A 121,502-nucleotide genomic window follows, 5' to 3' on the forward strand; every position below is an offset into this window, starting at 1 on the left:
TAAGGCTTGCTAAACTTATAACTTCACTGAATTAAAAACACATGCTACGAACAAATAACCTGGTTGACTTAACTAATTATAAATTAAAGAAATATATTTAACGTCCTGAGTAATTTCAAACACGAATATGCTTATTCTTATTTTTATATTCATTTTCAAGACAAAATTACTGAATTCTAATACTAAATTTTGTTGCCGAATATTAATTATTTTTTTTTTTACTATTCTACTTTTTTTTTTTGAAATTCTACTTATTTAAAAAGGCAGTAGACCAGCTTATGGCCAGAGTTGAAGTAGAAACTAGTATATATATATATATGTAAACGGCGCTGTTAAGGATGTTCAACTTAACGTTTCATTTTATATTGCTGTGCAAACACTATAAGATTTTGAAACTTGAAATTATGAAGGTGCGTAGAAAAATGTACATGGAGACCAAAGGAATAAAAATAAAATAAATATTCGAGAATTGTTAACTGTTAAACTTGTAGGAAAAAACACCGTGAGGACCACCACAGAAATGCTACTACAGAGTTGACATTTGACTTGTTGAAAGGGCCATGTTTGCTTACGTAACTTAACACTATCTATTTTTTCCCTCCCAAATTGTTTGAAAGTTATTGCAACTCTATAACACTTAGAAACTTGAAATTGCTATGGTATGTAAAAAATGTTAGAAGGAATTGGATGGATTAAAAAAAAAAATTTACAATTTAATTATTAGTTCTAGAATAATAAACTTTTAAACTTCAAGTGAAAAAAAAGCTTATTATATTGAACGTCTCCACAGAATGCTGAAATACAACCACAGTTGAAATTTGATGCTCTAAGACGACAATTTTAATATTAGCCCGATTTTTTTTCTTCCTCGTTATTCCTATTTGTTCGAAAGTTATGGCAATTTTTAAGCAATATTTTCCTGAATTTGTTTTCCCATTAAATAAATTTTTTTTTATCCATTTCTGCCTAAAAATTTGTCTTTCTCAGATCATCATTTTATAAACTTGTGTTGACTTGATGTCAAAAGCAAAAATAATAAATGAAAGAAATCAGATGTTGCCAGATACAAATCGAAATTTTTTGAAAATATGAATGTCTCAAAAGAGATAAAAACCATTTTCAGTTTGAACTGTTATACAATATAAGGGTGGTTACATAAGGGTTATACGTTATACAGGGTGGTTATGGGCTTTAGGTAGCGTAGAGCAGAACTCTCTACCTATGGCACCACTTTACATGCTTTCACCATTCGCGTGGAGAGTCATAAATGAAGGAAGTACGTTAGTTTATGTCGTGATTTTCATATAGATTAACATCTTTTAAGTTGGGAAACTATATGGAACTGAAAAATTCATTAAACATAGTTCTAAAAGTATTACGTAGTCCTAAACATCATGGAAATTTTAAAAAATATTTTTATTAATTAAAAACCAAAGACATTAAAAAAAGGAGAAATATCATAGTTCATTCCTAACAACTGAAAAGAGGATAGGGAAGGGAGAGTTGCCAAAGGCATTGGACCGGTCTTCTCCCCAGATGGCGTATTCGAGCGTTGCGATCGCCTTCAAATAAAGTTTTACTTTATAATCGTTGTTGAACTGCCAACCAAATTTTTTTCGGTTTACGACTACTTAATTATGTTCAATTCTGTAGCCATGTAATTTTGAACCCAATCCAGAAGACAAGGGAAATCCTGGATCAAGTATTGGGAGAAATTCGCCTTTGAGAAGGATATTTTGATGAAACTAAACCGCATTTGTGTCATATGGAAAGAGAAAATCTCCTATAGTTAGCCCGACTGCATGAGTATTCTAACCGATGGTCTGTTTACCACTTAGGGTAATTGGCGTAAGCACTGTGGTCGGTGCGAGCCGGATACGGAATTCGAATCAACCAGCCATTGCTGGAATTCAAACCCGGTTCACATCATAGAAAGGTTAACTCTCGATCCCCTGAACCACCACGGTTCAAAAGTTTTACGTAAACTTTGAAATTTAAATCGTATTACTGTAACAGTAGCTCTTAGCATATCAGGAGAAATGTTACGAAGATCGCATCTTTCAATTCCGCCAAACTGTTTACAACATTATTACCATCAATAATGCTTTTGAGATAACCCCATAGCCAATAGTCACAGGGATTGGGGACAGGGATGGGAAGGTTTTGGCATATAATCCATTCATTCGTGAAATGTTGCTTAAGTAACTGTAAGATACATGTACTTATGTGCAGTAGGACACCGTCTTGCATAAAAATAGTAGTGTGTAAAATGCTATGTTACTGGAGTTCAGGTATCACGGAACGTAAGACATGAGTGCTAAACGAGCTGCAGTCATAGTGCATGTAATGTAACAGATCCAGCCGTCGACTGCACTTCAAAGAAAAATGGCCCAATTATGAAACTAGCTGTCATTCTCCTAAGTCACCACTTGGTGACTTAGGAGAATGCAATGGAACTAGGTGGATAACATAATCGATTTGTTTAGCCCACATCCTGCAGTAATGAGTGTTAACAGTACCATTTAGTTAAAAATGTGACCATAAAATGTTCCATGGCTGTGTCTACTTCGATCCGGGCAAGAAATTTCAATGCGAAAGATTATCTTGCTGCAGGATCGTTACTTTGAAGTTCTTGAATATGTTTGATTTTGTATGGGTAGAACTGCAGCACTTAACGGATAACTTTAGACATCATACTCCATGGCAGGGCCGTCTTAATAGCAAGCAGGGCCCCCGGGCACAGAAATGTTTTGGGCCCCATTACATTTCATATTGTTTAAAATAGAACTAAAAACTTCACATGCATAAAATAAAGCATTTTTAAGATATGTAATAATTTTAGCAAAGTTAAACACATTTTTATAGCCCCAAAAACTCAATGCACATAAAATAAAGCATTTTTAAACTAGGCATAATTTTTCTTAAGAAAATGAGATGCTAACAAATTACAATCCTCAAATAGTAAGTAATTTTAAAAACGAAGAAGCTCTAATTAAAATAAGTAAATTAAAAAACATAGGGTATAAAAAATGTTTTCTATTTTATTTTGTAACCGTCGCTGAACAGCCGATCCAATTTTTGGGTTTACGACTACCAATGTTCAATTCCGCAACCTTGTAATTTTGAACCAATCCAGAAGACAAGGAAACTCCTGAATCAGTACCCCCAGAGGTATGACCTGTTATGGGAACATGGAGGACTGTGTGACACGACAGACTTAACGTGCATCAGTCACCATTTACTACACGGGGAGTTTTCGGCCGGCGGAGATCGAACCCACGAACTCTTATGCATGGGCCCAGTGCCCTGCCGACCAGGCTATCCCGGCCAAGGGTTAAAATTTTTTTTTCATTTTTTATTATAAACATCATTGAACAGCCGACCCAATTTTTGGGTTTACGACTTCTAATGTTCAACTCTGTAGCCTTTTACTTTTGAACTCAATATAGAAAACAAAGGAGCTCTTGCATTAAGTATAGGGAGAAATTTTGCATTTGTGATGTACTTTTTCAGTGGAACTAACCCGCATTTACATTACATGGAGATGAAGACCACGAGAGCCTCCCACGGTTAGTCTGACGGCAAAGGAACTCTAACCCATGATCCGTCTGCCACTGAGGATATTTCACGTCAGTACTGTGGTCTGTGCAAGCCGGATTCAGATTCGTATCGACCACCCATCATTGAATTCGAACCCGGTTCACCTCATTGGAAGGCGAACGCTCTATCGTCTGAGCCATCGCGGCTAGAGTATAGCAATTTTATTTTATTTTATAACCGTCGTTGAACAGCCGACCCAACTTCATGGGTTTACGACTACTTACGTTCAACTCCGTAGCCTTGTAATTTCGAACCAATCCAGAAGACAAGGAAACTCCTGGATCAGTACCCCCAGAGGTATTGATTTGTTGTGGGAACATGGAGGACTTTGAAACTCGACAGATTTAACGTGCATCAGTCACCATTTACTACACGGGGAGTCTTCGGCCGGCGAGGATCGAACCCACGACCTCTTGGATATGGGCCCAGCGCCCTACCGACCAGGCTATCCCGGCCTAGTATAGCAATTAAAAAAAAAATTTTCAAAAGGTATGAATTGTTTCGTCAAACTATTAAAAAGTCAGTTATTATAATATTAATATTTAAACATCTTTCAATGCACATCAGACGTAACCAGTTTAAAAGTTGCTGTCGTATGATTCGAAACGCTTTCAATTATTACTTTAATTAACTATAAATACTAAACAAAGTTGGTTGTCAAGCATATTTAGTTGTTGTTGTAGTTCGTTTACGTCACACTGGAGCTGCACAACTGGCTATTGGCGACGGTCTGGGAAACATCCCTAAGGATGATCCGAAGACATGCCATCCCAATTTTGATCCTCCGATGAGGGGATGGCACCCCCGGTTCGGTAGCCCAATGACCTCTGCACGCGAAGTCGAGCACTTTACGGTAGAACAGTTTAACGAGTTCCCATACAGCACATCTTCGGTCCCTACGCAGACTGATCCAAGTGGTTACCCAGATAGCAATATAAGGTTTTTTTCACCCAACAAAAACCTTTTCATGTAAACCTAAAAAGGGTTTTTATACGGTTTACATGTAAACCCTCCAACCTTAAAACGAGGTCTGTGACAATCTGCTCTATTCTACGCACATTACCCTAATCCAAAACCTTGGAAAAAAACCTTCTACATAACAACCATAAAACGAGGTTGTCTTAAGGTTTTCAAGCGGGAAAAAACCTTGAATAAAGCTAGTTCTAAGATGAAAATCATCTTAAATCTACGTAATTATAAGGTTTTCGTTTGCAGCGTTTCGTATGCTCAGCTAAAATCTACCTTGTCATGAGATTTTCTTTGACAATGCAATTTAATACTATTGCTAGTGTACGTCAGCTAAAACGTCATTCTGAACGTGATGTCATCTCTCCCACGATTGTATGACAGCGCGTTTTATTATTTGTTTTATATTTTTCTTCTTATAGCTTCTCAGTCCGAGGTAAATTCTCCTTTCCATCAATTTTGCTTGATTATTTTGGGGGAAATAGTCATTTTTAATCAGTCTAACTTACTTTGCTGTAAGAACTTAGCGAAAAAATTCCAAATATTTCTTCTTTGAGCTAAAAAAGAATGTTTGCATATTTCCCTACGTATAAGAAATTTCCTTGTTCATGAAGTTTATAAATATTGTTTTTATATTTAAATTTTAAACTCACTTCTTTAATACTGATTTTTATTTTAAAGTTCCTGTTAAAATTGATAATCACCAGGAAGTCATTAAAAATGATAAAAATTAAGATTTAAATGCTAAAATAGTTCAAATTTTTGTTCAACAAAATAAGAATGTTAAAAATATTTGAATTTTTTTTTTTTGCAACGCTTATATTTTAAATCAATAAATTGGACACACAGAAAAATTACCTTAATTTTTAAGTATATAACAGGATAAAACAAAATTTAAACATTTAATTCATAGTGCTAACAACTGGCATTAATATTATTTTCTTTGATATTATGGAAAAGCATTTTTTTTTGTCTAGATAAATGGGACACTTCTTAAAATATTATCTATAGAAAATAAAAGCCAGTTTTTATATTTTGTAGCTCAAATAGGTTAAAAATTTCTCAAAAACAATTGGATTTCAAATGTAGAAAATACAATAGCAATAAATAGATTTTTAAACAAATATTTATTCCATAAATAATTGCTGTATCAAATAAAAAATTACACATCAATATAAAAATAAAAAATATGTCGAAGCAAAAATAAAAAATGAAGTTGTCAAACATTCAGAACATTCAGCGACTGAGGTTATTCCAGCTCTCGTTTCCCTGAAAAATAAAATGGGAAAATTTACATCAGTGGAATTGAAACTACACTGTAAAAACAAACAGAAACCCTGTATTAATCATATTATAGAAGATCACTGATTAGTAGAAAATTTCTTCGTGCTACTGGAAAAAAAAATAGTAAATGAATTTTTTTGAAACAAAAACTGTTAAAAAAATATTTGTAAATAAGATTTTTTCTTCCTGCATATCAGATCATACACAGTTCGGTAAAAGTCTGTACAGTTGATATCTAAAATTTTTATTTTGATTGTGGATCAAGAGATGGTGTTTACCATAGAAATTAGAATTGTGGTTGTCTTGTCATCTCATGAGAAGCGAGGGAACTTCATGTCCATTATGTGTGTTGATCATTGTAAAGGGTTGTGGAAAACAGGTTTCGTTGTTCTCTGGCTTGAGCTGAACTTGTTGAATATAATGTTTGTTGTTATTTCGATATCAAAGTTTTTAGTCGTCGAAGAGTAAAGACTTTGAACAAACCAAATAAATATGCATAATAATTCAGATCAAAACATTTTACAGTAAATTTTCTTTTTTGTAATTTGAAAAAAAAAGTTAATTTTTTTATAGAAATATCTATAGGAAAACTACAAAAATCTTTTTTAACAGATTTTTTTAGTGAAATACGAGGAAAAAAAACAATTGCACCAGAATCTGTCTATGAAGTTATACTGTGACTAAGTTAATAATTTAAACATGAAACTAATCAATAAAAATAAATAAAAGTATTCGCGCATCCTGTCCATATACAATAAAATAATAAGTCTACTCCTGAGTTTGTTTGCATGCCTACTTGTAAGCATTTCAGAGCTACAGAATTTAGTTTGATTTTAAATTTCCACATGAATTCGCTAAATTCACAGAGTAATTTTTAAAATTTTGATCGGATTTCATTTTACAGTAAATTTAAGATATTCAAATATTTTTATAAGATTATCATTTAACTGTTATTGGAATTTTTATATTAATTTAAATGTAATATCACACATAATTAATAAATAATAGCAGGTATTTTTATTACCATTAATGAATTATTAACAATGAAAAAAAATTTCTTAAAAGTATATTTTTTTAAACGTCACTACAAAAAGATTTTACACAAATAAAACTCTTCATTTTTTTTTCATAATTTATAATTGCCAATAATTTAAAATATCAACTACAAGTTTCTTTTTATATATAAAGAAAAATATATATTAATGAACTAAAATTATATATTAATTATATATTAATATACTATTAAATTTATCTGCTCAATAATATTTTAAAAACAAAATAAAACATACCTTCTCCTTTTTCTAAATTTGGCTTGTGAAAGCCAGTCACTTAAGGCTTCTTTAAAATAGTTTTCTTTAAATGTATCAAAAGACTGGATGCAAACATCTAAAAAAAGTGAATAAATGAATAAATGCGAATGAAATTTTATAATTCTTCTGTGTATATATATATATATATATATATATATATATATATTATTAGTTACCTCTAATCATCTTGTAAATGTCAGTCTTTTCAAAAGAGTTTTTCAATTGTCCACTTTTACTTTTTCCAGTTAAACTGTAGCAGATGGCCACCTCATCTGTTATTAACCTTCTAAGAAGATTTGCCACAAAGGCCATACAGTCTTTACCATGGCAGCTAAACATGAAATCTTTCTAAAAAATATAAAACATTTTTAATTCTTTCATTTTCTGATGGAAATCCAATTTTTTTTTCTTGTTCAATGAAAAAGTTGTGTATTGAGTAGAAATTTCCGTACGAAATTACAAAAATGTGAAACGCTCAGTCGGATTAAGAAAATTTTTAAAGTACCTAATTGATATAGAAAAACAAGCAATTTTTCAAACAAAATTACTTAAGTGAATAGCGTTGGATAGAGGACTCAAGAATTGCCCTTCAATTTACAAAAAAGAAAATCTTTGACACTTTTTTAATTTTAGAAAAAAATTCAACATTGTACCAGAAAATTAGCGTAGAAATATACCGTTAAATCTCGTTTTATTTTAAAATTTTGTTTTTTCTTCAAAAATACAGGAAACAATTGACAATTTTTCAGAATCAGATGGTCAAATAAAATTTTAATGTATTTAAATGAATATGAAAACAGGGCATTAAATTGCAGATTACAGACAAATTCAATACTATCTAATACTTAGAAACAGTTGGGGTTATCCGTGGTATTTTACTAATGATCGCAGAAACTGCTCCTGACTGAGTATTTTATTACACGGTAATGATTAGTGGTTTATAATAACAGAGTATTATTATGAACCACTTAAAACAGGATTAAAAAGGGTAGTTCCCTAAAATAATAAATCTGTTGTTCTAAACCAGGGGTTTCCAACTTAGATGAGGCCGGGGGCCACAATTAAAAACACAAATCAAATGGCGGGCCGCAACTTTATCAAAATTTTATACAGGACTCTTTTATGTTTGAAGGAACATTAAATATTACTGTCAGATTTTTACCAAGCTGTACAAAACAAAACTATTGAATTACAAATTAAAATAAGAAGTAGATTTTTAAAAATATCAAACTGCATATTAAATGATTCGGGCTACAATAACTTTAATGTGCAGCTATGTATTAAACAATTGATGTGCAACAGATATCAAGTTGTTAAGACATAAAACTTATACAGTAGCACACAAAATGTTCAATGAGAAAATTGAGGTTTGTCTACTGCAATCACCTGATAATAGATATTTGCATTTTAAATTTAAAATTTATAAATATGTGCGTAAATATTTTCGCCGAAATTGAGTGGTTTCAAAAAGTTAAAACGGAGAATTTCTTCGAGAAAATTTCTGATACATACATGCTAAATTATATTCACAAAATACAAAAAAAAAAAAAAAAAGAAGAAAAAAAAGAGCAACATTCACGATTATTTTTGTATTTGAATAAATATTTTCTTGAATGCAAAACCTGAGAAATAAATATTTTTGCACCGCTGGTATATAAAATTTCATTGAAACGAAGAAATTAGGTTTTTGTTAACGAGAAAAGTATTCTAAACCCATACAGATTTTGTACAAAAATTTCCCACAAAAAAAATAACAACTAATATATTTTAGTTCGCGGGCCACGAAAAAAGGCTTCGCTGGCCGGATGCGGCCCCCGGGCTGCCAGTTGGAAACTGCTGTTCTAAACCGTGACCCAAACTTGGTTCAAGGGCCTTATCTTAAATATGCTAATTTATTATTGTAGACTACATTTTAAATTATAAAATCAGACAACAATAAAAAAGTGTTTCGTTGAAAAAACATGCCTCCTTTTAGTAGGATTTCAATTCCTGCCTTTAAATTGGTTGTCGTCACAATATTAAAAATATGGTTCCAATAGTTTAGGTAGGAGAGGGATCGAAAGTTTGGGTCAACCTTTAATGTCAATTTAATTCTTTGCGTATTTCACGTTCAAATAAATCTAAACTTTTTTCGCAAAATTATAAAATTCATTTAACCAAAACTAATTCTGGCAAAAAAAAATTATAATTATTTTTTTATTTTAATTAATATCGGTCGAAAAGTTTCTGAGTTGTTAGTTACACAATCTAAATACCCATTTAATAAACGTAATTAATTTAAGCGACGGTGTGCATGCATCCCGATAAGACGTTTAGTCTGAATTCGCGCACTAGCTAGTCGGGAAGGGGTTAACATTTCGAATTATGATGACTTCCTATCAGCCAATAATGTGGCAATAAATTGTGCTAATAGTGGACAGAAAGCGATTAAAATATGTTTCGACATATAGCACAGAGTTCCAATTCTAAATTGAACATTCCTGCTACTAGGAAAAAAAGTCACATTTTCGATAGAAGATTATTCCTATAAGCAATAAATTCTACTTATAGTGGTTAGAAAACGAATAAAACACATATTATTCTGTCTAGAAATTAATGAGCTTAAGCTAATTGGAAAGTTACCGAAATTTAAATTGCTATCTTCTAGCCTTAAATAAACTCGAAAGTGCGCGAAGAAAGCATTATAAATGCTACGTTTGGCAAAACTCAGATTCAAACACACACAGTAATACACAGTTTGGATTTTAAAATCCTGATAAGTAGTCTGAAGCGTCATAAAAATTTTAATATGAATAAATCTCCAATTTGGGAAATATAATTGTTGTTATTCCCTGGGAAGGATAGCTACGAAGTCTTTTTCTTTTTATACCGCCAGATGGCGTTCTTTTTAAATTTGTATGTGTTTGTTTGCTTTTTGTTAATAAACTTTTACTTTCTGTCTGAATCTCGATCCACGGACTACAGTTGGCAGCACGGCTGTGGTTTTGAAAATTATGACGCAGTAAAAAGTTTCACTTAGTTTCGCCGTGATTTACATCGTTTGGATTCCAAAATCGAAATGAACAGGGATCTGCCGAGTATCCCACTGCTGAACAGTGAGAACTTTTATCAGTGGAGTATTAAAGTCAAGGCTTTGCTGACACTTAAGAAAATTGCTAATGTGCTAACTGAAGAAGCCCCCGTTGATCCAAAGTTGCGGGAACAATGGACATTAAACAATGATGACGCAGTTGCATACATACAACTATCGCTTTCTGATGACCAAAGTCTTCAGTTCGCAAACGAAACTAACGCAAAAATTCTATGGGAAAAAATTCAAAGCACATTTACTGGTAAAACAGAAGATCGAAAAATCGATGCAAGTAACGAAATAAAAAATCTTGAAATGAAAGAAAATGAAAATGTGTCAGACTATATTGCAAGATCACGTGGACTTAAAACGAAATGTTCGTCACTGGGTCTGGAAATTTCTGAAAGAGAACTTGTATTTTATACTGTTAGAGGGTTACGAGGAAAGTTTTCCAAAATAAGAGAAATCCTGAAAACCCAACGTGAAAAGCCAATGGATGAGATTTTAGAAATACTGCGGGAGGAAGAGAACATCTTATCAAAATTAAGAAATGAAATTCCTAGACGAATAGAAGCATTCGGAGTAAAATATAAAAATGAAAATAGAAGCAGGAAGAAATGTTTCATCTGCCATAAAACAAATCACCTAGCTAAAGACTGCTATTTCCGAAACAAGAACGAGGGAAATCAAAACCAAACATCTCAAGAAAAAAGAACATTTTCGAACTATAAATCGGGCATGAACAAAATCAAAAACAATAACGCTCATTGTGCATTTGAAAATCAAGATAAACATTCTAGTGAAAATTTTGCCCTTACCGCAGAACAAGAACAACATCGCGTAAATTCTAGTGCTACCGGTAAAAACAAAACTGTTTTTATTTTGGATTCTGGTGCTACTTCACACATGGTAAAAGATTTTAACTTTTTTGAAAACTTAAATCATGTTAATGGAATAATACAATTAGCAGGTAAGAAGTCAAATTTAATTTCAAAAGGAATCGGTATTGTAAAAGCTACAACAGCAGTTGATAATTGCAGTAAAAATCTAACAATATACGATGTAATATATGTACCAGATTTAAGAAACAATTTAATTTCAGTATCTAAATTAATTGATAAAGGTTATAAAATTAAATCCAATGGTAATGATATTTTGATTTTAACTAATGATAATCGCAGTGTTTTAAAAGCTGTAAAAGTAGACAATCGTTTTGAAATTTTAATGGAACCGTGTAGTAACGTTTCACCTAAATTTTTTGATTATAAAGATGTAGATGATTCTGAGTTAGAATGTAATGAAGTAAGTAATTTGGATACTTATAATATTTGGCATAAAAGACTATGTCATTTAAATCCACAATACATGGTTAAAATGCAAAATGTTCTAGGCATAAATTTTAAAGATTTTGAAAATTATCATTGTGAATCATGTGATATAAGTAAAGTAACTCATAAGAGTCATCCATCAGTTAATATTGCACAAAGTAATTCTGTATTAGAGTTAATTCATGCGGACCTTGCAGGCCCTATAAATTGTGATTCATTAGGAAATTCAAAATATTTTTTAGTACTAGTGGATGATTTTTCTGGGATGTACTTTTCTTATTTTTTGAAACATAAAAATGAAGTATTTGAAATGTTTTGTATGTTTAAAGAAAGGTATGAAAATTTAATGAATAAGAAAATCCAAAGATTCAGAACAGATAACGGTCTAGAATTTGTTAATAACGAGATTGATAGTTTTCTAGAAAAATACGGGATCATACATGAAAAAACAGTACCGTATAATCCTTCGTCAAATGGGCGTGCTGAGAGAGCCATAAGAGTATTAGTAGAAAGGGCTAGGACATTATTATATGAAAGTGAATTACCATTAAAATTCTGGGCTGAAGCGATAAATTTTAGCACTCACATTTCTAATCTTACACCGCGTAAAAATAAACAAAATCTTCCGATTGAAATATGGTCAGGAAAAGAACCTAAACTTAACTACTTAAAAGTATTTGGATGCGTCGTTTATTTTCATATACCTAAACAATTCCGAAATAAATTTGATGTTCCGGGAAAACGTGGGATTTTCGTCGGTTATTCTAGAGAAAGGCGCGCGTATAGAATATATGATGTCGATAAAAATATTGTAATTGAAGAGCGATCTGTTAAATTTAACGAATCATTAAGAGGAAGTAAATTTCTAACAAACAAAAATGAATGTAGCATATGGAACATTGAGGATTTGACCCAGTTTAATATATCTCTACCACAGATCGAAACTGAAACCCAAAACTCCCCTCCAACTGAATCAAGCAGTGAACATTCTTTTTCTCCTAAATCTTCTCAAGAAAGTGCTGATTCACAAAATGAAAATAATCAAAATACTCATGCATTAAGACGTTCTGGAAGAATTAAAAACAAAATATCCGCAAACGCGAACTTAGCCTTGAAAGGATCATCTATTCCTCAAAATTATGACCAAGCGATAAATAGTAATAAATATTCCGAGTGGAAAACCGCAATGGAAAACGAACTTCTTTCGATGGAGAAACATAAGGTTTTTGAATTAATTGAGAGGCCTAAAAAGGAAAAAATAATAAAAAGTAAATGGGTGTATACAATTAAAAATAACGATAAAAACAAAATTTACAAAGCGCGACTGGTTGCAGCTGGATTTAATCAAATTAAAAATGTTGATTATTCTGAATCATATTCACTTGTGGTAAATATTGAATCATTCAGGTTATTAATTGCTTTAGCAGCAAAATTGGATTTATTTGTTAAATTTTTTGATATTAAAACTGCTTATTCATATGGTGATATTGATGAGACTATATATATGGAAATACCTCCAGGTTTTGAAGATAAATATGGTAAAAATAAAGTGTGTAAATTAAATAAAAGTATTTATGGTCTACCCCAATCTGGTAGAAATTGGCATATAAAGTTAAAAAATGAACTTAAAAAGATTGGTCTCACTCAACTTGCATCTGACAATTGCGTATTTACTAAAATTAATGATAATGATTTTTTCGCAATTTGTGTATACGTAGATGATTTGGCAATATTTTCTAATAATTCGAAATTATACAAGGAAATTATTTCAAAACTTAATCAAACATTTGAATTAAAAGAAACAACTAATGATTCAAAATTTTTAGGCATTGAAATTTCACAAAAAGAAAACGGAATTGGTCTATCTCAAACTCATTACATTGAAACTTTAATGAAAAAATATGGTTTGGAAAATTGCAAGAAAACAAATATTCCCATAATTAAAGGTGAAGATAGATGTTTTAATCCTACTGATGATTTAGTAGATCAAACTGATTATCAGGAAATCGTCGGTGAACTTTTATATTTAGCAAATAGAACCCGACCAGATATTGCTTTTGTAACTAGTTATTTATCACAATTTAATAAACGTCCTGAAAAAAGGCATTATGTTTTGGCCAAGAGAGTTTTGAAATATTTGAACTGTTCAAAAGATAGAGTCTTGTTTTATAGTAAAGAATTTGGTTTTTTAAGCTGTAGTGCGGATGCAAGTTGGGGCAATGCAGAAGGAGGAAAATCTTTTTCAGGTTGTGTAATTATGATGGGTAATTCTCTCATAACATGGAAAAGTAGAAAACAAAGATGTGTAGGACTTTCAACATGTGAAGCTGAATTATTTGCTGCAGCTGACACAGCTCGAGAACTTACTTGGATAATAAATATGTTAAATGAACTGAACTGTAAAAAATTTATAGATGCTCCTGTTACTATGTTCTCTGATAGCCAAGCAGCTATTGACTGGTTGAATAATGGTAAATCTTCTAACAAAACCAGGCATGTAAACCTTAAATTTCATTTTGTGCGAGATATGATTGAAGATAAAATATTAAAAACTGTTTATAAGAATACTAATGATAATATTTCTGATTTTTTAACTAAAGCTGTAACTTTTGAGAAGTTAATTTTTTCTTTGGAAAAAATAAGTTTAATTTGAAATTTATGTTAAGAGAATTAATATTTTTTGTGTGTATATTGTTATATGTGTTAAAAAGTAAAATCCTTCTCGCAGGGGGAGATTGTTGTTATTCCCTGGGAAGGATAGCTACGAAGTCTTTTTCTTTTTATACCGCCAGATGGCGTTCTTTTTAAATTTGTATGTGTTTGTTTGCTTTTTGTTAATAAACTTTTACTTTCTGTCTGAATCTCGATCCACGGACTACAATAATTTTTATTAGTTGAGCTATATTTTCATATTAATGCAAGTTTAATTAACGCTAGTATTAATTTCATTTTTTAATAGTTATTTAAATTGTACTTTTTGCTTTTTTTTGCAATGTCTCTGGAACTATTTACATGAATCTTCAGGCAACGCGTACATCCAAAAAAAAATTAATGTCAAATAATAATAAGAGTAATAAATTAAAATATTGATAGTTAAATTTAAATTATAGTTTCAGTGTTTACTTAAAATGTATTGAAATTAAGAAGAGAGCATAATAATCAATGTCCCTTAGGTTGTGTCCTCCCAAGCATAAATTTAAGTTTTAGATTTCTAAGTTAAATGGTAATATTAATTGATAATCTTAAAAAAAATAACAATACGTAAATTAAATACTTAATAATGAAAATGAAATACAATCAAACGGTGTACCTACTTTTTTTGTTGAAAAGAAAATCGAATAGCTTTAACTTGAAACAATATAACAGAATGTCAATAAAACTTAAACTCCAATTTCAATTTTAATTGCGAAAGCAAACTCCAAGAGTGATAATGATCACCAGCAGTAATATTAGTGCTTTGTTGCGCATGACGTAAGTTTTTAAGACAGTATTATTGGATGGAGGGGAATCAGGTTTACAATAATTTTCTTAAGTTAAATTTAGTGAGATTGTTTCTTTTTTCTTTTTATTATTATTTTTAATCGAATGAGAATTTTGAAGTTTGAACATAAAGTATTGCCTTAAAGTTTCAGTACAGCAGGGCTAATAGAAGTTTTTCTAGTTTTTTAAAGAACTTTTTTTCAAAGTTTATTTATTGCTTTTCCATTTTCATTTTATGTATTTTAGATATATAGTTGTTAGCTAATACAAATAAGACGTTAAAAGAAAAAGTAGAGATTTAAAAGATCAGATTTTTTAAACGACTTGAGTAAAATTTAATTAAGCTGACTTTTAGCCTCCCCTCCTCCTTTAGAAAAACGTGTTTTTTCTTATATCACTTCCTTTTACATTTTAATACTAATTTTTTATTTTCAACAGTGTTTTGTTGAAAATGCATATAAAAAAAATTTTCACTCTGAAAAACTGATGCAAATTATCAGCAATGGTTAAATATTTACGTCCCTGTTAACTCATAAACTTTTTAGAGAAAGCATTTTACTGTAGTTGCAAATTGTTTGATTGTCAGTTTGACAAATTTATTTCAAAATTATATGTAAAATCTCTACGTACAAATAACAAATCTACAAGACTTGATTGTAATTGAATAATACCAAAACTAAACATTCAAACAATTATTTATTTACATCTCATATAAATGATATTAAATACAGTTCTTCATGCCTGAAACCTTTTAATTTTGAACCCAATCTAGGAGACAATGGAATACATTTGTCAAGTATTAAGACCATCTTGTGCTTTTATGAAAATTTGTTTCGATAAAATTTCACCACATTTGCGTTCAGGAAATCTCTTACTGTTAACCCGACGTCAAAGGGATCTCTCACACCAGGATGAGTTGGCCGCTTGCGTCATTTTTTGTCGCTGCTGGTAGACTGGGGCTGACCATCAGTTAGTTATATACAATTCAACTAGTCGCTGTCCAGAATTAGGTGTCGATTACAATTGTAATTTATTCTAAATAATGATTGAACAAAAATAAATTACTAGAAATCAAAAACGATTACAAGCATTAATTACATTAGAAAAATGCTAATACAATTTAATTAGCTATTTTGTTTTCGATAAAGAAAAGAAATTCTTGAATATAATTTTATAAATAAATAAATTTTATTCTTCAAAAATAAAATAATCAGCATTTATAATTTTTTAATTTCACGGTTAAATTGTAAATAAAGTACTAAAAATAAAAACACTATATGAATAAAAAATAAGATTTATAAATATACAGATACATCCACTAATGCACTTAATATATTTTTAACTCTACCAAGTGAAATAGAGTTGAAAAATTCAACCTTATAACATTGATCGCAAAAACTGCAATTGATATTATTGAAATTTTATACAGCGTGCAAAAATTTAACGGACCATCCTGAATAACTTTTTATCTAATGATCAGATCTTCACGTTCTAGGACTATAACCTCAAAAATGCTTATTACTTAGTGCAGACGATATTTTAAGTTACGAAATCAGACAAAAATCGTACTTTCTCTAAATATTTTTTTTTTCTCTCCAACTGATTTAGATTTCTGACCCCCAAAATCTAGAGGTTAGCCGCAATCAAAGAAATATGGTCTAAATAGTTTGGCCAGGAGCGCGGTCCAACAGTTGATTCCCATAATGTTAATTTTACTTTTTGCGTATTTCACCATATTTCAAGAGCTTTTTAAGCGAATTGAAAAATATTTGCACACAATTATGAAATTCGTTTATCCATTATGTTATGGAAGAAGTATATTTTAGTAAATATTTTTATTATTATTTTATAAAGTAATAGTCGGAAAAATTTTAAATTATGAGGTATGTATTTTTTTACATCCTTTAGAAATAGGTAATTTTACATGGCAAAATATAAAATTTGAGCAAAATCGGTTAAATTGTTTCTGAGAAATCGAATTTTAAATATACGCAGGAACAATTCAACCGATTTAACTCAACTTTGTGTTTTGCCATGCAAAATTACCTACATTAAAATTTAATAAGAAGTTGCATGCCTTACAATTCAAAAATTTTCCAGCTATTATTTAATAACATAATAAAAAATAATAAATGCCCACGAAAAATAATTTTTTGCGTGTAATTATCTTTAGAATAACGAATTTTTAAATTCTGTTCAAAATTTTTCAACTTGTTTAAAAAGATCTGGATATATCGCGAAAGACGCAAAAAGTAAAATTACAATTAAGGGATCCAAACTTTGGATCGCTCTCCTGATCAAACAATGTGGACCATATTCCCCAGACTGCGGTAACCCACTATATTTTGGGGGTTCAAAATCTAAATGCGTCTGAAAAAAGGTATGTTTATTCAGAGAAAGTAAAATTTTGCGCCTGATTTCGTAAGTTAAAATATCGTCTGCATTAATTAGCCTATGCCATCCCTTCGAACCATTAAAATTGAGTCATAAAACGTGAAGATCCGGTCATTAGATCAAAATTTATTCAGGGAGGTTTGTTTCTTATTTTGCACACTATACAGTGAGTTTTGTGCGCAAAAAGTTTTTAAATTCACTCCTAAGATATGATGAAATAAAGCTATGGGTCTAGGCTTTGAATCTACCCAGCTTTAGAGCAGGTACCAGCTTGTCGTGGAAATAAAAACGGAAGGTGCGCGATGCTGATTTTATAGTCACCATCACGCCGTTAGTCACAAATCGTGGACCATCTAGTTCACAAGGGACTGTTGGGCGAATTTTTTGTATATTTTTTGTATCGAATATTTTAAATAAAATTCTCTTGGTGCGGATATTTTAGTGCTATACCATAATTAGGTCTGCAATGAGGTAAAATAAACGAGAATAGGCCACACCATGGGCGGATCGTGAATTTGTGGGGCCCTGGTCTGAAACTACTTTAGGGCCCTAATAGCCGTTTTGTCAAAAAACTGTTTTCTATAGGAATGTAGATAAGTATATAGAAAGAAATAGGACAGTAAATTAATCTTATTTATTTTTTTATTTATTTATTTATTTTTTTGTCTATACAAACAGCAACTGTACAACATTATTGCAAAAGAAATTGACAGGTTATGTGTAGTTATGTTATATAAATTATAAAGCAACCTTTCTGCATTTTGGAGCTGCAAATTCCTTTATTTGCTCATCACATTGTAAGTCCTTCGTTAAATCACAATTTATGGAAAGAACTGATTAATGATTTAGTCGATGGTTCGACATTGTTGTCCTATATTTGTTTTCTATATATGACATCCTGGAGACAGAGCGCTCAGCTTCACAGCTAGTAATTGGCAAAAATTAAAAAAATCTTTAAGACAGTGTAGCAATTTGGGAAAACATCAACAAATTTATTTTCATAAATTAGCATAAAAATTTCACTGCAAGAGGTGTAAGACTCTGGCTTAGACTGAAGTAAATAAGATTTTAACTGAATGCACTCATTCACTAAATGCTCGTCTACGTCATCTGGATAATAATCAACATTATTACGTACACTTTCCAGATCTATGTTTTCCATATTTTTGTCTTGCAAATCCATTAAAAATTTGAATTTCTTGCTATACATCTCATAGACTTAGCTCCTTTTATTTAAATCCATAATCAGCTTATCCAACGCAACGTTTAGCGTGTCTCTTTTAAATTTTTCTGCGCCGTATACTGAGAATTTATCTGCAGACTTATCTGAAAATTTTGGAGTAATGCGTCTCTTGTTTATGTCATTGTAGTCTATTCCCACACTAGTACTTAATTTTTTAGCTTTCTCTCCGTATTCCTTTAGCTTCTGATCTGATTGGTGCCTTATGTTGTTCACGAAGTCTTTTAATGATACAATTAATTTGTTGCCTTCACAAATAACTTGTTGCCTTCATGTGTCAACCACACTAACATTGATTTCTTATATTCATTAGAATTTTCATGATTTTTTAAACAAGCTCCTATGTGTTTCCAATCAGAAAATCCGGTTGTGTATTGAGAAGAAATTTTAGAAAAAAGTTTGCAAGTCAAACAAAAAACAGTACCAACCCTGGTTGAATAACATAACCAAGATCTTTCCAATGATTGACCATTTTTCATTTTCTTAATGAAATACCTATTTGAAAATGTTCTGTTTTGTTCTTTGTATTTCTTTATTGAAGCTGAATATATATTTTTCGGATCTTTATTTTGAAAGTCAGTCATTTCATGTGAGAGTATGTCATTAATAAAATCATTATTTAGCAATTCTGACCACAAGCCCACGTCAACATATTTCTCAAAATTAATATTCTCCAAATTTCTTTCCGCCTCGGTATGACCGTCTTCTTGCTGAACACCAATATAGTTTTCAGTGGGATCAGAGGGTTTCTGGTAGTCAAGACAGTTATTAGTAAACTAAACAAGTTTGTCACTTTGACGACGAGAACAGAAGTGCGGGAAAAAAACAAAATTGCGTCGGGCGTTAAGCGGCGCTGCGGGAAGTCCCCCATAATAGACGCGAAAAAATACACTGACCAAAAACAAGCGACGGGTAATTCCCTGTTCCGTTCGATAGACGCGCACATGCATGGGTTGATTGATCTCAGGGTTGCCAACCTTATAATATTTTTTTTTAATATTAGATATTTTTTTTAATTCAAAATATCACATATTGTTTCCAGTGGGGACTGGGGCCCTTTGTATCCACGGGGCCCTGGGCTGCAGCCCAAAAAGCCCTTAAGTAGATCCGCCCCTGGGCCACACATTTTAAAGGAACCGCAACGCATAGGACCCCTAAAGACAATTTTTAAAAAAAATTTAAATTTCTGAAGAAAAAAAATATTGAAGATCAAAATGAAATTTTTTTAAATTTTATTCATTTTTAATGTGATTATTCGATTGAAAAGTTTCGAAAAATTAACGTTAACTTTTATTTGTTGTGTTCACATTTTCTTAAAAAAGCAAAACTCGAAAACAGCTAAAGTATTTCTCGTTGTAACAGGAAGACGGTAAAGCCCTTGACTTGATATGATTCAGACTCAACAGAAATGTTTTCCCAACTTTTTAAATCTAAACCGTGATTACAAGAAAACTTTAAAAAAAGGTTTTCGCTGCATACTTTCGCAGACCTTAGAAAACAATCCAAAAACATGGTCTTATACTCGTTTATTTGCTTTCCCTAAAATGAGGTTTTTTGCAAAATATTTTCTAATTATTTATTAATATTTTCGCTGGAAAGGTTAATATTTGCCTTATTTTCTTTCCTTGGAAAAAGGTTTCAGCTTTATATTTCTGCTGACCTTATCATGACAACGAACAAAAATGAAAATATTAAGGTTTGCCATTTGCTTATTTTTTAGCCTAAGTAACAATGTTTTTTAAAAAAGCTTTAAAAATCATTTAGTTTTCCTTTCAGGAAAAAAGGTTGGAAATGGCAATATTTTTGGTTTATTGAAAAAAGGTTTTTACTGCAAACCTTTTCGTGACAATGAAAATAAAGTTAAAACACAACGTTGTCGTAAGGTTACATGCTTTCTGGGTACCCACCCTCACACTGACCGTAGCCAGTGATGCTTGACTTCGGTGATCTCAAGCATATTCAGAGACATTATCACTTAGGGAGTTGAGCACCTAAAAACTTTATTTTAACGAAGAAAAATAGATTTCGGCTGACTTTTTATTTTACCTGGTGATAAACTATTCAAACTATTTGTGTTTGCATGGTAATCAATCACTATTCTTAGAAAAAAAATTCGCACTTTTTACACTAGTATATATCCCAGAAAGCATACAACCTTAACTGCTACCATCTGTCAGAATTTTCCTCTTATTGTCGAACGAAAGTGTTTGTACTAAAAACCTTTTTTCAATAAGGCAAAAATATTGCAGTTTTTAAACCTTTCATCCTAAAAGGATTACAAATTATTTTTTAAGACTTTTTTTTAAATAAGTACTTAAGTAAAATGGTCACTTAGGTCTATAATGACGGTTTAGCTGACGTCAAACTAACGATAGGATCAAACTGCATTGCTCATAAAAATTTCATGATAAGGTGGATTTTAGCTGAGCATGCAAAACCTTGTGAAAAGAAACCTTATAATTACCTATGTTTAAGAGTATTTTCACCTTGAGACTAGCTTTATTAAAGGATTTTTTTCACGCTTGAAAACCCTGAGTCAACCACGATTTAAGGTTTTTATATAGAAGGTTGTTTTCCAAGGTTTTGGACTAGGGTAATGTGCTTAGAATAGAGCAGATTGTCACAGGTCTCGTTTTAAGGTTAGAAGATTTACACGTAAGCCGCATAACCAACCTTTCTAGGCTTACATTAAAAGGTTTTTGCTGAGTGAAAATAAACCATATTTTGCTATTTGGGATTTATTTTAAAAATTATATAATGCAAAATTGTTTATTCTTAGCTGTTTTTTTTAAATACAATTTATAAAAAGTAAGATTCTCAAGGGCCCCCTGGGCACTGCCCGGGTGTGCCCATGCGTAAAGACGGTATTGCTCCATGGTACTTTCATTCGACGTATGATAAAACATACCCTGTACTCGCCGTTGTTGCTTCCTCCACTGCTAATGCAACAATCTCTTCTATTTCCATACGTCCCGCAGTGGACTGATCGTTAAGACACAGTTCCCAGCAGATCACCGAAGTCAAGCATCACTGGCTACGGTCTGCGTGTGGGTGCGTGACCACTTGGATCAGTCTGCGTAGGGACCGAGGGTGCGCGGTATGGGTCCTCGTTAAACTGTTCTACCGTAAAGTGCTCGACTTCACGTGCAGGTCGTCGAACTACCGAAGCGAGGGTGCCATCCCTTCTTGCAGAGGATCAAAATTGTGATGGCATGTCTTCGGATCATCCTCAGGGGTGTTTCACAGACCGTCGCCAATAGCCTATCGTGCAGCTCTAGTGCGACGTAAATTAACTACAACAACAACTATTTCCATACAGGTTTCCTTCCTCTCCCAAATGCAACACTGTTAACAAACCCTTGGCCTCAAACTTCGCTACCATTTTCCTCAATTCCAGCTGTGTCATTGGCCCGCAGCGTATTCCACTTACTGAACGGTACCTTTACTGAAAACGATACCTTGCTCATTACTATCGCATTTATAATAACATTTAACAAGAAAAGCACGGTCTTTCATGATTAGAGATATGGTCGATTCGTAACAATGGGAAATCTGCCAAACAGGCTCACGTTCTTGTGAAAAATAAAATGACTTGTAAAGTATTTGCATACATCAATTGCTTCTTCCTCAAGCCAAATAAAAAGACTAAGGGTTCGAGTACTGATGATAAGAGATTGAGTTCGAGTATTGAGGAGAAAAAAAAAAGATCATCGGTTCGAGAATTAATCAAAAAGGATTGACTACCTATAAGTAGTACTATTCGAGTACCTATAAAAAAAGATAGTGGGTTCGAGTTCTGATCAAATAGTAGTGGGTTCCGATTCTGATCAAATGATAGAGTTCGAGTAATAATCAAACGGGAGTTAGCGGGTTTAAACACCGGTAAAAATATAGAAGGTTCAAGTATTCATCAAATGAAAGCGGTTTACAATACTGATCAAATGTTAGCGGATTCTAGTTCTTCATTGTTGCTTCCTCCAATGTAACAACCTCCTCGGTTTCCTTTCCCTCCCTTTACCGAAGTCAAGCCTCACTGGCTGCGGTGAGTGTGCTGGTGGGTGTCTTGTCTGCGAAAGGATCGAGGGAGTGTGGTTTTTCTGTCCTCGTTAAAATGTTACACTGTAAAGTGTTCAACGTAGCGTGCAGGTCGTGGAAATACCATCCTCTCAGCAGAGGTTCAAAATTGTGATGGCATGCCTTCGGAACATTCTCAGGGATGTTTCCCAGACCGTCGCCAATAACCCATTGTGTAGCTCTATAGTGCGATGTAAATAAATTACAACAACATGGCCTACTAAAGGTTTTCTTAACTCACTTTTCTATATTTACTGCCCTGGCGAATCTCAATATATCGCTCATGGGCTCAGCTAAAAGAAACATGAGTTTTGGACTAAGAACAGGAGTAAATAAGAAAATACACATTCTTTCAGCAACAATACTTGCACAACTCATAATTCAACTTGAAGGTAATCTTCGTTTAAGCAAACGAAAGCATTTCTTATGCATTTTGCTTAGCAATGAAAACTTCAAACCCACTTATCTCAAAACTTGATTTTTTGAGTTGGTGCCGCTATTGAAGCCCATGAGCGATATGTCCTCAAATTTCTGTAAAAACTTCTCATCTTTTTTTTATATATGCAGTAAAATACTAAAAAAATTGAATAAATAAAAATGCTTATGTATTTTTTTTTTTTTTGTACAAGATATTTTTGTTGTACAGAAAACACAAGCGAAAAAAAAAACACGCACCTAAAACTATCTGATGAAAACTCCATACTTACTTACTTACTTATCCTCTACGTGCCTTGGGCACTTAAGGCCTCCAGCATATCCCTCCAACGCCTCCTGTCTTTAGCAATAGATCTTGCTTCCTCCCAGCCAGATATTCCACATTCTTTTAATTCGCCCAAAAACATGCGCTGGATGGTAAGTCTGGGTCTTCCTCTTGTTCTCTTACCATCAGGGGCCCATGTAAGCGCAACAGATGAAATTTTTTCTTTGGGCATTCTAAGGATATGTCCGAGCCAGCTCCATCTTCGTTTCTTAATTTCATCTTCGATTGTTTTTATTTTAGCTTTCTTTAATAGATTTTGGGTAGCTTCGACGCATGGGTAGCTTCGGCTATTCTGTGCGCCAGTCCCAAGCCTGGATAAAGGAGGAGGGTTGGGCGTAGGGCTAGTCCCTCTACCCCGTAAAACATCCCTGACTACAGAAACCAAAAGCATATCGGGCCAAATTCTCTTGGCGGAAGCAATGACTTGTGATGAAAACTCCATACTCGTCGAAAAATAATTTCAGCAAAAAATAAACATATTTTAATAATCGTGTGCTCTTTACCTGTGTTAAGGATCAGTTTCACAGGATGGGGTTCGTTCAATTCTGATTGCCACGAAAAAAAAAAATTAACTTGACTAGAGTTTTTAACGGAAAAATATTTCGACGGTGAGTAATAAATCAAGTTTGATGAAAATGGTTCTCCACCAGAATAAATAATTAAAAAAAAAAAAAAAAGAACCTAATCTTTGCTGCGCATATAAATTAATATTTTCCAGAAATATATGGGTGTCCTCGAATTTTCGCTACGCTGATTGTGCTTAAATTATAGTTTAGAAATATGGTCACCTTAGAACTGCTACACATTTTGTATTGCAGGGTGGTGGGATAGGGCTCGAGGTTTGAAACCAATTACATAAGTAGTGAGGAAACCAAATTACATAATTGGATTACAAATTACCAAATTGGAACCAATTACATAAAAATGAGGAAAGGATTACATTTTTATTTCTGTAAGGGTTACTATTATGTATTAGAAACATTTTTAAAAAATAATGTAAAATAATAATAAAGTACATAAAATCGAATATAAAAACGATACAATGCAAAGAAGAGAGAGCTCTTGGATCGAATGTTTCAAAATTCCTATGTTTAATTTAGGAATGTCAAGGACTCAACCTCATAGAGCAAAAAACCAATATTAGGTCAACTAATTGTTACAGCGCTAGCAGTAGCAAATTTCTAAAATTAAATTCAATGCTCAACTTTTACCACAAATTCTCTTTCATCTCGATAAGTAATTTAAAAAATTAAGTTTAGAAAAAGTGAGTTCAGAATAAGCTAGGAAGTTTCGAACACTCAATTTTCTTCCTTCAAAATATCGAAATGCAAACAAGTCATGAGAAAATTACTTTGAGATTGTTCTCCAATAATTTATTTGTATTTTGAAAATACAATTTCAAAATTTCACTAGGAATTCTCTTTTTACTTTTCTGAATTCACTTTTCTTTGAGCTTTAAATTGTAATACACCAATATAGAGATGAAGCAGAATTTTTGATGATAAGTTCCTCCCGCAGTATAGCGTCTTCTTAAAGTTCGACAAATACAAAATATTTATATGACAAAATTTCGTTGCACAATTATTTTTAAATAATTTTATTTAATATCGAAGTCGTATTTACATATTAAAGCATTATTTCTTCTAAGTAGAGATTCATTTGTTCACTGCTATGTTTGAAAATTTAAACTTAAAAAAAAGCTTAAGATACTATTTTAAAGAGGGACATGAATAGACAATTATTCCAAAAACAAAAAGTTCCACAAAGCAATTTTTTTTAAAATAAATATCTTATTTGTCTTTTTAACCTATATGTACACAGTGGCCCAATATGTACACATTGGGCCACTTTTTCACCAAAGTAAACATTTATTAAGTACAATTTTGAGAAAAATCTACTATTCAGAAGCAAAGTGTAAGGCACCATTTTAAAGGTGAAAACATGTAAAAATTACTAATATTTAAGATTATATATTATTTTATTTTAAGATTATTTTTTTATGTTCATTCAATCTTTATGTATTTGGTTTATTCCTCACTAAAGTAAATACCTATTTTTGACAGCCACTCGTAGATAAATTTACAACTCAAAAGCAAAATGTTAAGTACGATTAAAAATAAACTGGAGAAGAAACTGTTACTAATGTTTATTGGTTCTGATGTGTGTTTCTAACCATACATTTTCGTTTAGGGAGAAAAAATCAAAAAGGTATAGGTTAATTTTTTCCCAAGTAACAGTTTAAATTTTTTTTTTCTTATATAGTATTTACATAGAATTTTTTTTTCTTCACATTTAAGGTGCGCTTAAATTTTATATGATTATTTCATTTTCCTAACTTCCATACTCGTGCCAAACACCGAATTTTTAAACCTTAATAAATAAACATTCCTATCAAATTAATCAAAAAATTCATTTTTGAGTTTCATGCTTAACATTTTACACTAATAAGTAAAATTGAATGATGTAGTTGATCATAAAAAAAAAAAACTTCATTTGTCTTAAGAAATATGAAGATGGTAATGAAAATATACATGTTTCCAACATCCAAAAATAGGCACCCATTTTCAAGGCTGGTCAGGAATGAGAAAAACAAAAGTGATTTGAAACAGAAAACCTAAAAATGCCAAAGAAAAATAGAGATGAAAAACAAAGCTAGAAAAAACAATGGAAATGAAAAAGAGAATGATAATTTTAATTATTAAAACTGGCTTGAGTAACTTTATTAAAAATAAATATTTTTAAAAATATTTTATCAATTTTTTAGCCATTTAAAGATTTTCTCTCTCTATTTTCACAAAGAGAAAAAAAAAAACTCTCATTTTTTTATTATAATATCTCCAATTAAAATCAGATGTTTTATATTTGATTTTTAAAAATCACATCTGTTTCAAGCTGTGACCTGGTGCTCTATATTTATTCACTTAAACATCTATGTTGAAAGAAGTGATCTTTAGAAAATAACTACTATCAGAAATTCTGAAATGATTGAGAAATATTTAATGATAGAAAATATTGCCTCAAATGAATGAATGTTTGACAATGAATTTTATTTTTAAATTTCTCAGAATTAATTTCTTTTTTGAAAAACAGAAAAATAATAATACAAAGAAGACACACAAAATGAAACATGTAAAAAAAATCATATATATGCACTCATATTAACTTTATAATGAATAGATTTCAAAATGTCAACTCAAATTTATATAACTATGACTAATTAAAATAATGGTAAGAAAAATTACTAAAATATTGACATTTATTCAAAAAATTTCCAACATAATATTCCAACAGATAAATTAGTCATTTAAAACTATATATTTACACTCGAATTAAAATAGTGGTATCTAAAAGTTGTAAACATTAACTTAGTTATATAAACGACTCATTAATTTACTTAAATTTATATTTATTTTTTGCAGGTTGTGTTTTGAGTGTGTTTTGCAGATAAAAGGGGAAAATTAAAAGGCAAAGATATAAGTAGCTAGTTAAAATCATTATATATAGTCAGTTATTTATGGTTTGATGAATAAAGATATTAAAACACAATATAGTACATGAAAACTCTTTAAAAAATTACAAATAGTGAGTGAAAATTCTCTTTAATTTAATGATATATTGAACAGTTTATTTAGTATGGAAAATAACAGCTTTGAGTTATTAACATCAATGATGGAGTCAATGGGTATTTTTAGCAACTGCTAAATTATAGAGCTCAGAATTAAAACTGTCAAGTAAAAAAAAAAAGTATTCAACAGCAAATCAAGTTTTTAACAGCATGGAAAGAACTTTAACTTACTGTTGACATAGTTAAATGTTTTTTTAGACAAAGTTTTAAGTAAGTAATATTAATTGAATAAGTCACCAATTTGAAAATCATAAAATAACTGTTTGTTTAAAGAAACTTAAAAGTAAAAAGTAATAATAGGTATTTTTCACAGCTACAACAACCATTTTTTCTTTTAGTTTTGTTTATAGCCATTTAAATTTTTTTTATTTTCTTCATTTTTGTGATAATTAATGAAGATTGTGAGTTTTTAGTGAGTAATCAGCATAAAAGTTAATTACATTTCAAATAAGATTTTTAATTTATAAAATAAATAGTAAAAATATAGATGAAAACAAAAGAAATTTTACACATATTTAGATGCTTGTTCATAAACAGAATTTTATTTACAAAACTTGTCAGACTTCATTTTGGCTCTCCTATAAGAAAGTGAAAAGAAAAAAAAACAATTAAATATTTTTAAAAAGACTTCATATTTAAGATTAAAATTAAGATTAAATTATGAAACAAAAAATAATTAAAAATTTGCAATAAGAAATAATTTTAATTTATACAATGTATGGGATTGTTCAAATATTATGCAAGAATATTCTTGGCAATTTTGGACTTCCTCCTCGTCTTGAAAAATTAGCAATTCACAAACTTCCTTCCATGCTTGCATGAGAAAGTTGCTATAACTCCCATCCTGATTTTTGCTTCAATTTCGACTATAATTATCCAATTTGAAGATTAAATTTAAATAAAAAGATGCAACTATGTATTGAACGAAGTTTATGTTTTAATCTTTCTTAGAAAATCCTTAGTCGAATATTCTTTAGCAATCTTTTGTGTTTAAAATTCTTTGAAGAAATTTTTTTCAAATTTTTTCTTTCTCAGAATTTAACTTCTATACTAAATTCAAAATTTTTTAATGCATAATTTTTGTGCTTCCTTTTTTTAATTTTTATTTTTCAGAAAATTTTGAAAATAACGGGATTTTAATGTCTTATATAAGCATTGCTCACATCCCTCCTCTTTCTTGTCAGTAAAAATAATCAAATCTCAAAACTCCTCCCCTCATTAGATGCTTGCATAACATTTGAACGCCTCCTAGATATTTATATAAAACTATATATATAACTATATAACTTCTCCTTAATATAAATGAATATAGAAAAATTTACATTTATTAATGTAATAAAATAGACTTGGACATACTTAATTCAGTATAAAAATTATTTAATTTAAATGTGTTTAACACTTCTTTTTCCATAATAAGTTTAATATTGTTTGTATAATCAAATATCTAATTAATGAAATATATGTGTTTGCTAATGACGTGTTGCATATTTTTGTTGGATGTGCTAAATTTGAGTTAATTTATAAAATTTTATTTTCAAAAATTTATTACTGCTGCTCTTTTTTAATAAAAGGTTGAAGATAACTCATAGGAAGAGCTTTTTCAACAATATAAAAAATTAGTAAGCGTCCATTACAACAAATATAGCAGAAGAAGAAATAAGTGGAGCATCAAAATCAATAAATTTAATCAAAATTTAAAATATGTTCTCAAATAAAGCATATTACCTATCTAAAAGAACTTCATGAAGATTTCCTTCATGTTTAGCTTTTTTTACTGTTCCTCTATCTTCAGCATTAATTCTCAATTTTCTGTCTTGGAAGCTTTGGAATTTTTTTCTGTAAAAACAACAAACGAATTAAGTTAATGGGTAGAGAACAGTGAATTATATGAGTTCAGTATAATTTAAAATCTTACACATAATTCAGTTCACAAGATTTCACAGAACCTTTTTCTTCTTCAGGTATATCATCTTTATTACTTTTTTCTTTCTGAGCATTACTTCTTATCTGACAATAAGAAAAAAGGAAATTTAATAAATATAATACTTTATTTTAATAATTTTAAAATAAATGCTACAAAAATATTGTAATACAATAATATTTGAACACAAATTTAAAGCAAGGCAGTAAACAGTTGCTCTAGAAAAGATGTTCATTATTCAGTATTATCATTATTTTCAGTTATTGTTGCTAGCTAGTTAACCTAGCTTTTTGCTAGCTTTCTATTACTAAATGTCAATAAATTCAATAATTTTAATGAGTCATTACTTGCAATGTCCTCAAAACTTAATATAGTATCAAGTATCAGTCACTTTTAATAACATTTGAAAAAAATACGGTTTAAGTAATTTTTAGAGAACCACACATTTTTTTTATGAGTAGTGCACATGACTTTTTCTAATCATCAATTAACAAATTCTTAGAAACTTATTATAAAAATTTTAATAAAAATGTTTCATACTTGAAAAATACTATATTTTATTTGAAAGATGGTTTATAATTTTCGAAAAAATTATAATCCAAATAAATGTTAACAAAAAAATAAATTTTGTATCCACAAATAAATCAAATTACCTTTAACATTTCATTAGCTTCAGCTGTTTTTGATACTGCAACAATGTCACAACCTTCGTCATCAACAGACATAAAACGATTTGTAGCAGATAAAAGAGCTAGCTTGTCCTGTAATTTTAAAAATATAAATATAAAACAATATATTTATATGATTAAAAAAATATCCTTAAATGATTATAACAATTATGTATTGCTGATAGATTGAATTAAATAAAAATTAAGAAATACTTTAAAAAACTTCAATAATCTATCAAGCTTAATACTTTATTTTACTTCTATTTGAAATATATATATATATATATATATATATATATATATATGTAATAAGCGAGACAACAGCCTCTATGTTATCCCGCCAGATGTCGCTCTCAGGAACAGGAATGTATTGGAACTTTCTCGATGTAAATGAAGAGAGTTAGTCAGTTGATGTGTAGTTTCTAAGTGAAACTGGTTGTTTTTAGGTAAAACCTGAAACCTGTGTGGTTTGAACCTAAGTGGTTAGAGTCTATGTGACTCATGTTATTATTGAGGAATAAATACTATTGTTATTGTTATTGATTATATGGTTGATTGAATTAGTTAATGGTAACCAAGGCATTTACATTTGGTGTCAGAAGCTACCCCGCCATGTGAGTACAGAATTTTCTTTCTTTCTGTATCTTAAAGAATAAAATAATGACTTTTCTGTCGAGAGCTAGAAAGGAGGACTTGATGTGCCCCCTGCAGCAAAAATTATAGAAATAATTAAATGTATAACTTCATGTAAAGAATATAACGAGGAGGTAACGAAAAACCTCTTAGAAACAATTGTTTCCGAAAGACTAGAAAAAGAAAGATTTTCTAATGAAAAAGAAAGATTAGCGCAAGAAATTCAACTTGAGAAATTAAAATCGGATAATTTAAATAAACAAAATGGAACTCATGTAACTACCACAGACACATTTAAATCTAGTGATTTATCTAAATTAATCAAAAGTTTTGATGCTAATGAAACAGATATAAGCACATATTTGTTATTGTTTGAACGCCAAGCTACGAGAATAAACATAGATAAAAAAGAATTCGTTACTTATCTAATGGGACTTTTACCGCTTAGTATCGTCCAAATTATAGCTCAAGAGCCAGAAGAATCCACTTCGAACTATGATTACGTAAAAACTTTGTTATTGAAACGTTTTAAACTTTCCCCGGAACAATTTAGACAAAAATTTATTTACCACAAAAAAGAACAGAATGTTTCTTGGCGAGATTTCGCTTATGAACTACAACATTATTTCGAAGAATGGATAACCGGCATCAAAATTGCAGATTTTAAAAGTCTTAAAGAACTAATGATAGTGGATCAATTGAAACGAAAATTGCCGTCGGAAATTCGTGATCATTTTATAGATGATTTACATAAGATCATTGAACTGAAACCTTTCATAGAGCAATTAGAAACATATGAAACCGCAAGAATCCGAGTAAACAAAAGTGATAATAAATTTAAAAAAAACTACCTCCCACCAAAACAAAACAAAGATCTCTCTGCCTCCTCTCAAGCTCCAGCTTTCAATATCAATGCATCATGTTTTTACCCTACCAAAAATAAATTTTGGAATACGAAATGCTATACATGTAATAAGTACGGCCATATAAGTATAAATTGTGATAAAAATGTGGTTAAATGTAGACATTGTAATAAAACTGGCCATAAAAGCAATGAATGCTCAGAAAAGAAAGTACTTCATCACAGTGTTCAAAATACAAGAATTTTGAAACAAATATTCATTTTTAATTATGAAATTTCAGCAGTTTGTGACACTGGTTCAGAAATTAGTATGTGTAGCCCTTCACTCTTTCAAAAGTTAGGGTATATTCCTCTTAAACCCCCCGCTATTGTTGTAACAGGTATCAGTTCAGAACAAATTTCCCCCCTTGGATATTTTAATGCGGATGTAAGCATTGATAATTTTATTTTAAATGCTAATATTTATGTAGTAGAAAACATGCAATTTGATTTTATTTTGGGAATGGATATTTTAAGTTGCTTAGACATTCATTTTTCTAACGGTCAACTTACTGTTCAAAATTCAAGCATACCGAAAGTAGTAAATATAAATCGCATAATTCCTTGCGAAAGTAAAAACATTCATTTTATTCCCCACCAAAGCGGAAATCAAAACGCAAACATTTCTTTCACTGCTCCGTTCAAGGTTAGCAATAAAACACATTCACCCACTCCTATGTTAATTTATGATCAAAGAAATTCTCACTTTTCTGATTCTGTTTTGACTTCGGAAAATTCGAATAGTAATAAGGATTCACCCAATTATGAAACTGAAACTTTTGTAAACTCAGTCACAGCGTCTCCTTTCAAGGCTAGTGTAATGCCCAGATGCGATCCTTTAATTTATGATCAACAAATCGCTCCACTTTCAAATTGTTTTTATTCTTCGGATACTCTTCAGTCAAATAAATGTTCAAATAATTTAGAAGCTTTTTCTTTCTTAACTCAGATCTCAAATGTCATTGATCATAATGAATTCGATTTATCGCATATACTGAATAAGAAATTAAAGCAAAATTTAACTCTTTTGATTAATAATTATAAACCGTCTCAGATTAAATCCTCGGACATTAAAATGAATATTATTTTAAAGGATGAAATTCCCATTTCCCAACATGCTCGTCGTTTGTCATTTAAAGAGCGGGAAATAGTTGAAAAACAAATAGACACCTGGTTAAAAGATGGTGTTGTTCGTGAAAGTTGTTCAGATTTTTGTGCTCCTATAGTCCTTTGTAAAAAGAAAGATAATTCCACGCGAGTTTGCATCGATTATAGGAAATTAAATAAAAAAATTGTTCGAGATCGATTTCCCTTACCCCTTATGGAGGACATATTAGACCAATTAGGCGATGCGCAGGTAATTTCTTCTATTGATTTAAAAGCAGCTTTTCACCATTGTGAAATTGAAGAAAATAGCCGTAAATACACATCCTTTATTACGCATAATGGCCAATACGAATTTTTACGGGTACCATTTGGTTTGGCTAACAGTCCCAGTGTTTTTCAGAGATATATTTTACATGTTTTTAGGGAATTAATTAAAGATAAAACTTTAGTTATTTATTTAGATGACATTTTCATTCCAGCAAAAAATGATGAGGAAGGTTTTCAAAAATTAAAACGCGTTTTGAAAACAGCTGCTGAGAACGGATTGGAATTAAATTTCAAGAAATGTCAATTTTTAAAACGTTCCATAGATTGTCTCGGTTACATAATTGAAAATGGCACGATTCGCCCTTCACCCTCTAAAACTTTAGCAGTTAAAAATTTCCCGGAACCTAAAACGCATAAACAATTAATGAGTTTCCTTGGATTAACAGGATATTTCCGTAAATTTATCCCAAATTATAGTAAAATAGCTAAACGTCTCAGTGATTTGCTCAGAAATAATACTGATTTTAAATTCGATAATGAACAAAAAGAATCTTTTCAAAAGCTCAAGATAGCCTTAACAAATGACCCAGTTCTTCATTTATATAGACAAAATTCTGAATTAGAGCTCCACACAGATGCCAGTAGTTTTGGTTTTGGAGCAGTTCTTCTTCAAAAAGCAGACAATGGTAAATTTTATCCTATCCATTATTTTAGTAAAAAAACGTCCCAACAACAAGAGAAATATAGTAGCTATGAGCTAGAAACTCTTGCCATAGTTGAAGCGCTTAAAAAATTTCGAAACTATTTGTTAGGTGTAAAGTTTAAAATTATAACCGATTGCGCTGCTTTGCAAAGCACAATGAGTAAAAAAGAAATCATCCCTAAAATTGCGCGGTGGGCGTTGTATCTTGAGGAGTTTCACTTTGATATGATACATCGGCCTGCTACACAAATGAAGCATGTTGATGCCCTAAGCAGAAATGTTGCTCTTACAATTCAGCATGATGAGGTAACCATAAAAATAGCAGCTGCCCAAAAAGAGGATGAGCAAATAAACACAATTAAAACATTAATTGCCAATGGAAATGATAATATACACTTTATTAAAAATGACATTCTTTATCGATACGATAATGGTAGAGAGCTTTTAGTAATACCAGACGCGATGCAAAATGATATCATTAAAGAAGTTCATAGTAAGGGACATTACGCACTCACTAAAACTGAAGAAGTTATTAAACAAAATTATTATATTCCTGGGCTAAAAGCGAAAATACAATCTGTCCTAACAAACTGTGTTGACTGTATTCTATGCAACCGAAAGCGAGGAAAGAAAGAAGGTTTCTTAAACCCGATTCCTAAAGAAGATGTACCTTTAAGTACATACCACGTTGACTTTATAGGTCCATTGCCTTCAACAAAAAAGAAATATCAGCACATTTTTTCTGTGATTGATGGTTTTTCGAAATTTGTATGGCTTTACCCCGTCAAAAATGTAAGTGCTCAAGCAGCTTTAGAGAAATTGAGGTTACAACAGACAACTTTTGGTAATCCTTCCAGAATTATATCAGACCGTGGTGGTGCATATGTGTCTAAAGAATTTGAGGACTATTGTCAAGAAGAAGATATTCAACATATTCTTATTACTGCCGGAGTACCTCGTGGAAATGGCCAAGTAGAGAGATTGCACGAAACTCTTATCCCTATTCTCTCAAAGTTATCCATCGAAAATCCAATGGACTGGTATAAGCACGTAAACGATGTTCAGCGATTTATTAATAGTACAGTTTCCACCAGTACAAACAAAACACCTTTTCAACTTATGTTAGGAATACCCATGAAAAATAAAGAAGATTTACGGATTAAAGAAATTCTAACAGACGAATATGAAAACTACTTTATGAAACAACGAGAAGATCTTAGAAGTGATGCACAGCGACGAATTATGGAAATTCAACAGCAGAATAAATCAACCCACAACAGAAAATGTAAACAACCCCGCAAGTACAGAAAAGATGACTTAGTGGCGATTCAAAGAACACAATTTGGAACTGGTTTAAAATTGCGTCCCAAGTTTCATGGTCCTTACAAGATTGTTAAAGTGAAATCCAATGACCGATACGAAGTAGAAAAAGTTGGGCAACATGAAGGTCCTAACTTAACAACCACTGCTGTAGACTATATGAAGCCATGGACAAATTAGTGCATATTTACTGATGGGACGATGCAGCTTTGATTTTTTTTTCTTCAAAAAATTGCTATGTATTTGTTATGTTTGTTTTGTATACTGCTTTGTTTTTTTTTCTCTTTTCAGATTTTTTTTAGTCATTCTGTTTCGAGGACGAAACCCGTCAAAATGGCCAAGAATGTAATAAGCGAGACAACAGCCTCTATGTTATCCCGCCAGATGTCGCTCTCAGGAACAGGAATGTATTGGAACTTTCTCGATGTAAATGAAGAGAGTTAGTCAGTTGATGTGTAGTTTCTAAGTGAAACTGGTTGTTTTTAGGTAAAACCTGAAACCTGTGTGGTTTGAACCTAAGTGGTTAGAGTCTATGTGACTCATGTTATTATTGAGGAATAAATACTATTGTTATTGATTATATGGTTGATTGAATTAGTTAATGGTAACCAAGGCATTTACATATATATATATATATATATATATATATATATATATATATATATATATATATATATATAAAAGTTCAAAATGAAGAATAAAACAAAGAAAAATTATAGACATATGAAGAAAAAAAAAAGGGAGGGGAAATAATAATAATATATATATATATATATATATATATATATAATAATAATATATATATATAATAAGATATATCTAAGAATAATAATATATATATATAATAAATAAATATAATAATTATTTATAATACAATAATTATATATATATATATATTTTAAATAGAAGTAAAATAAAGTATTAAGCTTGAATAAAATAATTAGTAAAGTAAAGTAAGTAAAATAAACAAATAACAAATACAGGATTGGCCACAAAAATTAATAGGTATATAAAATAAATAGCCCAGATGAGAAAATATATAAGCTGTAACCAGTAGATAAAATAGTGCACATGGCAGTCATTGTATCATTGATCACCTGGTGTTAGATTGCTAGATTTTTGTTTATACGAATAATTGCAAGTAATGAAATGAGTTATCAATTAATATACCATGTTTCTAATTTTTGAGTAATCTACATTTGCTTTACTCAGCATTTCGTAATAATTTTTCAATTATATTTTGCATTTAAATTTATTGAATTGAGTTATAAAATCTACCTTTTGCTATCATTTAGAAATTGCCCATAAAAAATATCTTCATTAAGTCTTCAACAGACTATATTTCGTGTTACTTAAGTTTTAGATAATATATTAATAATATGAAACATTAACATATTATATTAATACTGTTTAGAGCTAATCCACATAAGAGAATATTTTTACTAGCAAAACTTATTAGAATTTGTGTCAATTAATAAAGTTAAGAATTTCTATCAAATGATTACCCTATTATTGTAGGATGACCATTAACTAAGACAACGGAAAAACCAATAAAGATGATACTTATCCTTTAATATTAAAAAAAAAAGAAGCTCATTTAGACATGAGTCACACAAACTCATTTTTAAACCACATAGGTTTGCCTTTACATTTCCAACTAACTCTCCTCTTTTATGCAAAAATAGTTCTAACAGCTTAATTACAGAGGGAGCGACAGCTATTGGCCTTTGTTGGTTTTCTCATGCAGAGGTTGTTTCGTTTATCACATTATTATGCATTAAAACTTATGTATACTATACAATAAAAATATGCAGAATATGGATTAAATTTGAAAGCTGTTACACAAAACTGTAAACTATCAAAACTGTAAGCTATTTAAAACAATCAAGAAAATAATTAAACTTGAAATAAAAAAATAATCAACTCAGGTAAAAAAAATGTAATGATTATGCTTTCAGTAACTTAATTAAAAGCAACAACTTTTTCGAATTCAGAACTTAAATATTTTAATATTCTTATCTTTGATATTCAAGTTATATAACCCATAACTAGATAAATCTTTCTTAAAACTAGTTTCATTGATTTTATAAAAATTGAAAAAAAAAAATTCTTCAAACTTGATTCAAGGTCAGTTTTAAACCTGATTCATTGCTTTTCTTAAACAAAATAACCTTCAAAGTTTTAACTTAAAAAGTGTAAAATTATATCTAAATTTTAAGATCATAAAATTTAAAAACACAATGCAGAAAATGATAAAAAATTTTTGTAAGTAATAATCCACTTACATCTTGAAAAATTGGTTCCCATTGTTCCATAGATCCAATAGCATCAGATCTTCCATATATTTGCCCATCCATACCTACCCTTAAATATTTGTTGTAACCAGACTTCAAAGCTATTTTGGTATCAGAAAGTGCTATAGCTGTGAGAACTTCTTCTGGATCTGGACCCGTACCTGTTAAAAAATAGCAGGATTTGATTATGCCTCTAAATAAAGAATATCAAAACTAAAGTACAACCATAACTGTCAGTTGTCAGTCAAGGTAGCCATGGAGATAAAGACTTCATAATTTCAAGACCAACTACATGATAACAGCATTAGCAATATTGTGCACCTTATGCCCCTATTTCCCATGGAAGCAGATACCCATCAATCAGAAGCTGAGTAGGCTTTAAGCTGCCCTAGGTTAGAACCTCAGTCCTTTACAGCTTAGTTAGGTCTGAAAATGACAACCTGCACATAGCAAGTTAACAAATAACAAAGGGGAACTTATATTTAAAAAAAAAAAAAAACAAAAAAAAAAACAGTCACTTTCTCCTATCGCTACATTTTTTTAAAAATCCTCTCATGATAAAAGTACATTGATGCAGGAAATCAGAATTTTCATTAAAATGCCCAATGTCTCCATTCAAAATTTTGATCCTTCAGAATCCATCAATATGTGATGGAAAGATTCATGTGGAATTCATGTGTTTTTTAACAATTTACATTTTACAAGGTTGTAATATATACATTAAATAAATTTAAAAAAAAAATTCAAAATAAAAAGTAATATTTTTAAAAACCACGTTTTAGTAGTGGAGAATAATAATTAAGAAAAAAATTTAAAAACGAAAAACGTGGGGCGCATGAGATACATAACAGTAATGTTATATTAGTGTGTGTAGGTGTGCTCTTGAGAATATGTGTATGTATATCAGTAATTGTAATTGTATCTGAATGTGGATGTGGAATATGCTTTTGTATATGCATATGTATGTGGATGTATATGTGGCTGTGTATGTGTATGAGTAAGAAAATGTGTATATGTATGTGTATATGTACTGTTATGTATTTCATGCGCCCCACGTTTTTCGTTTTTTAATTTTTTTCTTAATTATTATTCTCCACTACTAAAACGTGGTTTTTAAAAATATTACTTTTTATTTTGAATTTTTTTATTTTAAACTATGATTTTCTTAATTTTTAATTTTTATTTTATATTTTTAAAAAATTATTATTTTTTAATTATTATTCTTCACTACAAAAAACGTGGTTTTTAAAAATATATATTTTTATTTAGATTATTTTTCTTAGTCAAGAGTAGTCAAGACTACTACAAGACCACTACTAAAGTAATAGAGCTTTTATTTTAAATTAGGTAAAAACAATACCTTTACGACTTTCAATAGTTTTATGCTGATGACAACCAAAACAATCTGAAAAGGAATGAGGAAAAACTGGATCCTACCACATGATTTTTCAGCCAATAAAAATACTCCGACAACAAAAATCTTTTCACCTGACACGTAATAATTTGAAATAATGGAATCGACAACAAAAGAAAATCTCGAAAATATTTTTTTTTTAAATTTTAATTTTATTTTACTTTGCATGTCTTTTTTCTCTTCATTTTCATGCATTGTCATCCAATTCTGAACTGTGTGCTAAATTTGAAGTTTGTAGCTAGTCGGGAAGTTAGTTTAAAATCGATTACAAAATTCCACCCGGACAGACATACACGAAGGCAAGTTTATATAAACGTGGTAATTTATTTTAAACTATGATTTTCTTAATTTTTAATTTTTATTTTATATTTTTAAAAAATTATTATTTTTTAATTATTATTCTTCACTACGAAAAACGTGGTTTTTAAAAATATATATTTTTATTTAGATTATTTTTCTTAGTCAAGAGTAGTCAAGACTACTACAAGACCACTACTAAAGTAATAGAGCTTTTATTTTAAATTAGGTAAAAACAATACCTTTATGACTTTCAATAGTTTTATGCTGATGACAACCAAAACAATCTGAAAAGGAATGAGGAAAAACTGGATCCTACCACGTGATTTTTCAGCCAATAAAAATACTCCGACAACAAAAATCTTTTCACCTGACACGTAATAATTTGATATAATGGAATCGACAAAAAAAGAAAATCTCGCAAAATATTTTTTTTTTAAATTTTAATTTTATTTTACTTTGCATGTCTTTTTTCTCTTCATTTTCATGCATTGTCATCCAATTCTGAACTGTGTGCTAAATTTGAAGTTTGTAGCTAGTCGGGAAGTTAGTTTAAAATCGATTACAAAATTCCACCCGGACAGACATACACGAAGGCAAGTTTATATAAACGTGGTAAAATATAATTTAATGCAAAAAAAAAAAAATAGTTTCAAAAAGCGGCTATTAAATGAAAAAGACCTATTAATAATGATTACCGACTAGTTAAGTTTAAGAGAAAGGTTGTTACCAGATTGTTAGAGTATACTTCGATGCCATTGTGGCTCCATATTGAATATATGCAACAACAAATATCTCCTGTTTGAGGACAGTTTCTCATTTATGAAAGGGTAAATTTCTCGTTTCCAAAAAATTTTATATAAATAAAAATCTAACAAATAAACTTTAAGTTTAATTTAAAGAATGTAAAAACACATCTCTCTCAAGACCCACTAATATTCCTTTATGGAATTATGTGTATTAGGAAAGATATAAATCTTCACATAGCAATCAATTAAACTCACAAATTTGGGCAATTTCAAAAACATCAAAGAGTTAGAAAACCTAGTAAGTGTTTTTTTTTATTTATTTATTTTATATATTTATTTTTTGTTAAAGTAATGACTCAAAAGTATTATATACCTGCCACCATGAAAGAAAAAAATATCCTGATCTCAAAATAAAATTAAATGTAATATGCTTCTTAAATATCAATTTAACTATTTATCTTTCTACGTATTTATTCTAGTAATTACATTAAGGCACTTAAATTAGTTATGAATTTTAAGAAAATGAACTTACATTTATTAAACACAAAACTTTATAAAGAAACTAGTGAAATTCAATGAAATTTGAAAAACATTAGATTTTTAAGAAGTGTATCTAGAAAACAAATACTTTTCTTAAAAGTTTGTACAGAAAGTGTGTCTTAAATAATTTAATATTTTTATACAGGATCAATTTATATTTTAAAAATGAAGAATTAAAAAGGAAGAATAATGAGTGAAATATTTTTTAAAAAATAATATTTCAGGATGATTAACAGTACAAATTAATTGTATAGCAAATTAATAAAGCAATATCAGAATTTGATTTTTGAAAAACCTGACAAGTGTTAGGTTTTTAAAGAAATTATATGTATGTATACATATTTTGTTTTCATTTTTTTATTACGTATAATAGTATTTATAATACAAATAGTGCAAAAAGCATATAAATATTTTATTCCCTAACTTAATCCTAAAGAGTGTTAGAAATAATTCATCTTAAATATTGCCTTAAAATATACGAATGAAATGGTCTTCCACAGTTTATTACAAATGTTCATAGTAGCAGACATAATTATTTGTAGCTGTTGATAGATAGTTTTAAAATTGCTTTTTTTTTTAAAAGAAAAAGATTGCATCAAATTTACTAAAAAAATTAATAGGTAGATGTTTAATTACAAAAAATACATAGTATAGTCTTCAAATTACAAAAATAAATTTTACCAAAATTAAGAGATTATTTACAAATATAAACTGAACAAAAAAAAATGTCAGAAATTTGGTAGATTGAGGAAATTATTGGTAAATCAGTTACAGTCAGTAAAATTTATTTCAAGTTAAAAAAGAAAAAAATTATCAAAAACTTTCCAGAATTTTGTAGTAAAAACAAAAACTTATAAAAATTACAGAAAGCCAATAGTGGAAATGTATTATTTTAATTTAAAAGAATGAAATTCTCATAATGTAAGATTACACATTTCCATATTTTTCCATCTTTCGTCCATGTGAATGAAAAGTAATAAAAATAAAGCTCCATGTATGTCAAATAAATATGCAAATAACTCATCAGAAAAACATTGACCACACAAATTATCTAGGTGATTTTTGCCAAGCATAATTTATGTTTTAAATTCAAAATTTTTTATTGTTTGTAACAAATTGCTTACAAATGAAGTAAAAATAAATAACTTTTTAAAAATTTTTAATCTTGACATTATTGAAATTTTTACAATAGCAAATAATCATTCTTCTGCTAAAAATTGAAAAAGTATATTTAAAAAATTTGAAAGCCTATATGACAAAATTAAAACTTAAAAAAAAAAAAAAAAATTAAGGAGGTGTACAAACTCTTGAATATATATCTAAAGACAACAAAAACAATAAGTCAAAATATAAAATGTAATGTTTTACCAGGTGTATGAGGACCACCAAGTACGAATTGCCCATTATTTAAAGCTTTTACATAACAGTGAGGCTGAAATTCTATAGCAACAGGGCCAGATATTTCTTTGATGTTACTGATACACCACCATCCATCTATTCAATAAATAATCACAGTAGTTATGATCTAATTGTAAATAAATATTATCAATAAAATAACATAAAATTTAATGTAACAAAAATATGTTGTTCATTTTAAAAAAGATTAGTTTGATAAAGAAGCTGGCTTCAAATATATATAGCATGGAAAAAAACATCTTTTTTTAAAAAAATATTAATGATATTTTCATTTGTATTTCAAATACACAAGACAACATAGTTTTAATATGATAATATATCTCATACTACAATAGAAATTTATGCAATTATAATTCAACCAAAATAAAGATGTGCAATGCTCAAAGGACAAACACGTTTAAAAGACAGATCCCTGTTTCAGTTCTCTCATCAGAAACTATTATGAGTGCAAAGATGAAGAATGAAGAGAAATAAGTTATTTTACCACCAACAAAAATATAATAATAGTAAAAATATACAGTTTATTTGTTGAAAAATTAATATTAATTTTTTTACTAAGAAATAAATTAATTATAAAATTGATAACAATTAAATAACAACCATTAGTTTAGAGTGAAACAGCTTTTAAAGAAATTATGATTTGCTAAAGGTATATTGCACTAAAATCTTAATCCCTATGGCAGAATTTTTTTTGGGGTTTCTGTGACAAATCTCTCCAGCATTAATATCTTTCTGAAAGATACTTTTAATAATAACAAATATATATGTTACTAATTTAAAGTAACAAAAACATAAACTTCAAAAAAAAAATTTCGGAAGAAATAATATAATTTTTAAAATTTTATATATAATATTTTTTATTCCATTATTATGAGCTATATTCTTGCATTTTGTAGGGAGAAAACACATTAATTATTTTCTTTTTCTTTGTTTGTAAGTCATCATCAAACTTAAAAACAAATTAAAAATAGCGAAATCCATAGCAGTAACTAACGAAAAAAAAAAAAAAGAAGATTGATGGCAAAATCCCATAAAATCAAACTCTTTAAAAAAAAAAGGGGGGGTTACAAATGCTTGCTTTCATTTCAAAACTTAGTTGTTGTAATAAATAATATTAGATTAAAAATATCGGATTTTAGAAACTACGTGGAAATCAATAGCAATAACTGCCAAAAAAAAAAAAAAAAAATAGAACGAATATTTCTGCTGAAAAGAAAACCAAACTCTTTACTTCATTATTCTCAAATAAAAATATAAAAATTACAAGCCTTTTTTTCCCACTCCGATGCGCAAGAATGGCATATAATTTAGAATATAATTCTGAAAAGAAGATAGAAGCTTTCGAAAATTTCTGCAGAAAAGAAAACCAAAATTTTTTACTTCCCAAATGAAAAATCTTACTGCAAGAACTCAGTAACATTTTACGACAATGTCGCCGTGTCGCCACAGGGATCTCAATAAGAATAACAAATATGAATGTTACCAGAATTCACATAAAGCATTTTTGTCTTAAATATAAACATTTAAGAAAGATTGAAATCTATGTATAAGGAAAAAGGTTGAACATTTGGGCTTTGTGAACGAATGATAGATGCTGTGTATAATTTTATTTATAATCTTAAAGTTAGATGAATTATTATATTATCTGACAATAGATTTAGATAAAATAAAGTAGTTTTAAAAATATTGACACATGCATAGAATGTATTTTTTTAATTGAAAAAAAAAAGAATAAAGAGATTAAAGCAAACAGTTTGTAAATACTAGATAATACAATAACCACAATTGCATCTTGTTTTCTTCTTATTTTTACTGTAGAAAAAAAAAGAAAGAAAGAAAGGAAAGAAAAAAGAAAGAATTAAAAAGAGCCCTTTTTTAAATTTTAATTTTATCATGAAGAATGGATATGCTCATCAAAGGAATTCACAAGTACAAATGCCTCCTATATGATACATGAACTAATGGCATTCATTATAATATTATTATTTACTTTATATAAATAATATATGATGCATCACAATCCAGTTACTTACTTTAAGCTTCAAAACTATTTAGGATCATTAGTAAACTAATTATTAATAAATAAAATAGTATTAAAAAATTCATTATTTTTAATAAATCTAATGAAAAAATTCTCCAAATTACCATGCTGCACAAGGTCATCATCAACCTTTTCTGTTTCTGCTTCAAGCTTTCTCTTTTTTTCATGTTTTGTTTTGTGCTTTCTAAAAAACATGAAACAAAGAATAATTAAAATGTTTTTTAACAAATCTAAGTTAAATAAAAATCTATTTTAGAATCCTTGTAATAAATAAATTTTAGACAATTTTCTAGGAAAAGTATTGTTTACATACAAATATATATTAGCGAGGTTTGTATTGACATATGTTCACCAGTTTAAAAATTACAGCCATTATAAATTCAATTAGTTTTCTCGTAAGTACTTTGTAACAATGAAAGTAGATGGGTTTCTTACAGATCACATCAAGTATATTTTTGTATTAGTACTATACAACCCTCCAATTAAAATTTAAAAAAAATAAGCTAAGTTTAAAATATTTTAAATTATAACTTTTTAAATAACAAATCATACAGAGCATTAAAAGCATCAAGATTAAAAAATGAATAACAATTAAAAAATGTCCAAGACATCTGCAGGACGCCTCCTCAGCAATGCGAAGTTAATAAAGTATTTGTCGTGCGATAGTGTGTAAAAGCATAAAGATTAAAAAATGAATAACGATTAAAAAATGTCAAAGACATCTGTAATACGTCTCCTCAGAAATGCAAAGTTAATAAAGTATTTGTTGCGCAATAGTGTGTAAATTGATGGAAACAAACTCTTTTCATCACATTGTTAAAATTTTAAACATAACAATGTTTAATTATAAGATCATTTTTTGTGTCTTTCTCATAAATTCAAATCAAATAATTTATCAACTCAACATGTATAAAAAGATTTCAAGATAATTAAAAATAAATTTGAATTTAATATTTGAAAAATAATCATAAAATTTTATAATAAATTTAATAAACAATAAAATTTTCTTGATGAGTAATAAGTTCCGCAGTGGACTGATTCATGACAATGAATGGGTGAGTGACTATCTTGATAAGGGACTGAGGATAAATTTTATTAAAAACTGTTCTACCATAATGTGCTCTACTTCATTTGCAGATTGTCTAGATACCATCTTCTCGATATAGATCAAAATTATTGCGTTTGGCAGGTCTTCAGATTAACCTCAGGGTGATTCCCAGACTGTTGTCAATAGCCCATTAAAAAGTTCTAGTTCTACATAAATGAGGTACAAAGTACTACTACTAGGCCGGGATAGCCTGGTTGGTAGGGCACTGAGCCCATGTCCAAGAGTTCGATCCCGTAGACTCTCCATGTAGTAAATGGTGACTGATGCATGTTAAATCTGTAGAGTTGCAAAGTCCTCCATGTGCCCATAACAAATCGAAACCTCTGGGGGTACTGATGCAGAAGTTTTCTTGTCTTCTAGATTGGTTAAAAAATACAAGGCTACGGAGTTGAACATTAGTAATCGAAAACTCAAAATTGGGTAGGCTGTTCAACGACGGATATAAAATAAAGTACCTACTACTACTATTTCTGATGAGTAATACATAAATACAATCTTACATATGTATTATAATACATCAATTGGTCTAATTAAAAATGGAAATAATTTTAATTAAATTCAGCTGAATTATATTTCATATTTGTTTAATTTGTTAATAATTCCATATTTTTTTCATTATTCAGATAAAATATTTTATATTTGGTCAAACTGAATATTTCATTTAAAGTGCGAATCCTGAATATTTGTTGTATTCTTAAAGAATATTAATGTTTTTATAAATAATAGTAATACGCTTATTTGTTTTTAAACATTTTTCCAATTTAGTGTATTAGCAATGTATTTATCAACTAGAGCAAAATTTTTCCGAATTGTAATAAAGTGCAGGCTGCTTATTAAAATCAAATTCATTTTGAGAACATCTGATATTAATGAAGTAGCTGATTCTATAAATTTGTGTTTCTACATTTAAAAAAAAAGAAAAAGCTGACTTATAACAACATTTTTTTTCTCAAAATTCTGATCCCACACTCTTTGTTTGATAAAATAACTAATTGAATCTTTCCTTTCAAAAGATGTAAACATTGAAAAAAAAAATTAACAAACTACAATCAATAAATTACAGATGTTTGGTATTCAAACCTTTGACCATCACAAAGATTGCCAACATGTAAACACATTGATGAAAAAAGGAATTTGATCACATAAATATAAAATAACGACAGTAAGAAGTGAGAAATATCACTCAGATAGAAAAAACTTTGATTATTTTAAACAATGTTAAGTAGTAAAATTTACACTTATTTTAAATAATAAAAAACAAATATCGTATTATTACATTTTTTTATCAGTTTTCAAACGCAATTTTCCACCTTTAACTTTTGAATAATCACTCATAATGTATTTCAAAGGTTTCCAAACAAATTCGCGGTTCCAAGTGCGACGAGCGCTTAGCGTTAGTTCAATTGTTTATTTACGAAAATTAAAATCTTAAAATGAATCAAAATGTGTTGCCAAATCTTAACTTATCCTTCTATTAATTTCTGCAAATTTTGACTATTTTGGCACTAATGATCCTCATATAAATAAAAGCAAATATAAATCTGGCATTTTCACTCCATGCTATTATTCGATTACAAACGTGTAAATATACTCTAATTTGGTGTGTTTTTTTCTTGCCAAAGTTGCTAAATTTTGTAGATATCGCCAAAGATAGCAACTTTCTCACTTAACAACACTATCGAAAAGTGAGCATTTGGCGTTATTTAAGGACTTGGCGTTTGAATATTATTGGTATCTGTTCTCTCCCTAAAGAGAGAAATCTCCACCCGCGTCTAATGTTTTTATTTTTATAATTTTTTTGCATTACAATTGCAAATTTGTTTGTTTTGTGAGATGTGTAGTTATTTGTTAAATTAGAAACCGTAAAATAATATTGAAATTTATATTAAAATAGCATTATTTTTAAACTAGTGTATTAGTTAATTTATTCTTTCAAGTAATTATTTTGTGGTAATCATATTTGTAAATTTCTTTCATGTATGATTATTAATATTTCTTGTGATCGTACTCTTTATGTAAACACTTGTGGCTTTTTTTATTATTAGCCAAACTTTTTTGTTACATTTGATGAGGCTAAATGTTTTTTTATTGTCTCTTAAAGTTATTTTAACAATAACAGTTAGGAACAGCTCGTTTGCAATGAGATCCCAAAGACTGAAACAGTGTACCGGCTGACTAGAATTTGTGTTGTGTAAAAGTAATTTAGAAAATGCTTAAAAATATCGCATTTATGATATGTTTAGATTAATTATTATATATAATTATTAATTAATCTGCCATATTTCATTCAAATTAACATATTATTGATTTTACTTTTTAAGATGTGTTAAATTTGTGCCTGTATTCGAGCTAATGATGATTTTAATAATGCAACGAGTAATTACGTTAATGGATAAAGCAGTATTGCTTTGAACACAAAACCTTTTAATTTAAACTTTTCCCATATTTTTTTTTTCTTACACTTTTTGGAAAAATTTTAATTACATTTTTTATTATTAAAACCTTTCAAGTTTCGATTTTTCAATAGTGTCAAACAAAATTGTTTGGAAACTAAACCATATTTTCAATAAATGTTGATACTCTTTATTCCATTATCTTTTCATTATAAAGCATTATCTATACATTATTATCTATTCATTATTGTCAAATTTAATTTTTGGGGAAAAAAAGTTTGGAAATTGTTAAATAATAATGCATATTTTGACCAAAATCTAAAAAAATCTAATAGAAGTTGAATTTCAAAATTTCATTGTTATAACAATAACTTGGCCAATGATGTTCAAAGTAAATAAGAGTGACATTTATTATAAATTTTGTTTTAATAGGTAAATTTTTAGATTTATTGAAATAAGATTATTAATTTTTTTGATAAATCAGTCCTTGTCAATTTGTTGGACAAAATCTTTTGTTTTATTTACATATTAATTATTAAACTTCATAATTGTGAAAATTAAAAAACTTTATCAACCAGCAATTGGTTAAGTTGGAACTCAGAATAAATTAGTTCTACTTCATTACAGGGTTCGCCAAGTGGGCCCACTTTGAAAAAACCCGCCCGGGTTTTATTGGGCGGGCCCACCTTGAAAAAACCCACTTGGAACGATAAGTGGGTTTTTTCAACAAAAAATTTTTTTTTTTACTAAAACTTATTGTTTTGCATTTACTTTTATATAATTTATAGTGCAGCATAAATTTGTCAAGATTTATATGATTAAGTTTTTAATATTAGTAAAGTAAAAGAAACTGGAATCTTCATGTAATTTTATAGTAGGTATCTACTATTGAAAACTTCAAGTGGGTTTTTTCAAAAAGTAATATTTTAATGATATTAAATCAAATAAAAATTTAAATAATATACTCTGAAAAGATCAATTTTTCAAATATAGTTGCATGCTTTATATATTAATAAACAGGTTATTATTATTAATTCATATGTTTAAAAAAATTGAAAAGAAAATTTTTTTTCTTTTTTTACCAAGTGATACATTAACAAATTTAAACAGTTTTATTTTCTGGCTTTAAAAAAAAAAAGCTAAAACTTTTTATAAGAGAACTTTTTAAAATTATTTATCTAAAAATGAAATCATTTTCCTAGGGTTAATTATTTGAAAACAAATGGGACAAGTAACTGATACTCTTTATAATTATTCGTAGTTTTAATTTCACTTTCTATTAACCTTATTATAAGAACATGTAAGACCATTAAATATTTATTTCAGTTTTTTATTTAACTCAAGTCAGATGAAATTTTAGTTTTTACTGATTATAAATATTTACAGATTATAATTTTATAATAGGTAATATCCATATGTTTAATAAATATAGTAAATAAATGTGTGTGAAAACAAAAAGATTAATAAACTTGTTCCTTTTATATTACTGCATTTATATTTTATAATTCCTAATTTAAAAAATTATGAAACATAATGCACTTAACAATAAAGAAGATTCAAATAGGTAGTGATAATGCGTTATTTAAACTTAATATAAAATACATATAACCAGGGTTCCCCAAGTGGGCCCACTTTGAAAAAACCCTCTTGGTGTTTTTTTACAAATTGGTTTTTTTAAATTTGATTCAAAAAGAAGTAGCTCCTAATACTATCATTGGACACATCGTTGAAGCTAACAAATATTTTAGAAATGTGCATCAAGCACATGGATGGGCAAATGAAAAAAATTGCTTGATGACCCAATGACACTAGGTGGAATTCATATTATGAGCACGTAAAAACTTTTGCCAATAATTACCATAAATATGAAGAGATTGTTCTTGAACATCAAAATGAATCTAATAATAATATGTCAAAAATATTAAATAATGTTGGGCTTTACCAATAAACTATCAATTGGGAAAAACAGATATCAATTGTTTCTTAAGCTTTAAGAAAGCTTCAATCAGAAAACATTTCAATTTCAGAAGCTGTTGAAATATGAATTAACTTACTATCGTGTGATGAATTAGAACCCCATAAACATTTTGTAAAAAGATTCAATCAGGCTGTTCAGCCACATCATTTATTAGCATATGCGTCCTGGATCCCGAAACAAGGGGACAATTTTTAAATGATGAACAAGACCAATTAGCAGAAAACTGTCTTTCTAAGCATCATCCAGAATTTCTGCCACGTGTTATGGCATTCAAAATTTCCGATCCTGAATACTTTCCAAAATCAATGATGCTTGAGTGCAAAAAATAGTGGAAAATTATGGCAAAAAAAATAAGTAAATAAATAAATAAAATTCCTAGCTTCCACAAAATTTCTGTCAATTCTTTTTTATTTGAACTCAGCACCAGCATCCTCTGTCTCTATCGAAAGACACTTTTCAAGTTTCGGTTTGGTGCAGAGTAAACTTCGAAATAGATTAGGAATAGATAAAGCTACAAAACTCGTAAAAGTGTATCACCATCTAAGAGAGAAATGTAGACCCTTTGAATCTGTTGTATGATAATAATAATAAAGGAAAAAATTGGACCTTTTTTTTTAAGTTACTTCTTAACATCTGCTGACAATTTTTAACTATTTGGAGAAAGTTTATCACAATTAAAAAACAGTTAAAAATTAAAATATTACTTATTTTTAAATATTATTTTTAAGATTTCATTTGAATACAATTTATTTTGTTTCTTTTAATCATGTTTAAAATCATGAAAGCAAACAAAAAAAAATTTCTATTAAGTGATACATTAAACAACAATAAACAAATTTAAAGTTTTATTTTCTGATTTTAAAAAAATAAGCTATAACTTTTTATATATGCTTTTTTTATAATTTTAAGATTAATTTGTCTTTTGAAACTATAAAGTTAAAATGTATCTAAAAATGCATATATTTATCTAAATATTTGAAAAAAAGGGGCAAATAACTGATACTCTTTATAATTATACGTAATTTTAATTTCACTTTCTGTTAATCGTATTATAAAAACATGGAAGACCATTAAATATTTATTCCAGTTTAATTTTATTACAGGTAAAAGTCAGATGAAATTTTAGTGTTTACTTATACAACTCTATTTAATAAATAAAAATATTTTCACAGTAAAATTTATGAGCACTAAATGAAAAAACCCAATTTTCCCCGGGTTTTTTCAAATAAAACCCAATTTTCCCCGGGTTTTTTCAATAAAACCCAGGTGGGTTGGGTTTTTTCAAAAATCCCCGGGTTTTTTCAAACCCTGCTTCATTATATAGTTTAGTGATATTTTTTTCATATTTTAAATTTTATTGAATATTAACTCTAATGATTTTACTCTGTTGTTTACTATAAGATAAAAGTTTATTAATAACTGAAGAAAAAAGATTAATTACAATATGTCTTCCTTTTCCAGTTGGAGACTTAAACGTAAAACATGCCAAAACGAAAAAAGTCATCCATAATTTCAGAAGATAGCAAAGATGGCAGCGAGTGCTCAAAGAAAAGGAAAGGTTTACTAGAGCCTGTAAGTGAAAGCTGAATCTGTAATTTTGTTATTTTTTTTCTATTATTCTTTAGAAAATAATAATTATGTTTGTTTCAGGCTGAAATTTGTCAAGAACTTTATGATACTATCAGAAGTTATAAAATGGATGATGGTCGTATGCTTTGTGAATCTTTTGTCAGAGCTCCAAATCGAAGGTTCTTATCTTTTTATTTTAAAGTTTGCTGTTTATAATAGCTTTAATGCTTCATGTATTTTGTAATTTTTTGATATGCCTATTAAAAATGATTATGGTTTTAGAAAGCTTAGATTGTGAACTCTGCCAAAAATGTTGAGTGTGATATGTTATTGCTTACAACTTTGGTAGTAATTAACATTAGGGGTGCACAAGCTGCGGCCTGGGTCCTTGGTCTTGCATCAAAAAAATGATATTACCGATTTTCAATATACCTGGAGGAAAAAATGCTGAAATCATACGTTTAATAAACATACAAAGGTTATGTCCCAAAAAGTCTTTCACAAAATGATTTTTTTTAAAATTAAGTTTTTTTAAAACTAAATGGTTCAAAACTTGAAGAAATAATTTATATATGCAATAAAAATAACCCAACCTTAATTTTTTCTCTGCGAAAGCTAAAAACTTGCTAAAGTTCCTTTAAGGGAGACAAAGTGTGCAACAGTTCTGATGTTTTTTAATTTGAAAATGTTATGCGAATACTTTGTAAACATTATATGTGATATGCATTATTTTATTTTGAAGATCAATTGATATCACTTTTGCTTTTAAGAAAAGTAAGTTAATATCAGTTGTTAGAGTTGTATCCTTTGAAAGCTAAAGAATTTTTTTTATTCCTGCAGCACCCCTATGTTTTATCATTTGCATAGAAATTTTTATCATTTTGTAATTTTTATATAATTTTTTCTCCTTTAAAAAAATTAAAATATGTAGTAACAATTTTTAACTATCGATATTTGTTTTTGTAACTATATAAAGTTTGTATTTGTTTATAAGAAAATAGATGCTGTGTATCCTGGATTTCTATGATGATTCAGAAGATAGAATAAAAATATTAATTAAAACTATATTAAACTTATTTGATCTAAAATAAAAAATAATTATTATTAAGTTACTAATTTAGAGTTAAACAATTTCAGTTGCAGAATTCAATATTAATTACACAAATTCTAAATTTTATGCTAATTTTGTTTTTCTTACTTCTAATGAAAAATAACTGCACATAACTTAACAATATTAAGTGTTCGTATTTTAGCATGTTAAAGTATGTCTTTCTGGTAAACTTGTTAAACCAGTTGTAAGCAATAAATTAAGGCAAGAATCGAAAATTTTTGCACTACTGTATTCCTTTTCTACTGATACTTAATGTTTTTAATTTTTATACATTGTTTTTTAGAATTAGAAATCTGAAATTTTTATTAAAATAAATATAAAAACTATATTTTTTTAGCATAACGTATAAAAAACTCTTAAATCCAATTTTTAGTGATAGAAACACAGTTATTCTACTTTCTTTTTGTTTTATGATATGCTGGTCCGTAAAAAATTTGATACAGGCTCTTAGAAATTTCTAAAACCCTGGTTTAAGTCTTTTCTAATTCTTTAACTGCTTCGTACTTAATAATCCCAGAACCTAGTAATGGGATAAACTAAAGTTATTTAAAAGCTCTCCAGCAGCTGTACATTTGTTAAAATTAACATACTTTACTTCTAATGATTACTTCTTATTATAATTTTTCAGGAGTTTAGCAGATTATTATGACATAGTAACAACTCCCATAGATTTGATGAAAATTCAACAGAAGCTAAAAACTGATGAATATCTTGATGTTCAGCAATTTACAAATGACATTGAGTTGATGGTGAATAATGCTAAAAGTTATTATAAGGTTTGCTTTTTTATATTACTATATGTAAAATTCACTTAAATTAATTTTTTACCATTTTGAAAATCTCAAACAGTAGAAATATTTTTTAGAATTTAATTAAAAAATATCATTGTTACCTAATGTTTAAGTAAAAAAAAATTTGCATTCCCATTTTCCATAAATTTATTAGATATAAATTTTAATTTTTGTACAGCTTAGCAACAGAAAGAAATTCCAAAACTTTACCATTTATTTAAGTTGTCCTGAAAATATCGTGTTATTTACCTCTTTTCAGATAATGATCGAACATAATTATTACAAGCTCTAATTTAACTATTTAGTAAAGATAAATACAGTCGAACCTTATTAATGCCAAATTGGTGGAACTATTATAATAATTTTATGTTAAGCAAATTTCATTTCATCTGATAAATCATGAAAACGATTTATTATGTACTATTAATACATACTATGTACTATATTAATGTGCCGGCCGAGCGGTTAGCATGCCTGACTGCGGAGCCAGTGGCTGTGGGTTCGAATCCCGCTCTGGGCGTGGATGTTTCTTTCTGTCTCTTTGTGTTCTATGTCCTTTCACCTTTGTGTGTGTGAATGTGACCCGCCCTATAAATGGGTTTGTAGTTGTGTGACGTGGGCGATGCTGCTCCACCGCCGTGGCTTCGCCACTGGTGCCCACTGGGTAATGAGAAGAGGGTAGCAGTTCTGGCACTTTCTGAGGCCAATGGACAATAGTTCCAAGTGCCCGCCATTAAAAAACAAAAAAACAAACTATATTGATGTTTATGTAAACCATGCTATTATGTGTCAAACAAATTAAAATAACCTTAAAAGATTTAATTACTTTATTTCACTATTTTATTTTAACTATTTTATTTATTTACCCATCTGCCACTTCTTACAGAGGCAGAAAACAGAAATGCCTTTCTTCAAAATGAATTAATTGGCAATTTATTGATATTCTTCTTATCTCTGCTCTGTTTCCTCTCATATTAATCAATAATCAGCTTAAAAATTTGAGGTTAAATGATTTATTACATACTATTAATACATATTATGTACTATATTAATGTTTATGTAAACCATGCTATTATGTATCAAACAAATTAAACCAAGCTTAAAAAACTTAATTACTTTATTTTACTATTTTATTTTAACTATTTTATTTATTTACCCATCTGCCACTTCTTACAGATGCAGAAAACAGAAATGCCTTTCCTCAAAATGAATTAATTGGCAATTTATTGATATTCTTCTTATCTCTGCTCTGTTTCCTTTCATGTTAATCAATAATCAGCTTGAAAATTTGATGTTAAATCTGTAAAGTACGTTATTAATTGATTACTGACTCACGGGACCAAACATGTGTTTCATGTAAACCGATATTTCAGGTTAAGCAACTTCACATCAATGAGGTTCGACAGTTTCAATCGTAGTAATTTAACGAGATTTTGGTTCTAATGAAAGCATTTTATTAAATTATTGATTTAATGTTAAAAAGCTTTGAAAAGTCTTGTGATTACAAACATAACTTGAATTCGGTAGTGAAATTTTAAAAAATTTTTGGAGACAAATTTTATTAAAGCTGTCAGAAAAAAAAGTATTTTGACTGTTTATGAATATGTATTTCATTTCAACAGCATTTAAAAATAAATTTTGGTTTGAAAGTCGCAAAGTTGAATTGTAAATTATAAACAAAGCTCACTCATTTTCTTTTTCATTGTAAGACAGAAACAATACAGGATAATTTTAAAACCTTTTTTAGTTAATTTTTGTGTAATACAATTTTTATTTTTTGGTAATTTCAATTATTCGATTGCCTGTGTCCCTAATTTTCTTCTAAAAAACAAGTACTATGACTAATTATTTTAAATCAAAAGATATCATGGCATTTTTCTGGTTACAAATTGTTCTGTATTAATGGCATGGAATTGTGCAAAACTTGAGAGCTATCTTAAATATATTTTTTGTGGAAAATGCTAATAACACAAACTTTTCTTTTTATGTTAACATTGAGAGCTAGCAGCCTTCATTAAACATTTTATGAAATGCTACTTTTATTTAAAAATTTTATTTTTAATATTATTCTTGTATTTATATTTTATTGGCAGAAATTAATTTTTTTTAGAATTAATTAGTTTTCTTAATTAGTTTTCTTAATGCATTATTTACAGAAATTAGTTTTCTTAATGCATTAAATTTACTTAAATTCTAAACTGTATATTTTTAGTCCAAAATCCTTTCTCATTTTATAAACTGTTATTTACATATTCAAAAATCTGTCTTAAAACTAAATTATGCTAATTATTTGATAATTTTTCATTTAAAAATTTTTTTTTATCTGTTGATATGTGTTTAAACACATATATTGGAGCAATATAATAATTTGATATTTGTGATATATTTTTCTTTTCCATATTTTCTTGTTCTATAAATGATTTGAATAATTTTGATTATTTACTCACTTAAAGATAAATTTATAGATATATCTGTTTTTTCTAAGTTTTTACTTTAATTTGCTTATTATTTAATTTGATTTCAAGTTTTAAGATTTTTCTCTTAAAAGATGTAGGTATATTGTTTTAAAATATATAATTTCAATTTGCATTTATACCAATGAATGAAATAAATGTGCAGTTTATCTAATATTATCAGCATCATAATTCATTGTATAATTGTTAGTGCAAAAGTTTTTAACTCAAACTGTAATAATAAAGTTTTAAAAGAAATGCTAAAGTTTTTCTTATTTAAAAAATTTTTTTTTTAAACAATTATACTTAATATTCACAGTTGAGAAATTAATTCACGAATTTTGCTCTTTTTCAGAAAAGTTCTCAAGAATATAAGGATGCCTGTGAACTGTGGGAAGTATATTTAGATGCAAAAAGTGACATTTTAAATGCAGAATCTAAGAAGGAGGACGACAAGTCAAGTGAAATTGAAGATGTAAGTTAATGATAAATATTATGACTTATTCAGTGTTGTTATAAATTTCTTGTTTATTATCTGATTTTGATAGTTTTATTTGTAAATTTAATGCTGTTATAATAAGTTTCTATTAGTTGAAAAGTACTAACAGCACTTTTGAATTGGCATTGATTAAGGAATATGAGTATTGTTTTTTTTTTTTTTTTTCCGCAGTAGCATGATGGCAATGAAAATTTTACCTATTCATAGCTTTGAAACACAATCTTCAAAACAATTAATTTTAATATTGCAAATTATATTTTTTAAATCGTATATAATTTTAGAAAGAAGTTATCCTAATATTACTTAAAAAAAAGTTCTTTAAAGAGCTATTTACTATTAAAAAAGAGAGAGATTTACTATTAAAAAACTTAACAACAATAGGTCGGCTGGTCCCGACTGTATACCATCTGAGCTATTAAAAACTGATGAACCAGAACTTCTTAACGCCATCTATAATATTATGGTTAAAATTTGGGATATGGAGAAATTGCCCATTGAATGGGAAGAAGGCTCCATTTGTCCCATATTTAAGAAAGGAGACCAACTTGAATGTCGTAACTATAGGGGCATTACACTCCTCAATGCGGCAAATAAAATTTTCTCCAATTTGCTTTTTGCAAGACTTCGCCCCTTTACCGACAAAATAATTGGAGACTACCAATGTGGTTTTAGATCACAAAGATCTACTATAGATCAAATTCACACCCTAAAACAAATTTTAGAAAAAACTAATGAATATAATATCAAAACTTTTCATTTATTTATAGACTTTAAAGCTGCTTACGACAGCATAAAGAGAGATAAACTACTGGAAGCGATTGGCAAATTTGGGATCCCAACTAAACTCATTAACTTAACCAGAGCTACACTAAGTAATGTAAGATGCAGGGTTAAAATTCAAAATCAATTATCGAAACTATTTTCAACAGAGAGGGGCCTGCACCAGGGGGATACCCTCGCCTGTCTAATCTTTAATCTAGCTCTGGAGAAATGTATCAGAGATAGTGGATTAGACCAAAAAGGCGCCCTTTTGAATAGATCAGTTCAATTACTGGCATATGCCGATGACATCGATGTCATAGGAAGGTCTGAGAGAGCTGTGAGAGAGGCCTTTCTGGCTCTTGAAACTTCTGCCACAAATATGGTTCTTACCATCAATGAAGATAAAACTAAATTTATGGAATCTTCAGCCACAACTGTAAATCATGATCCTTTATTCATAAATGGTTACACCTTTGAAAAGGTTAATGAATTCAAATACCTTGGAACAATGATCAATGACCAAAACAGCATAAAAACAGATGTAGACAACAGAATTAAAATGGCAAACAAGTGTTTCTTTGGACTACGAAAGCAATTAAGATCAAGCCTAATCAGTCGAAAAATTAAAATTTATAAGACTCTTATTCTACCTGTATTGCTCTATGCAAGTGAATCATGAACACTAAACGCAGACACTCAGCGTACTCTTGGTGTTTTTGAAACGAAAATCCTTAGAAATATTTTTGGCCCAGTACAGGAAAGAGGCTGTTGGCGAATCAGATACAACTTTGAATTATATAGACTGTAGGGATCTCGAGCTAGAGGAAGACCTCCTACTAAATGGTTGGATGACACTGCTAAAGATCTAAAAGTATTAAAGATAAACAACTGGAAAAAAATCGTCATGGGCAGGAGGCGTTGGAGGCTATGTGTGGTTGAGGCAGCCAAGGCCTGTAAGGGGCTGTCGTGCTGAAAAAGAAGAATCTAAATTTTGCAATTTGTTGTATAATTTAAACCATTAAAAAAAATCATAAGTCTTATTATTTAATAGCATGAGACAAAATTTAATACATCCATAGCTTTTCATTACATTGAATTTGTCTGTTCAAAATTCTCTTCTTTTATTAACTAATAAGACTTTAAAAAAAAGAAATTTTTTAAATTGTATTTTAGGACAGAGGAAGTGAATGTAGTGAAGAAGACTCAGTTTATGAAGAGTTATTTACTACAGTTATGACTGCTGCGGATATGGAAGGACGCTCCTTAAGTACTATGTTCCAGTTGTTACCTTCAAGAACTGTAAGTTATGATTGGTGTTATTTTGAATATTTTACTGAACTCTATTTTATTTTCATCTGTGCGGTAACACCTTCAGCTGATTTTTTTATTTTAAATTTTGCTTTCATTTAAATAAACTTACTCACTTTGTTTAAAAAAATCATTACAGGTGTTCATAAAGACATTTATGAAAGTCCTGCAAATCAGAAAATTTATAATTCAAAACATTTCAGTATTCGCAACTCTTGTTTTACTTTTACCATACAAAAGTTTTTACAAAATGCATTTTATAATTGCTTATTTAATAATAACAAGTGTAACATATTATATTAAACCTTGAAAAAAAACTTGTCCAAAGAAGCTGAAAATATGTTTATATTATTTGTTACATTGAATAATTAATTTTTTAATTTTAATGGCAAGGAGTACCAAGCTGAGTTTGAAGTTTAATATTCTAATGTTAATTTGAGGGACAAGTTATATTTTTTTACCCACCTTTTAATTGAATTTACTGGAAAAAGAAATAACTATTTATTGCTAATAATCTTATCAATTCACACCTTTTCTTTCTATATGGACATTAACAGTAAGTATGCCATAAATTTTATGCTTTATCAGCATATCCATGTTGTTTTAAAATTGCAGTTTTCTTTAAGTAGCAGTTTTTCTTCAATTTTGAGATATTTATCTAAATAAATCTTACAAAATTTCTTAAAATTGCATTTTGTCTGTAGTTATATCCGGAATATTATAAAGTAATCCAAGATCCGGTTGATTTGAAGATGATAGCACAGAGGATCCAAAACAATGATTATAGAAGTCTATGTGAGATGGAAAAGGATTTGCTCCAGATGATAAAAAATGCCAAGAACTTCAATGAACCTGGCTCTCAAATTTACAAGGTGCTTTTTTTAAGGATTAATTCTACTTTACATATTTTAGTTTTTCTAATAGAATGTTTTGATTACTGCTGAGTAAAATTTTTACATTTTGTTAGTATGGGGCAATCTATGTAAATGAAATATTAAGCATATTATATGTAAGAAATAGTGGCAATTTCCATAAAGACGCACAATTTGCTATCCTTTACTTTTTATTTATTATCTTAAGGAAAATACTTTAGGAAAAGATTTTCCCTGTAAGGAGTTTGGACGGTTAGTCAGAAATTATTCAAACAATCGCAATCTGGAAAAAGCCACATGTTTCTGTGTGTCTCTACTTAAATACTGGGATTTAGAAAGGGGATTATTTGTAAGCTTTTTATTGATGTAAGTGAACATCATTCCAAAGGAAAAATTTAAGGATATTTATTTGTCCATATCATGGTGCCATATTAATTGCTGGAAACTTTTGGGAATGCTTATAATGATAATTACTTCCTAGAATGAGTGTCTACTAACTCTGAAAAATTGGAATAGTGAATATTTATTATTCTTTGTGAATGAATAATAAAATTATGTATCTATTTTAAGATATCTATTATCTATTTTAAACAATGATGTAATAGGCAAAGAGATATATGTGGCATTCCGTATTGCACAATATATATAAATGTGTGATATATATATGTGTTTCCCCATGGCAGAATCATGGCGACATTGTCGCAGAACGTTAACGAGTTGTTGCAGAAAGATTTTCTTTTGGGAAGTTACAAAGTTTAGTTATTTTTTTGCAGAAATTTTCGAAGGATTATCTTTTCTTCAGAATTATATTCAAAAGATGCCTTTCTCGTGCATCGGAGTGGAAAAAAATGCTTGAGATTTTTCTATTCTCCTTTGATAATAATGAAAAATAAAGAATAATAATGTCAACAATTTGGTTTTCTTTTCAGCAAAAATTTTCGTTCTAATATTTTTTATGCAGTCGTTACTATTTATTTTCATATAGTTTTTAAGATCCGATATTATTTATTACATCAACCGAATCACGAAATGGAAACACGCATTTAGTAACCCTTTTCATCATCCAGATTCGCTTGATTTCGTCATCGATCTTTTTTTTTTTTTGGTAGTTACTGCTACAGATTTCAGGATTTTTTAATGTTTTTTTTTTTTTTTTAATGTGATAATGATTTACTAAATACGAAAAAGGGAATAATCAGTGTGTTCCCTCCCTACAAAATGCGAGAATATCGCCCATAATAATAGAATTGAAAAAAAAATTACATATTTTTTTAAAAAATTATATTATTTAATCTTAATTTTATTCATTAAATTTTTTTTTTTGAAGTTGTCGTTTTTGTTGCTTTGAATAAGTAACATATATATTTGTTATTTTTAAAAGTATCTTGCAGAAACATATTAGTATTAGATAGGAATGTCGCAGAAAGCTCGAAAAAATTCTGCCATTGGTGTGTGTGTGTATTCTTTTGCTGTTATATTTAACTGACTATATTTATGTTTAATTAAACTGAACATTGCAGGAATTGTATGATATGACTGTAAAAAATTTACGAGATTTTGTGTATGCTATTTGTAATTTTTTTGAAAATTAAATTTATCAATTTTAGGATGCTGCTACCCTGAGAAAAATTATTCTAATAAAGAAATCTGAAATTGATCAGAGAAAAACCTATCCAGCAAAATCAAGTGAAAGAATTAGGTAATTATATATTGGTGATGAATTTATGGCTAATTCATTCAACAGATTTAATATGTTTTACTAAAGTTAGTTTGTTTTTCTCATAAATTCATATTTGATTTGGAATCCATGGTTAATTTAGTTTTTGCATATTCAATTTGATGAATCTGATGTTGATTCGTTAATGTAAAATTAACTTTTATTTCGAAAACTTTGCATCCAGAATTTCAAAAAAATAGATTCTAACTGTTCTGCAAATACCCTATAATTTTAATTTAGTTGAAATTGTGAAAGACAATTTGTTTTTGTCAAACTCATTTATTATTTTCTCCTATTATTAAGAAGGCGTTTTTCCCTTTGACATATTTTGAGGATCTATTCAATAACTTGTTTATTGTGGTCTTATATCCTTTTCTGAGTCTAATATTATCAGTATTAGACAGTTTTAGTAACTTTAAACATTGAATTCCTAAACGCAATTAGTAAAATTACTGGTTTTGATTTGGTTAAATATTCCAGTATATATTCTGGAACTCATTTATGAAACTAGTAAATAAAATGCTTTACACTTTAAAATGTGAGATTATATTCCTGTGATGTAAACTTTTTTTAACCTAAAGTAGGGGAAGGAAACACATGGCTGTGTATACATATATATACAGTCAGGAACAGATTATCTGGAACGATCGGAACCATCACTCTTCCAGATAACTGATTTTTCCGATTTTCTGAATCGCTTCAAAAAGCCGTTTTTTTTGTTAAACCCAACTTAAAAAAAAAAATATATATTTGGAAATAATCTTAAAAAGAAGAAAAAACGATGAAGTAATACACTAATGATTATTTCCAAAATGATGGTGAGGTAAACATCTTTCAAAAAAGAAAGAAAAATCCTAAAATCTTATGAGGAAAAAAACATTTTTTTAAAAAAAATGGCGGGAAAATTTATCAAATTTTGTTCGGGTTTTTTGGTTTACCGGTTTTCTGATCTCCGGATAACGGGTTCTGTACTGTATATACATAAAAATTTTATTTGCCCATATTGCATAGCTGTTTTTTAAAATATATCTATCTATCTATATATATATATATATATATATATATATATATATATATATATAGTTTCTATCGGTGTTACTTTAAAATAGCATTGGGGTTAAATTTTTCTAAAAATAGCTGTTTAAATTGAGTTTTTACTTCGGTGAGAAAGAGTTTTGATGTGTAATATTAACTACAACGACCACTTAAAAATATCTCTTTTTATAAGTTCTTAAAAAACTAGTGTTTTTTTAGAAATTTATTGTTGTTACCTTTTTTTTTTTGAATTCATATTTATTCCTACATATAATACTTTTTCCTTGCAGTGACTTGAGTAGCAATTAGCTCTAAATAAGTTTTTGCTGCCATATGTTTGATCAAAACTACTTTTTAAGGAACTTCTAAACTAGATTGCATTATGTTTGTAGTAGTGAAAATAAGATGTTTTTTTCAAAGTGTAATTAAAAAGTTGTTTGCTTTTGAAAAAAAAAAAATTTGTTCATGTATTTAACCCGATTTTCTGGTCGGTATTCAGTTTATTATGATTTTTGTTTAGTTTAAACTACCATGTTTAAGTTTAATTAAAATATTTTAAAAATAAATCTTATTCATTATGCAATTTGAAATAGTTTCTAATTTTGGAAAGATAAATATCGTTGCTTTTTAAGGAACATGATTGTTTTCTAATATGGTATTTATATCATTATTTTTTAATATACTTGATAGGAATAAACGACTAGCTGGTGGACAGAAATGGTCTGCAATTATATCAGCATTGAAGTATGAACAAGAGGCAATTCCTAAGATAGATCTTACCTCAGAAATTGCTTCCCCAATGTCTGTAGATGTGGCAGATGAAAGTCGGGATGCTGCTGATGACGATGGTAACGAATCTGATCCTGAAGATGCTGATAATAATCCTCAATGGATTCTGTTTGAAACTGTTAAAAATTATGCAAATCCTCAAGGTTATACTCTTTCCGAACCTTTCTGGACTCTTCCTTCAAGAAGGTAAGACAGTAAATTAATTTTCAATTTTTTTCTTTTTTGACTTTTATAATTTTATTGTTTGTGTGAGAGAGATTTTTTGAAAAGTCAATATGAATCTTTCATGACCAATTTATATATGTGTCTGATACGAAATACAAGTGTGAGACACAATTCTTTTGACTGTGACTTATTTAGTCCTTCGTAATTCTGTTAAGTTCAGATGATAATTTATAGTAAAAAGGAATTTTAGGAATTGGAATTTATAAATTTGGAATCATTAAATTTTTTTTATTTGCTTTCTATGCAATTAGTAATGCAATTAGTAGTTTAAAAATTTTTTGTTAAAAATCTAAAATTTTCCATTTTTTTATTATACGTACTACTTTTCAACTCTAACACAATTATTTTTAGAATTATTCTGTTAAACATTGAAGATTATTTTGTTTGCTAATAGTGTTATAAAAAATGATGAGTTTTTGTGTAAAATTAACTATTGTTTCAAATGATCACTGCATTTTATATTTTTGAGAGATAAGTATTTGGATATATTTCCATAAATTTTGTAATGTTTTAATTTTGTTTAAATTTCTTTCTTTTTCTCTTTAACAAAAATTATAATTTTATAAAATTAACCTGCTATTTTATAAATTTAATTTGATATAATAGTTGCATATTGGATTAGTGTATTGAGTTATAAATTTTAGTGATACCCTATTCATATCATTAGCATTTATATGCTTTTACCTGTATTAATTTCAAATATTTAGAAATATATGTTTAAGTAACAAATTACAATCTTTATCCAATATTATTATTTATTTATTTATTTTAGTTCTAAATGTATAAATTTGTAAATAAAATAATTTAATTTGAAAATTTAGGCTTGATGCAAACTTTCACGCTGATAATTTTTTAATTAAAAAAAATAAAATAAAAAAATAAACTTTTGTTTACTTGTCAGAACTAATATTGCATGTTCAACTTATGAAATATTTGAAAGTTTCAATTCGACTCTTATTAGAAATTCATATTCTTAATTTATTACTCATAGCATAAAATTTACCCACAGATTAATATTTATTAATCTTTTTTTTAAAGGTCATATCCAGATTATTACAAAGAAATTAAGCAGCCTATGTCACTGTTTAAGATAAGAACTAAAGTGAAGGTAAGCTCAATTTTATTATTTTTAAGATGCATAATTGAGTCCTTTCTTCGTTTTATATATTTCAGGAGAAATTCATACATATAATAAAATCTCAATACAAACTTTGTCATGGTTTTTTATAGTATAAAAATAACAAAATTTCATTGAATTTAAAATAATTTCTTTTATTCATATTTTCTGTGACACATTGAATGCTGCAAAATGAAGTCATTTATAGAAGTAGTATGCAAAGCAAAAATATATACTGGTTAGCCAGAGTAAAATATTATTATACTAAATTGCCTTTACGAAAATGCCCGAATTTATTAAAAAAACTACTGATTTCATCTTAAGCCGATGTAGTTTTATGCTAATTTTTCCAGCAGTTACTTTACGAATTTTCACATAATTTTTTTAATATTTTAATAATATTTTATTATAATATCTAATTTATAATCACACGTATGAGTAATTACTTTTTAACATAGTGATTTCATGGTGAATATATGTAGTTTTGTTGATTACATTCTCATCAATTGTTTCGATGGATCACCAGATGATTTTGAAAATGAATGTTTTTAATAAAATATTATGATGACTAGTCTGAGATTTAAAAGTTATTAATTTTTTCACGTTACATTTCGGATTCTATATAATTAGTAGCTTCGTCCGCTGGTTGTAAATTTTTTAAATTATTTTTTTTATTATTTTTTTTCCTTTTGATTCCTATTTACTCATATGTATAATCATGTGTCTCTGCTTCTTATATTAAACAGGGTTAAAATCTAAATTAATAAGTATGCTTTTAAACATTCAGGCTGCAACATTTTTTCCATTTAATTTATTTCTAGAAAAAAGTGCCTTCCCTTATTAGTTTATTTTCTGAATTAATAAAGATTAGGAAAATACTTTTAATGTTGAATTCATTGATATACAATTAAGATTTCTAAATCCCAATTCTGCAACCTATCTCTTTAGAAAATGATCTGTTTGAAATATAGGCATGCACCTATGCATTGCTTTACTCTTTCTTCAAAGTTTTTAGCATTTTTCCTGATTAATTTTTTACCTAATTTTAATGTTTATTTACTATTTATGATGCATTTGATGAAACTTGTTTTAAGAGTTTACATTTTTAGTGAATTTTACATCTTCTCTTAGATGGGACACTATCCTAGTCTAGTAGAAGCTGTTGATGATTTAAATCTGATGTTTGAAAATGCTAAAAAGTACAACCGCCCTGATTCAAAGCTTTTTAAGGTAAGTATTCTAAAATCTAATTTAAAATAAGTTATTTTTATATAATTCATATAATAATATAATAGTTTGTAACAGTTTTTGAATAATATTTTACTACTTATTTTTTAATGTTTAGTTTTGAACCCATTGAGAAATAAGTATTTATGATTCAAATAATGTATACATACATATGTGGTGAAACCCTGGTTTTATGTTGTTTGTTTCATGTGCTGCATTGTTTGTTTCATGTTGTTTTGGTGAAAATTGCCATAGTGATAGTATTAAATTATCCCAGATTTTGCGTTACCCTTTAAAAGAAAATCCTGCTTTATACGTTTTTCTAGCAGATCAAAATCCTTTTTTTTCACTACTAAACTCGTACAAATTGTTTCTGAGTTTTCTTTCTTTCTTTTCTTTTTTTAAAGACATATGTTTATTAGCCTCTGTCTGTGAGAGGGGATTTCATCCTTGAGTAAAAATCAGGTGTGTGATGGGATGAGCTAAGCGAGGGGAGGGTGGTTAAAAGAAGTATGTTTTATGAGTGAAATTTTTTCGGCAAATTTTAACCTTTGAATCTTTGAATTATCCAATCATCTAATGAATGTTACACTAAATAACTGGTTCGATCATAATTTCTTTTTCTTGATTCTGCTGACTCTCTAAATGCTTTGAAAGCAAAAATAAATATTCTGGAACATCTGAATTTCTTGAGGTGAATTATTTGTTGGTATCCAACAGGAACATTGGCCCTTCAAAATAAAATTTCATGCCTGAAGATCTTTTGAAGTCTAGGATGTGTATATCAACTGCAACATACATCCCATTACTTTTCAATGTCTTAATTATCTGATTTAATCCTTGCTTCCAATGATCGTGGTAAAAACGGTTAGGACGACGAGCAAAAAATATTGGCTAATATACCCACAACTTATCAAGAGTTTAAAAAGCTTAAAAACACTCTGAAACATGTGTGAATGTAAACCATAAAGAAAATTTGAAAACAATAGTAAATATTTAGAGAGATATTATTGAAATTCCATATGAAAACAAAGAAAATTTGAAGATTGCACATTTTTTTAGTGGTTCATCTCATAAGTGTCAATTGTTAAAAAATAAACTTATATATATATATTTTTTTACCTCAATTTTACAATGTCCCATTTTGTGCGTTTTTTCAATGTATAATGTATATATATATATACTTACATACTTGAATCTTATGTTATTTATTGTTTTTTTTAAGGATGCTGTAAAACTTCAGAAAATAATGCAAGCTAAAGCCAGAGAGTTGATAAATGAGCAAATGAAGGTGTGTTATATTTCAATTGTGTATGTGTTTATCTTTTATTGCATATTTTTTTAATGTGCAATTTGTAATTAAGTATAGTTAGCATTGTTATTCTAAAATCTTGCTAGTTAAAAGATGGCTTAGTTGGGTTTCAAATGTTTAGAATTAAATTTTAATTTATTACATGTAATTATTATGTACTTTTTTATTTATGAAATTTGTTATGTTAGGAATCTGAAAGTGAAGATGAAGAAGAGCCTGCTGCGAAAAGAAAACCAAAGAAAATAGTTTCTTCTCCATTACCTGAAGTTAAAAAAATAAGGAGGAGTTTTGATGGTGAAATGAGTTTAAAAAAGAAGGCTAAGATTCTTTACAAAACTCTACATAGCTATGTGGTATTTAATTTTTTTAAAATTAAATAGTTAATGTTACATATTTTTTATTGGGATTTTTTGAGCAGAAAATTATATACATGGATGATTTAAAACGAGTTAAGTTTTGTCTTCTGATTCGTAGCAATTATATTTTCATATGCATAAATATCGTTGTAAGCCTTCACTAGAAATTTTTTTAAATTAATTCTAAGAACATAAATTGGAGATATCCTAAAATAGGAATTTTAAATGTAAGTTTTTTTTTTCTCTAACAAAAATCATTTTACTAAATAATAAATTAGATTTGCAAAATATATTTAAAGTATCACAGTTTACAGAAACCTGTGACTGGAGGTTTCAAAATCAAAGTTATTTATTTGCGAATAAAAATTTAATGTGATGTGTAGAGCCTAAATTTTATTTAGAAGCATCTTTTTTCAAATTAAATTGTTAAAATATTATATTTTATGAGTATAATTTTTTTTTAGAACTTTGGTCAGTATAAATAAACTAGCATGCAGAAGTTAGGTATAGGCTATAAAGAAGTGTTGTACTTATTTTTAAATTGAATTGTCAGTTACTTCATTTTTAGAAAAAACAACCAATGTTTCAATTTATAATTAAAGTTTCTTTAAGAACTTCTTTATTTTAAAATTGTTCAAATTTTAATTTATATATTATTTTTTTATATAGGATAATGATGATCGTTCATTGATTGAATTGTTTATGGAAAAACCATCTAAAAAGGACTATCCTGATTACTATGAAATCATCACTAATCCTATTGACATGAAAACTATTGAAAGTAATATTAAGTCTGAAAAGGTACTGATTTTTTAATTATAAAAATACTTAAGATAGTTTATTTAAAAAAATATTGTTGTAAATGTTAGGTTTGTTTTTGGAGTACTTTTTTGCAAATTTATTAAATTTATAGTTTCTATTGCTAATGCATTTCTCATTAATGAAAACGAAGAATTGTGGAAAACTTCACCTTTTTATCTTCATTTATTGCACAATTTATTCATTTATTGCCCTTTGATCTAGAACTGGAATTATTCTATAGTTAACACTATCATATAGTAAATTTCATAAATTTTATATTCTGTTTTTGCGGAATTATACTTGGAACTTGTGATGCTAAACCCCACATTTGATTCGTATATTTTTACCAAGTTTAAATTTCTTATTGAAATCAGAAGATAATGTTCACTGTTCAGACAGTTATTAATGTTTGTTTAAGTTCAAGTTTTGTACGTAAAATTTAAAAGTATTTTGATACAAACTAAACAAAACTAAATTGTGTAACTGCATTAACTTTTAATTTAAACATGTTCATTTTTAAAATATTTTTATGAAGTAATGAGCATTTTCATCTTTATATTTTTAAACGCTGTTAATCTTTCGTTCTCTCGATCAACTACAACTTTTACTGTCATTAAATAGTTTATCAACTTTTTCTTTGAATTTCCAATTTATAGTCTGCGCAGTCTGAATAATCTAAAAATTCTGTGCTTCAATTGCTAGAAAACAGCGTAATAATGCTTCTTAATAAATGCTTTATTCCTCTATCTGTTATTTTGTTTCCCCTCTTTTTTTAAAATTTTGTTTATTTCGTTTGTTAAGTTCTTTTGAATTTTTTTTTTTTAGATATTTCTACAGATTGATATTTTAATTCTTATTATGATTCAGTTTGTTTGATATATTTTTCATGTTGATTTGCACTGTGAAAAACAAATTGTGCATGCTTCCTCGCACTTGATGAAATTAAAAATCAAATTAACAAAAAATTGAATAATATTTTTAAGTATAAATATATTAACTTTAAAAAGCTATATAATTGAAATATATATCTTTTGAAATTTAAATTTATAATGTACTCATTATAAATATGTGGAAAATATTATGCAGTAAATCCTTTCTAATCCAAATTTATTTATAAGGTTTTCTGTTCAAATTATTTGGAACTTTTTTTTGTATAATCCAAATTTTGTATATTTAGCATTCCAATTGTATTAAGGACTGATTGTTTGTTTTCTTCCATAAATATACAATGAATAATTTTTCAAAAACTCTTTTAATTTATAATTTTTAAGAAGCAATTTAGGTTTGTATTGTTGTAGTTCTACTGTACTTTATTTATTTTCTTTTACTCCATCTGATTATTTTTTGTGAATTTTTTTTTCCAGTATGTTAATGAAGACAGTCTTATTGCTGACTTCAGACTAATGTTTGCTAATTGTAAACATTATAATGAAGAGGGATCCCAAATTTACCAAGATGCTGTTACGCTGGAAAACACCCTTAATTCCAAAATTCGGGAGTTAGGGGGCACTGTTGTAGAGACGACCCCAAAAGTTCGAGCTCCTGTTAAAAGGTAATTTACTTTCATTAAAAGCTTTGTAATTGGTTGATGCGTTAAACTTTTTTTACTTTAGTTATTTTATTTCATGCTTGATATTTATTTTTATCTTTTTTCAGAGTGATAAAGGAGTTTGCTAAGGAAGAGTTGTATGTAAACTAAATATAATTTATTTTATTTTATCCTTTTTATATTTATTTTCTTCTTATCTATGTTTTTATTACAAATTTATTGAGGCAAATTACTTAATAGGCATTAAAAAGTTTTCCTGAATTTATTTATTTTCGAATTCAGCACCTGATTATTGGCTTATTTTCTTTAAATTATATTTATTTTTTTTAATATAAAGCTTACTTTATTCTATTGAAGGGAATTAAATAGAAATTTATACAAAAGTTAATATTTTTTAGCTAATTTATTTGTACTCATTTCAAATAATAATATAACCTGCATTAAATTAATACAGTAAAAATATGTTTAAGCTTGAATGATGAAAAAGGACCAAATAAATTTTCATTTAATGATTGTATTTTTATTTATTAATCTGAAATTATAGAGATAATTTTTAGACATACCCATTAATTAATGCAAATTATATTGCAGATAATAATAATGCAGATTCAGACCTGAAAATGTATTATTGCCTTGGAATAAATATATCTTCCTTTTTCTTTTAGAAAATTCCAGTTTTGGGAATTCTCAATAACTTTAAATCTAGTGATTAGATTTTCATGATCTAACAGTCAAATTTAAGGTTTTGAGGAATTGATTTTTAATATGCTAATTAATTACTGTGGACATGGTTTTAACTTACAAAATCAGACATAAAAACATACTGAATAAATATGTCTTTATTGGATTCTTGACCCGTAAAACACTAGGGTAACACCAATCTACGAAATAGTGTCTCATTAGTTTAGTCAGAAGAACCGTAAGAAGTTTGATCTTATTAATGTTGAAATAGTTAGAGAGTTAGTTGCATTTCCTTAATGTTAGTACACCTAATAATAATTTCTCTTTTTGTGTTTTTTTTTATTTTTTTTTTTTTTTTACATTTTCCCTACAATTGTTTAAGTGATTCAATAAGTATTTTACTTGTTTGTCCTGGGATGTAAAAATAATCCACGCATAAAATAAGTTTTTAGTTTAATTTAATTTATTAATCTATGCATATAAAAAGACATGCCCTGATTGCTTGACTGATTCATCATCAGAGTGCCTAAACTACTGAAGTTAGCAAATTAATATTTGAACTGTGTGTTCCTTTACTGATGTAGGCACTCACTAAGGAAGGATTTTTTGGTATTCCTCCCCTTTAAATAGGAGTTGAAAAATTGTTTGCAAAACTGCCAATTTTGTGCTAAGTAGTGTTAAGTATTGATTATTGGTATTGATTAAGTATTGATTTTGGTTGATTAATTTTGTTAGGAAGTCTTAGAAGATAGTTGAATAGTAAGTTATATGTTAAGTATATATGTAGAGTAATTCGGTATTTTTATAGGAAAGAAAACTTCGTTACAAAGTAATTATTAAAATTAATTTTTATCCATTCTAAAAAGGCTGTAAAAATTTTAAACATAAGTGGAGCAACGGTCCTGTCATATCAATTATTGGTGACGAATCTTGCCTTTTTCGAGCAATAGCATATAAATTTTACAATACTGAAATATGGCTCTAGAGGTGCAGGAGGTAGTAGTAGGTATGGAGCATTTGTGAGGTATGGAGCTTTGGGATAAGTTTTCTATCTTACCTCTCGGCAGAGCTGAAAGTAATTTAAATACATGCTGCTTACTGTACTGATATGTCTCGAACTCATACTTACGATGGTTTGTGTGATTCGTTGGCTGATGGACAAATTTTAAATTATTTCTAAAATTCAATACATAGAGAACTTTGACAATATTGAAAATAGTTAAAATTGAAATCAAAGTACTTCCACATGGGCAATAGCTTCTAATTGAATAATTGTTTAGTTGTAAGCCATATAAATTTTAACATTTTTTTAAGTGGCATTATCCAAAATTTGAATGCAATCTGATTACTAACATTTATGTTTGTCTTTCATCATTAAATTGACAGTTAGTATTATTAAGAGTCAAGTGTTTTTTTAAAATTTTATTTCATATGAATTTTTTTGAATTTGTTAAAATATTTCACTGTTTAACCAAGATATCTCTCAGTTAAGCCAAATTATAGGCATTCTAATTCTCATTGTACAAAAGTTGTGATAAATGCTAATCTATCATAAAGTCTTGATGCGTTTTTAAATAGATGTTAGTAAAAGCATAAAAATTTAAAAGAAATTTTTTTTAACAGATGTTTTGCTTGGTGTATGAAAATATTTAGAAATAAATAATGTAAATTGTGAAATTCAGTTAAATTTATTAAAAAGGGCTTTGTTTGCAGAAATATTTATTAGGGAAATAGTTGAGAAAATTAAAAAAGAAATGAAACATTCTTAATTAATCTTTTGGTCTTGGGTGAACAAATATGTGATTAAAACATTTACACTTTTTCAATGTATTCTAATTTTGCAAACAAATTCATGGTTTTGTTTTGCTTATGAAATGAGTTTTTTGAGACTTGTCAATTGACATAATAACAATTCAAATATAGAAGCCCCAGAATAAAGTAAGCTTTATAAATTTTATTTTTCATTTTATTCTATAGTGTAAATTTTTGCCTCAATTTTAATGTAGCTTTGTTTTTATATTTTAAGCTTGCTTTTCTCATATTATTTATTTGTTTTATAATTTTTTTAATTTTCAGTCATATTAAACCTAGATACCATCTTCCTTCATTCCTTTAATAAATCTAATGCACAATGAACACTTAGTGGTGATTTGGTTAAACTTTTCTCACTTTTTTGAAAATTATTTATTGCTAATATGGAGTTATTTATATTAACTAATTGGTTGCTTTTAACCTACAAAATATTCTGCACTGCATCCTTTTTTTATTAATTGCAACAAGTGTTTTAGGTTAATCTATTTAGTTCATAATTATGTCAATTCAAAGTTTATTATTTTAAGTAATATTTGTGGAATGCTTATATTACCTTTGAATATTACTTTGATATATTTATGTTTTGTGAATGTTGTACTTGAATATTTTTAAATTTTTGATGTTTTTAATTTCTTGAGTAAAATTTCTAACTTTTGTTATTCGGGGACGGGGGATGAATAAAGATAAAAAACTACAAGGTAATTATTTCTCTAGGAATATTTTTTTATATTTTATTTAAATTTTTTAATTAGAAATTCTCAAACTTTCTATCTTTATGCCCACCTTTTTGTCAACCTAAAGGTTTCATATGACCTATCTATCATATAATTTTAAAATTCTTTGACAGTGGTCACTAAATTTAATTCCTTAGCAGTATAGGCATTTGAATGTTCTGTGAAAATACAATTTTTTACTTTTTTTAAAGTTATTTTCGATTTTTTGTTACTTTTGGTCATTTTTTTGGGTAACAATAAATACACATTTTGCAAAAAGTTTTTAATAAATTGTATTTAATAAAATTTTAAATCCAACAATTGATTAAGATTAAAGCCAAGTTGAATTTTTCGAAGTAGTTTACATGTAGTATGGTCACTAATTTACTTCTACGAAGTTGTAAAATTTTGACTGAGATTCTTGTATTTATTTGGATGAAATTATGAAATGATTATTTGTTTTTAAATTTTCACAAGATTTTGAACTATAAAAAAAAGAAATATTTTAATATAACTTAAGTACATATAATACCAAATTACGTATTTACCTTGTTGCAAACCACCTATCACCAGACAAGAAAAAAAAAAATCACTTTAGGCAATAAAATGATTATTTGAAAAATTCTCACTTGAAGAGAAATGGCAAATTAATAACAAAGCAAAAACATTAAAGAAAAAGGGAGATAGAACAAAGTAAGGAAGAAAAAGAGGGAAAAGACAAAAAATAAGATTAAAATTACTAAAACAAGTCTTACCAAGCAGAAAAAATTTGGGAATCAGATTTCTTATTGAAAATTTTTTCTTTCTTATAAACGAAATAGTTTCTAAAATTCAAATTCAGAACTATATTTAACAATAAAAATAATCTTAACTTCTTCAGTCTTGAAGTTGTGGCATAAGTTCCAAGAATATTTGCAACTGAAGATTTAAAAATTTCTTGATTAAAGGCATTCATAGAACTTTCTTTTGCTGTTTTTTTTACATTACTTTCTTGGTTTGACTTACGCATACTAGATCACAGTCTATGTGAGAAAGACTATAAATACTTTATTTTCAACTATCAGAGGTAGGAGATTTCATGATAGGGAGGTTTTGGAATTCTTTTGAAAATTTGAAATGCTTGCATGTTCTTAAAACATTAAAGGAGTTAAATTTCACGGGCAATTTTAAACACAAAGATATGTAGTAAGGTTGAGCAATAAGATGATCAAGTTTTTTTTCTTCAAAATAGTGAAAAATCTTAAAAATTTTTTTAGCTTTGACAATTGAGGGTTCGCACCCTCTCTACATCATCAATTTCTAAAAGTTTAAGTTCATTTTTGAAAAGCTTGGAGTTGGAGCACATTATACAAATGTTACAGAGACTACATTATTTTTTTAATAGGATGATTCAATGTAACTAATCATACTTATGCCGTATACCTTCAAGTTTTGAAAATATAACTGTATTTATGAGCTTGATTTTTTAAAATTATTTAGTTGTTTATATTAATAGTCTATAAAAAATCTGATAATCATATTCTCAATTTTTATCTACTGCTTTAAATTTTTTAGTTTGTGTGATTTATTTCTAACAAAGTGGCTATAGCGGTCAATTGGGCAGATTATATAAACTCATTGCTGTACCGTTCCATGTTGTCTTAAACAGCATTGCTCTGAGGCCATCTGATTAGTATTTTAGCGCAAATACGAGAAGTAGGATTCATGCATGAACGTGCTGCTTTGGGTCTTTTAAAATAATATACAAAGATAGTGCAAATCAGTGAGGAATAGGTCTGTGAACTCACTGCTACAAGATTTCTTATTATTTCTGCTACTTTTGGCATTATTCCATAACATCAGTATTTTGAGTGCAAATTTGAATTTTTCAGAAACCGTTAATGAGCTCGCCACCTTTTGGCTCCTTAAAACACTATGAAAGTCAAATAATAAAAATTGTGCTCAAACTTGCTGCTCTGTTTGCTTATGCTAACTCACCTCTTGACAATTCTATATTAGTATTCAAATTGCAAATCGAAAAGACAGAAAGGCTTGCGGCTCACTTTAAATAATGTACAATCAAAGTGCATTATGGTAGGATAAAAATCTTCATTCCTGATTTATTTGAGCCTGATATTCTCTTATATGTTCCTGACATTTTTTGATCAACAGAAATCAGTATTGGAATAATATATACATGAAAAAAAGATGGTTTATGTTTTATTCATGAATTACCCATGAATACTTCAAATAAGTTAAATGTTATATTTAAAATGTTTTAAATATTTGTACTTTTATTATTTAAAATTCTTACAAATATTTAATGTCCTTTTTTCTGATTTATTTTAGACCAAGAAATAGCAATGTGACAGGTATAAAACATAAGCTTAAATTGTTTTATGATGCTGTAAAAGAATATAATGATAACAGAGGTAGAAAACTTTCTGTTATTTTTAACAAGTTGCCGTCTAAAGGGGTAAGATTCAACTTTTGAAATTGTTTATAATTGTAATATGATGCTTATTATCCCTAGAAAATATTGTTACTATATTTGAAATAAAAAACCTGTTTTTATATTAATACAGTACTGAACCCGTTATCCGGAAATCAGAAAACCAAAAAACCGGAACAAAATTTGATAAATTTTCCCGCCATTTAAAAAAAGCAATTTTTTTTCCTCATAAGATTTTAGGATTTTTCTTTCTTTTTTTAAAAATGTTTACCTTACCATCATTTTGGAAATAATCATTAGTGTATTACTTCATCGTTTTTTCTTCTTTTTAAGATTATTTCCAAATATTTTATTATTTTTTTTAGTTAGGTTTAATAATAAAAAATACGGCTTTTGTAGCCATTCAGAAAACTGGAAAAATCAGTTATCCGGAATAGCGATGTCCCGATCGTTCCGGATAATCGGTTCCCTACTGTATATTTTTTCCATTGTGTATTGACCAATACTTGCTAGTTTAGAAAAAAAGGGGGGGGGGGAACAATTTGCTGTACTTAAATGAAATTTTGTCAAAAAATTCATTTTAAGACAATTAATTGCATTGCTAGGCTATGTCTTTTTCATTGTTAGATTACAGAGAAATTTTTTATAAAATTTTTTGATTTTTCACCTTTTCATATTTTCCATAATTGCTAAGCAACAAATGTTTTTAATAGAAACTTTCTTCATAAATATTGTTGAGTGTTTCCTTGCAGGCAAACCTGCTTTTAAAATGAATTTCTGCCTTGAATTCTTTATCAAATATAGAGTATGAGGAAAGTCAAATCAAGTTCATTCATTATCAAAGAAAGAGTTTGTGTTGGCAAAAAATATATTTTCCTCTTTAGAGTTATTAATACTTCCCTGTTATTAATTATTTTAAAGAGCAAATAATTTAAAATAATGCCTTAAAGAAGTAGTTGAAACTATATTAATTAACCCATCCACTGTGCAATGATGGGATTGATAAGATTAAGTATGCACATACTGGTTCTTAAAATTTCTAAAACTCTCTGTGCCAGTGCTAAGTAATTTCTTGATTGTAAAGCTGACATTTGAAAACCTATAAATTTACTTAAAAATGGAAATTGTTAGAATTAAACATGTCAAGTTTTAAAATTAATTTCATTATCATTGGTTAATAAATTTTTTATTTCTATTTAAATCAATTCCATATTCTATTCTATTTAAATATGTTTTCTCTCTCTCTCTCTCTCTATTTTTTCTTTATTTGCAATTTTAATTTTAAGACAGTTTTAATATTTAAAAAAAAAGTGAAATTGTTACAACTTTTTATAAAATTATAATTAACTATAATGCTAGCATAATTTTAAATAAACGCAAATCAATCCATTATGAAAAACTGTTAACAAATCAAATGAAATAGTTGACAAAATTTTTAGGTGCACTGGTATGCTTATTGAAAAAGTATTCAAGTGTATAGCATATAGGTTTCTAAATTGTTGCCACTTTTAACTATTTACATTTCTTAACATTTGACTGTTTATTACTTAGTAATACTCTTAAAATTGAATTCTACCCACAACATTCTTATTTAGAAACATAAGCTCATACTTTACAATATTAGAGTATTGTTTCTTACATTCAAAAGTAGCATAAGTAAATAATAAGGTAATAATATCATTAGGTTGTATTAAATGAGCTAGGATGTGTTTAAGGAGCCATTTGAATTTTTAATGATGTATTTTAATGAATTTTTTTGGGCACTAAAGCATTTTATCATAAATTTTTTTTCTTCCAATTTAGCCTATCCTTTAAAAATTTTAGCTCTTGAAAAAAATTTATGAGAAAAAATGTAGTTATTCTATTGTAGTTAAAAAACTGTTATTTAAACAAATGTTATTAATTTATAGGACTATCCTGATTATTATGAAGTAATCAAAAGGCCTGTAGATCTAGACAAAATTGGTGTTAAACTGAAAGCAGGCCAGTATGAAACATTGGAAGACTTGCTCTCAGACTTCGTCTTAATGTTTGATAATGCTTGCAAATATAATGAGCCTGACTCTCAAATTTATAAAGTTAGTACATTTCTTTTTAAATTTTATAAATCTGAAAAAATGATGTAGAATTGGTGTATATATATGTTTAAATATGAAAGGCATGTTCATCAAAAGTAAGATCCTGTTGAGGTGATAGAGAAATTATGTTTGATAATGTTTCATCAAATATACATTAAAACATTAAAAAAATATTAAATAAATTATAATAACTTCCCTGACATTTTATGTTTTGTGATGAAATTTATTTGTTTTCTTTTCAATGTTATTTGTGCACAAACTTTTAGGTAATTTTTTTTTGTAATAAATATCTAAGTATTTTTCTTATGTTATGGTAGTGCTACTCATGAAAGTTGTGACAATCATTCTGAGTATAAACCCTCATAGGTTTAAAATTAATAAAAACAAAAAGGTTTTATCAATATTTTAATTTATCAATGTACCATATTTATCGGCGAAAGCGGCGCTTCGTCGCAAGCGCCGCACATCGATAAAAATGAAATTTTTTAAAAAAAAGTTATAGTAAGCGCCGCTCCGGCGCAAGCGCCGCAATGGCGCTAAACCGGGCATATCAGCATCCTTTTAGAAGAGACCTTTAAATTACCATTTAGAATATCTGTATAATAAAAAATTAAATTTTTGTATGCATTTCATAAAGTAAAGTTTTAATTTCTAAATTATAATAAAAAATTTCTTTTTCAGCAAAAAAAAAGAAAACAACAAAACGATATAAAATAAAGTTGTTCTTACCAGTTGGCACCGCTCCAGAAAAACAGCAAAAAAATTATTTATATGTACAGTAGCTGAATTAACGCTGAACTGATTACAGAAATCAGTAAAACAATGTAATAAGAAAAGTAAAATAAAAATTTATTAAAAGAAAGATTTTAAAATAAAAAGATTTTAAAATTTATTACCGTTAACAATTTGAGGAAAAACTAATACATAATAACGAAATAACTAATAATAACAAGAATAAGAAATAACTAAACAGGCCCCAAAAAAATTCTGAAGGAATGAGCGAAGAGGAAATAAGTTTCACTTTCACAATCTTAGGGGGTGGAATTTTAGTGGGTAGAATCTCTCCTTCAATGGAAATAACCCAATGTGACTCTACTTAGAAAGAGAAGAAAATGTTTAAAAGAGGGTGTACCCCACCTCCTCCACGTGTCATTTCTACTGGAGCTGTTTAGGAGAAATCAATCAGTTATATTTTAAAGGGGTTGGGGAAAAGAAAAGGGTATGGGACCCCTAATCCAGCATTCCAAAATTCAGCACTTAATCTGATCTAATTTTTTTCTTCTTTTTTTTTTAAGAAATTTATGTTGATAAGATAAAAAAAAAATCAGCTATATTCTTTTTATTTGGAATTTTATTCTGTTGAAGTAACTTACTTTATTTTATCTTTTAAAAATAAAAAAGAAGCTTGAAAAAAAAAATCTGTGTCAAAGGAAACATCTGTTTCTTAAGCAGTCTAAAATAAATTGAGAAGTAAAAACATCTGCATTCCTAATGAACAAAATAAAGAAATGCAAGTTGGAAAAAACTGATCAATCAATCTTGACAGCTGGGCTTGTGCTTTACTGATTTGCCCCCATATTTCCCTCCTCTGTTTGACCATAAATTAGCCACACCCAGTTGACATGGAAACTACCATGTGGACAACAAAATGAATTCTATCCCTTTTGCGGTTTTTTATTCGATTTATTAATTTTTTTATTTTGCCGCTTTTTATTAGTTTCTAACTACTAATTTATTTTTTTTTCTTGTTAATAGTTAGCTTGTTTTCTTTTCTTGTTAATAGTTGTTTGCTTGTTTCTTTTATTTTTAACATTATTAGTTTTTTGCTTGTTTTTTGTTGTTATTCATTGTTAGTTTCTTAGCATTAATTGTTACATTTTTTTTTCTTTTTTGTAGTTCCTTGTTAGCTTTTTTTTTTTTTTTCTTGCGAGGTATGCGTCTTTTGTTAAAACAAAATGTTATCTAAAAGAAAAAACGAGAACTATGATCTCGCTCCAAAGAAGAAACGATTATTTCTTCTTCATAGGATTCGGATTATTTCTTCTTGATTATATTATATAGATTATTATTTTGATTAGTAAAATTTCTTAAGATGGGCCAGTTTTAAATTCACCCCATCATAATCTACGATCGAAACTTGACTAAATTTATTGGTTTTTCTGAAATTAACAATGGATATTTGGAGGCCATATTGGAATTTCCAAAAAAGATCCGAAGTTCGGCATTTCGTCAGTCCCGTGAGTGTCGGATTTAGGGTCCTATTACTTCCTTTTCTGTTCACTCAAATTACAATTGTCGATGTTCTGCAGCAGATCGCGATACGGGTGAATATTTCGTCGACTTAGTTATTAATTTTTTTTAATAGTCTTTCTCTCAGAAAATTATTTAATCTTAAATAACTTTCCTTGAAAATTTTTTTTGCTACTAAGAAATATTTCGTCGGAAGCGCCGCATGTAGGAAAAAAAAAACTTTTTTTTTCCATAGCGCCGCGGCGCTTCCGCCGAAAAATACGGTAATTGATAATTAGAAAATTATAAACTTATAGTTATTTTCTGTAATGCGTTTTTCCTCCCATATAGTTGTCTTTTTCCTCATTTCAGTTTGTATTAAAAAGCTTAACTATTGGTGTAAAAAAATCATAAACAAATTGCTGTAATTTAATTTTATGAAGAACTAAAGTTATATTTTCTCTGAATTTTTATATATTCTTGTTTAAAGTGTATATTGTTTCTTTTTTCTTATTTTTTTAATTTTATTTTATTTTTATATTTATTTTTATATTTAGTGTAAATATTTGAGAAAAAAATTTAGTTGTTTATAAATTTCTTTTTTAAAGGATGCCCTCACACTCCAAAGGTTTACATTACAAACTAAGATAGAACTCAGTGAAGATACCAATAATGGTGTGCCTAATGTTAGAGCTCTTGTGCAAGAGCTGCTGACAGATCTTTTTATTTCTACTTATAACCACCAGGTAATTAATTAAAATTGTATGAGAGTTTTTCTAAATTAAATAATGGTTTTAAAATGTTATGTAACTAAATAGTTTTGTTCAAGGATATGATGTTGGCAAAATGTGTAAAAGTATATTTTGCAATGTGTTTTAGCATTTCATATGTGTAACAATGTGTTGTAAAATTTTTGTTTCAGGTTACATTAATTCTTTTTATAATTTATTAATACATAAAAAATCTGCATTTCCCCCCTTTTTTATCACTTTCTCTTCTTTTTATTTTGTTTTTAACATTTTCAACTATTTTGTAAAATTTCTGAGGATTTTAGAAAGTAATTACATATTGGAAAACATTCTATTACGGATTTTTTAATTGTATAGAAATTGTTCAAATAAATGTTTCAATCCATAGAATGTAAAAGAATGAGTTCAGGTTAATGGTAATTTAGATTAATCAATATGATTTATTAAGGATCATTCAGTAGTGAAGTTGAAAGCTTTGTTAATTAAACTAAAATTTGTTTTATAAGGTTTGTTGTATAAGTCTTCCATATTTATGTTAATAATTTTATAAAAAAATAAATTAAAAATAATGAATAATTGAATAAAAAAATATTTAAAAAAAATTTAAAATTTAACCATATTTTATTAAAGCTTAGTGTTCTATCATTTTAAGATAATGTGTCCATTTTTCTGAGGTATTTGTATATTAGTAATGTGATATCATATTCTTGTTAAAAGTTTGATAAATAAGCTGTAAATCATAATTGTGTAGTGTTTACTTAGATATTTTCTCCACATGAAGCAATATTTAAACAAAAATATCAACAGTTAATAAACTTTTTGTGCTTTAAATATTTTTCTTAATTTTTTAGACCTATACAATAATTTGTTTTATTTACATGCTTTTCCCCCTTTTCTTTCTGATAATCTCAGGCCTTTGATTAGCTACTACTATAAAAAATCAGAATTATTGTCAAAGAACCTTATTTTACAAGCCATTAAATTCACATTTATGAACTGAAAAATGCTTTCTTATTGAAATTAGAGTTAACTTATGATACAATTATTTCATGATGTGGTTATTTAAAATTAATGTTATTTTATTTATTACCTATTAGTTTTCATAATATTTTTTTTTTTCAAACTTATAATTTATAATTTTCCTTGAAATGTAGGATGAAGAAGGGCGTTGCTTTAGTGATTCCTTAGTTGAGTTTTCTGAAACAGACACATCCACAGACCCTGCTAAGTAAGAAAACATTTCAGATTTCTTTTTAAGAAAACATTACTAAACTTAATGTAGTTTTCTGCTACAAATATACATATATTTGTACTTTCTCTATGAATTAGAAAGAAGGCATTTCTCATGAAAATGGATGTCATTTTTTTGTCTTAAAAATTTAGTTGAAAACATAGCTTCTTCTCTTTTATAATATTTAAATTGTAGTTGGATTACCTAGTTAATATTGTCAGAAAACTATTGCTGTTGCTTTTTTTTGCAAGCAAGTTGTTTCTTGTTGACAATCATTAATTAATATTTTAATAACAAAAATTCTTTTTGTTCACTTTATTTAAAATAACAATTTATTTTCTTTATCCTGATTACTGGTTATTGATTGCATGTATGTTTGTAATTAATTCTGAATTAAATAACAAATGTTTTAAATTATCAAATATTATTTTCATTCATTTTTTTAAAAAATCTATATTGATAAATTTATAATCTATATTGTTTTTTATACAATTTTCATGATATTTTTAGGAAAGTTCTGAATCTGGACATGATAAAAAGAAACCTAGACAAGGTAAGTTATCTTTTTTTATTTTCTTTGTTAACTTAGAATTTGACTTAATAGTGCTTTACTCATATATTTTGAATACTATTTATGTAAAAGACTCATTAATGTTTTTTACTTCATTGCAGAAATAAATGTTAAAAATAATAATTAAATCCATTGGAAATAATATTTTTGGTCTTATATTATGTACGAAAATTATGGCAAGGATCGAAATGCATCCTGACAAGGTATTTAAGTCTTCTGACATGATTTTAAAACTTCTTGCGAAACTTTTTAAATATTCCCATTTGGCATATGTTTCAAGCATCTGTATTGCATACATTAAAAAAATATAAATTTGTTGTAAGGGAATTAAATTTTAAATCACAGCTAACTTTTATTATTTAGTGCAAGAATCTTTAACTAACTAACTCAGTGGCGCGACAGCCCATTAAGAGGGCCAAGGCCGACTGTGCCCATCTCAGTTTTCTTGACCTTGGACTCTGGGGTGCAGGAGCATTTGTTCCGGTCGGGTGGTCAGCCGAACGCGGAACCCCCAGTGTTAGTTCCCAAGCATGCTTGGTACTCATTTTATCGACCCACTGAAGGGATGAAAGGCTGAGTCGGCCTTGCCCGGCCCAAGGATCGAACCAAGGACCTGTGGCACGGCAGCGCGAAGCGCTACCACTCAGCCACCGGGCGTTAGTGCAAGAATCTTTATTCAATACTAATATACTTGGTTAACACTTTCGCAATCATGTGTTTTCTTTTAACTCCCAATTTTCATTGAATATCAGCAAAGGAGTAAAAAAAATATACCTGTTTAATGCAAAACATTATTTATCCTCTTTTCTTAATATCTTCCGGTTATTTTAAGGAGCTTCTTTGTAATCAATGGTGTTAAGAAATAAAAAGTATTAGTTACTTTTTTAAGCTTGTAATGAAATGCATATTTAATAAAGTATATTTTACTCTAATACTTTGAATATTAAATGTAATAGATATAGAATTGCTTGAAAATAAAAAATAAAAAAATGCATCAAATATTTTGTTTTTATTAATTTTATAAGTGCGCTTAAAAATACTATATAGCTGTAAAATTTAATTAAAATAATCTAATTTTTTATAAAAAAAAAACTAAAATTTTATGACAAGGTGGGTTTTTCTTTTTGACCTCTGGAAAGCTAGGGACCGATAAGAAAATTTTACAAAGCTTGAAAAAAGTAATTGAAAAGTTTTAATTTTTGACCAAAGAAATTTTAAAATTCTTGAGAAAAAAAAGAATTTTTCATAAACAGAAAACTTCAGAAACAAAAAATTCTTTCAAAATTTTGTGTGACACCCTTTATATATATATATATATAAAATAACTATTTGGCCAGCCGAATACTTAACCATTCAACAAGTTGAATATTCTGTTAACCAACTGAATAGTTAAGAGTAGATACTTTGCTCAAATGAATATTAGTAAAAGAGGATAAATGTGGAATAATAACTAAAAATTCTGTTTATCATAATGAAAATTTATGTAATAAAATAGAAAAAGTTTTTAACTATTATAAGCAAGAACAACCATTTTAAAATTTTAAAAAAATTAGCAGGAAATCTTTTTCAAATCAATATTGTATTCTAATGTACTCACAGCATTAGATTTCATAGTAATTTAAAAGTTTAATTTCTAATCTTTTGGAATTTTATTCGTTGTTCCTTCATAAATCTTGGAATATAAGATTTTAGAAAATTGGAACTTAGTCTGGGTTTTAAATGTCTTAAATTGTCCACGAATTTGAAAGTTCTAATAAATTTTTTTTTGTTGTCATAGGGTAAATACAAACGGTTAGACCGTTTTCAAGAAGACATGTTTGAAGTGTTTGAGCATGTTCGTCATCGCAGCCGCACCGATTCCCAAGTGTTTGAAGATTCGGTTGAACTGCAATCTTTTTTTATAAAGAGGAGAGATGTGTTGTGCAAAAATGGCGAAGTTCTTCAATCTCCTGCTCTTCAATATTCTGAAGCTGATTTACAAGCAAGTGTGGAAACTTTACGAGCCCAAAAGTTACCTCGAGAACAACAAGAAGCTGAGCTAGAGATCAAGCAAGAAAAGGTAACAAATAATAAAGTAAGGCTGTTTATTTTTTTACTGGAATCATACCTCTGAAACTGTTTAAGAGTATAATACACTATGCTGTTATACTTTTTACTGATAGTGCTTACTTCTTGGCACTTATATGTACTCCAGCTTGTCCCAGAATAATATTTTTCTTCCACTTGAATGCCCATTCAATTTTCATTTTCCTCTGACTTTCAACTGTACCTTTATATGACCTTTTCCTTACCTTAACTCTAGTTCTACTGAATTCTGATATTCTCAGCGATTTGCCATTCATTCTTCTTAAAACTTTTGTTGCAAGTTTTGGAAATTTCTATTCTCATATTTTTGGTAACCCTTTCATGGGCTGCTTTTATTGTTTATTATTCAATGTTTAATTTTCACATGTTAGTTTATTATGACTTGTATTTTTAAAAAGAAATGTTTACATTGTCGAAGAGTTTCATTGCCGTTTTAATAAATTTAAAGATTTAATAGAAATAGCTTTATTTTTTGTGTGCTATTTCTTTTAGTGTTAACATAATTACTGTAATAATTTATATTTTGTAAATGCATACAAATAGAATTATAAAGCAGACCCCCAGGCAGATGAAATATTTCTTGACACTACACATAATTTGTTTTCTTTTAGAAATAAGAATTTTCACCTTTTTATTTTTTATTGATTGCAGGATAAAGAAGAGGTAAAATCAAATGAAATTTTAAGTTCTGATAGTGCCACATTCCAAGCTGAAACTTACTATGTTGGAGATTTTGTATATATCGAACCCAGGTAATAATAGCCTCTTTTTGCATTTCAATTTACCAGTTTCATCAAATTTATATTTTATTCATGTAATATTGCATAAATATCATTTATTAGTTCATATACATATTGCATGTGCATATTTATATGGATTAAACATAAGTATAAGATATAATATACTCTGAAAAATTATTGCTTGATTGTCACCAAAGGAGATAATAAAAGAAATGATTAAAAGAATAACTATTTTAGTCCATTTTCTGCCTCTAAATGTATAGTAAATTTCATAATGATGAAGTTACTGAAATGATTCTTTGTAAAATATAAAGCATAATAAAGTTATTATTTTTTAATTATAAATAAACACATAATTTGCTCTAAAGCCAATAAAGTGAATTTATAGGAGCATTGTACACATTCAGGTAATGAAATGTACATAATTTTTTTGTAGTGCACGGTGTGTATTTTTCAATGAATGAATTTTTATTTGTCTTACAAAATACAAAAAATTAACAACTTTTATATTTATTATACTTTTTACTTTTGAAATGAATGATAAAATATAAGTTTTAAAAATTAGTTATCTAAACATTCCAAGTGTATAATTTAAGATTTTAATGAACATGGTGAAAGGCTTATTAAATGTAATTAATAATTATGTATGAACAGAATTATCATGCACAATCAATGTCTACAATATAAATTGCACTTCATTAATACATAATGTTATATGTTTATCATATAATTCAATCTCTCTTTTGTAATTAAGAATAAGATTCACAAATATTAAGCAAAATATGTTTTGGCATTTGTTAAAATGTATAATAATAGTTTAATCCTAAGTGACATGACAATTTTATTGAATTGAAAATTCAAAATATCAGAAAGTCTCCCTTTATTCTTTTTTAATAAGATATTTTAACGTAACAAAGTTTTTCTGATTTTCAGGCACTAAGTAATTCTATAGTTTAAAATTATCTAATCAAAAATTAGAAATTTATTCTTTCTAGTCCAGATGTAAAAAGAGAAGTTAATGATTCAGTAGTTCTATGAGATATTTTGATTTTCAACTGATTCTAAACTATTGATTTTCTGAGCAGGAGGTACAATGTATTGAAAAAGGCATAGCTTATAACAGAAATCTTAAAATAAGAAGGCAATATTTTGATCTAATCTTTTAAAATACTCATCACAGGCAATTTTTTTTAAACTGAAATTTGTTTTTCCAAATCCTTTGTCTAGAAATATCAATAATGTATTTTAGTCAACCTTAAAGGATTTACAATCCAAATAAATTATGCAATGTGTGTAATGTGTATGCATATTACACATAAATTGCTTTATTAATAAATAATGTACTGCAATATTTATTTTTTTATGTATTTAGTTTAAAATTCATGTATTTAGTTTAGTTGTTAAATTTTGTTTTCAAAAATCAAATAACTGAAATCTGTTTTGCTTCATATAATTTTATGTACATAGTTACGAAATTAAATTAATAAAACAATTAATTTAAAATTAAAAAAAAAACGATTTGTTTTGATAATTAGAAATGATAAAATGTGAAGAAGTAAGTGTAAGGATGGGTGTAAGGGTGTTGGATGTTTTTTTTTTTTTCCAAGTGGGTTCAATCTGAAAAAACCAGCTGTGTTTATCTGGGCTGCGCTGATTTCGGCAAACCCTGTAACGAATGTGTATGGGGATTAAATTATTAACTTTGCCGTTCATTCAATTTAATCATTGTTAAATTTTTGTTTGAAGTTATGGTATTTATGAGTGTAGCATTTAAAAAACGAGGAAAAGAACCACCCTCTTCATTTTCACAAAATAAATAAGTTTACACATTTCCTTCCTAAAAATATTTTATAGCAGATTCCAAGCAGAGAATTCTTTCTTTTTCTTGTGGCAAAATGGTTTGTTTACTTTGATTGTTTAAAATGTTCTGAAAAATAGATATTTCTGTCAAATAGATGTCTGGTCCAAAAATATATCTTTTTACTGTACATCACTATATAAATTTAATTTAAGTCAATTAGATCATTGAGTTTTTTGGGGAAAAGAATCTGTGTTAGCATATAAGAAATCATTAAAAACTTTTGGAAAGTGTTATGTTTTATATCATGTTGTAATTTTCTCGATGATTAATTAAAAAAACATTTGGATATTAGGGAGAAAGGAATGGAGCCTCATATTATGCACGTTGAAAAACTGTGGCGAGATAATCAAGGGGAACAATGGCTTTATGGTTGCTGGTTTTATCGTCCTAACGAAACATTTCATCTTGCTTCTAGAAAATTTCTTGAAAAGGTTTGTTTTCAAAATATTATTCTTCATGCTATGAAATCCTAACTTATTAATTTCATAGTTAATGGTTTATAATAGTTTTCTTAATCTTTTTTTTAACATTTTCATTAATAGCCAAGTTATAATGTTGCAAGGTTCTTTTTAATATATGAATCTGAATTTTATTAGTTATTATTTGATTCAAAATATTTGTTCTTATGTTTTTTCTTAGTTTGATGTGTTTTTTATTTTATGTATATGGCTTGCAAAGTTTTGGGTCTTTAATTATATACCCTATTAGTTTCCCAGAATTTTCTTTTTATAAAACTTATTTAAATATAGTTCATAACATGTTGTACTGTATAAAATAATAAATTTACTTAGAAGTATTTGTTTTATAAAGAAAAATAAATGATTTTTATATTGCTTTCCTTACGTAAATGTCTTGCAGTTTTTTTAATAATTATTTGATATAGCACCTATATTCAATTGCGTAAATAAATACACGTTTTGCCAAATACCAGATAAAGATTTGGCAAATTTTTAGGATCCAGTATATTTTTAATCTAGTGTTTAAAAAGTGCTTAAAACCAGAATAATTATTTTTTTTCCTTAAAAATAATCAATTATTTTTATTCTTTCTAATTTTATTTATTTCTATTTTTTAAATTTCATATGTATTCTCTATAGGAGGTATTTAAAAGTGACAATTATAACAGCACTCCATTAAACCAAGTCATGGGCAAATGTTATGTAATGTTTGTAAAAGACTACTTTAAGCTAAAGCCTAGTGTAAGTATAAACAGTTTTTTTATAATTTTATAGTGGTTTTATCTAAATTGTAATTTTTTTCTTTAATTTTTTTACAGGAGTTTGAATTTAAAGATGTATACGTTTGTGAATCACGTTATTCAGCAAAAGCTAAAGCCTTTAAGAAAATTAAAGTAAGTTTTCAGAAAAAATTTATACAAGTATACTATGATAGTTTCTAACTGTCAATTTTTTTTACTGTTTTTTTATCGATAGGCTTTGTAAAATATGAAAAAATTTACTTACATAGATATTGAGAAACATTCAGTATTTTTTAAATGTAACTAATTTTGATATAAAAGTTAAGATTTTCATATTTTGAACTATGACCGTTATCATTATCATCTACTATATAATTTGCAAAATTATCTTGACAAAGAATTTTTAGAAAATTAATTAATTGCTAAACTCAATTAAAAATAAATCTGCTTCAAAGATAATTCTTTAAAGTTTAATTCTTTTAATTAGTATAAAATTTGTTCTTTAAAAATCAATCAACTGAGCAAAAATTACTTTTTCCATGAAACTCTTTTTATTTGTTCGCTAAGTTATATTTTCTGTATTAAAATTTATACATTTTCAGTGCAAAAAATCTAACCATGTTTATAAAATGCTATCTCACTTGAGGAGAAAAATTTCAATATTGCACATACTAATATCTACATCATATATCCAGGTCTGTTATGTTTTAAGTTAAAATAATTTATAATTGTGGAATTATCCTGTACTATGTTTTATTTTAATTCAAGTCATTATGTTTCAGAAATTATTTCATACTTCAAATTATTGAAGCTTTCATCCATATAGTTCGTATTTAAGGCAAAAGGAGATTTAGAAGGAAAAGAAATGAAATTGACATTCTTTTTTATTTTTATTTTAGTATAATTTGAAGAATATTTTTAATAATTAAGGATAATTTTAATTTTCAAATTTTTATTTATTAAAAAAACCTTTTAATATCTATCAATTAGTTTATATCATATTTTCTTTAATAGGAATTAATAAATTTGACTTTATACTAATAATTTAGCTTTTTATAATGTTTGTATATAATATTAAGCACGTGAATGACATTTGTTGCTTAGTAAATTCTTGTAGTTTTTATCTATTCTTTTTAAAAACAGTTGGAAAAAAATCAATGTTTTGAAACCATCTTGTGACACATAATTTTTCATAATGTATTGCATATTTTGCATAGATTAATGCAACACTGTATGAAACATAATTTGTGTATCACATTCTGTATAAAATATAATTTCTAACATCAAACAAGTTCTGCAAAGTCTATTGTCATTATTTAAAGTATCTTAACTTTAATGCTCACCTTTGTCTGCAGCTAACAACGCAAATGACAAATCACAAATTTTGAAAAGTTAAGAAAAAATATCTTAATAAGTTCAAATTTTTTTTTTTTGAAAGTTGTTTTAATTTACATTAAGAATATTTTTTTTTCTTTTTCTATTTTTTCTTGTTGCTCCTAACATTTTTTTTTTTAATCTTGTTTTTAGATTTGGAATTTTATGGCAAATAACCATGTAAATCTTGTTTCTCGTGAAGAACAAGTAGATCCTATAAGAGTTCCATCCATGTTTAAAGATGGATTTGAAAAACCCAAAGATGATAGCAATGATGATGATCCTGATTTAGATGTTGTAGATAAACCTAGACCAGTAAGTCAGGAACTATATTTCCTTTGAATCAAATGCATAATGAGTTTAGTTATTATCTACCATTGTTAAATATAGTTTGATTTTATATTCTAGCAATATCTGATTGATAAGAATTATAGTATCCAAACTTTATTAGGTTTAGTTTTTTATTATCATGACGGATAGTTCCTATTAATGGAAATTATTTTGTTACTTCACATGCTAAAATAGCAGCAAATATAAATAACCTCCGCAAAAGTAAAATAAAAATAATTAAAAAGGAACTACTTAGTGTAGACTTAAATTGGTAGACTTAAATTGGTAGTGCACAGCCTGCAGCGCAATGGTCAAAAGTGTTCCTCAAAGGATTTATATATAGTACCCTCATTCTAATTAAAGAAGCATGAGAAAAATACTAGTGTTTAAGTTTATAATTGCCTCATATATTAAACTAGGGTTAAGTAATCTACAGCCCAAGGACCAAATGTGGTCCATATATCGTTTATATGCAGTATCCATCTTTAAATTAAAAAAAAATTATTTCAAAAAAATTTCTAATAAACACTGATAAAACAGCTAATTTATAATAAAATAAAATCCTAATCTTTTTCGAAAATGTAAATAATTTTTTCTTTTATCGTAAAATTTTCTAAACAAATGTTGTTCAAATATTCATTTTAAATAGAATTCATACTTTTATGGTTTGCTTAAAACTCGATTTTCAGATAAATTTTATTGGAAAAGAAAATGTTTCAGATTTTTAAATACTTTTACTGTGTAATCTTTTATTAATGTTTTTCAAATTTTTATGATTTAAGTAGAATAATACCTTTGGCCATTTTCAAAAAAACTGTTTCTCAGATGTTATATTACTTTATCATTAAATAAAATTTAATCAGTAGTTTCTTTTGAGATAATTTTCATAGTTAAGAAGTTCATAGTTGGCTTTAATGTAAGCAATTAAATTATTTTTGACTTACATAACAATTTCTTACATCTTTGCCTCCACAAAGGCAAATTTCTCCCAATACTTGATCCAGGAGTTCCCTTTTCTTCTGGATTGGGTCGGCTATTCAAAGACAGTTAGAAAATAAAATAAAATACATATTCCTGTGAGTTTCAGTATTTGTAGCATATTTGTATGCGTATTTAATAATTGTGTGTGTATATCTGTTCAATTTTGTTAAAATAATAAAATTTTATTATTTCTTTTTTATCGATAAAATATTTTTTAAAGTAAATCTTCATGCAAGAAGTTTTTATAATTTTCAGCTAATATCGGTTATGATGTAGCTATAAACTGGAAAATAAAAGTCTCATAATTTTTTCAGAATCTTGTTTGTGAAGTCCAAAATCCAGATGAAGGGGCAACATATTATGAACAATATACGTTACCATCTGGAACTTATAAATTAGGTAAATAATACTTTACTTAAGGAAGAATTAATACTGTAAGGAAACATTTAGATGAGATTGTTATCAAATATTATCTGCATTATATTCAGTTTGCAATGTCTCGATGGGTTTCTCTTTAATGCCTTTATTGTGTTTGGAAGTGGTATGAGTGCTTTTGGGAGCTTGATAAATGTGTATTACACCAAACTTCGATATCTTGACTCTGATAACATGAATTTTTTGATACTGAGAGAAAACTGAATTAAGTAAACATTTGCTAAGCTGATGGAAAAAAACCTCCTTTCAGTTGAATGCATTTCATGGTGAATCCAGAGTCACCATTAAGTGTATTCAACTAAAAAGAGGCTTTTAGTTATTTTTGATCAGAAAATAAATAGTTATAATATATATATATATAAAATATTCATATTTGGTATGAAGTTGCCTGTTTCCTCTATTTTTAAAGAAAGCAGGCATGTAAGATATGTATGCACATATAAGAACATACCCTCTTAAGAGTGGCTAGAGTTTGCTAATTTAATTAATGTAAAAAAAATCGATAATTATGATGAAGTTGATAATGTGGACATTAATGGGGCAATATGTGGCAACGATGGGGAACAAGGAGACATTATTTTCATGGGTTATAAACAGTTACAGTTTTTTTATTAAATTATTAAAAATAATTGATTTTTGATCTCACATAAATTTTAGTGTTTCTCTTTAAGTTTGTGATATTGAGATTTGACTGTAACTTGTGTTGACTATAGTCACGGAATAGAACTGTAATACTTTCTTATTTGTGCTCAAATAAATTAAAAAGTTTTTTAATCCTTTATTAATCAAAAAAATTAATAGCCATAAATTTTTAAAATAATGCAAAGTTCCACAAGCTTAAAACTCAGCCAACACTTTTACATTTATTTCAAAAATAAATATTAAAAGTTAATAAATATATTGTCTCTTAGTTTGCCTTTCTCTTTTTACTACATATTTATATTTTAATAAGTGTGATATGGTAAGATCAAAGTTGGTTTTTTGGTATATTTCAAAATTTCATGCATTTTTAAATATTTTTATTTTCACTATCTCATGGAAAAGCCTTAAAAATTTGATGGAAAATATACACTTGAATTAGAAACAATTAAATTAAATTTAAGGGTGAGAATAATAATTTCACACATTAATTAAAATTCAATTTTGTAGTAAAAAGAGAAAGTCAAACAAAAGGTCTATTATTTATTGATATTTCAGTTTTAAAAAAATTCTGTGTTTGAAAATTTTACAGATATACTGGACTAAAAAAAATAAATAAATAAAAAGAAACATCAAATGAACATATATTTTAAAATTTGACGCTTTGCTCTTTTTTTCCATGTTTTTTTATTTTGAATAAAAACTATTGGTATATTAAAAAATCCTTATTTTCTATAGATATTACTTCCTTTACCATTATTTCATGAAATTTGTATTTAGATGTAACGAGAAAAATAAGAGTAATTTACTAAATGTGGAATCTTAAAATATTTTTGTTAGAAGTGCTATTTATTTTGAAAGTATGTCAGGGGACTGAGTCTTTTCACACTGTATGAATAGAAGTGTTTAGTGTGAAATTTAGCATTATGTCTAGAACTTTTTAAAAATTTTACAATTAATATATATTATTATAATATAATAGTTTATGTTATAATTTGTTACATGCTTTCTGGTCACATTTTACTTTTTTTCTTCCTGCTTTAGTTTTATTTCTAATGTATTTATTTTTGATTATTATTAAAATATTTATATGTAAATTAATAGGAGACTGCTGCTATGTGAGAACTGAGCATAATAAATCTTTAATTGGAAAAATTGATCGTATGTGGATTGATAAGTTGTAAGTATATTCAAGTTTAATGTGTTTATAATATCAGGATTTGTTTTTCTGCTTGTTATTTGTCTAAGGAAAATATCAGTTTTGTGCAACCCAAATTATTGGTAAGTTATATTTATCAGTAAACTTCTTTCATTCTTATTGTTGTAATTTGTGTTTGGAATAGGGGTAATGCCTATTACCATGGACCATGGTTTGTTACTCCACAAGAGGTTCAGCATCCACCCACAAGATTGTTTTTCCGCCAAGAAGTTTTTCTAAGCTCAATAGAAGATACAAATCCTCTTTTGAGTGTAATTGGACATTGTGCTGTTCTAGAATACAAAGATTATTGTATCAGTAAGTTTTATCCTTACTTTAATCAGTAAGTTTTTTCACAACTTATATCTTTAAGAAATATTTCTTTCAATGTACCGATTGATATTATTTTAGTAAAGGAATTTTTAAATGAATTTAATCAATTTTTCCATGAAATAGAACTTTTTCATACTTCTCAGATTATATTTTGCTTTCACTTGTCATTGATGCTATCTTTATTTAAAAACTTGTTTCACTTGTTTTATTTATTAAATTATTTTTATTCACTTGTTTTTATTTTTCAAATTGTTGCTGTTATCAAGTATTCCTGTTGCTGTTATCAATCGAAATGTATTGTTAAACTTCAATATGTATTGAAAAATTATTTGTGTTAAAAAGTTAATGTTCAAAATCAAGTGTACACATCAATTTCCAGGATTCATAGTGATGTTAGATTTTTAATGAATTATAACTGTTTGGTTTTAAAGCAGTTTAAGTGAAAAAATGGTTTTATGTATTAATGAGCTATTTATTTGACCAGGTGACAAAGAAAGTTTCAATAATTATTAGCATCAGAATGGCATTCTACTCATAAAATTCACAATAAACTTTTACGTTTTTTTCCTTATAACTTTCTTTTAAGTGTATGAGGGTTTAGTGTTGCAATCAGAATCTCAACCGCTTTTTGACTAGTCAGAGCACTAAAATCTTTATTAGAGAGCTCTGCATGATGGTCTGTAGCTGCAGAAGTTTCAACACATTTCCTTGCAGCCAAATACTTTTCTGAATTTTTTTTAAAATTAATAGTTATTATTATAAAAAGGTGTGCATAATATAGTTTTTTTTCCTGTATCCTACAATTTGACAGTTAAAATGTTTGATAAATTGAACTTTTACCTTTCTGCTTTAAAATTTCAACCATCAAAGTTTGACTATGCAGATTTTTTTTATTAATTTCTTATTATAGTGTAATGATTTATTTAAAAAGTTAAGATATTCTCTGTAACTAAGTTTTTTCAGATTTATATGTTTTTAGCTTCTAATTTGAATATATATATATATTATTTGCTTATTTATTACATCTTTTTAACTGTTATTTTAATGTTGAATTTATTTCTATTTAAATTCTCATTCAAAATCAATTTGTAATTTACTTGTCCTGTTATGAAATAGTGTATTATTATATTATAGAAAGGCCTACTGAAATTGCAGAACAAGATACATTTATTTGTGAATCCAAATATTTAGAAGCAGAAAGGCAGATAAGAAAGCTCTCTAAAGGATTGCGAGTAAGCAACATTAAGTTTGTTTTTGGGGAGATAGCTTGTAAACATTGTTGAAATGCTTCATTGCTTTCAATAGTCATCTGTATATTTTATGAAATTAGGAATAATATTTTAATTTTTCAGAAAATTCCTGTAACATCAAATGTCACAGAAGACGAGTTTTATTTCTTTAGGAAACCTCTTAATCCTCAAAAGGTATGAGAAATTCTTACTTTGTGTCTTCAAACCTAATTCATGTTCCACTTAATTTTAATAAAAAAAGTAAACAGTTATTTATTTTATATATATACATGTGTGTATGTATATATACATGTAACCCGATTCACCTCATAGGCAGATAAGCGCTCTGTCTCCTAAGCCACCATGGATCAAAGATAATTGATTTTATTTTATCCGTTGTTGAACAGCCGACCCAATTTTGGGTTTACGACTACTAATGTTTAACTCCGTAACCTTGTAATTTTGAACCAATCCAGAAGACAAGGAAACTCCTTCATCAGTACCCCCACAGGTATTGATTTGTTTATGGGAACATGGAGAACTTTGCGACTCAATGGATTTAAAGTGCATCAGTAACCATTTACTAACACCGGGAGTCTTCGGCCGGCGGGAATCGAACCCACAAACTCTTAGACATAGGCCCAGTGCCCTACACAACGAGGCTATCCCGGCCTAAAGATAATTGATTAGTAACAAAAAATTCTCTTCTAATCTGATTCTCTATGATGTTTGTGGAAAAATCTTTTTGCCATAATTTGTTTTTGTTAATTATGCCGTTTTTATGACTTATACATGTGCCATTTTTATTCCCAGTTGTTAAATGTTGTTCTAAGAATAGTGAAATAATAGGCAGCTTATTTATTATTATTTTTTTTATTAAATAATTATGTGTGTAATTTTTTTGAGTTACTGCTGCTTGCCTAGGTAGAGCTTTGCTAAAATAATAGACAGTAAGATTTTGCTATTGTAAGGCAAAATGTTTTACATTTAAATTTAATCCTTAAGTTTCTTTTTCCTCATTTGTGTTACTTTTTTCTTGTTCTAGTCTTTTATTCTTGCATGAGTTGTAAAATATTCTTATATTCTATACGTTTTTCTTCAATGTTAAAAGAGTAATTTTTAAAAATAATCACTTAATATGACAAAATATAAATATTTATTGTGGTCGTAGTTATTTAAAATATGCTAATGGAATTACATTCTTTAAATATTAATTATAAAATATACTAACTGATTTAATTTAAGTAATCTATGATCAAAGGAGTTTAAGTTTTACTTTTTGACAGTTTTGTAAATAAAAATCCGTTATCAAATTTTAATGCAGAACAACTTAAATTGTTGTAATAGTCTAAGTATTTAAAAGAAATAAGCATTCTCACATATATTTGCCTAATTGCTAAAAGTTTTTTTTAGAAAGTAAAATTATTTTAGAGTATTCTAATTATATCAACAGATGAAATCACACTGTACAACTTGTTATTCTAAAATTCTGATTTTCAATTTCCTATTATGTATTTGTAGTCATTAATAACTTTGCATGTAAAATTATGTGTCGCTTTACTCATCTGTCACTGTTTGAAAAAGCATGTTAATTAATGCACCCTCTGCATGTGCTCCACTTACTTCTCATTACAGACTGAAGTTCTAATTGCACCTGTAATTCCCAAGAAAATACCTACTACTGCTGTAAGTAAAATGCATGATTCCTAACAAATGTTTTTCTTATTGTTGTTCAAATGTAAGCTATATTTGTACTCTTATGGTCGATTTTTCAGCAAAAATTAAATATTTGTGTATGGATATGGCTTTATTATTAGTTGAGACATTGAATTTTATGTATATCTCATAAAGTACTGTTTTATTATAAGAACAGCATGGTATTCTAATTCTGTTTGACATGCTTATAAAATGTTTTAAGAATGAAAGCCAGGGGCAGCAGAGTTAGAAGGAATAGTTGTTTTAGTTTTATTTATTTATGCCATATTTGAAATAATATTTATTCAGCATAATGTTCTGTAGTATATAATCTTTTAGACAACAAAGTATATATTTGTTTCCATACTTAATTTTAATAAGGCAAGTGAGTGGTACATATTTTTAAATATTTTTCAAACATAAAAAGCAATTTCTTTTTCTTTTTTTCATCTTATTATGATTTTATTTCAAGTATTTAAACTGACAAAAGGAGTTCTTTTACTTTTATAAATTCTATATTTAGTTAGCTATTAATTATGACCAACTGTGAGTCACTCTGGTAACTTTATTTATTTTTATCTATTTCTCTGTACATGCATCACATGTTTCACTCATTTTTTTCTTAAAGATTCAATATTATTATTTTTTTTTAAATAATTAGTTTTCAAGGAAAATACATATTTAATTCTACTTTGGCAGTTTTGTACATAAAAATCTATTATATAATTTTCCAATGTGTCTAATGTCAATATTAGGAAAGAAGTTGAGAATTAAAAACTTTCTGCAAAAAATTTTAATAAAAAATTGAAAAATTGAAAACCTAAATGCACAAATAAGGGTAAACATTGACCTGTAATTTTATAGTTATAACTGCCAGAAGTGTTTTGATTGAGTTGCTTTATTGGTGATTTCAGCGAACAGGAACTGATTTTACTGCAATAACATCTTTTCAATCTTTATTTATGATCTTTTACTTTTCATTTGAAAGGGCTTTCAATGGTATTAATTGAGGGCTTTTTTGTGCATTAATGTAGAAACCAATTTTATATTTAGTATTCCTATTATAAGTATGCTAGTATTTTAACTAAAAGTAAAAGGTCAAATAAAGATGTTAATGGGTAATTAATTATAAAGTAATCTAATGCAATTTTTTTTATTAGATTACTTTTTTTAAAGATTATTTTTTAAAATTTTATTTTAGGAGTTATCCCCTCTTATGACAAGACCTACTATTGAGACTGATAATGAAGAATCTAATCAATCAGTGCCAATGGCTACTATTGAACAAGATATATCCACACCAGTATTATCTTCCAATAAAAAGGTGTTTTGTAAATTTTTTTTATACTTTGCATTTTAATTTTTTAAGACATGCTGTGGTATTTTTCAGTTTGTTATATTGGTTTTTAAGTAAATTATCTGTTTTGTTATGAAGCAGTGCTTATGTGGTAATTTCTGGTTAAATTTCTACTACTGTAAAGTTTGAATTTGATACCACCCATGGATAATTCAATTAACTTTGCACTTGCTATAATGTTATTTTAGCTTTTTTTTGTAAACAAATAAATAAAATTTCTTATTTTTAAATCAATTGCTACCTAGGTCAACAACACAAGGATGTGATTCTTCCGCGGTTTCGCAAATTTCTGCTTTTTTTTCAGATTTTTCCATTTTTCCCGCTAATTTCCGCAGAAATTTTTTTTGGGACGAGTTAAAATATTTTTTGAAGAATTTAATTTTCCACGGAGCGAAAGTATTGAAGTCCTCATTCCTCCCTCTGAAGCTTCTCTAAAAATCATTTCCTTGGAAAAAATCCGTTTACCTTTATACAGGGATGAGATTTTTTCGCCTTTGCCTTTCAAATTTCAGCCTTTTTTTTATCAAAAATTCCGATTCTCTAAAAGTTTCGTTTATTTATAAATATCCGGCTTTTTTTTTCTTTTTTTGAGAATTCAGACGTTGAAATAAAATAATTATATTTATTTGCGATTTTCAAAGGTAAACACAAAATTCAAACTACGTCCTAGCTGCTAACCTTTCCGTATTTTTACTTATTTTCTCCGCTTTTACGCACAAAAAATAAGATTTTTCGTATTTTTATTCGTCCACTCGACAGGTCGTATTTTCGCAATTCAAACAATTGACCCTGTTGTCTAGCGTGAAAGCAAACGATAGAATAAAAAAATTAAATAGAGGTGGATTTGCGGTGAAAATATTTATTTGCTTATTCAATTAATCTTGTAAATGTTTATTTATTATGTCTAAACAAAAACAATACAGACAAGCCTTTTAGAAATCCCAAGTCAAGAATCTGCAAATATCTCGATTCTTATCCACGCGATTTTTATATCAATCATCGATTTTCGTATTTCCCTGATTTAAAAGTTGCGCATTGCGATTCTTATTCAGGCGACTTAAATATCGTACATTGCGATTCTTATTTACGAGATTTAAAAATCCAATATCGCCATTTGTATTTACGCCAGCTTAAAATCCAATGTCGTGATTCGTTTGTGCGGTTGTAATATCAATCATCGATCTTCGTATTTATACGTTCTTTAAAAATTAGACATTGTGATTTGTATTCGCGCGATTTAAAAATTATGCATCGTGATTCCTATTTACGTGATCTAAAAATTACGCTTCATGATTTGTATTTTCGCATTTTTTAAAATTCGATATAGAGTTTCATATTCACGTGATTTAAAAGCCTCATATTGAGATTCATATTCTCTCAATTTGAAATCATGCATGTGATTCATATTCATATATTCATACAATTTTAAAATTAATCATCGGAATTTATAATCACATGGCTTACAAGTTTAAAAGTCGCACCTTTTTTGTCAAATATGAATTTTTGTGTGTGTATATATATATATGTATTCATTCTTGGATTTCCTATTTTTTACTTTCTGACTACTCTCATCCCTGACAACAAAGAAAAATTTTATTTTAGTTTCCATGCAAAATAAAAAATGGAATGTGTGAATTTTAAGAGAAATTTTTTTATCCCATATGAAACTAAAATTAATTAATTAATGAATTAATATTTGAAAAAACTGTACTAACGTCAAGTGTCATCTATTACATGTTTAAAAAATGTATTTGAACTTAAGTGGATGAATTGAAAGTATTTTATTAACGATTGAAAATTCGAACAAAATTCATAAATATATATATAGAGAGAGTTTGAACTAATAGTCGAAATTGAAAAATTTCCGGTTTTAAGAGAACTTTGAATACCTATTTTCCATAAATATTTACTCAACATTTTGAGCCACCATCTGTCCATTTAGTTTTATGAGCACATAAAAAAGAATGAGAGAAATAAAATATAGCCAAGAACCTAGCTTTGTTTTTCAGGTTTTATCCCTTAATATCAGTTTTAGAAAATAAACACCCCATAGTGTTGACTCAGCTCGGATGACTCGAATAGATCCTGAGCTGGTATTCTTCCGTTCACACCAACCAGTGAACTTTCAGCCACGGCAGATTTAACTTGCTGCATAGAAATGTTCGTTTAGTTGGCCACTAGCTATTTTAATCAACTGTAAAAAGATAATATATTATCTTTTTACATTTGCTAAATTATCTACCTAAATATGTGTTTAAAAATTATGAAATTTTAATTCTTCAGTAAATACAATAAATAAAACCAATTTATTACATCTTTTCACAATCTCATAAGTAAGAAAAAAATCAGTGGTAAAAGTATGAAATTCCATAATAACTTAAATGTTTTCTTCTATTTTTTGGGCAAACTAATGTTATTGTTCATATAAGGTACTATGTTTTTGAAAATATATGAGCTGTGTTAAAAACTGTAGTTTGGCTAGTAGAATAGTTAACTTTTTTTAAAAGAAATATGTAAATTAAGGCTTATCATTGTTAAGACTTATCATCATGCATAATCAATAGTTGTAGGTTTAAGTTACCCTAAAATGTTAACTTATTTATTTTATTAATCAATCTCTGGTCAGGTAGCAAAAATCAAAGTAGTGTTTCATTTGAAATTCCTTTTAATAAGTCATTTATTGTATTTGTTGTTATGCGTTCATACTTTTATACATTGTTTATTTATTTCTTATAATAATTATTATCATTTTCAGTTCTCAAATTATTTTTTCATTTTAGAATTTCTTCCAGAAGAGTACTAAAAGAATTGTTACTGGATATATACTTTTTGCGAGCGAAGTCAGGAGATCAGTTATTGCTCAAAACCCAGATCGATCATTTGGTGATATCAGCAGATTAATTGGAACTGAGGTTAATATAGCTTATATATTTTTTGTTGTTTAAAGTGTATTACTTGAAAATTATTAATCATATATTTGTAGAAATAATAGCAATAAAAAGATCTAAACTTTTTGTTTGCCTCTAACTGGAGCTAATTCATTAGAAGAGAAATGAAATCTGCATCTGGAATAACTTTTGAAGTAATGATCAGATTTGTGTAAACTAGGATTCAATCTTAATGGTTCGAGAGGTGACCTTAAATTAGCTAATTAGTTTCTGCAGTCAGAGTCAATATTTTAAGTTTCAAAATAATTAGATTTAATGTGTTTCCCTTTTTAATTTTACTAAATGTGAAATGCCAAAAAAAAGAAAAAAGATATGAATGATTTTTGATCTAATGATCAAATTTTTACATTCTATCTCAATCTTAATGGGTCACATGGATGAACTCCAATTTGATAATTAGTTAATACAGTCAATATTTTAAGTTTAAAAAAATTAAGTTTTAATATTGTGTTTCCTTTTGAATGTGTTCTCTTTTTCATTTTGCTAAACCTAAAATGCCAAAAAGTGATATTAATATCTTCTGATCTAATGATTGAATTTTTATATGCTAGGACTTAATGGATCACAGGTATGAACTCCAATTTGCTAATTAGTTAGTGCAGACGATATTTTTGAAATCAGACTTAAAAATGTCCTTTCTCTGCATAAATGTGATGATCATGAATCCTGACGCCTAAAATATAGGGGATGACTGCAATCTGGGAAATATGGTCTTAATAATTTGGTCAGGAGAGCTATCAAAAGTTTGGACTCCTTAATATTAATTTTACTTTTTGCCTATATCCCACTATCTAAATAAATTTTTAAGCACATTGAAACATTTTTGCACACAATTATATTTGTTTATTCAAAGTTAATTTACATAAAAAATAATTTTTAATGATTATTTATTATTTAGTTTTATAGTAGTCTAAAAAGTTTTGAATTACAAGGTATAAATTTTTTTTTTTAATAAAATTTTAAAGCATTTATTATAATATGGCAAAATACAAAATTCGAATGAAATCAGTTTAATAGTTTTTAAGACATCTTACATTCTTAATTTTGGATATCTTACTTCCTTAAAACTTGATGTCTCAAGAACTATTCAACTGATTTCTATCAAATCTTGTATTTTGCCATATTCTTGGAAATCTTCAAATCTTGTATTTTGCCATTACATTCTTAAATATGATATAAAAACTTAAAATGAAATAAAATGAAATTTTTAAAAATTTTATATTTTCTTGTGTTTTGTGTGGAATTATCTTTGCATAAATGAATTTTATAATTGTACTATCAATAAGATAGTAATTTAAAAAATTTTTTTTTTTTACTTTTTCATTATTTTTTTGTGTTGACTTTGGATAAACAAATTTTATAATTGTGTTCAAAATTGTTTTACTTTGCTTAAAATGTTTTTGAGATATGGCAAAATATACCAAAAATAAAATTAACATTAAGGGGTCCAAACTTTGGACCGCTCTCTTCACCAATTTGATGGGACCATTTTTATTTAGATTGCACCCTCTATATTTTCGGGGTCAGAAATCATATTTCAGTGAAAAAAGGTATGTTTATTCAAAGAAAATATTTTTTGTGTCTTATTTTAAATATCATCTGCTCTAACGAATTAGCATATTTGAGGCCATTAAGATTGAGTTCTACCACGTGAAAATCTGATTGATTTATATCAAAAGTTATTGTCTATTAGAGTGATAGTCTCTTTTTTTTTCTTGCACTGTACAACACTCATACATATTGAAACTTGTTATTGAACATAACATGTTCGAAAGCTCCTAGAAGCACCTTTGTTTGAAGATGATGACTAGTAGTTTTTTGAATCTTTGTAAGCAATATTCAAGATAGCATTATTTTAGGATTCTAAAAATTCTATTCTCTTCTTTGTTCTAAGTTTTTCTCATGTTCCAGGAAGAATCGCTTAATTGCATGAAATTTTTTTTTTTAAATTCAATTTTATTTATTTTAGTGGCGTAATTTACCTATTGTAAAAAAAGCTGATTATGAAGAGCGTGCACAGAAACAGAATGAAGAAACACAATCTCACTTTTTGAATGAGAGTAGTATGCCCCACTCCCCTGCTTCCACACAAGGTAGTACGTCTGACAAGAACGAGAACATTTTGTATGAATGTATGTGGGATGGATGTGATCATCAGTTTGAAGACCAAACAGATCTTATTGAACATTTAGCTGTTGAACCTGGAGGTCACATTCAACAAACATTTAAAGGAAAAGGAGCTGAAAGTAAGATAAAAAAGATTTTGTTCATTCATTCTTCAATTGAAGTAAATACACCTTTTCATTCATGGTTTACGGTTATTAGAATGTTTATGATTACAAGAATCCTTGTCAGTATAACATGATTTTCAAACATATTTTTCAAGGTACAATTTTTTAAATTCTGCTAACCTCTAATAAAGTAATTTTTATAGAGGTTAGCAGAATTTAAACAAATTTGTTACAGTTTTCCGATAAAACTTCTAATTCAAAATTTATTTAAAATTTAGTTGTCATTGATACTCTGCACTGATGATTCCAAAACCGCTAGAGATACGCAATTATTTTTATTTTGTCTTGTTTTGTTGCTTTTCATTTAGTTCAATAAAGGTTTATTTTTAAGAAAAAATTCTTTAAATTACGTTTAGAAGAAAAATTTAAATTGAGAAAAGATAAATTATTCAAGAGTATTTAAGAAAAATACAACACAATGAAAACTTTTAAAATTTACCATTAAGCTACCAAAAAGATTCCAGAACATCATCTGTTTCACATTCAGCATTATTAACAGTGCTGTCATATGGATCCCTTTCTGTAATGGATTCTTTTTCTGAATCTGCTGAGTCCCTCAAAAAATCGTCTTCACCCCATCTAAAGAATTTAATTTTAAAAGATTTCACTATAACATTTGAATCCATATTTCAATAATTTTTTAACTTTAGAAGTTTTCATATTATGTTTTTTAAGCAATAGACTTATATTCCCAACATAACAGAAATTTACAATTTAATAATCAAAAGTAGGGGGTAGTCGACTTTCACACCGGTACGTGCAGTATTTACTTTATACTAAGTGTATTTAGAAATAATTTTAAAAGTGGCTAGGTAGTATTGTAGTTGTATTTGCATAATGAAGAGTCTGAGCAAAATAAAAACTTTACAACTTTTTATGTTTAAAATATTCGTAGTTTCGTTTTATTATTATTTTTATTTTTATAAGTAAATGTTTTCCTTACTGCTATCTTAATAAATAAAAGCTTCAAATTTTTGTTAATTTATATTTTTTTGTTAACATATTGGAATTGGTCTTAAAAATAAATTTCTTATGGCATTAAAAAAGTTTAAACTCAACGCAGTGAGGAGTCATACTGAAATTTATTTTAGCATTAACTCTAGTTAATGGCATACAAATATTAAAAGCAGTAGACTTTGATGCTGTTGCAGAAATTTGTTTTCTTTTTTTTTTCTCGTAAAATTTTCTTCTTTGAAGTTGTGACATGGGGACAAACTGGTTATTAATATGTTTCTTTCGAAGTTTTTTTGTTTTTGTTTTACTCTTTCAATATATAACTTTACTCTTTCAATTTTCAGAGGGAGAAATTCAGTGTCTGTGGTACAACTGCCAAAGAATTAAGAAAAATATACCGTAAGTAGTCCTTCAACCTTATTATTTTAAGTGAATGTAATATATTTTTATTAATTTTTATAATTTTAATAATCATATACATATTTTTCCAGTCCTTTTCCTAATGTTGCTCGTCTTATTCGTCATGTGAAAGAAGTACATTTAAAGACATCTGTTAAAAATGTTCTTCCAGAAAACAGAAATAGGTAGTGTACCTTTTACAAATTGTTTAATAAAGTATCTCCAAATATTTTAAAATGTCTTCTTAGTTTTAAACTGTATTCTTATTCTTATATTAAATCAAACTAACAACTTCAAAATTTAAATTTTTTTCCCTAACTCTCTGGTAAAAAATTTGGTTATCAGAATTTAAAATCTGTTAACAATTTTTTTGCAATATGATTATTGAATTTATTACATATTTGAAAAATTAAATGGTTTTTCAGAAACTACACTCCATCTAAGAGGAATGCTGCCAACAGTATTTTAGGAGCTACTAGTAATTCCAGTAAGTTTTTTTTTTTTCTCTTTTCAGTTTTTTTTTTTCAGTGTTAAGTTAAAAACTTTTAACTGTTTGAAGAAATTGTAGATAAAATATTGCAAAAAAACTAAAATGTTTTTGGATATTACTTTTATTTCTCGTATATTAATAAGATACTTATATAAAATCCTGTCGACCACTGTTTTAGTATGACTATTTAATGATTCAGCTGAAATTTTTTTTTTAATGTTTTCATGAATTACTGAGTTTTATAAATTATTTATTTCTGAGAATGAGCATGATATGTTTATGATAATTCAGCATGTTATTAAAGCAAGTTTTGTTGTTATTACTGATTCTTTTATTTACTCTAAAATAAATTATGAATTTGAAGGTAAGTGAAATAATGTAATTTATTTAGAAATATAATTTTAAAACTTAATTTTTACTCTATTTTCAATTTTTTTTAATTAATTAGTAATTATAATTGTTTCTAATTAATTTATATTTTTAATGCTATTTAATGTATTTTTGTTCATTCTAAAATTTTTAAGGTTATATTTTTTATTTATAACAAAATTGCTTAACTAATGATGATACTGCTTTACAGTATTATGTTGCCATGTCAACTATCCAATGATATTATTTTAGTGTTTGCAGATAATCTCAGGTTATTGTTATTAATGATAACTAATTTAAAGTTATGTTGTTATTCAAGTAATATAAATTTTTTTAGTATATAAATAATATTATATTGTATATAATAATGTTGTAATATAAAATTTCAGAATAAGAATTTTGCAAAAAAAAAAGTTATAAATTTAACAATCAATGTACACATTGAATAAATAAAAAGATGTTTCAGGAAAATAAAAAAAATAATATTGAAGTAAAATGTTTAGCAAACTAAGTTGAATCAGTTTGGAAAATAATTGGACTAAAGCTGCAAATTGTATTTTTTAAACCAGCCAGTGGCAATGACCAGACTTCATGATCAATAATCTTGATTAATCTTGTAAAATTCTCATAAATTTGAAATAACAGTCCTCGATTTTTTACTTATCTATCTTGAATTTTTGCAAAGAAATTAAATTTCACTTATCATTTTAACTGCTTAAAAGTCTGGTAATTGTGTTGTAGAATCATATTTCTTCAACATTTGCTGAATTTAATAGAGTTAAAGTCTGTTCTAAAGACAGTTCACAATAGCAAACGGAGTTAACTGTGTAGTGAGCTTGTCCTTATAGGCACATATTTAATGTTAAAATAGTATAAAACAATTAAAATACAAAATAAAGTACAATAGCTTTTGACCTCTTTTACAACACTAAATGTTGGTTTCAATAGTAAACTGCCTAGAAGAGAAATAGCTATGTGATCAACAAAAAGTCACATTCTTTTTTGATTGTGTGGCAGGTTCCTTTAAGAGGACGCCATATTGTGGGAGAAACTTTCCGTTGCAAACTCTCTTTCACCTCAATTTCTAATTTAAAAGAAAGAAAAAGTGAGTTCAAGCAAACTTAGAGTAACCCATGAAGTTACAATTGCTTTTTTTTCAAAATATCAAGATGCAAACAAATTTTTGAAAGAGAACTTCTCTACTGTGTAATCCTAATTCATTTTCTCGTAATTTATTTTCATTTTGATATTTTAAAAATTTCTTTTCTGTATATTATGGCTTGCTCTAAGTTTGACTGAGCTCACTTTTTCTATACTTTAAATTTTGAATTAGTTATGGAAGTGAAAGAGAATTTGCGACAAATAGTTTCTCCAATTGTATGGCATCCTCATACAATAGCAGAAGTTTTCCTTTTGTAAGGAAGAAATATGGCAGATGGTTGCCTACTTCCATTTGCTTCTTTAACATAAAAGGTTAAGACTGTCAGAAGAAAATAAGGTGAAGTGATGTTTTCACTTTTCCTTGTTGATATCAGAAATAAATGAAAGAAATCTTCCATTTTGCCCTTTTTCATATATTAATCCTCACTTAAATAGCTGAAAGTGTAATTATCTTTATATATTTTTTTAATAATCATTATAGCGGTAATTTAACGATTTTTAACTCTATATTAACATACAGTTTTTTTATCTAGAATATTTTAATAATATTAGCTCTTTGATGGGGACTTCCCATTATATCGAGCTTTTACTGTATTTTTAACTGATACATTATTAAAATATGTTGCTTAGGGTTTTTTCTGATACTGGCATTAAAAATCTAACTAAGAGAATTATACTGAAAAAGCATGTAGAAATATGGTTTTATATCAAGTAATAATTTATGAATGACTGATTATTATGTCAGAGATATAGCGAAGATTGTTTACAAGGAGTGAAAATACTTCTTACCATATTTTGGAGGAGTGCAATACAAAAATACAGTGTTGTTTATTAAGACCAATTTCATTAAAATAAGCTTACTTTGTATAGATGGAACAAGATAAAAGGAGAAAAGACATTTCTACTATTTCAATTTTTTTCAACTAGCATATTTCAGGTATATTGTACAGGAATAAATAAATAAAAAAAAAATTAATTTAATATTTTGTTTTAATTGAAATTCTTGTTGAAATTAAAGCTTTGTATGAAATATAATGATTCTACATCAAGTAACTCTTGCTTCCATTCTTCTGCATCATATTAATTTCATGCTTAAAATATTATCTGGGAAACAAAAGATCCTGTTAATTTTAGGGATGCAGATAGAGCTTTGAATTTTTTTAAAATTTAAAATACAAAGCGTGAAAGCCTAACTAGTGTTAGGCATATTTTAGATTTTCAGTGCGTGAAGTATGTTTGTAGAGGCCTTAAAAATATCTCTGTATTAGATTATGACATGAAAACGTTATAATTCATAAAATGACTAAAAAGTAAAGTTTGCTGCATGAGTTTGGTTTTATGTTTGTTTGCATGTCCTTTATAAGCCCCTTTTTTTGTTTGTTATAAATAAAAATATTTTTGATCTTATTTTGTGTTATAAAAATATTTTGTTGCTTGTTTTTATTATAAAGGGATAATAATTCAATCGAAATTTTTTAAATCTGTAAAATTATGTTACTTGGTTTAAAAAAATATTTGAATTAACAGTGTTATTTTAAGTATCACTGTTCCTTTCTTTAAAGCTAAATTATGAGCACGTTGATACTAAATATATTTTTATACTTATTTTATTGATTTTATGAAATACCAATTTAAATTTTGGGAAATATGTTATATTATAATCAATTTGTATCCTTATGGAACTATATTTTAATTTTTTAGTCCGTTTTAAAGACATTTTAATCAATTGTTTATTCTATTTTTTATTATGTTTTTTTTTCTTCATTTATTTGTTTTAATATATGATCATATTCATTGTTTGAAGTAATATCTAATATTAACCAAGCTTTATTTGCATTGTCAATTATTATTTTGCTGCATGTGTTTTTAGTTTTTGTTTGCATGCAATTTTTGCAGATTCCTTTTCTACCCCCTTTAAAAATGCATATAACGGCAGTGCCCCTTCCTCCCCATTCTTCCCAGGAGCATCATATTTTAATATGCCTACTACTCCACGAACAAGTAAGTTACCAGCAAATAATACTGTTTTTTCAATTATTTTTATATTATGTTCAGTTTTTATGTTGTACTTAATTTATTTATATTTTTTTTCCTTCAAAAATGTTCTTTGTTTTTTAAACTATAATTATTGCACAGTAATTTCTAATCCTATATCTAGAATGAGTGGTTATAGAGAAATTAGGTAATTTTTCTTAAAATCAACTTTTAAATAAAGCAATTTTTTCTGAGAAATTAATCAATAGTTGTCTTTATACAGAATGTAATAAATAAATGATGTATATCATACCTACAACAATGTGGTTAATCTTACACATTTATAATATTACATCTCTCTAACATTACATTTGAGTTTAATGGTTAAAATTTTTGTGTTGGAGTAATCCATATCATTAAACATTTCTTTATGTCAGATTATTCTGCACTAAGGTGTTGTTTAGGCATTAGTTTGCATTATTACGTCTTTTTTTTATGTATAAAAAAATATTAAAATAGAGAGAGCTTTCTGTAATTTCAAATACCTGAGCAGTCTCAGATTTCTTTAATTCATTTTTTCAACAGCTTCTACTACTGTTTATTCTTGTGGGAATATTTAAACTTTTTTGTTTAATCATTATACAGCAAAAAGGCAAAATATCTCGCTTTCTTCATTCACCATACATTACAGTAAGTTTATTTATTGTCTTGACTGCAACAATCTCTTGCAATAAACAGGGATGAGATTTTTCCACTTTTTTCACTTTTATCTCTTAAATTTCAACTTTTTTTTAATCAAAAATTCAGATTTTCAAAAAATTTCACTTTTTCTCATAAGTATTCCGCTTTTTCAGAAAATTCACCGATTTTCAAAGAGAAACAGAAAATTCAAACTACATAGCAACCAATCCTTTCTCATTTTTATTTATTTTAGCTATTTTCTCCCCTTTTACACGCAGCAGATAAGATTTTCCAAATTTTTTACCCGCCCTCTAGATAGATCCAATTTTCGCAGTTCAAACGACGCTGCTTCTGACAAGCCTTTTAGAGGTCTGCTGGAATCTGCTAATATCTCGATTCTTATTCACGCGATTTTAATATCAAACATAGCTTTTCATATTTGCGTGTTGCGATTCCTATTCACGCGATTTGAATATTGTACGTTGCGATTCTCATTTACGAGATTTAAAAATCCCATATTGTGATTCGTATTTACGCCTTTTCAAAAACCTATGTAGCGATTCGTATTCACACAAGTTTAAAATTCAATGTCTTGATTTGCTCATGCGGGTTTATAATATCAAACATTGATTTTCGTATTTATACGTGATTTTAAAATAAGGCATTGGGATTTGCATTCACGCATTCTAAAAATTCATAATTCTTATTTATCCAATCTAAAAAGTACGCATCATGATTCGTATTTACGCGATCTAAAAATTATGAATCGTGATTTGTATTTACGCATTTTAAGAATTCTATATCCCAGTTTGTATTTTCAAAATCGTATATCTAGTTTCATATTCATGTGATTTCAAAATCCATAATTGTTATTCATATTCACACAATTTTAAGATCAACTATCGCGATTCTTGTAAGAAGTAAATTTTTTTAAAAAATTAGTTACTATAAAGGTGACTGTTTTTCTAATGACGATTATTAGTGTATATGTAAGTGTTACAACATCAGAGAAACTGGAAGGGAATATATTCAAAGCTTACATTCTGTGCTTGCAAAGAAGAAAAAATGGGATTTGTCACAAGATGTTTGAAGATGGACTAATGACCAAATATAGCAAACATGAAAGATATAGCAAACAAAAGCAATCACTAAAAAAGGGATTTAATTAAATTTTTTTTGTTTTTTTTTTGGAAAAAGAGTTAATTAACTCATCATCAAAATTTTATTTATAATTGCTGTTATTTATGCTATAAAATGCAAAATCTTTATGAAATATAAAACAATTATCTAAACAGTTGCTGATTGCCTTGTAATTTTTCAAACTAAAATAGCAATTTTTGTATGTTAAGTAGTTACTATATATATCTACTTCACTGTTATTGATATGTTTCAAAGGGCTCTAGTTAGATTAGACTATAATCTGAACATAATGATTCGGTCCATTGTTAAAGTTTTTTTTTCCATTATAATTTAAAAAGTAATATTTCTGATATATTTGCTATAAATCACATAACAGTATTTATTAAAAGAAATGAAATATTAATGTATATTCTAAGTAGTTTTAATTTGCTAAACCAGGTAGTTTTTCAAGTAATAATTGTCTTTTATGTGAACTAAGGAAAAATATAATTTCCAGCTTTATTTTTTTCAATTGGTAATTTTTATTTTCACTAAATGTTAAGTATCAATGTAATCATTTATATAATAATAGATTAGTACACAATTGTATGTCAACACATTATTTATTACCTTAAACTGTCTGGAATTTATTATTAAAGGGTTGCGCTTGCGTAAAATTTACTATCGTGGAAATTCAGCTTTTTTGCCTTTCGGCTAATCTCATCCCTGTAATAAAGGTAAATAGGACATTGACACAGATGGCTATTTCATCCATGTGCACATATCTGGCAGTGTTGAATTCCTTTAGAATAAATGATGCTCTCTTACATGCTAAGGTGGCAAGAAATCTTTACTTAGTTTTCGTAATATGGTGAGTTAACAAAAAATGCGTTTGATTGAAAGACAGAAATTTTTTCTTTGATATGATTAGGTAATGTGGGGTAATACAGATTTTTCTCTCATGTTATCAAAGTTTAGTTTTACTTAATGATTTATTTATAACTAAAGTGTGAAAAAAATCATGTCTCAAAATTGTGTGTTATGTATTATGAATGGTTTAGTTATTAAAATTTGATAATATAAATGAAATTTTGTAAGTTTCCTCTTGATCAAATGCAACTTTATTATTATGATTTCAATAAATAAAATTTCAATAAATAAAATTTCATTGAATGAAATATAAATTGAATTGAAACAAGCATTACATGATTGATATTTATAAAACATGAAACTATGACCTGATTAAACTCAAAAGTTTTATTGAATTATCTATTTTAAAGTGTAATTCTTGTAGTTAATGATTGAGTAAATGTTGCTTTATAATTATTATGCATAAATATTTTAAAGTGTATACTTCACTCTTTGCTAAATTAAATAATTATTAATGATAATGAAAAATTCACAAAATATAGCAAGTCTTGATTTGTCTTCAATATAAACATTTTAATTGTTTCAGAAGATGAAATGGAATATTCAAATAACTGCATCATAGAATTAAAATGTAGAAAATTATTGCAGTAAATATACTTGTTATGCATTTTTGTCTAGTTTAACATATTTATATCACACAAAAAAATTTAACAGCGAATAAAAAAATAGTTTACGAGTCAAACAAAAGTATTTTTATTGCTTCATATATAAAAAAATAAACTTATTTAATTTTTATCTACATTAATTTTTTATTACATTGTTTTTTTTTTCTTTCCAGGTCATGGTTCTACGCATGCCACAAAGCCATTAGAGCCCATATTTGTATCAGCACCTCCAAGAACTCAACGTCTTCTACACTCAAATGTATATATTAAGTAAGTATAAGTTCCTTTACGCTAATTCTTTTAATTTTTCTTTAAAGTTTTTTTTTTGGTGGATTAGTTTAATTTAATATTTTGAAATCCAAACTTTAAATAAGGGTATAAATTAAAATTTTTACTTATTATTGTTTAGAAGAAAGTCATTTCATAAATGCACTGAAAATTATTTTTAAACAAATTGAATTAAATTAATTTAATTATATTTTAATTACTTACAAAAACATTATAAGTTTTAGTATTTTTGCATTTTGTAGTATATTTTTGCTGCATATTTCTTCCCATTTATGTCAAGAAACACAATCCGTAAAACTCAAATAATAGAATATTTATATGCTGCAAAACTATCTGAAAGGTTACCTAAGTTAAATTTCTTAATTTTCCTTTAATTTTTCATCATAATTGAAAATTACAACAAACAAGAAGGAAAACATTTATGTTTTTTACATAGACAATCACTTTATGAATATCACTTTTTCAAATCTTGAAATATTATTTAAGTTTTTAAAATTATACCAAATGTCGTCCTCTATATTGGATGCTGATTTCCTGGAGGATGTAGTAGTAAAGTGTTCTAAATGGATTTTGCATTTTTAAATACTTTATAAATTTATTTTAGATACATTGAGGGTCTTCAGGCAGAATCTCGTTACATTAGCAACTGGGATGCACATCTGAAAGCTACTCCGGAAACAACGGTTGTGCCAGATCCTGCAAGATTACCCACACACTGGCTGAGCAATAATGTTGAAAGCCATGGAAATGCTTTAAATGCGCTGTGGGCTTTGCGGAACTATATGTTGAAAGACGCCCTCAATATATCAAAAGTCATTTAACCTTCCATCACTTTTTATTCAGCATTCCATTGTTCCACTATATTTAATATTGTCATCTATTTAACATTCACATTTCATTTGATTTTGCTGTGATCAGCAAATCAAAGTCATTCAGTCTTTCTGAAAAGCATTTAAGTACATATGAGTGGCATATGATTTTTACATACATATGAATCAACTTGTTAATCATGAGTGATTCTTTATATAGCCAAAAATCAAAACTTTTTTCTTTCATCGATGAAACTACTTTTATGTTGATTTTCTACATTTGTAAGTGAGACTGTGAAAACATGTTTACTTTTGTAAGGCATAAAATTAAATATTTAATAATATTTTAAATTTATATCGATAAATAAATACCATTATGCTACATTGGAACTTTTTTAATGTGATATTGATCAATTAAACTAATGATGATTTACAGAGATTTTTTGTAAACTTGTTTTATCAAAAATGATGATTAAAATTTTAAATAACTTATCTTGAATATGAAATAAAATTACTTTATTCAACAAGAAAAGTTTTATGTCTCTTTTGTTCTTTGCTTATGATTTATAACAAAAACCATATTTTTTTAAAGATAATATTTTGCTTTTGGTGATCAATTAGTTTTTTAAGTGTCTCAAAAACATTTGACCAGTTTTAAAGTAGCAAATGTTTTGAGTACCTTTTTAGTAAAAAGAAAAAAAAAACATTTATAGGTATGATCCTCTTTTTAATTGTAAATAATAGTTACTGTAACGACATGGTATCTTAAAATGGATTGAATTTAGAATTTTTTTAAATGAATAAAAGCAAATATTTATCTAAAGACGTAAATTTGTAACGCACCATTCTCTAAAGGGATACAGGTATGGAAAAAAAAAAAAAAAACAACCATGGCAAACTATTTATAATACAACTTTATTAATGATAAATAAATTATACAATAATATTGCAATAAAAGTAAAAGTTGACTGAAAAAAAGTAGAAGAGTAATAAGTAGAAAAGTAATAAAAGTAAACTTTTTCTAATAAATAAATATAATTGGTTTCAAATTGGCTACATTTTGTATACAGTGATGAAAATTACAGCAGTGGGACACAAGTTTTCTACACTGGTTATCATAAATTAAGGAAAATTCACAAAAATCGCGATAACTCAAGAAATTACACATGGAATTTTATGAAACTTACCCACAATATACAACACATAGTAAGGTATTAAACAACATAAAAAGAAATTATCAGACATTAATAGTAGTATAGAAATTAGCACATGTATAAAATAAACAAATTGGAAGTATCGGTTTGCAATAGAAAAAGTACCTTTAATATGGAATATGATTGCCTCTAGAAGCAATACAGCACAAACAGCGATGCGTGATGCTTTCAATTATGCGGTCTATCAGTTCAATAGGAAGTGAGAGCCATTGCTCTTGTAAAGCAGTTGCAAGCGTGGCAAGGGTCTGAGGGGGCGGATTGATGGCAGATACACGCCTCCCTAGAGCATCCCAAACGTGCTCGATAGGATTCAAGTCCGGGGATCGAGCTGGCCACTCCATGCGAGTAATTGTTTCCTGTTGAAGATAATCATCAACAATGCGAGCTCTGTGTGGTCTTGCATTATCGTCCTGTAACAGGAAGCAATCACCAATTGCCCCGGCATATGGGCGCACATAAGCATCAAGGATGTTGTCTCGATAAACCTGAGCATTCACGGTTCCCCTTGGAAAGACATGGAGGTATGTGCGCCCTCCTAAGGATATGCCTCCCCAAACACAGACACTGCCTCTTCCGTATGCATCTCTTTCACGGATGTTTGATGGATGATAACGGGTCCCAGGTTCTCTCCATATCAAATAACGTCTACTGTCACTTTCTAGACTAAACCTGGACTCATCCGTAAAGAGAACAGGCCTCCATTGATCTGACGTCCAGTGGACATGTTGTCGGGCCCACTGCAAACGGTCTCTCCTATGGCGTGATGTGAGCGGCACGCAAATGGCTGGTCGTCTCGCATACAGACCACCTTCGTGGAGCCTTCTGCGCACAGTTGACGTTGACACCAACCTTCCGGTGGCTGCAGCAAGAGAGGATCTAAGATGTGTCGGAGTAGCGGTTCTATTCCTGCGTGCACTTAATGTCAAATATCGGTCATCGGCACTGGTCGTAACAGTTGGCCGTCCTTGACTGAACCTCCTAGATGCCGAATCTGTGGTTTGAAATTGCCTCCAAAGTCTATGAACCACAGATGGACTCACATTTAGCCATCTGGCCACTTCTGATTGACTCTGCCCTGCCTCTAGTCTCCCGATGGCTCTCCATCGTAGTTCTTCAGGCAAATGATGCCTAGAGGTCATTATTACGAATTGGCTATCTCAGATTTTCAATGTCGCAATCACAGTAAAATTTGTGTGCTTTCTCTCAAACTTGGACTTTTATGCTCCAGGCAGATGACGTAAGCCGAGTGCAGCGCCACTAATTTGCATATTGCAATTTTACTCAGCTACTCTTAGTGGACAACATATGCAAATTTTGCACGGTTTGGCTTACTTTTGAAAGAGTTATCGCTATTTTTGTGATTTTTCCTTAATTTATGATAACCAGTGTACTTTTAATCTATCCCATTCCTGCTGAAGTGATTATTTTAGAAAGTCCAAACTTTTGTGTACAGAGCAAATACACTTTTATACTTTTATTTCACACTGCCGTTTTCTTGGCTTAAATATCTCTAAAATAGCAGGTCTTTTACTTGACATTGCCAAGAAAAAAAAAAAAAAAAATGAAAATTTGCATAAATTAAGAGATATATTATAAAATATTTGTAATTAAAGTGGTAGACAAAAGAAATGAGCTAACAGATTAAAAAGAAATTAATTAACTTCTATTCTATGAGGCATTTACTTAGTTCGAGTTTTTTTTGTCGCACCCTGTATAGCAACTGTTGCGTTGCCGTAAGTTTAAATGAAATAAGGTTTTACAAACTTAAAATGGCCTTTGCTCAACAAAGTATGTGTTTTATACACAAACACAATAATATATATATAATATTATTGTGTTTGAATAAAAATTTAGCTGCATATTTTTTTGAGTGTGCTATCTTTTAAAAGTGTCACTATAGTTTTGTTTGAAAATGAAAAACTAAAAAAAAAAGTCTTAGTATTGAGATAAAAACTACATCAGTAGTTATATTGACTATTATATATATTATATTTTTAAATAAATTGATAGAAAAAGAAATCTGCGAATATATATATATATATATATATATATGTAATAACGGTGGAACCGCACCGTTATTTTTTAGTTATTTACAGTCAAAGCAGCATGATTAACGAGTCCAGTTTTGGCATAATCTTTTATTTTACTAAACGATGGTGAAATAGCAGTTTCACCCCTCTCCAGACGGAGAGGGAGAGACAGAGTTACAGTCAGATCTGACGAAGTTTAGTTGGTAAACATTATACACCAAAAAGCACACGCAAAAACATTGTTCCTGCGTTATATAGGATGATTAAAAGTTGTGAAGAGGCTAGTCATATTGCCTTCCTTGTGTATTCTTACGCCTCATCAATTTATTTATTACTCATAGCAAATCGTTTAATCTTTCCTTATATGGAAGTGAAAGATCTTAAAATAACTTCTCTTTTGAAGTATAAATCTAATTATTATTCATTGGCATGTTTTTAGCCTTGAAGTCCCAAAATAGAATTTCTACCCTTATCCTTTACCAAAGATATTTTATGAAAACGAATGAAGTTTTAATGCTTTTATTAATACAAAAGTATTTAATTTTTGTATTATATATATATATATATATATATATATATATATATATATATATACACTGATAAAATGACATATAGATTTTATAGAGTCTTATTTCAGCCATACTTATGTCAGTGCAGGAAGTACATCTTTCATGTGTTTAAGTGTTTTAACTTACATATTACGGAAAATGTTTTTAAATGTGTGGGCAATAGAATTGTGTCAGAACAATAAAAAATATATATAAATTGTTTTTTCGAAAATTTTACAGTGATATTCTTTCTTAAAACATGTCTTTACTGTATTTTATAATTAATTAAAAAGGATTAAACCTGATTCAAGTCTAAGCAATCACATAATTTTTAAGCTTTTTCAGAAGAATGTTTTAATCAAATTTTCTTTTTTTGTTGAGTTAAAAATAATGTGAAATAATTTTATTAATTATTATTTTTTTATTTTCAATGAATTGTTAGTCAATACTTTACAACAGATAACAGTAAGTTATCTGGTTAATAACAACAGATGAATTATTTACACAAATTAAGCTTTTTTAAAAATTGAAATATAAGTCTAGTGAGTAAAGAATGACACTTTTTACATTAGGCTTATTATTATTGCTTTTCCTATGTGAAAATTTATTTTCACCAGCATAGGAAGGCCCTTTTTCTAGCCCATTATGGCAATTTGCAAATAGATGAACTAAAAATGTAATTTGTCTAGATATTCCAATACTCTTAGAGAGAATATCACAAAGTACCATCCTTTGAAATATATATTTATATATTTTAAATTTATGATACGTTGAATGAAATAAAATTATTGCTGTTAATTTGCCATCGTGACTATAGGCTCTTGAGTATTCAAATAAAGAAGTTTCAAAACCACTTTTTAAGAAATCAGTGAAATGAAATTGAATTTAAAAATTAGACTATCACCTTTCCTATTGGTATGTCAATGACGTTTTGAAATGGTACATTTTCCGACTTTGCAGTGAGCCAAGGAAAAAATATGGACAATATTTTTGAAAAAATTAGTACATTTTAAAAACAGTCTATTTATACTAGTCTACTGTTTCCTGTATCATTTTATTATTTGAGCTCTAAACAAGTCATAATTGTTCCCTATTTTATATATTATTTTTTAACTCTCTAATTACAAGCAAGAATATATTTTGATATTTTTAGTTGCAAAGAACAGTCTAATAGTTACTAAAAAAAATCTGTCAGATTATTGGAATTAAATTTAAATGATAAATAACTTTTTTTCTTAAATCTAAATAACTGCAAGTAAGTGAAAATTTGAAAAAATATTGTTTGGTAGTGAACCGTGGTTAAAATACTTTTGACGCTGCATTTCATCAGGGCTAAAGAGAATAGAAGGGCTGGTTCACTCCTTTGAAGTATCACTTGCCGCGCCGATCCGCCTACGTCACTCTAGTGACGTCACTTTGGCGCAAAGCTCGCACTTTTACTTCAAGAACGGAGCGTTTGGCCTTACTAGCTCTAACTAATATTGGATCATTTCTTTTTGCGAGATATTCTAAGACATTTGTTATTTTCTATAATGACTTTCCTCAGTTTTTGCAGTGAATTTACAAGAATTTAAAACTATTATCGAAGTGCCAGTTTGCGCGATTGCAACTTGCAAAAATTCTGATATAAAAACAAAAGGAAAAAGTATAATTTTTCGGGTGTTCCCTAAAGTAAATGAACAACTACGTAAAGAATGGATTCCGAAATGACACAGTTAATATAAAACCGCAATACGTTTATTCTGTCGTAAAGAACTTTTATAAAAATTCATTATCTAAATAGAAACCGCCTCGTTACTTCATAAAGAAAGGCAGATGAAAAGAATTAAAAAATAGATAAAATCAAAGAAAATTAAAATGTAAGTAAAAAGTATAAATAAAATATATAGTATATAGTTGAAATTCTCCTAATTTCATAACATATTTTTTAATGTAGTTATTCTAAATATTTATGATTTTTTTTTAAAATTATATTCTCTTCAATTTAAATATCTATATATTACATCATCGTAAATTTAAATGTCTATAAACAATTGTAAAATTTCTGATGTCATTATGAACCTAAATTATTATTTTGTTTCAGTAATTAGCGTTTAAGGTTGATGTTTCCTAATGATTAAGTATGAACAAATTGCTATTAACGACATATTTTAAAATCAGGGATTCTAAATTTAACTTAACTTATCTTTATAAAAGAATATGTAGATAAAAAAAGTGTCGATATATGCCTTCATTTTTCTTAATAGTTAAAGTTAAAACTGAACTTTTTAAAATAAAGTATTTATCGTGTCATTTTCACCAACTAGCAAAACATTTTTATAAGTTTAAAATGGTATTTTTTTAATATAATAACCAAGAAAGTTTTTTTTGAACTATGTTTATGAACGGAAATAATGTGTTAATTACGTAAAGTTTGAAGGCTAATAACCAGAAAAAGTCTAACTTATTTTTACAAGAGAAAGATGCAAAGTTATCATATCTTTGCTTGCGATCTCCGAGATCTGTAGACACAGTGACGTCATAAGGAGGGAAATCGTAGCTTCAGCTCTAAGAGCGGAGTGAACTAGCCCTTGTATTCTCTTTAGCCCTGGCATTTCATAGCCATATATTTTTAAAATACTAAATATAATATTTTTGACTTATTATACTTTAATCTGAATTCGTACAAAATAATGATAAAAGTATGAAAAATATGTTTCATAAAAATTCTGCGTTAAAAGGTTAATTAATTAATAAAGGTTAATTAAAGTTAAATTTAAAATTTTAAAGTAGGATTTTAATAATCTTGAAACAAAAACGCAGTAAACAAGCCACTTTACATTTTTGTACTAAAGTAATTTATTGAATGGTTCCACCATTTAGAAATTCTGTGATATATGATTACTGTATTGTTGATTAGAGGTTAATCGATCCCCAGCTCTTTAGAAGTGAACACAAAATTAAAAAAAAACTTTCCTATTCGTTAAGTTTTTACTTTTCAAAAATGAAATTCAAACTTATCAAAAATAAAGTTCGTGCTGAATTTCAGGCGATGTTCCGTATGATCGTTTTGAACCCATCGATTGCATATTCTGTGAACAATTGAGGAATCTCTAAAAACGATCGCAGCATGACAAATCGCAAACCCAGTAGGCTATAATCTTTCCTTAATCAAAATTAGACACGTGTTGATAGACATTTCTTCTTCCTGCACATAGCATTACTATTTTTAAAGCCGAAAATAACGTTCAAATGCAAATTGAGTTTGAGAAAATTTGTGTCGAAATTTTGCTTTTTTATGCTTTATAGGTGTCACAGTCGCAGCTCATGAAAGTACTGAAAATCTAATCGTTTGCAAATCTCAGTTTCATCTGTCATGCAAATTTTTCGAGTGTGACCTGCCATCTTCTTGATGTAGCCAATTTAACGGTCAGTAGTATGGGATAATAGTCCAAAACATGCTATAGCGTAAAATATATTTATTAGTTATGCGAGTTTTCTTCAAATAAATTTATGCTATTACCGGCTTGAAACAGTCGACCCAACTCTGAGTTTACGACTATCAATGTTCAACTCCATAGCCTTGTAATTTTGAACCCAATCCAGAAAACAAGGGAACTCCTTGATCAAGGGGTTAATGCAAAACCAGCCTTACTGGAGTCAGGGATGAGATTCTTCCGCGGATTTCCGCTTTTTTTCAGATTTTTCCATTTTTTCCGCTAATTTCCGCTGAAAATTTTTTTTTGCGCAAGTTAAAATATTTTATGAAGAATTTAATTTTCCGCGGAGCGAAATTATTGAATTCCTCATTCCTCCCTCTGAAGTTTCTCTAAAAATCATTTCCTTGGGATAAAACTGGTTGACCTTTATACAGGGAAGAGATTTTTTTCACTTTTGTCTCTCGAATTTCAGTCTGTTTATCAAAATCTCCAATTCTCTACGAGTTTTTTTTTAATATATATATATATACATAAATATCCCGCTTTTTTTAAAAAAAAAATTCGGTCGTTGAAGTAAAATCATTATATTTATTTATGATTTTCAAAGAAAAACAGAAAATTTAAACTACGTCCTAGCTGCTAACCCTTCCACATTTTCACTTATATTAGCTATTTTCTCCGATTTCATGCACAGAAAATAAGATTTTCCGTATTATTTTTTACTTTCCGTATTATTTTTTACTTTTTTACTTTCTGACTAATCTCATCCCTGTGGAGTACTTTCTGATAGAGCTGATCCGTATTTGCGTTGCATAAAGAGATAAACCTCCCTCGGTAAGCGCGACAGCAAGGACATTCTTATATATGATCCATCTACCTTTGGAGATATACGTCAGCACTGTGGCCGGTGTGAGCCGTTAGCAGAATTCGTTTCAATACGCGACAGCTGGGTTGCGAACCTGGGTTACCTCATTGACTGGTGAACGCTCCATCCCCGTTAGTCACCGCAGCTCCTTCAATTAAATAAAAAAATATTTGTTTTCTTACATCTTGAGATTTTCTTTCATCTAACCTTAATTTTCATGTATGTACGTTACCCTTTGCGCACCAGACAATAATATGTATGTACTATATGCAGAGATGCCAACTTGCTCCCCATTGTAAAAAAAATATTTTCCAGTGGTAACAGAATTTAAGTTATTTTTTATTTTAGTATTTTTCATTTTAAGTAATTTTTTCACCACTACATATCAAAAATTCGAAAAATATGAAATCTAACTACATTGTACATATCTCGTTGGTTACTTTTTTAAAAAAGTAGGCGTAGTTATCCTTATTCTACAAGTTTTACTAGCTAATTCACTACCAATTTATTAAATTTTTTGCAGAAAGTGGAGCAGTTGTCATCCCTGCATATGCGCTCCAATGTAAAACCACTTTTTTTCAAATTTGCAGATGAACAATATTTTTAACTTAGCATTGTCGCTGCCTACGGAAAAAAAATTATGTGTTAACGAAATTCAATTTAAAAAAAAATTGTAGTTTAATAGTTTAAAATTTACTTTTAAAACTAACTATGGTATGTGGAATAAATGAGAGGAGTTGCTACGACTATGTAGTAATGTTGATGGCTATATACAACTATAGCCTTCTACAAAATCAATATTTTCCCCCGCATGCTTGACATTAATTTTATTTCGCATCTGTAATACGCGCCACTGATCACAACACAATGAAAACACAAATTCACCTTCAAACATATTCATTTCTCTTCCGTAATACGCATAATTATGCTCCATATGGGTAACAATTCGAAACCATTTTGCTAATATGCAGCTCAACAATATTACAAACGTTGTAATAATGCTGCACATAAAAAAATTATCATTATATTAAAAAAAATTCATTGTGTGTATTTATACAATCTTGAATATTTTTGTAAAACTCTCTTACAATGAAGTAGAAGTTACAGTTAAAACTAATTTCAGCATTAAGTGGAATAAATATGATGATTTTCTATAATTATATACAGCAGTCTACAAAATCAATATTCTTCCACGCTCTCGGGATATTATTTCTTTTCCGTAATACGCACCACTGATATCAACACAATGAAAACACAAATTCACCTTCAAACAAAATCGATATACATATTTTATTTTGCTATTGGCATAACTGACACTGATAAAATAATTGAATAGAATTTGAAGATGGTTTGTTCGTTTCGCCTCCCCCCCCCCCCGATCATTATTATTAAATATGAATGAAATGCTGATATATAGCTTTCGTTTTTGCCTAATAATAAATACTCAGGTAAATTATAAAAGGGTACATACACGCGTATAAGACTTTTTTTTGTCGCTTTGCAGTAGCAATATTGTTCACCTTTATGCATTTTTAGAGCACCATTCAAGTTAAAAATAAATCACACAATTTCAGAATTTAAAATAGAAATGTTGCTAAAATAATTGCAAAAAAGCATTAGAGAAAATTTAATATCTTATTTGTATGGATGACTTATATTCTTTTTTTTCCCCGTAAGAAAATGCATTTTTGAATTGCATTTTTGGTTGATTATTAAGTGGCTCACATTTTGGTTTACTTATTAAAATGTAGTAAATATGTTTTATGTTTTTTGATTACTCTCTGCATTTAAAATTTTAAAGATCTGAAATATTTAAACGGACTTTTAATGCGTGTTATTAATGATGGAGGTGGTTAAAAATTTTCTTTGAAATGAGAATTATTATTATTTGATTGATGACGGTGCCTTAGAACTAAACTACAGGGCTGTTGGCGACTGTTCCAGATTCTTAATTCGAAGAAAATACGTTCATTTCATTCATAAAATTTACCATTAAACTGCGAAATATTAAACTAACTTTTTGTGCTGGTTAATTCCTAATTTATTTTAAACGTGCCTATAAATGATAAGATTTTATTAACGTA

General features: G+C 27.8%; 3 protein-coding genes across 20 annotated transcripts; 1 reads left to right on the top strand and 2 right to left on the bottom strand.

Annotated features, from left to right (window-relative positions):
* Positions 1-5,676: 5,676 nt before the first annotated feature.
* Positions 5,677-15,086, bottom strand: LOC147813900 (uncharacterized). The gene is made up of 4 exons (XM_087159602.1): positions 14,873-15,086; positions 7,337-7,508; positions 7,140-7,236; positions 5,677-5,835 (listed from the first exon to the last, which is right to left on the bottom strand). The coding sequence occupies exons 2-4, from the start codon at positions 7,497-7,499 to the stop codon at positions 5,736-5,738; spliced, it is 360 nt and encodes a 119-aa protein (XP_087015728.1). The 5' UTR covers positions 7,500-7,508; positions 14,873-15,086; the 3' UTR covers positions 5,677-5,735.
* A 12,481-nt stretch (positions 15,087-27,567) lies between these two features.
* FRG1 (FSHD region gene 1) lies at positions 27,568-46,112 on the bottom strand. The gene is made up of 8 exons (XM_016063209.4): positions 45,787-46,112; positions 43,507-43,586; positions 41,314-41,439; positions 36,937-37,106; positions 29,706-29,813; positions 29,047-29,138; positions 28,857-28,967; positions 27,568-27,709 (listed from the first exon to the last, which is right to left on the bottom strand). The coding sequence occupies exons 1-8, from the start codon at positions 45,843-45,845 to the stop codon at positions 27,673-27,675; spliced, it is 783 nt and encodes a 260-aa protein (XP_015918695.1). The 5' UTR covers positions 45,846-46,112; the 3' UTR covers positions 27,568-27,672.
* On the top strand, positions 46,046-111,874 carry polybromo (protein). 18 transcript variants are annotated; one of them, XM_016063202.4, is made up of 42 exons: positions 46,046-46,195; positions 50,343-50,453; positions 50,532-50,629; positions 52,190-52,337; positions 55,161-55,280; positions 57,240-57,365; positions 58,079-58,246; positions 59,854-59,945; positions 61,689-61,973; positions 63,051-63,120; positions 64,261-64,359; positions 65,582-65,647; positions 65,857-66,021; positions 66,694-66,825; positions 68,190-68,377; positions 68,482-68,511; positions 73,909-74,035; positions 75,922-76,089; positions 78,927-79,064; positions 80,222-80,295; positions 80,809-80,851; positions 82,647-82,943; positions 83,606-83,706; positions 85,848-85,986; positions 86,653-86,754; positions 86,832-86,906; positions 88,281-88,442; positions 89,753-89,837; positions 91,617-91,692; positions 91,856-92,028; positions 93,178-93,275; positions 93,396-93,467; positions 94,908-94,958; positions 96,169-96,291; positions 99,105-99,236; positions 101,242-101,518; positions 102,862-102,916; positions 103,009-103,101; positions 103,342-103,403; positions 106,833-106,937; positions 110,419-110,515; positions 111,138-111,874. In XM_016063202.4, the coding sequence occupies exons 2-42, from the start codon at positions 50,364-50,366 to the stop codon at positions 111,352-111,354; spliced, it is 5,019 nt and encodes a 1,672-aa protein (XP_015918688.2). In that variant the 5' UTR covers positions 46,046-46,195; positions 50,343-50,363; the 3' UTR covers positions 111,355-111,874. The 18 variants fall into 18 exon arrangements, with proteins under 18 accessions (XP_015918688.2, XP_015918691.2, XP_015918686.2 ...); XM_016063205.4 differs by having other exon boundaries at positions 46,084-46,460; positions 82,647-82,928; XM_016063200.4 differs by lacking the exon at positions 46,046-46,195 and adding an exon at positions 46,204-46,460.
* The last annotated feature ends 9,628 nt before the right edge of the window (positions 111,875-121,502 follow it).

Source organism: Parasteatoda tepidariorum, chromosome 3, assembly GCF_982258835.1.
Source record: "Parasteatoda tepidariorum strain Cologne lab strain chromosome 3, Ptep-v5.0, whole genome shotgun sequence".
Lineage (NCBI taxonomy): Eukaryota > Metazoa > Arthropoda > Arachnida > Araneae > Theridiidae > Parasteatoda > Parasteatoda tepidariorum.

What these genes read in the sequence shown, in the direction of transcription:
- FRG1 (XM_016063209.4), bottom strand. Translation starts at nt 45,845, where the DNA reads ATGAGTGATTATTCAAAAGTTAAAGGTGGAAAATTGCGTTTGAAAACT. An exon ending in GGGAACCAATTTTTCAAGAT is followed by an intron (nt 29,814 to 36,936) that starts GTAAGTGGATTA and finishes TTAAAATTACAG; the next exon opens with GACAAGCTAGCTCTTTTATC. An exon ending in CATGAAGTTCTTTTAGATAG is followed by an intron (nt 27,710 to 28,856) that starts GTAATATGCTTT and finishes ACTTTCTTATAG; the next exon opens with GAGAGCCAAAATGAAGTCTG.
- polybromo (XM_016063202.4), top strand. Translation starts at nt 50,364, where the DNA reads ATGCCAAAACGAAAAAAGTCATCCATAATTTCAGAAGATAGCAAAGAT. An exon ending in AGTCAAGTGAAATTGAAGAT is followed by an intron (nt 55,281 to 57,239) that starts GTAAGTTAATGA and finishes ATTGTATTTTAG; the next exon opens with GACAGAGGAAGTGAATGTAG. An exon ending in TGATAAATGAGCAAATGAAG is followed by an intron (nt 65,648 to 65,856) that starts GTGTGTTATATT and finishes TTGTTATGTTAG; the next exon opens with GAATCTGAAAGTGAAGATGA.
- LOC147813900 (XM_087159602.1), bottom strand. Translation starts at nt 7,499, where the DNA reads ATGTTTAGCTGCCATGGTAAAGACTGTATGGCCTTTGTGGCAAATCTT. An exon ending in CATTTACAAGATGATTAGAG is followed by an intron (nt 7,237 to 7,336) that starts GTAACTAATAAT and finishes CACTTTTTTTAG; the next exon opens with ATGTTTGCATCCAGTCTTTT. An exon ending in AAATTTAGAAAAAGGAGAAG is followed by an intron (nt 5,836 to 7,139) that starts GTATGTTTTATT and finishes TTTATTTTTCAG; the next exon opens with GGAAACGAGAGCTGGAATAA.